The sequence below is a fragment of the Suricata suricatta genome, chromosome 8 (genome assembly GCF_006229205.1).
Source record: "Suricata suricatta isolate VVHF042 chromosome 8, meerkat_22Aug2017_6uvM2_HiC, whole genome shotgun sequence".
Lineage (NCBI taxonomy): Eukaryota > Metazoa > Chordata > Mammalia > Carnivora > Herpestidae > Suricata > Suricata suricatta.
Window position 1 is genome coordinate 62,134,108 of NC_043707.1, and position 144,179 is coordinate 62,278,286.

Sequence of the window (144,179 nt, forward strand, 5' to 3'; positions counted from 1 at the left end):
ATATTCTCTGCAGTCTGTGTTGCTACCTTGGAAGTTGTTATTAGGACAGAAGAAAGGTCCTGGGTTCTGAAATGCTTGCGTTTGAATTTTGGTGGTCACTGATTTCATTCTCCAGCAGGAAAATTTAGCGTTTCTATTAATTTAAAACAAAGAATGTTATAATTGTCAAAAATAGGCAGGATGCGGATTTTGTGTCTTTATTTATCATGTTTCTCTCTGGGTGTTATGCCGTGGACAGGTTTGGAGAAAACAAATCATATTTTTAAAAGCCAGCGTGGAACAACGAGGAGGCACAGCAGACTTCCTGCGATGCTGCGCGCGCATGCTGACAGCCCCGTCCTATCCCCGCGTATTAGCCGGTCCCGCTGAGTGAGTGATGCTGCATGAATATGAGCACGCGTGTTGTTAGGAATCACAGCTACCACAGTATAATTAGTAACCCATTCCGGGTCCCATTCCCAGGTGGGAAGAGAAACCAAAGGGACGGAAAAAGAAATAGATTTCAGATTCAGAAACAATGCTTGTCGTTGACAAGGTTTTGCTAGGAGGAAGCTCTCTCAACAATCTCATCCTCCTGACACTGGCACACAGCCAGCTGGCATTTCTGTGGGCTACACTGAGAACCAGCGAATACCATGTGGGCGGTTGTCAACATTAGAAACAAGAAAAATGGAGAGGAAAAATGCATTGAGAGTTACAGCATCAACTTCTGGGACTTTTTATTTCTACCCAGATGGTACAAATATTCCTAGGTATTGATACTCACACAATAGGCATCCCAGGACACTAATGGTAAGAGCTTTAAAATTTACAAAGTACTTTTACATATACAGGATTGACGTGAAATCAGGATTCTGCCACCCAGGAGTGACGTGGTTGTGGTCAGGTGTACTGACCTTTTCACACAGCTGCTGGGGTTTTTCTTGTTGTTGCTTTTGTTTGCACATGGATCTGAACTCGCAGAAAAATCAGGTAAAATGGGAATACTGTGGTCCTCTCTGGAGAGTGATGTAACATGTACTCATGTGATACAGCACACAATGTGTTTACCACGATCTCTTACATTAGAATGAAACACACTGGCTACACGCAAATGTCAGAAATGCCTTAAGGGGCTATTTTGGCTGCTGGACACCAGATGACGTATAGCCTTAAGCCAAACTGACCTTAAGTCCAGACTTTCTACCTATCATGGTGCAACTTAGGTTCCTTCTGCTTGATTTCTGTTTCTCACTTCTGGCAAGAAGACACATGTTATACTGGTATTTATAAAACTGATATTTATGGATCATTTAATAGGCGCCAAGCATTTTTCTAATTTCTTGATATGTTAAAATTAGTTTCTTTACATTATGAAATTTAGTCTGTGAATCCACACTATGCAGTAGGTACTCTTACTCTCATCATCATCATCATCATCATTATTATTATTATTACTATCATTATCTTCAGATGAAAAAAATCAAGGCAAAAGAGGTCCCGGATGACACCCAGTGATGAGAAATGCTGCCCAAATTCTAACCCAGACAGGTTGACCTCAGATCTTGGATCCTAACCACTATATCTGGCTTCCCAAATCCCAGTTCCCATGTGTCTGAGATAAGGCAGGCAAAGAAACTAACAGAGTGCCCCTGTACATCAGAAGTTATTGAATAAATGATAGCTATCGATATTAGCATATTTAATATCATCACTACTACTATTCTTATTAACCTTTCTCCCATACTTTGCTTGGGCTTCTCAGAAAAAGAGACTACGTTTGATCCCAGAACAAGACAGACTCTGCAGCATCAGCAACTAAAAACAAGTCAGGTATGATAATGGACCTGCTGACACCTCAGCAGAGTGGGAGTTTTATATTATGTCAGCGATGCAGAGAAGATCGCTTCACATGCATCTACTTGGGAAGACGGCATCCATCTCCAGTGTCATGAAATAGAGCATTTACTTCCACTGTCATGTCTGAACACACTCGGGGAAGATGGATGTGTGGAAGTGAGGCGAGTACAAATGGGAGGGCGGGAATATGAGTTACACACCTTGCATGTCTCCTCTTAATAAAGCATGAGTGTGACACAAGGAAATCCCAATAGACAGGTGGACATTGAGGCCCACTTCTCGCAGGTGTTGTTTTAAGAAGGGAAAGAGGTAGCAATGGTGGGAAGCAAGTGGATTTTGTTAATGATCAGAGATAGAGGACCTTCCATGTCTTCCCATCTCCCACCTTTGTATTAAACCAGAATGCTACAATAGGATAGGACTTGCCTTTTTAAAATATTGACCCAGAAGACATGCAAATAATACCTTCCTTTATTTGCATGTCGTGCATTAAGTTGTTTCTTCCATTAAGCTTACAGGGAAGATGGAAGGTTTGCCTTGCTCCATTCCTCATGGGCAACCAGGCTTCTGTCTAAGAATTTTGTGCTCTGCGAAGTACAGTACAGTCCTTCTAGCTCATCCAAGTCCATGCCCATTTTTCCATTTGCCTTAGGCTTATGATGAATAAAAGGGGGAATCAGTTAACATTCTATCCCCCTGCCCTTCCTGTACATGCAGTGGTTGCCAAAAGATAACTAGTGAAAAGTGTATATTCTTCAAACACTGAAGGTACCAAGGACCAGCCTTGTTCTGGCACAAAAATACCATCTATTTGCTGATAACACCTACATCTTTATCTCCAGGACAACCCTCTTTTCTGAAAATACCTAAACAACCTCATCCTTTCTGCTGAGATGTCTAACAAGCATCTCAAATTTAATGTCTTCAAAATGGAACTTTTGATCTTCTGCTCAAAAATGTACTCTTCCCCCAGTCTTGCCCCACTCCTCAAAAGGAAACTTCCATTCTTCTCAACACACACCAACATGTGCGTTCACACCAAGAGTTAATAGAGAAGAAAGCAAATGTGAATTCAATCTGGTGAATTTAGATCTAAAAGATTAATTATTCCCTTAAGCATATTCAGTTTCTTCTGGTCTAACAGTCCCTTTTCGTATCTCCAACTGTTTTATCCTCCACCTATGACTTGTAAAAACATTGTCAGGGTATATGGATGAATGTAGCTACTGTGACCTAGTGCTGGTCCCCATGACCCAGTGTCCTCTGTTATGAATGATGTATTCTGCTCCATGAACTCAAGCTATAAAGGTATAAGGCTTCTTTCTCACATCTTTTGAAAAATGACATTCTGCTATTCATTGCCAGAGTCCTTAGTCCAACCACTTAGATCTGTTTCTCTCCTGACCATCTTGGAGTTTCCTACCCTTCATCCCAACCTCAACAGTCCTCTGGTCTCAGTGCCTGTATGTCCCCACACAAGAAAATTCCTCTAAACCTTACAAAGGCCCAGGGGAGCTAGTGATGCTCCTCCAGCCTCATCCCAAAGAGTGACGGCACCATCACTTCTAAACCAACGTGGGTGGAGACTCATTGTAAAGGGTGGATTGTTATAAAAGCCTGCAGACCCCTCCCACATCACACCATTAGCACACATACTCTCGAGATCTCAGAATTATTTGAAGGATTCTTGAGCTCCCCTGTGCCAATGAGATGTGGACCCAACCAAAGGGCAGGAAGATCTCCTCACTGTGCCTCAAGCTACCCTTCCCCCAAATTCTCCTGGAGCAAAAGGGGTCAACTTCTGGCTTCTTTCCTTTTCCTCAGGCCCTCCTTCTATGCCAGGGCAGCAAGTCTCATGGCCTAGCCAGCAGAGGCAGAAGGACAATCCTCTTTAAGTAATAAAAGAAACACCATGCTTTAAATCTTCTAGATTTGGTTCTTGGAAAGTTAAATGAGAGATTAAAGAATGAGGGGAAATGTGTATCTTGCTTAAAAAGTCTGGATTTCAAAATGATCATTTTAAAACAAAGATCACATTTAACTAATTAAAAGCTAAAGTACCATTTCTTTTTTCATTCTTGCTATACTAGTCCTTATTTCTCAGCCCAACCCCCAGTCCCAAGAAGGTTGACATCTTGGACCTATTGTGACCCACATATTGAACACTTAGTCTGGAGTCAGTGCATAGAGGATATGTTGTAGTCCCAGTGTTATATATATTATCTTTTTTATTTCTCAAAATAATGCTGGAAGGAAAAGATTTTTCTTATCTCATTTTACAAACAAAGAAATGGAAACTCAAAGAGGTTAAATTGCCAAAAGTAAAGTATCTACAAAATGTAAGAGCCAAAATTCAGTCTGTCTTTTGACCACTGTACTAAGAATAGAATATTTTCAAATGACTAGTCTTCATTTTGAAAGTTCAAGGTAGTGCATTCTTCTATAACAAGAAAAATTAGACAGTTTGAACAAAATGATTGTATGGTACAAGGTAAATGTAAATATAGGAAAGTAAGATAAGAGAAAGGAAGGAAGGGAATGTGGGAGGTTCATCCATACTACAGCTTCCCTAAGACAATTACAAGTTTGGCAGAGTCACTATTGTGATTTCGCAATTCTCTGTATGTGTCAGGATTTTAAAAATTGACTTACGCTACACCCAAAGATTTAAAAACCAAAGAGCTTTACGAGGGACAGAAGTCAAGTATTAGTTAAGACAGAGCTCTGGAGTCGTGTTGCTGGTTCACACAATGATTGTACATAAGTGCTCAGGACGTGTTAGCTCTTGTTGTTATTATTACCATTGATAATTTTTAATACATCTAACCATCTTCATGAGCTTGCCACCTCATCATATAACAAGACGTAAGTAAATTTTATTCTAACTAATAAATGCAGACTGATCCACTGATTTAAAAAATTCCTTAGATAGATATACCTCTCACATAGGCTTTCAGATTCTATAACAAATACTTAACAGTGTGGAAAATGATAAGAGATTGTACTTTCACTATGATTATAAATACACAAAACCAAGCAAATGACAGAACCCTAAAATAAATATCAAAAGAGAGGCAGAGAGGGTAAGTTTATTGTGAATGATAGAATTGCTAATGATCAATTTTTAAATTTCTGTCTATATCATTAAAAGATATAATTATTTTGGCATTTGAAAAAGAAGTAGCCACAACAATTTCCCTCTCTACCTCTGCCAGAGACACGCAGGCAATACACATAAACACAGAAGATGCAGTCTTCTTATTTAAATGCTGTGTCTTTTACTAAATAGGCAAGCCCGTAAGGGCTTCTACACACCTTTTTACCCCTAGTACTTAGCACAGTGCCTGCACACTATTAGGTACTCAATAAACACTTGTTGAGCTTCTTTAAAATATTGACCTAGGGCTTTAACCTGACTTTTACCACCACTCAACACTGAAGAAAGCACACGTTTGTTTGGTTTGGGTAGTAAGACAGATGACCACTAAAAGCTAACATTTGCTGTATAACAATTTCAGGTAAGGCACTGTGGCAGCATTTACATGTGTTCTCTCATTGGATGCATCTGGTGAGCCTATGTGTTGTTTTTTTCTTCATTTTTTTTCATGGATGAAAGAAAAAAGGCCCAGGAAACCTGAGTTGTATGTCAAGGTCACACAGCTAATAATATGTTGCAGACTTGGAATTCTACTCTGTCCGACCCCTAAGCTGCTTCCTTTAACAGCAGGCTATTTGGCCCTTATGATCAGTGCTTCATGGACTCAAGCACTCTCCATGCAATTCACACACGAATAAGTCAATTGTTGAAGACAGATCTTTACTGGGTTGTTACTGTTCAACATGGTAGCCACCAGCCACATGGCAACTGAGTGCTTGAAAAGTGGCTGGTCCCAACTGAGATGTGCTGTAAGTTTAAATACAAATCAGATTTTGAAGGGTTAGTACAAAACAGAGAAGGTAGAATATCTTGTTAAAGAACTCCTATATTGATTATATGTCAAAACAATAATATTTTGGATATGTTGAGTTCATTAATTTCAACAATCTAAATAAAGTTACAATTTAGTTACTAGTATTGTACCAATGTTAATTTCTCAGTTTTGATAACGTTATCATGATTCATGCAGGAGGCTAACATTAAAAGAAGCTGGATGAAAGAGGTGAAAGAGGTATGAAATGCTGCAGTCTTTTTGTTACTTTTTTATGTATAAATTTGTTTCAAAATATAAAGTCCAAAAATTAGTGGCTACCTGTTTCTTTCTACTTTTTTCAATGTGACTTCTAGAAAATTCAAAAATGCTACCTATGCGACTCATGTTTCTGTTGCACGGCACTACCGTAGGGCATCGAGCTACGGGGAAAACCAAAGAGCCATCTCGACAGCTCTGCACCATCAACTGCAGTGTTTAGAGACAGTTCGGTTCGCTTAACCAGCAGTTTTACTGTTGGAGAGCTAATTGGGCCATCAGTTAACGCAGCCCCATAACACCCCTAAATTAAGGTGAGTAATGATTTGGATTCATAGGTCATCTAGTCAATCTATGATTCCAGGCAGAAATACACTAACACTCTTTCTGGAAGACAGCTCTATTCCTCAAAATCTCCTGTGGACATCTCCACCACCTCCCTTAGGAAACTGCTCTGGCTCTTTGCAGCATTAAAGGTGAGAAATGTTTCTTCTTTGCATTAATAAGTAAATATGATGAGTTTATGGCTTTTATTTATTTCTTTACATGTCCTAGACTTGTGAAGGAGACCAACTACCAAAAAAAATGTCTGAGGGCAGCGATTAGGTTATGCTTTACGTGCTTGCTTGAAAGTGCGGTGAGTTAATGCTCACACTTGAATAGTTACATTAAGCATGGTTACATTATAGAGAAATGAGAAAGAAAATGCTTTTAAAAAATCTCCCATTTGCACCTTTGTGGAGACGAGAATGTGAAAGTATAAACTAAGCAAAATTAAGAACTCACGTGAGGTCACTGCTATTCTGTGTCTGTAACAGCAGTATGGCGAGTGGCAGAAAATCATCAGCCTCGGAGTTAGGCAACCTGCGTTCTAGTTCTGCGTCTGCCGGGCATGTAGCCCAACCAGCAAGTCCTCGGCAAGATCATCTTTAAAATGAGTAGATAGGAATGGATGGCTATTTTCCAAATTACAATGCTAGGTTGACCATTGGTGGGACATGAAACCAATTTCATGGGTCAAGACCGACTTTCCTTAAAATGAAGCAAAATAAAAAAAAAAAATAGCACAGTTCAGTGCACATATTAAAGATCAACATTGTTTCATGAAACGGTTGTTATATATATGTTTGAGTACAGAGATATATAAATATATGTTTATATTTATAAATTTATATATGGTTTCATATATATATTTCTGTAACTTCAGTTTTGTATAATGGACCATGGTATATGATGTTTTCTACTATGGATAACTATAAAATTGTTTGAGAAAGACCATTTTAAATGATGTCTAAAAAACTAAAGATATCCAAGGTTCTTCATCTCTCTGAAATAATATGCTCTAAACCAGAAATAAACCATCTACAAGCAATGAACCCACATCCAATGCTCCTCAGTCCCCACCAGAGCAGTCAGGAGGCATTTCTAAGGCCCCTAAAGATGTCCACCATCAACCCTTTCCTCCTGAATACACATGGTTCTTCTTCATCTCCTAGGAGGTAAAACTACTTCCCTTGAGTCTGGGCAAGGGCCCTGTCATTGGCTGTAATCAGTACAATGCAGCAGAAGTGATGTTACGGGACACGTCTTAGTCTTCAGAAGCCTGAAAGCGTCTGCCTTTCTCTTGGTGGCCAGTTACCACGTAAGACATCAGACTTCTCTGAGACCATGACGTCACTAGGAGAGTCCAGCTTACCACGTGAAGAGGCCATGTGGAGAGAGATGCCAAACCAGCTCCCAGCCGGTCCAGATATCCAAGAGGTGGCCCAGGCATGTGAATAAAGAAGACATCTCCTACTCTCCAGCCTAAAACAGACACCAGGTGGAGCAGAAGAACCACATTACTGAGCCCAATCCAAATAGAAAAATGAAGAGATGACAAATGGTTTTTGACTAAATTTTGGAGTGTTTTATAACAAAGCAATAGATTCCCTAACAATATCCAAAGAGCTGTTACAACCTTGCGGAGGATCACGGGGCCTGCGTGCCTTTTAAACTGTAGCAAGACCTCAGTTTATTCCGTGGGCCTTATTTCACAGCACTCAATGTCATTATTTACCTAGCATTTCTTGGGAACACTGGAAAGTCATGAAAAATGCAAATTGCAGCAGTATGCTGGCAACATAGGGAATTTGCTGGATGCAGAACACGGCCGTAAGATGTGAGAAAGTATATTACATTCATGTAAATAAAGGATTTCAAACATCCCACGACTTGCCATGTTGTTAAATATTCTGATGATGAATCCCAGATGAATATTCTGGGAGGCAAAAGGAGAAGGAAAATCTATGCTTTTAGACTTTTCTTCTGACACACAACTGTATGGACAAAAGTGAAAACTGAAACATAGCAAATTATTCGCAAGTGACAGCCCTTTCATTTGTATCCCCAGCTGCTGTTAAGGACCACCACTGCCTCAGCTTGATCCAATTACTGCACTGTGTACCTTATCACACTGCTTCGTTTTGTTCCTCTCCTGTCCTAGGATCTGTGCCTCATTAAGATAAGATCTGACAGCCTCGGTCAATGCTGAGTTAGAGCTGGTAGCTTCTCTTTATTTGGGCACAACTGCAAGTTCCGTGGACTTATATTCAGTCACACAAAAGGGAGGGTATCCCTTGCTGGTGAGATTTTCATTGCCTCTGCTGTTATTTATCCTAACCTGGACATTTAAGCAAGTAAAATTTCCAGAATATTTTTTCTAATCTAAAGCTTCTCATCCCCTTCACATCCCTTTTCATGAGGCTAAAATGCTGCTTCTTGATTAGAAAAATATCTCTAATGAGGAGGTTATAAATTCATATGGAGTTTTGTGACATGGGTCAAAATGTCCTACTGTATTTTAGTTTTCTTGCTGTTCTCCCAAAGAGCCATAAATAACAATAAATGATAAAACAGGCTCTTGCTGGGAAAATTCAGCTCCTTCACATTTAGTGAGCTTGATTTGCTTTCCAACTGACAAGGACTCAGTTCCTGACTGTCTGCCTTCATTTATCCTTTACACTTTGGATCTGCCTTTTCACTGGCTCTCAGCATTGTCCATATGGATATAAAATATATCCACATGTGAAATGAAAGTGACTTCCTCACTGGTATTTGTTTCCAGTATGACATATTTATTTCAGTGACAAGGTCCAGTGGTTAAAGACATACTAAGGCCAGAGTTACATGATCAGGGAAAGAATTGAAGTGACTCCCCGGTTACTTGGGCAAAAGTAGCAGAAGGAGAGAGGGGTCCCAAGGACCTGGTAGGTTCTGTCTGAATTATCCAGATAATTGCTTCAACCCTTTACTTCAGTGAAGACTTGGACTAAAATTATGTAAGCCATCAGAAGTTTATTTCACTGTTGTTTTAAACATTCCATTAACAGTGACAGTAATTATGTGAATGGAGATATTGTCAGGATATAGGTAGAGGCCTAATTCCATCTCTGTGATGTTTGTGGGGAATCTGTGAAGTGTTAAAGGGATAAATTTTAAAATAAATGAAAATTTATGTTTGGTTTTTTTTTTTAATGTTTATAGCAGCAATGTCAACAATAGCCAAAACATGGAAAGAGCCTAAATGTCCATCACCTGAGTGGATCAAGAAGATGTGGTTTATCTATACAATGGAATACTACATGGCAATGAGAAAGAATGAAATCTGGTCATTTGTAGGAAAGTGGATGGACTTCGAGGGTGTCATGCTAAGTGAAATAAGTCAGGCAGAGAAGGACAGATACCATATGTTTGCACTCATAGGTCTAACAGGAGAACAGGAGAAACCTAATGGAGGACCAGGGGGAGGGGAAGAGGGAAAGAGAGTTGGGGAGAGAGAGGGATGCAAAACTTGAGAGACTATTGAATACTGAAAATTAACTGAGGGTTGAAGGAGGAGGGGGAGGGGGAAAAGAGGTGGTGGTGATGGAGGAGAGCACTTGTGGGGAAGAACACTGGGTGTTATATGGAAACCAATTTGACAATAAACTATTTTTAAAAAATAATAAATAAATAAATAAATAAATGAAAATTTTAAAAAAAGAAAGAAAGAAAACAATTCCAATCCTATTATCCCCTTCTCCACCCAATGTCTAAACTTTGGAGTGCTAGAAGACTCCAAGCTAGGCCTCTTTTCTATGATCTCGTCTTGGCTAATTGCACTCCACCTCCTTGATTTTACATACTATTCATACCCCCAAGTTTATAGCTCCAGCAAGGACCACCCTTGGAGAGCACATTTGACAAAAAGTTGCAGAAATAGCTGCTTTTTTCCAATCCTGCTACTACCCCTACCGTCTCTACTGCCAATACTTAACATCTATTGAATGTTTTCTACGCCATGTACCGTACTTAAACATTTATAGGCCCGATCCCCTTCATCCTAATGAGTCTAAGCAGTAGAATCTGCAATTATCTCCTTTCTTTATGGATAATGAAACTGAGACTTGCAAAGATTACATGTGCTGCCCAGTGTTTCACAATTGCCAAGGGAGTGAACTTGGACTGAAACGCACAAGTGTGTGTTTCTCAAGCCTCTATTTATAGTATGCTGCTTCTCTACTTGTGTTTACTCTTTCTTCTATACATTCACGATTTAGCATAAGCCACTTTGAATTGTCAGCAGCAGCAGCAGCAGCGCCATTATTTTATCGTTAAGTATCATTTCTTCTTACCCTAACGCCAGCCCATACCGCAGGGACCCTGTCTCCACATCTTTGCTGCAGCAGAGCCTTGCACAGTACATCATTACTGTGGTTGAAGTTTCACAGAAATACAACATTACAATTAATAGCCTGGCTAGAATTCTAAGTCAAGAGGTTTAAAAGAGCATCTTTACTAATCAGGGTTTTAACCCATTACTCAGGTCTTTAAAAAGCTATAGGAACATGTTGTCCATGCTATGCCTGATTTATCGGGGGATAACAAGATTTTGTGCCTTCCTCTCCAGAATTCACTTGACAGAGATAGATAGAGACAAAATATTAAATGCAGGTCAGATTCCTTCAACTCTGCAAATTGTACTTTGGAGGTCATCAGGCCAAAATCTAGGAGACCAGCCTAGAAAGCCTTTGGAGGGTAGGGATTTATTATTCGTGGGACAAAAGATGTAATCAAAAGACTTGTCCCAAACACTACTGGGGATCAGCCTCTTGTCTTAAAGACTGATTTTTTTTCTGTTTTTAGCTTTTGTCACATTGTTCTGTCAGTTAGTGTCAAATGGGGCAAGTTCTCTTTTCCTTTGTAACTAATCATTGCTGACATGTAGTTAAAAAATCTTTTACTCCAGAGAATCTGCCTGTGGTGTTTTAGGTCAACCTCACCCCAGGTGAAAATGCCATACATGGAGCCTCGGAACCTGGGATCTGAAAATACAACACGCTTGTTGTGTGCTGACACTTTGTAGTACATTGGGCTGGGTCAGTTTTCACCGAGGCGAATGTGCTGTCCAACAGACCACACCAAGCATGTCACTGGCTTTGTTGAAAGTGCTTCTGGATGCAGCAAATCAAAGGGGACCTCATCGACTCTCCACCTCCTGCCTAGCCCTTGGGAAAGGCTTCAGTACGGTAACTGGCTTTCTCTTCTGAGGTAGTTACCCAATAGTTCAGAACAAATGCCATGAAGCCATGTGGCTTTTTGTTTGTTCTGATTTTTTTTCTAGTTGTTGATTGTGAGTAAAAAGAAACACTATTTTTTAAAGTTTATTTATTTTACGAGAGAGAGGAAGAGAGGGAGAGGGAAAACATGAGTGGGGGAGGGGCAGAAAGAGAGGAAGAGAGAGGGAAAATCTCAAGCAGGCTCCATATTGTCAGCCAGGAGCCTGATGCAGGGTTCAGTCTCAAGAACCATGAGATCATGACCTGAGCCAAAACCAAGAGTCAGTCTCTTAACTGACTGAGCCAACTAAGCACCCCAAACACTATTGTTTTTTAAATAATCAGGGTAGGGGTGCCTGGGTGGCTCAGTTTGTTGAGTGTCTGACTTAGGCTCAGGTCATGATCTGACAGTTCGTGGATTTGAGCCCCGTGTTGGGCTCTGTGCTGACAGTTCACAGCTTGGAGTCTGTCTTCAAATTCTGTGTTTCCCTCTTTCTCTGACCTTCCCCTGGGCACATTGTCTTTCTCTCTGTCTCTCTCTCTCTCTCTCACTCAAAAATAAATAAAAAACAAAAAATTTTTAAAAAATAAATAATCAGGGTGATTGAAATATAATTTACATACAGTAAGATTCACCCTTTTTGGTGAACAGTTCAATGAGTTTTGGCAGATGTATACAATATTGTGACCTTCACCACAGCTGAGACATAGCTGTTCCCTCCCCTCAAAATATTCCTAGGTGCCCCTTTTCAGGGATCCCTCTCTACAACCCCAGTCCATCTCAACCACTGGGCCATTCTTTACCTTTTTAGATCCTCTGTATAGAATTAAACAATAAGTAATCTTTTGAATCTGGATTTAAACATTTTTTTTAATGTTTGTTTATTTTTGAGAGAGAGACAGACAGAGCACAAGTGGGGGAGGAGCAAAGAAAGGGAAACACAGAATCCAAAGCTGGCTCTGGGTTCCAAGCTGCTAGCACAGAGCCCAACTCAGGGCTTGAACTCAGAAACTGTGAGAGCATGACTTGAGCTGAAGTTGGACACCCAACCAACTGAGTCACCCAGGCGCCCCTGAATCTGGCTTCTTAAACTTACCATATTGTATTTGAGATTCAGCCATGCTGGTGTGTGTATCAGAATTTTGTTCCTTTTTATTGCAGAAGAGTATCCCATTATAAAGATGTGCCAAAGTTACCCATTCACCTGTTGAAGGACATTTGGGTCATTGCCAATTTTTGGCAACTATGAATAAAGCCACTATAAACATTCATGTACAGGTTTTTGTGTGACCATCGGTTTTTATTTTTTCTGGGTAAATATGGATTGTTGGGGATATGGTGAGTATGTGTTTAATTTTATAAGAAACTGTCTTCCAAAGTGGCTGCACCATTTTGCATTCCCAACCAGCAATGTATGAGTTCTAGTTGTTCTGTATCCTCCTTAGCACTTGATGCTATCAGTTTATTGTTTCTTTCTTTTTGTTTTTTAGCCATTTTAGTTGGTGATATCTCATTGTGATTGTTAACTTGCATTTCCATAAAGACTAATGATAATTTGCACCTTTTCATGTGGTTACTGCCATTTTTATATCTTCTTTGGTAAAGTTTTAGTTCAAATATTTTGCCCATAGTATTAATTGAAAGTTGGTTTTGTTATTATTGAATTTTGAACAATCTTTATATATTCCAGGTGCAAGTCCATTCTATCTCTCATATATCTTTCATATATATATATGTGTATATATGTTGCACACACACACACACACACACACACATATATATGTGTATATATATATATATATATATATATTCCATATGCTAATACCTTCAAAAAGATCAAATTTCACCTGGTGTTTACTATGCCTTTTCTTTGGCAGAAGCCTAGTAAAAGCAGGAGGACTTATACTTTTTGCAGTTATAAGTCATGAAAGTAATCAAATGTAAATATGAACTCTTTTGAATACTGCTGCCATTCCTTTAATTTGGGGGAAACATCATTTAGTGAAGCAAACCATCCATGACTCAGCCCTTGGTTCTCTCTATTATACTTATTTCCTTGGTGATTTCATTCAGTCTATGGCTTTAAACACCATTTCTAAGGAAATGATCTCCAAATTTATATCTCAAGTCTGATCCCCAGATTCATATTTCTAACTCTGGATTGATATGTCTCACTGCCTACCTGACATGTCTTCCTGGAATTAAATCAACCTGTTAACAGGCAGCATGTCCCAAGACAAATTCCTGACTGCCCAGCCCCCAGACTGCTCTGCTTCAGTTGTCCTCATTCCAGTTGATGGCAACTGTAGCCTTCCAGTTACACAGACCAAAAACTCTGAAGTGACTCTTAACTTCTCTCTTTCTCTTGCAGTCTACATCCAATCCATCTATAATGCTGTCATCTCTACCTGGAACATACATGAAGAATGTGATTACTTCTCAAAAGTTCCACTGTAACCATCCTAATTAGAGGCACCATTAACTCCTACTGGAGTTTTACTGCAATATCCACCCAGTGGGTCTTTCTGCTCTCTTCCTTACCTTTCCCCATGAGCTTCACCCCAGAGGCTACTGTCAACACAGCAACCACAGCAGTCAACTAAAAGCATAATTCAGGTAATTATATGCCTCTACTTAAAACCCTGAAGTAGTAAAAGTCGAAGACTAAGTCCTTATAATGGTCAAGACGGCTCTGTGTGATTGTTCCCTCCCCCATTATCTCTAATTCTTTTCTGAAAACTCTTCAGGGCTCTGTTATTATCATCAAATTCCAACATCATATTTTCCACGTAATTTAAAATTAAATGGCACAAATAAGTAGGTATATTACTAATGCCAAGTACACAATGAGTCAATAGTACAGCTAAAAAAAGAATTTAGCACCTTGCCCACTTCAAACACTATATTCTAAGTGCTAGATATTCTGCCTTCCTAGGGGCTATAATAACCTTGTTAAAATAAAAATAGCTGAAAATTATTAATTACTTACTGTTTTCTGAGTACTTTGCATACATCTTTTTTAATCTTCATGGCAACCCTACATGGTGTTTTTCATTGTGCTCATTCTTGTGGGGGGAAGCCTGAGATTCAGGACTGCAGGGGACTTCCTTCAGGCCACAAGGTAAAAGGTAGAGGAGAGCTCAGGAGGGCCAACCCTAAACCCCATCTCATCATGCCTCATCCTCCTTCTTTTCCAAAAGTAGGTTAAATTTTTGAAGAAAAAATGCAAAGATGATTTCTAGTTTTTTCTCAGTGTCTTGTAAAAACGATATCAAAGATAAACATTTTTATGCTTTATAATTCTATCTTCAAGATATTCTGTACATGTTTCTGCCTTCCTTTATTGTTTTTTTTTTCTTCTTTGCCCATGCCCAAGTATGTGGCAAAGAACTTATATAACCATGGGAGAAATACTGCCAGGGAAATCCTGAAAATGTAAAGAAAATAGTGAATTTACGAGAGAGATGAATCAAGTTCTCCTACCTTGGAAACCAGCCAGCCTGATCGATATATGGATTCACTTGGCTTTATGCGCTAAACGTTCCTGAAAAGTTGTCTATAAAATAAATATTTGTATATGAAAATCATATATTCACTCTGCCTTCCTTTGTGATTTTAAAAATGTGTTCCCACACACACAAAAGAAAAATATTTGCCCCAATATATTACAAAATAATGCTGAAGCCAAACATGCACTTGGATGAATAGTCTGACTGTCAACACCACTCATGCAAGAAGTTCATCAAACAGACAACCAATCCATATGATCATTGATACTCCTGCAAAAGCACAACTATGTCAAAATACACAATCAATTCCCGCTCAAATATTTAAACAGCCTTCCTAAGGGGTGGTGCTAGATGTATACTAAAACCCAATGGAAGTGCATGAAAATACTTGGAAGGGAGTTGCCAGGCATCCTTGACTTTGCAGTTCAGTTGCTACTACCCCTTTGACTAGCTGCTCACTCCTTTACCAATCAATAAAAGTTTGCTAACCTTAATGAGTATCTAATTGATAAAAAAGAGATTCTGTGTCTCTTACCTGATAAGAACAATTGCAGTGTCACCTAAGATAAGAGGAAGCTTCTTTCTACTTCTGTAAAACCCTGAAAACTTTAGAGTAAGATGTCAGGTATATAAATCAGGATGTGTCCTCATGAGAGAGCTCCATATATGCCATTCTGCAGAACTGAGGGAAATCATATTTGGAAGAATCCTGATTGCCTCTCCTCTACAAAAAATGTGCATAGTAATAACAACCTCATAGAGTCATCCATAGAATTAAATATTAATTTACTCACATGTCTTAACTAATTTAACCCTCATCAATCATGAGGTAAGTATTATTTATCACAACCTGACACATTTCAAAACTGAAATTTGGAGAGTTTAAGTCACTTGCTCAATGTTAGGTAGCTAGTAGGATTTGAATTAGGTCTTAAGACAAATTCTGTGTTCTTAGTTGGGCTGTTACAAACTTTAAATAAGTTTATACATATTATAAACTTCAAATAAGTTTATACACATCATGATAAATTTATTGATTAACAAATAACTATTTTCCCATGGATGAATGAATAGAGTAAGTGTGTAAATGCAAGTACATGTGTGCATAATGTATGTGCAGATTTATGTTACAGAATCTCTATTGTCACCTGTTACAACCAGTGGAACAGACTGAGTCCTGAGTAGAAAGTTACCACCCATACCCAATTATCAAAGAATTAAAAGAAACAAAAACACTTCAATATCACTAGTCTTATGCTAAATATAGCTTTCTTTTTCTTGTCAGGTTTCCTAGACAAATTTTCATCAAGCCAGGCGATTCAGTGCAGAAACAAATGCATCAGTGCTTAACAATCATACTATTTCTGAAAAATAAAGCTATCACAATTATAAATATGGGCAAACATTGTCAAATTTTCTAATATAATGTGAGAAAATGCTTGTATTGTTACTAAAGCATTTGAATTATTAATAGATCTGTTTTTAAGAGTGTTGACATTTTGGCTGATTTGAATGGCCCTTAATAGAGTGGGGTTTTTGCATCCCGGCTAGGTTGGCAGGCCAATTTACAGGTCCCCGTCTAGACACACAAAAGCCATTATCAGCCAGGGCAAAGAATTCCCAATGAGGGAACCCTTTCATTGCCACCATTGGTGGCAGCCACCATTTCCAGTCTTCTCAGCTCAGGGACGCCCTAATGAGTTAAAGATTGAACAAAATGAAAAGAACACAACTCTTAAGATCAGGTGTTCTTGATTCAAATCCCAATTTTTAAATGTTTATTCTTCTACTTAATAAATATTTACTTTCATTAAATAGATACTGGTCACTTTCTTAGGTGCTGCCAAAATAAAGACCAATGATTACCTGTAGATAGCTCAATGTCTGAGCCAGACTTCCCTCCTCCTTGCCAAACCCTTCTATGTGCAGTGGGGGCCAAGGAGTACTTTCATTTCAAAAACTATACTAGCAGACTTCATGGAGTAGTTTCTGACCAAGGAAGAGGTGGTGTCTCTACAATTCTGGGTCACAGACCAGTAAAGTTTAAAAGTGTTTCTACTCCTGTCATTGAACAGAGTGGTAGTGGATGGGTAAGTGAGTGGCTTGCTCATTCCCCTTGGCTCTGAATGTCCCATCACAATCTATTATTGGTTTCTAATTGCAAGCTCCTATGAATCTGTAGAGGGCTCTCTACTTTCTAACAGAGGGCAAGGCCCACCAGAAATGCGGGGGGAGTTAATTCCTCCTGTAATAGCATTCATTAATAATAGAGGAGAATAATGCCCATCTTTCCTATCCCTTGGGTGGGACACTGCTGAGGTCAATTTCTCACAGTCTTACAGAGGTTGGGAGGGAACTGATCTCCAGGAGTCCAGGCATACATATTAGCTTCCTTCATTCCCTTCCTTGTCTCTCCTCTTCACTCCACTGCTGGTGTTTCCTGAGATCATCTTCCAAATAAATTAATTACTATTTAAGTAAACTAATTAACTTAAATCTTTGTCTCAGAGTCTCTTTCTGGGGGACCCATCCTAAGACAAGGACTAAAGAACTTATATGAAAACTTGTGCATACATAAGGCATGCCCCACGCTGTGATCCAGTCTGTGCTGGTGTACAGTGAAGACTGACCTGTCAGCCCTCACTTCCCTACCTACACTCAAACATCTGTGAACGGGGAGAATTTGAGGATGAGAAAGAAGAGATTTTGATTTGGTGCCATTCAAGCCAATTAATACAAGGAATGTAAAGTAAGGGATTGGGTGTGTCTTTAACTTACGGGCCAGTATTATTCTCAAGAAACAAGCTCAAAAATATGTTAATAAAAATAAATACGAACCTGTGCCAAAGATTAGGCATCATGTCTTCCAGAGGAAAGCATCCTTGGAGGAGGGTAATGAGAGAGCCTGTTTTCCCCAGAGCTAGTAGGCTCCAAGTGAGAGCTCTCTGGTGGGCCAGCAAAAAACAAAAACAAAAACAAAAACAAAAAAACATTTAGAAGGAAAAAACCATGGCATGTAGAAGATACCTAAGGCACATTGTAGAATTTTCCTGACACAAGAGGAATATGGGGACTCCATTGTTCTGACTAGAGTGTTGAATTTCTGGCAGTGTTAGTGGGAATGGTAAGGGAAAAACAGATGAGAAAGGGCTTCAAAGGGACAAGAGGAAAGAATAAGGAAAATTAGTGAGCAAGAAAGCACTCACTTGGAACACTCTCAAGGCCAAGGTAGGGAGGCCTTGCTCCTATGTGTCATGCAACTCCCCATCCTTATCCCCTGACTCTGTAGCTTGAGGGCCAATCTATGAACTCTTCAGTAAAAGCTGCTGAAAACATTCATCAACATAATCTGTTCTTCTGGAAACCAGCTAAAACAGACATTACAGTCAACCACAGTGTGAGCTCCCTCATGGAGAGGAGGATCTGCCTCTGACAACCACCTTGCTGAAGGGACAATCTTGCTGGTTGGCCAAATGCGTCAGGACACCCTTACAATGCGAGAGGAAGGGCTTGCCACCCAAGTGTCTGCAGCATGCCCACACTGCTCAATTCAGAGGTTTCAGGATAAGAACTTTCCTATCTAACTGCCTCTCCTTCCTACCTACAACACACATGTCCATCCCTTTCCATGAGTTAATTTTCAAATAGGCTTGGGTTTTAACTGAAGGAGACATTTCGGGGGCTGGAAGTGTTGCTCTGGTTAGGTATAAGTGCTGAGGTGGAAGGAGAGAGTGGAGGGTGTGGCGTGCTGTCCTCAGTTTACCCAACCACTCTCCTCCCCACCTCCAGGCTGGTAGGCAGTAGTCTACAACACAAAGGAAGGGGTTAGGACATACGGGACTGAATTTATAGGTGATATAAAATTTGGGGCCCAACTTATTCTACTTGGAACTCAGGCAACAAAGTACAGCACAGAGCTGGGGAGAAGGCCTTTTCTATGCCTCTAGTGAGTCTTCATCCCACAACAGCCCCTATTAGAGTGTACCTTAATCCCCGAATGGCTCCTGAGGCTGCTACCAGACAACTGCTGTGCCAAGCAGAGTCTTCATTCTAAGGACTCTGCCAAGGTTGGTGAAATACCTTGCAAAGAGCATGGGAGATTTAATCCTAAGTCAATGTATCACAGGGTGGGCCTACATGCATAATTAGTGAGTCCAGTGGGAGAGGGACTAGAATTCCAAAGTGGGCAAGTAGGGGCTGTGAGCTGGTAAGGTTCAGGTAGTAATGTTTATGTGCCATCATTTATAAGACCTAGATCTTCAGACTACACAGTAGTTAGGCACCCAGATATGTGGTACCTAGGTAGATTCAACAGAGCTCTGTGCTGGCTCTACTTAGTGAAGGTGACCCCACAGAGCTCTTTTAGGGACAACTAATATGTATGGAACACATGCTGTAGCCTTTTAAATGTTTTCTAACTCTCAGAGACCTCTGAGAATAAAATAGTCTGAAAATGTAGAGATGAAATCAGAGATGGGAGTTAAATCCATCTCATGTTGCCGGGTGTTTTAAAACTCACTATTAGAGAGGAAGTTTCACCAACTCTTCGTTAAGCAAAATGTATAATTCTAAGAGCAAATAAGAAAACACTGAAATTGCCTTGTGTGGATTTCACCTGTCATCTGGTGCTTGCTCAAACATCCCCTTAATTCCCAGAGAAAGGCTTTTGAATGATTTAACTCTGCACTTGAGTTTGGTGGCCATCTTTTGTTAGGCCTTGTATAAAATAAATGCACCACTGAAGGAAAAATGGATAGAGAAAATAAATCAAAGTACACAGAAAACAAATGTGTGATGACTCACCTAGAACTAACTTCCTTTTGAATAAGATGAAATTGACAACTAGCTATAGTTATGCATCCTGTAAATCCCTGGGAATGGAAACCATCTTTTTCTATGCAGCTGAAAGTCCTATTGCTATGACCATTGCCTCGCATTCATTCAGCACAACAGTGAAAGGGACGTCTCTTTTTTTCCTGATCTGATTTTTATCTAGAAGCCTATTTGCTTCATTAGACCAAAATGAGGGCTATTTCATCAAACTATTAGCCAAACAGCCAATTTAGGAGTCCCTTCCCCATCAGCAACATGCCCTCCCTTCACCTGCCAAGGAATTGGTTGGCTATGTATACAGTAAGTTGGCCTACAGTTGCTTTGTCAGATCAGTTGTGGTTTTTTTTAATTTTTTTAATGTTTATTTTTGAGAGAGAGAGAGAGAAAGAGACAGAGTGTGAGCGGGGAGGGGCAGAGAGAGAGGGAGACACAGAATCTGAAGCAGGCTCCAGGCTCCGAGCTGTCTGCAGTCAGCACAGAGCCCCATGTGGAGCACAAACCCAGGAACTGCAAGATCATGACCTGAACTGAAGTCAGACGCTCAACAGAGCGAGCCACTCAGGCGTCCCCGAACAGTTCTTTTATGAACAGGTAGCTCATGGCCTTACAACTTGTATTCACAAATGTTTATTAAAGATTATGTTTTGTTCTATGAGATGTGAAAGGCACTATACTAGGAGTAAGGAGTCCTGGGTTCTTATGCTCCTTGGTAACTGAAGAGCTCTGTGACCATTTTATGCATTAATTTCCTCATCTGCAGATTGGGCCAACAGTGGGTATGGTGCTCTTCAGGGTGCTACTGGACCAAACAGTGTCTAATGCTTCCATTCTGGTAGCAAAGCACAGAAATGCAACTGGAAACTTCCTTCAGAGGGAAGTTTAGGAGATGGGACGACTCCTTATGACAAAATTCACTATTCACTAGCACTCAGGTTAATTTACGGATTCCTCAGTCATGTTTTGCTGTTGTTATTGTTGTTGTTTAATTTCCCAGGTTTTTTTGAGCTATAATTGACACAGGTTAATTTCAGGTATACAACATGATTTGATATATATGTATATTGCAAAATGATCCCCCACATTAATCTGTTTAACATCCATCACCACACATAGTTATAGGTTTGTTTCTTTGTGATGTTCCTCAGGCATCTTGATCTAATTCAACCCATACATTCTAGAAGGTAATCCGGCAGAACACTGCAGAAGCTATATAGACCAATCAAATTTTTTATTTTAAGCGTTTGTAATACATTTTTAATATAAACTACACTCAGGAAAGCTTTTGTGGAGTTCCCACATAAACATAACAGAGAAAGCTGGCTTTGCTTTTCTTTCGCCAAGAAAGAACAAGAAAATTCTGAGTCCAAGACTAAAACGCATCATGGAGATAGGAGTTGCCTGGTTCAGAATGGATTTGTAATGACAGCATGCTACTCATTATAGCGATGTTTGCTTGCATTGTCTCATTCATTCTTACCAATAAGTAAATAAATAATCCTATGCATTGGTTATCAATATTATCTTCATTTTACAGATGATAGTGAAGGGTCAGACTAAACGTCAGAGTGGGGCTTAAACCCAGGTACTTCTTGACACCAAAAACTATGATAGTTGCCTCTGTCCAATCCTTCAGAACACGTTAAGCCGCCAAGGAGGCTAGGGCTTGGTTTTGGAGATAGAGGTCCAGATGGAATAGTCGGATCACACATTTCCTCATAAAATCTCTTCTGGCCCCTGATGCCAGTCTGATGGCTCAGGGTTAGTAGGTCATGCTGAAGCTGTCAGCAGAAGTAGAGGTTAAGGGAAAAGAAGGATTAGAATCAAAAAGCACGTTTTTCCAATTGATTCAAAATCCTAGCACCTTCCTCCTCCCCCCAGGCCAGACTGGAAGCAGTGTGAAACTGGGCACTAAAAAATATCAAAAGGGAAACACACCAGAAGAAAATAAACTTAAAGGAGTTCAACAAGAAGCACCTAATCTTGTATCACCAGATGCTGCTCAACATATTCCCACATCCATCTCTCAGCTGCAGAGGAAGAAAGATCTGCCCAGTCTGCCTCACCTGAATGCTGTAAAAGTAAATGAAAATGTGTGGAAAATGCTTAAGTCTCATTGAAATGGGTTAAATGAATTCAGGGTTTTCTCTTTATGTATTATTACAAATTATCATTGGTATCCTAAGTAGCTGCTATTCAAGACAGTTCTACTCTCTCTCCATCCAAAGACTTATTTCAGCTACCCACTCGGTGGTTTTTGATAAAACTGCTCTTTCTTTTGTAAAGAAAACCAGCAACTGGCTATAAAACTATTTTCTTGAGCTTATAGTTGAAATGACACAATTCTAGCAAGTTCCCATTCCACAATATACTTTTGAGTTCTTCTTTGAACCTTCTGCATATTCTCCTCTCTCTCTCCTGTGTGTGTGTGTGTGTGTGTGTGTGTGTTTAAAAGCCACATTCCTAGGTCTGCGAACAAATGAATGTGTCCTCAGGGGAAGTGTTAAATCAGTGATGTGAAGGCGATTTAAAGGTCTTGCGGGGCATCCAGTATTATTAGGTTTAAAGCATAGCCCTGACTTCCAAGGAAATAGAGCCAGCTGAAACTAACATTCTCAAATTAAGAGAAAGAGAGGACAGAGACAGAGACAGGGACAGAGACAGAGACAGAGACAGGACAGAGAATGTTGCATTTACAACTCCCATGTTAAAATAACTCAAAAAGAGAAAAACATTTCCAGAGAGGAAATAAATTTTTTCCTAGATTCATCACATAAGTGAATTCAGTGCTTTTCTGAAAAGCTTTGTGCAGGATGCTTTTTAACTCAATTTAGTCTCCACTTTAAATTCTGTTTCTTGGGGCAAGAAAGCTTTTTTTAGAGCAGAGCTAGGTAATAGTCAGCCTCCTGGATAGTCTGAAGCTTATGAAAGTCTTACTCTTGCCTTTCATCTCTTCATAAAATCGTACTCTCTCCTGATTACCCCAAATTACAATGTTTGCCACTACTCCCTTTAATCAGATTTGAGCAATTCTGTTTAGTTAAAAAAAATCAAATGGCATTTCTCTTTCGTAAGGTCTTTTTACTTCATAAGAAGAGTGCATTCTGTTATCCTTCATTGCTCCCCATGAGAGATTTTTCTTTTAATGTTTTGAAGCCATGATTGTTGTGTATCAAGATACTCAGTCTTGGCCCCATGGTGGTGGATTGGATTACTTTGCTGATTTCTTACCTGCAGTGTAAGACTCCCATGTAGATTAGGACATGGTTTAAGAGGAATTATCTCCTGTTTTTAATAGATCACATACTGAGTCTCAAGCTCCAAATTCAACAGAAAATCAAGCTAATTGTTCACTTCTTCCAGGATATCCCTGAAGGATAATTGACCTCTGCAGAGCAACTTCTTTGTAGGAAACTAAATAATTAAGTTGAAGGAAATACACTTCTTGTTCACGATTCCAATAGTAAAGGGGATTTTTTTTGTACCTGTGATGAGATGATAAGCCTACATGCCTTTTACACAAAGGATAAATGCACGCTTTCTCGCAGACTGTTTTAAACTGGTTATTTTGTGCAGAACACACAAATGGCTGTTATAGATAAAAATCTTTCCCTTTTAGGTTATTAAAATGAAGTATTCTCAACCTCTCGTCATCCAATAAATCAAATTCTTCTATACCCATTGAGTTAATCTCTACACTAAAAGAATGACCTAGAAACATACAGTATAGACAGCTTTGTAAAATGATAGGTTTGGATGTTTTCCCCAACTGGAACATTTACTCTTTATTATTGTAATCTACTATGCCTATCTGCCTATTCTATAAATTTTCAGCAGTAACTATGATTCACACTCCCCAAACAATTAAAAAATTCTAACCCTAAACTCTTAATTCAGTTCAGAGCACAAATCAACAGCCCTGATGAGACAGTTGTATTTCCTACGATGTTTAAAAGAATGTCAACCCAAAACATTATAATAATATACAGTCTTTTCGAAATAAGAGCATACCAAAGGAGACCCTAATATAAGCTTCCAAATCACTACAGTTACTCTTAAATTACAGAGACCATGACATTTCCTAGAAAAGTCAATGCAATTTAAATCAATTCAGTCAATGTAATTTCTAACTTAACAATTATAACCTCTAAAAGGAACTTTACCATGAAATATTTCAAGATGCTTGAGGAATAATGGAACAATGTTCCTCAGCATGGCCTGAGGCCTGGGACATCTCCCCTAGAAGAAGATAACTTTGCTAGCTCACTGCACATCCCTAACCACCCCCAAAGTCTCTAATTTGTAAATTGCTGAATCAGTTTGTGCACATTTGGAAAATTACTGCTTTCCTGCAATTTTCTGTAAGCTATTGCTAAATTGTTCTGTTGAATGTTAGTGAAAAATTATATTTTTAAACCACCTCTCAATCCTAAAAGCCCATGGCACAGTATTCTGTTTATGTGAGCAATTTAGCTTTATTAAACAGCATGACATAGACTAAGCGAGCTAAGATAAGCTTGTGCCCCAGAATCATCAGGCAGAAAGGCCGATCATTTTCTATCCTGATTATGGAGAGCTGAATGGACACCTGAGAAGGGGGAGACTCTACTGCCTGCTCCTCAGATAGATTCCACTCCCTACGTCACCTTGAATATTATTAGAGGAATTTTTCCAGACAGTGTAAGTTTAAAGAACACTTTTCAGAAAGTGTTTATTTCTGAACTTCTCTGTTTTCAACCTTTTACTAAACCACCAATTACAGAGTTGTCTTCGCTCATCTTAAGCAATCAGGTAATATGACTCCCAAAGAGAATTTTAAGTGTCCCACTCTAAAGGCAAAATTTGTTCATTCATTAAACGAACAGAATGAGGTAACCCAGTTTTATCCCCGGAAGTGAGAAAGAATAGACGCATTTAAAATTATTTGGTAACATACAAAGTGACATTAGCTTTGCAGACAAAGAGAATAGAAATGGTTACCGAAATCTGGTAGTCTGTGTCCTCCTGACTCACTCTGCCTGGAAGTTTTAAAAAGGATGAATTAAAAGGAAACTTGCAGAAATTTAGCGAATTGTCACATAATGTATTCTCATGTTTCGCTACGGGAAGTAATATTCTTGCTAAGCAGTTGGTTCCACTTTAAATCTTTAGATACTCAGCCTTCTCTAAGGTCATTGTATGAATTTAGACACACCATTCTGGAAACTAAATTAGCCTGCATTTACTGGGAAGTTGAATGCAGCCACACTAATGGTAGCGCAAGTGTAATTGGTTCCCAACATGTGTCACTGTGTGTACTTCTCAAGCTCTAGAAAAGATGCATTATGGGACTAATTTTTAAATGTTAATGGATATTGGACATTTGCCAGACACCCAGCTGTGCACAAAACACTGAGATGGTAAATAGCTCTTGATCTGTTTAGAAACAAATGATGATGGTTTTTAGGATACCACAGGACTGACGGCATGGCAACCAGCTCAGACTCAGAGACTGACCCCATTAACAGCATTGAAGGGAAATGTTCTGATTTTTACCACCAAAATTAAGGAGCAAGGCCATCGTGTTAAGGCTCAAATTATTTTTGATTAATATTAAGGAAAGTCTAGTCCGTCACACCTATTAACCTTACCTGTGTTAGCACAGCTCTTTGACAAGTGTTTTAGGTTTGTTTGTCTGTTTTCTATGGGATCAGGTCAAAATGAAAATGTCTTCATCAATTAGCTTGGGTGTAAAAGCTGCACTCAGAGTGACCTGCTCACCTGTGCTTGCAAAGAGACCCTCGCTCTCCCACCGCGCTCCGGCCATAGGGCTGACGGGAAGGCAACAGGCTTCCTATCGCTTGAGCTGTTGCTCTTATCATTTTAATTGAAAGTCAACGAATGGAGCGTTTTCTATAAATTCTTCCTCCAAAAGGTCTTACTAATTGTGTGCACTTGGCCAGTCAAGCCTACTAGAAACGGCTTTTTTTTTAAATGCTGGTGATGAGCTGCTTTTGATTAAAAAGCATGAAGGGGAAGTGTCATTTTTAGCATAAACATGGGAGAGAAATGGATGCAGGGCACTGCAGCCCACTGTTCCTCTGGAAGGAGACCCACAGGGTGGTGTATTCAGCATCTAAAATGCCATCTGAGGCTATCAGCACAGTTTAAATATTTCATCAGCCAAGGAGAATATGAACATGAGCCGAGCTGGTCTGACATCGTTTCTGGAGATGTGTGAGAAGCACCAGGGGAGCTCTGGTTTGTTGGCAGCTCAACAGCTAGCAATTTGTGTGGGGTGAAAGTAAGAGAAAAAGACAAGGAAGAGAGGATGTGATCGTGCAAATCTAGTATTCGTGAAATAAGGAAATTTTGGTTTTGAGGACCTCGAGCACTTAAGAAATAGTGGGAGAACTCCCTTGTGGAGGTGGCCTCACCTATCATAACTGTGCCGAAGGACCCGGGTTTCCCTGTCACACCTGTGCCGTTTCGTACCCCCTTAGCAGTAAGGAGACTCCAGCTACAGTCTTGGGCCACTTTTTTCAAAGGCAACTTGTGCTAACAGCCTTTGATGTGAAAGACACAGATTCAAATTCTGCCTCTGCCACTAGCCAAAAAGAGTACGCTTTGAGGCAAGTTACAGTCTCTCTGAACGGTTTCTTATCTTTAAATAGGACTATCACTAAGGCATGTAAAAGCGTCTATGCACAATAGTTACTTCATATGTGGCCATAAGTACAATTTGCATCATGTCATATAACACGAGATACTAAAATTTTGAAATTTTTAAGTATTTTGTTCCTTATAATTTTAAGAATTTTTCAATGAGCAGAATATCCTTCTTTCATTATATATTCTTTTTTATAATTATTCTTTTTGGTAAACGTTCATTGGGAGATGGGGAGTGGCAGACGGTTGGAGGATTCCTCCCAGATCCTCAGGCTTCTGTACCTCATAGTTTTTTGCACCTCTAGGAGAGAGGACCCAGACAAAGGACACAGAAAGCCCTAAAAAAGGCAGGGATTAGCTTTCAAATCATCAAACACTGGATTTCTGATTTGCACACCTGCTAAAATAAAGAATTTAAAGGCTTAAATGGAGTCTGAAATAGACCCTCTCTCTTCATTTGGGTAGAAGCTATAATTTGAGGTGTCTCATAATCTGATTAGAAAAGCCAAGTGTTACATTTGAGACCATTTTCAAATCACAGACTTAAATATTACTTTTTTAACAGCTTTTTTGAGATATAATTCATATACTGTACAGTTTAATTCATTAAAGCATTTAATGTTAGTATAGTCTCAGATATGTGTACCTATCGTCTTTGTCAATTTCACAATATTTTTATCACCTTAAAAAGAAACTTAATCCCTTTCAGCTCTCATTTCTAATCCTTCTTACCCCAAGCCCTAAATAATCACTAATATAATTTTTGTCTCTATAGATATCCCCTATTCTCTACTTTAATATGAATGGAATCACACTACACTGTGGTCTTCTATGACTGACTTTTTTCACTTAGAATAATGGTTTTCAAGGTTCATCTTTGTTGTAGTATATATATCAGTGCTTCATTCGTTTTTACGGTCAATTAATATTGCATTATCCTCTATTGGACATTTGGATTGTCTCCCCCTTTTCTCTATTTTGAACAATAATGCTATAAACATTCATGTACAACTTTTTGTATTGACATGTTACATTTCTCTTTTAATTTCTTTTGTATGTATACCTAGTAATGGAATTGTTGGGTCATATGGTAAATGTATGTTTAGTCATCTGAAGAACTGCCACACTTTTTCCCAAAGCAGCCGCACCCTTTACATTTCAGTCAGCAGTGTACGGAGGTTGTATAGAGAGACAGATGTAGTAAAATTCCAATTACTACCAAGCTCTTTCTTATACTGAGCTAGACCCGTCCTGCCAATCCTCCCCATTGATCCTAGTCCTTTCTATGGAACAACACCCAACAGAAATGCAAGTTCCTCCCTTTTCTAAAATTCAGGTCTTCTATTATTTATAGTCATCAAATCGCTTCCCCTCCCTTCCCCATGGTTTCTCTGCTTCTGATGGATACACTCTTGAAGGTACTTAGAGATTCTTCATGCTTGCCTATATCCCTCTCTCTTACTTTACTTGCTACCACACAAGCTCCTTCAGGGAAGAGACTTCATCTACCCTATTTAACCCTTTACCATTTTGTCTTCTAGCACCTAAAAAGAGATAGAGACAGAGAGAGAGAGAGAGAAAGCTGGCATGTACAGTCCAAGAGATATTTGCTGAATAAATATATATTGAAAAATTGACTCCCAGGTGCCTTCTAAGAAATGTACTGTAATTTTGTGATATCTTCTATCCAGAGTTGCATAATATACTCCCAGGGAGCTATTGACTAATGTTGAGTACAATGAGATCATTTCTCCCCTCTGTAGAGGCTTAGAAAACTAATTTCATAACCTAATGCCTCTGTATATACAATGCTACAAACTAGGAGTGAGAGATTCTATGGTTTAAGGGCTATAATGAAGTCACTGCAAGGGAATTTTGTAAATATAACTGCAGACTGATAATAACCAGACTAATATGCAACACTTCATAGTTTATGTTACCAGCTCCACACATACTTTTCCAAATATCCTGTGTCACTAAAAAGAAAGTAAATACCTATCTGCTTTAAATAATTTTAGGTGATTCTAATGATGCTAAGATATCTAGCTGAACAACATGGGAACCCAGATAAGACACATCTTTTTTTGTTTTTTGTCTTTGAAAATGGACACTCTGAAGAAAGATTATATGGGAAAGAGAAAATCCTAATATTTTATAATTCCACTCAAATTTTACCTCTACCAACATAACATTGGGTGATAAGTATAGTATTTTTGAAATGCTTTCTGCATGTAATCTTTTATTGGTGAATTGGTTTCTCTCTTTAAACTTCAGTGATGAATGAGAATGAGTTAATAATGCTGGGATCTGCAAAGAGAATGTAGGGTGTAGAAATCCTGATTAGATAGGAAGAGGAAGTAAAACAAAATCTTGCCAACACTGAGGAATGGCAGGAAGAAAAGAAGCAGACATAAAGGGATGCATATGCATTTAGATATGTATATAATCCCCCTCCTCCCCCTCTCAACTCCGGCCCCTATCACGGAGTCCTATCCCGAGAGAAGGTGTTAATAAAATACATACAGTTATAGGGACACTCGGGAGAACTGGGAGCAGCATTCCAAGCCCCAGATCTCTAGGACATCCCCAGCATTTGGGACCAAGCCAAGTGCCCATGGTGCAGGAGCAATGGCACAAAGGCAGTCCTGGGAAGAGGCCAGATGAATGAACCAATGGCCAAAATAAGACCATTCAAAGCAGAGGAGACAGATACTTTGTTAGTTAGCAACTCAAAGTGTCCAGGGGAGAGGAGAGTCTTCATAAAGAACACTTTGATCAATCATAGAATATAAAGACACTACTTTTTCCTGTGTGTGGCTTGAATAAATCTGTGACCCCACTACTAATCTATGGGGGTATGCTGAATGGGGCAAACCATGTCAGGGGAGATGGAAGAAGCCAGCCTGTCACTTCAACTGTCAGCCTTTTCCAGGAGACTTGAGTCCTGGGAGTTCTGTTCTTAACTGCTCTGTGTGGCTTTCCCTACATGGTCACATTCTGTTCAGTATCTTCAGGATCTTGGAGCTTACATCTTTCTCCCCACGTCAGTATTAACACAAGATATTAGATCAATGCCCAGAACTATAGAGATCCTAAATGTCAACTGAGTGGGAGGGAAGGAAGCATCCTGGGATGGAGAGGGTGCACGTTTACACTGGGTGGCTGTATGCAAAGCAGATAGGGAAATGGAGGCAAGGGGGTTACTCCGGGAACCTCTATAGCTTGCTTCTTCAGGAGCCCGTCTGACTTCTTACCCGTCCCAGCTTCTGCAATGGCAACCCCAGGATGGCTCCTCCGTGCCAACTGAAGCCACACTTGTCGTTTGCTGTTGAGTTTGTACTTATAATTTTGGGTGAGGGAGTACTGATACTGAGATTTCTGGATACGTGGTGTTCATCATTTTCTCCAGTGTTTACAAGACTGTGCTTGCTGGTGCTGAATAAACAGACACGTGAGCAAGTGTCTGAGAGAAAAGTACATACTGTAACTGTTTGTTTTGGAAAAGTAATTTCCTCTATTGGTTCATTTCCATCAGTTTTATCAATTCACTTAAGCTGCTTAATCCAAACGATATGCCACATATTGAAGCAGAAATGGGAGTTATTTCAAGTGTCTCCTTGTCCTCCATCTCCCTGCCCTTCAAAACCCAAGCCAGGCCGGCTGTAGACTGAATTCCATTTCCATAGCTCTTGTTTGGGATTCATGAGTCTATTGTGCTACTAAGCTGTATGGAAAAAGAAAAAAAAACCCATGTTCATCCCTTCAAGCTGTCTGGAGTCATTATGTTATGTGATGTCTTACCCAGGTTGTATAACAATATGTTGCACAGAGGTTGCTAACAAGAAAACAAGTGAAGATTCTGTATGCTGCTAGATTTGGTGAATATTCCCCCCCCCCCCAAAAAAAGCATGGTAGAATCAGAAAAAATATATGATTCTGTTTCTTGACAGATTGATACCCAAAGCAGGTTTCACAGATCTACTAATTTTAACAAATCCATCTTTGGAAATTTTTTATTTACAGAACTCGCTGCTGCCTCCTTTTAATGTAATGAGATTTCATAATGAAGTCCAAATACAATCTGGTAGAGGAAGAGGGCATGTAACACTGATTCTAATGAGCTTGACTAAAATCAATAATGTTGTTAGTTTCCCTGAAACCAGCCTGCATTGGCTCACAGAGCCATGTTCTGCCTAGAGCATAGTATTAGTGGTTTATGTTACATCGGGCAGATTTCTTCCACAGTGGGGAAAGATAGACACTGAAAGAAATTAAGATATGTCATTGAATGTGTCTTTAGACTTCAAATGACCACAAATTTGTTCGCTTCTCTCTTTTAATCGGTTCTTGGTGTCTGTGGCAGTAACTTGGTGGCTTCCCATCACTGCTCATTTCGTCGTGCCTATTTCTTCACCACCATTTTGCCATCTCCTCTCCTGCTTTCAAGTTATCACGTGAGAAAGATGCTGCTTACAAGTGTGTTGTGAGGAGGGCACAGAGGGAGGCCTGTATCCAGAAATCACTGTCCCTGTCTGGGATCCCAGCACTAAAGACATTCATTCCCATTAAGGCATTGTCTGGTTAAATGCAAACGCCTGTGGCAGAGTTAGTGGGGCTTAAAATGAAACATTTAAGTTTTGACTGTGGAAAGTAGCAAGGTCTGGTGGTCCACATATCCCTCAAGAGAGATTTGGCAGAGGGTAACAAACACCTACGGAGGGTGTGCAGACCCTGGGGCAGCTTAGCCACAGCAGGAGAGATGTGTAGAGGGAGAAGAATGGAAAGGGTGGGGGCATCATCGGGTGACTAGCCTTGATAACAATACAGAACACTTCATCTATCAGGAAACTTTTCAGTGCTTTGCATCTGTTAACTCACTAAAACCTCACAACACCCTCTGGGGTAGACACTATTATGATCCTTTTGCTTTTCTTTTACAAAAGAGGCATCAAAACCCAGGGACAATTGGAGTTAAGATTAACTTTATGAGCAATCCTTGAGACCCTATCTCAGGCTTTCCTCTGTGCAATGTTTTACCTAAATATCTCATCCTCCCTCCCTTTCGGTGTCAAAAGTCTTCTCCTGTTGTTCACTTCCAAATCTGCACCTCTATTCTTGATCCAAGCCTCAGAGACTTGGTGGAGAGAATCAACCAATCAGAGAACTCTTGCTATCAAGTCCGCTGCACCCATACTCCTGATAAGGTTCCTGAAATTAGGTTTAAATGAAAACTATATTAAATAAGTCATCGAAGGGAAGGTGTGGATTGGTGGACTCTGTGTTGGGGGTGATGGGCATACATATTGGCTGATTCCTTGCTCGGATAGGTCCCTCAAACTCTGCATCTTGATTAAAGCTACCTAAACAGAACATCCTCCTTTGCCCGCCGAAGTCTGACTCTCCGAATCACTGTTTTCACTGCACAGAGTTCACAGCCCTAAGCAAGTGCCCCAGTTTTCCAGGTCCTGGTTATGCCTCTGAGACATAGTACGCTCTAACCTCGCCAAGTGGTACAACTGCAGATATCTGAGAAACCTCATGTTCATAAAATTCGAGTCGAGCTTCTCCATCAGGGTTATTACTCTGCTCCCTCCAGGCCAGTTCACCTGTTAAGGGCCAGATCACATCTTATTCTTACCTGTCTACCGGAAACACAGAGAGCTTATTTATTAGATGCATAGAAAACACCTTAAAATCATTAGCCAACCTTTTACATGGACTTGATGCATCCCTCCAAATATATTACAAACTTCTTGACAAAAAGCATTACGTCCTACGTATTTTGGAGCAGTTAGGATGGAGTACTAGTGGAGGTGTTCAAAAACTGCTGTTGATTAATTGGCTGATTAATGACAGAGAGTGGGGCTAGGATCCTAACGCAGCAGAATGAGCTCACCAATTCTGATGATCCCCAAATATCCTGATATTGGGTTCTGGACATTTCTCACAGTTGATGTGGTTCGAATTCAATTAAACTTAACACAGGGAAATGCCAGAAAGATAGCAAAGCCAAATAGCCCAAGGAAGCTTCATTTTCATTTTATTTTTAAACCTAAAATCAAATCAACTGATGCTGATTGAGTCCCCACTATGTTCAAAGTATGCAAAAATAAATCGATGTCTGTGATGGCTTTCTTCTCCAAACCCAAACACTACACTTAGAACAATGGGCTCCATCTTCTGTATGTGCCTCGAGATCGGGGAACAAATTACTTAAACACTCTGATCCTAAGGTTTTTGTTTTTGTTTTTGTTTTTGTGACATACTTGACTCTAAGAGGCAAGACCACCAAATAGAGCCATTTTGCTTCCCCGTGGAGCTTGAGAATTAAGCCATCATTGGCGCTCCAAAGTGAAATGCTACAATTTGATGCACCAGACTTGGCGCTCCTTAAGACCCTGTGTGTTTGACAATGCGGCTGTGACTCCTGGAGCTGTGGCAGCCACCTTCTGACCATGAAGACACAAGCCGATCAGAGAACAACAGAGCAGAAAGTGCGTGGCAAATATTCAGTCCTTGAGGCCACCATTCTGCCCTGGCGGCGCCTACGCTGAAGCTGAAGCGTCTCGTTGTGTGAGCTATTTCCTTTGCTGTTTCAGGCCCTTTGATTTGCCCAATCCCGGCCTTCACATTAGCTTAGAGAACAAAAAAGAAAATAAATTTTCCTATCTAGATTAGTAATCCCTTTTTCACTTAAAAATTATACATATATATAATTGTCTATATATGTATATATACAAATATGTATATAGAATTTTTAAAAATAAGGTGTAAGGATAATTATAGATTCCTCAGAAGGATGGTATGACAGTTGGTGAGACGCATATGCAAAAATCCACTACAGAAGTATTAATAATTTCCTTTATTATCTTCATTCTCGCCACCAGACTTCCTTCCTCTTCGCTCCTCCAACAACACTCTGCCTCGGATCCGCGTGCTGTCAGCACCGCGGTGTCAGGAGGGCCGCGTGCAGTGCTTCCCCGCAGAACGGAGCCAGCAGGACGGAGAGAGCTAAGCGCCGTCAGTGACACCGGCTAGTGGAGAATAAGCGAGTTAGCTGCTTCCTCCACAATTCTGGAACCCTGTCGCTACTCACCCTGTTTATGTAACAGATGCTAAAAAGAAAAGAGATGTCAGCTTTGAAAGCAGAAACCCATACTAACCAACTCTGAAGTGAGAACTCTAATGAAAGCCAAAAATAACAAAGTTCTCTACTCCGTGACAAGAAAGGGGTATTAAAAATTCAGGCAACCTGAAATAATCCATTCAAAATGGCATAAATCTTACCATATTCCAGAATATAACTCTTTCTACACTCATCTGGGCATGACTGTGATGGAAAGCAGGACACACACTAAGTATAAACCAATGATAAGAAAATATGAGGAGCAAGATTCAAAACTCTGATTGACCAATGTTATAGTCTCTATTTTCAGTGAAAGCCATAAAGAGTAAATGTGTCATTTCAACGATGCATAGTATTCATTCATATTTTTTATTACCACACATATTCGTATGGTCTAGGTCCCCAAATAAGACTCACAAAGATATTCATATGGTCTAGGTCCCATCCTCCCCAAATGAGACTCACAAAGATCTAGAGTTAAACACATGTATATAGAGAGACACATGGGGATTTAAAAATACATTAATTTAGTTTAAAATCTCCTAGGGGCACCTGGGTGGCTCAGTTGGTTAAGTGTCAGACTTTTGATTTCAGCTTAGATCATGATCTCACAGTCTGTGAGCTGCCTGCATGGAGCTTTGCACTGACAGTGCTAAATCTGCTTGGGATTCTCTCCCTACCCTCCACCCCCCACCCCCTGCTCTCTGCCCTCCCCCCACACACTTGCACATGCACACTCTCTCTTTCAAAATTAAAAAAAAATTATTTACAAAAGTTTCATAAAACTTCTTTTCACTAAGAACATACTTTGAATTTATATTTAGATAAACATCAGTCTCTAATAATGTTTCCAGATTGCTATCATATAGAAGAATTCCAAGGAACTCTTTGTTGTCAGCGACTTAGAGATGTTTGCTATTGGTTTTTATAGGTAAGTTTATTGAAGAACAGTTAAGATATAGAAAGCTCCATTGCTTCTCCCCTTGTACTTCTGGTCCAAGGTGATGGAAAGGGCCAAAGTTCCTTAGTTAAAGTCTGAGAATAACATGTTGGTAATATGTTTGAAATACTTGTCACTTGGTAAGGAATTAAACTTCAGTAACAGCAAGCTGCCAAATTAATGTTAATATTTAAATAGGTAATAGGATGGTTTCATAAATAACATCTAAATATGTAAGGAGATTGCTACTCAGAATTTTTGGAGGATATCTGTGCGATCAAGATTTGTGGACCTTTGTGTCTCCTAAGTAAAAAGCTCCTACAAGTGCCACGGAGCCACACTTCTTAAAAGCACCATTTTTATCCATTCAAAGATTTCAAGTGTTTGCGGTGGCTGCTGTCTTGTTTTGAAATCCTGCTTAAGTGAGCAGAAGTGTTAGTGTGAGAAAAGTCAGAAAAGTTCCTTTTATTCAGAAGTGTGAAAAACGTCTGTGTGGATTTGTTTTAATAAACCCATTCTGGACATAGGGCTTTGAACTCCATATTGATATGTCCATTGAAGCTATAGGGATTGGAAATGTCTGCTGGGATAAATAAAATATATTATGTCATGATAACAACAACAAAACTAACAACTGGTGCTTCTCGTTACTGTAGCCTGTGATGTATTGGAAATATGGTTATTTGTCTTACGGGAAATAACCATCATGTGCTCTTGGTGTGCACTGGTTACTAGCGCCCTCTGCTGGAAAGAATGAGCATTTCAAGTACCACCGGGCTATCTGAGCTACTATCTCCCTTGTTATTAAGTAATAAGGTGGTATCCATATCCATTTCAGATGCTGTTGATGTTTGGAACACATGATGCATAGCATCATCACAAGGAAGAAAAATATCTTTCCAAACTGTAGACAGGATACAGAGACTCATCCTTACTATGTGATTCCATTAGGAATAATGGCTTAACTTTTGATGGGTTTCTTCCCTACTGACCCTCCTGCCTTCTTTCTTCTTTTAAACAAACGATATCATTAAATTCCTTATTCTCAAATGTATCCCATGGTAACTTTCCCTCTTCCTTTTCTTTCTCTATCTTGGCATATTATCTAAAATATTTCTTTAAAAATTATATAGTTTATATATGTTTTGGTTATAAAATGCATCAAAATTGTGTCGTTCCAAATGTAGACAGCGCTAGGACATTGCTCACCTCAAAAGGCTCCAGTTTATCATAAATGATCAGTAACAGGGAGTGTGAAATCAAAGTTAGAGAAACATGAAAGACCTCCTCCCGGTGTCGAGTCCTTTAAAGCCAGTTCGGACCAGCAGTCCAGCCGTGGGAAACCCAGCGGTGGAGAGGCGCCGGGGCTCGTGTGAACAGTTGCCGTTATCCACATCCCCTGGGCTGGGTTGTTGAATGGAAGGTTCAAATGTATCTCCTCCCCTCAAAGCAAAACTAACCTGAAAACATAAATTGGCCCATTTGGGCTTCAAACTTGACCCAAATGTACAAAAAAGGGGTTCACAAACTTCAGGGAACCTGATTCAACCTTTTAGTTTGTTAAGAAACCCAGAAGAGATGGTCTTTATAGTTATCAAAGGTCTGCACGTTACCTCATCAATGGAAGTGTGCTGTTAATAAAAGCGGTTCCCCCACGTGTCAGGGGCACCATCCCACTGTGCCTCAGATGTCCCCGGATGTTCCCGTACGGTGCCAACCTTTTCGTTAGGCTACATTTTCACTCTCTCCAGTGAAAATGCGATGACCAGAGTGTCGGTTACTTCAGTTAAATAAATAGCTAATGCTGTAAATAAATCCTGACGACGCATAGGAATATGGAAACTGAACATCTCATGGTATCATGTCGTTGCCCACTTTTTAATAATAAGTTTAAAAACATAGAGCACAGACACTTAAATGTTTTATATATGCATTGCACTTTCCTTGGATACATTTCAAAATGTTTGAAAAATGGCCTACAGTCTTGCAATATCTGCTAAATGGTCTCCTAAGTGTCAGCACCTTCAATGCCATGTGGCTTCTATAAATAGCTAACATGCCTGAAGCTTCTCAAGCATCACTTACAGTTTTCCTGGGGGTTTGTTTTCCTCTGTGTAGGAACAGAATCTTTTAAATGTGTAATGTGTGGGCAATCCTAATACCATTGTTCTCATACTTGGCTCCTTTCTTGCTCTGTGTCATGTCCGATATTGCTTTAATATGCAGAAATCAGACAAAATGTCAAAATAAGAAAGCACCAGCAGAGACTTAGTATAAATTGAAATATTTCATGTCTATAGTAAAAAAAACAAAACTTTAATTTTAAAAATGCCGGAAATGGTTCAGTCAGTGTGAAAATGAAGATGTCATGACTAAATAGAAATTTTCAGTCTCTTAGCTGTCAATAATTAATAGATTATTTACACTGGCACACTCACATTTCCCAGCTTCAAGATTCCATTTACACTTTGATCCTTTGCTCAGCAGCAAATCTAACATCATTGTGACCTTCTTTTTGCCCAACACCATCCTCCCATCAGACAGGGAGAGAGCATCATCTGATATGTGCATTTATTACGGCAGCAAGCTCCAAATATTGGAAAAATGACACATGCCAGTGTTTTCTATAATAAACTGGAAAAGAAACAGATTGTTCTTAAGGAAAAATCAATTAGCAAACCCTCTCTCTACAATGCTTTTCTGAGGAGCTGAGATGTTTGCATCCTATGGTGAAGTATAGCCCTTAAAGGATTGTTTCTGATTTAAATCCTGCAGAATTGATAGCAAGTGTGCAATAGTTACATAATGGTTCTAGTCACACAGATGAAATTCAGTGCTAAAGATTCACAGTGTCTTGCTTAACTGCATTGCAAACAATAGTTTAAAATAGTTGAAGTATCGTTAACAACAAGGAACCTAGAAAACCTTGAGCTGTATTAAAAACTACACATTTAATGAAGAATATATTTTTAAAAAGGAAATGAGAAATAAAAAAAATCATACCCTATAAAGGATATAATGAAGGTCCACAAGTCATATGAGTGGGCAAAAAAAATTAGCATAAAACCATTGAATCTTAAAACTGTTTAGTAATCAAAGTGATAATATTTGGTAGAGCTCCACAAGAGTGTTAGTGTGGAAAATCATTTTGAAACTGATTTGTATTTTGATGTTGACTCAGGTTTGCATATGAAAACATTTGAACTAGGCCAAAATGATGTGGATCTCCAATATGCAGTAAAGATATAAAGAACAGTGAAAAATACACAGCGTAGCTGCTATGCAAACAAGATGTCAAGTATTATTTGTGGATTTCCTTACTAGAAAATGGTTGTGTAGGTAATGTGTCAACATTTGCATTAATGATAACACTATTAATGATGAAATGTGCAGGATAAAGCTCCTGGTGCCACATTTCAACTCAGAATGCGTATGTGTGGTGGGGGAGGGGTACGATACCCCTAAAAACAAAAGCATCCATGTTATAAATATATCGCAGTCACAGTATTCATCGGGAGTAAACAAGCACCATCCTTCCTTCCAGTGGCCTCTTTTTAGACCATATTCATTCTGACTCACAAAGGCAACAAAGTTTTTAGTTGTTGTTGTTTTAAGGTTCTATGAGATTGAAATGACACCTATACTGCTTTTTGGTCAATTTGGAAATTCTAAGCTCTTTTCAGCTGCTCCCCGTTAAGACCATTCAGCAGGCTAACACTGCCTTCGCATCCACTGAAAGGCTCTATAGAGACGCAGCCTGGATTTATTGTTACTGTTTCACTCCTCAGGATCTAACCAATAGTTAAGATAATAATAGTAGTGTGGAGGGCTTTTATTTCAATGCAAGTAGTTTCATATCTGTCTTTAAATCATGAAAACTTAGGTTTTGGAAGGAATTCAAGGAGTTGTTTGGCCTACTTCCCAACTCGAGGTTCACTCTCATTTGATATGACCCTAAACAGTTGAAAATATAGTTTACCTAGAAAATGAATAGTTAGTAATAGACCATCTCCAGGGTTCCCTTTATCACTCTGATTTTTTTTGAAATCTGTGATTCTTATGTAAACTGCCAAAAAAGATACCTCCCAGAAAGATCTTTGAGAATCCCATTTGGGTAGTGTAACAGATTGCACAAACCAAAAGTTCTTCCATTACTCTATCGTCTATGCCTAGCCTAGAATTACATCAATGTGTTCAGTCACTACATTAGTTACAAAGCCAAGTGTGGATGGTAGAACATTCCGGATCAACAAAGTATTGTCTTTCAACTGGACTGAAATGTGAGACTACCATCTGATCTCATTTACCTTTCTCTCTGGAGCTGTGTACTTACTGGGCCTCTTTGTGGTGTGACTATGACCCACAGAGTTCAAAAGACCAGAGTGGATTTTGTTTATTCTAGGCTTTTTTTTCTTCTGAGAGCACATATTTTTATTCATGTGGTAGGTACTCAGTGTCCCAGCAGATTACATCACGCATGCAATACCAAAGCACAGTGATTTCCTTTGCAAAATACCTTGGCAGGAAACACCACCAAATGCCAACCTAGTCCCAGAAATAACTGCATATTGGACTATATGAAAGATTCTACATGATATACCTTAACTGTGCTTAAAGAAATGGTGATGTCAAGGAAATCACAAAGTATGAATGAAATTCGAAGCTTAGGATAACTTTCTACCTCAAGTTTCCATCCATATGGCAATAATCTTGGTGGCAAAATTATCACTGTGTTTTTAAAAAGACATCAACTGCTATCTCCCTGGAAGATATTCTTTGCCTTGGAGGCAGAAAGATGAATGGCTAGTAATATTCTTTCTTATTAACCTGTTTCACAACACAAAATTATCTTTTTATCAGTGATCTATATATTACACAGAATTCTACCCTAATGCAAGAAACCCTTAGTATTTCAAGATGACTAGAGATAAAGAGTAGAAAAATATTGCATAAAGTTGATTTATTACCAGGCTACCCTACAATATTTAGACAACTAAAACAAACTTAAAAAGCATTACATTTGTGACATGGGCCAATAGAAAGGTAAGGAATTTCTACCAGAAGTGAATTTTCAGCTTGAGCTATGACCTCTGAAGAAATGAGATTTGTAAAGTAAATGCTAATAGAGCCTCCTCTGCGGCAGCTTGAACACACTGCTATGAAAACACAGAATAACAAGCATCTTCTGGCTTCTTCCGTTTGGTTTTAATTACTGCAGAACAGCCTTCTCCTGCTCCTCTAGTCTTGCCTCTGTCAACACTCCACCCTGAACCTGGACTCTTTGAAGCTCATGTGTTCACAGTTTAAGTTCATTCTTGAAAGCTTTTGTGATATTTTTTTAAATTTCTATTTTCAGCTGGATGAGTGCAATTCCCTTCTACCATTCCCATTCACTTCTTTAAATTCTACCCAGAGAAATACATATTACTGTGTTCAAGACACGAAGGTCAAAAATTGCAGTTGCAGGCCTAATAAGGTTCACCTTCTTATCTGGAATAATCCAATGTTAACATTGATATGTTGTATCCATCTAAGAAGTCTGCAGCCATTCTGCACTGTAAACACCCTTAGGCACATATTATTACTTTTATTAGTTAACTTCTCTTCCTGAAAATTTCTTTTCCCCAAACCTTCTGGCTTTCCACAAAACTCTTTTCAACCTTCCCTCATAGATTTTTTTTTTTCTTTGTGCCCTCCACACCAGTGGCTCTCAAAGTGTGGAATGCAGAACACTGGGAGTCCTTAAGAGTGTTTTGGGGCATCTGCAAGGTAAAGACTGCCTCCATAATCATACTTAAGCTATTTGCTTTTTTCGTTGTGTTGATGGGTTGCCATAATGGTGCAAAAGCAATGGTGGGTGAGACTTCTGGTGCCTTAGCAAAATCGAGGCACTAACATTCAACAGTAAAATATAGTCATGTTATTCAACTGTCACACTGTCAGGTTCATTAGTAATGCCTGTTATGAAACAGTAAAAATTAATTCTATTGGCACATGACTCGAATATAGCTTTTAATAATCTAGATAATAAAATGGGAGGTAGACACGAGGCACTTCGGCTGCATATAGAAGTACAAGTTTTGTCTCAAGAGGAAGAACTTTTGCAATCATTTGGGTTGTGAGCTAAACAAGACACTTTGTACAACACTGTTTTTACTTGAAAGAATGACTGACAGACTATGAATGCTCCCTCTTGTGTATTTGGAGGACATATTTTCAAAATCATATGAAGTAAACATTTCAGAAAAAACAACTGGTGGTGTTTGTAGCCATTAATAAAATTAATGATTGGGGTGCCTGTATGGCTCAGTAGTTAAGTGTCTGACTTCAGCTCAGGTCATGATCTCGCAGTTTGTGAGTTTGAGCCCTGCATCAGGCTCTGTGCTGACAGCTCAGAGCCTGGAGCCTGCTTCTGATTCTGTGTCTCTATGCCCTTCTCTGTGCCCCTCCCCTGCTCATGGTCTGTCTTTCTCTGTCTCTCAATAATAAATAAATGCTTAAAAATTTTCTTTTTAAAAATTAAAGATTTCACATGAAAATTGGCATTTGGGAAAAGTTGTATCCATAATGGTGAGCTTGACAGCTTCCTAACACTTAAAGATTTTGGATGAGAATGATGGTGATATTAATGAATGCAGTTATTTAATACCATGTCATGAAATGTGTCAACACATTTCATAAAATCTGCAGGACTCAGTGAACTTATATTTCCAAATGACCATTTTAATATTTTATAAAAATCATGCAAGGACAAAAGACCCACAAGGAAACAGACCTGAGAGCCCAGCTGTCTTCTATTGAGCCAGATGTTAAAAAAAATTTACAAAAGCAGATTGGGGGGCCTGGGTGGCTCAGTCGGTTGAGCATCTGGCTTCGGCTCAGGCCATGATCTCACGGTTCGTGGGTTCGGCTCAGGCCATGATCTCACGGTTCGTGGGTTCGAGCCCCGCGTCGGGCTCTGTGCTGACAGCTAGCTCAGAGCCTGGAGCCTGCTTCGGATTCTGTATCCCCCTCTCTCTCTGCCCCTCCCCTGCTTGCTCTGTCTCTCTCTGTCTCTCAAAAGTAAATAAAAAGCATTAAAAAAATTTTTTTTAATTTACAAAAGCATAAATAATACCATTCATAGTTTATTTTTTATTTTGCTTGAAAAATGTAGTTATCTTTTATAACAACTTTTATGTTAGCATGTCATGGGCTTTGTTGTTATAATTTTTAAATTAATAGACAATATTCTTTAATTTCTCAGTTTTAATTTCTAATACGATAAGTGAATATTGATATAATCCACATAAACAAAAATCTTGGGAGGGGAGGGTTCTTCAATAAGTTTTAAAAGTGTAAAGAGGTCCTGAGACCAGAAGGTTAGAGAACAGCTAATCAACACTTACTCACTGCCATTATATACTGGTAAGCTTATTGCTCACCCAGCTTGCCTTCCTTTAGATCGGGGGTCCTTATCCTGGGGTCCTGAGAGGGTTTTAGAATTCACCTTGACATTTCAGGAAACTTCACATAGGTGTATTGTTTCCCCTAGGACATGGTCATGGATTTGATAATATTTTCTATAAGTCACCAGGAACTGCTTTCAGTCAAACTCAGGGAACATGCCATCTCTAAACCTTGCCCAGACCCTGGCACCCAGAATCACTAGCATGAAAGTCACTGGGTCCCCGGTATTGAGAATGAGCAACCTATCTTAACCAGTTAAATCTTGAATTGATCTGTATATTCTTTCTGTGCAAAACCCCATGCCAGGAGCTAGAAGTAAGGAAAGGACAAAGTGAATAGGATACAGCTCCAGTCACAGATCCCCCTTCCCTTGCTTCTGTCACTTCCTACTCTTATTCCTCAGGATGCATTCACTGTCCTCCCCATTGCTTGTCTAATTCCTTCTCTGTGTGCCCATCTCAAAACCGCCTACAAAGCAGTGTGGTTTCATGTTTATCTCCCCTCCTGGACTGTGAGCCTCTGGAGAGCAGAGCCTATGCTTACTTATCTTTGCATCTACTGAGGCTGGCACACAGTCGGGGGTGTAACAAGTGCTCAATTATTATCATTTTCAATGCATTCAGTTTACTTCTAAAAGAAGGAAACAGAATGAGTAACTCTCATGGTAACATAACATGGCATAGTGCTTAAGAGCATGGACTCTGGATTCAGACTTCTTGTTTTCAAAGCCAAGGTTTTACCACTTAATACTGAGTGACCTTGGGCAAGCTACTCAACCTCTCTGAGGTTCAGTTTCCTCATCTGTAATATAGGAATAACAGTAGTGTCTACCTCTAGGCATTGTTGTGCAATAATGGTTAAAAGATTAAATTAGGTAAGTCTTGTCAAGTGCTTAGAACAATGCTTGCACATAGTGGGGGCTCTCTGGGTGAGAGGATGAAGTTATCCGTATTTGACCAGGTATGAAAAAGCCTTAAGGGGGGGCAGTAACTGAGTGAAGCGCATTTTATTCCAATATCATTTTAATTATCATTAACATGCTTACACTTGTTTGAGGATAAATTTATAAAACTCAATATCAAGGTAGCAATCAGGGGTTCATCAACTTTTCATTTTATACCCAGTTAATCTCTGATAACTTTTCTCTTCGAGTGACACACTGTAGCATCGTAAGGCATTGTGCAGTATTAAATGCTATGCACAAATAGGTACCTAATGGTGGGTTTAAGGATGTTGCACAGTCCAAGTTCTTTCATTTTCCTGATTATAACTGCATTTGCATAATGTATGAATTCAAACATTATTGCTGTTAAATAATGCATAAATATTCTCCCATGCCGAAATATGTCTATTTCCTCTTCATGAATTCTGTTGAGTGTGTCGTTCAGCTGTTGTTCTATTTAAAATGTGCTGAGAGATCTGCATACATCAGAACTATGACTGGGGGAAATGTCGGAGCCAGAAGAACGAACCTATTCAGAACTGTAAATGAAGTATACATTATTAAATGCACCAGGTTTCCCCTCTTTGGGGTGCATTCTCCTCAGAATCTAATGTTCAGTATTTTAGAAATGGCAAATATTCCTTGATCACCTGATAAGCAGGAGGGATTTGCATGTCTAATAAGATGTTCCTGGAAGGCCTCAGAAAGAAAAAAATTTTTTTTCTTTGTTTTGTTTTGTTTTCCCACACTTAAATATAAATATGAACATGATCATATACTTTAGAGATTGTCTTGCACACAAGGAAATACTATCCAAATTATTAGAAGCAATGATAATTGGTATGAATTCCCACCTCCACATTACAGCTTTCAATATTCCATTTAACGCGCTCTCAATGATTCTCTTATGGAAAGCACAGCTGCTGCTTTGTTTTATAAAATATATGTTTAAAACAAAATACGAGTGTTTATTTCTAACTATATTGTCTCCTTCTCTTTTCCAAATAGATGACTTGCCTTTTAAAATTCCTTTCACTTATAAAAGAGATATAACCTAGGACTTAATTTTGAGTCTAATGTAGTAGATTCTCTTGTCTTAGTCTATTTTCTATTTGCTGCAAGTATGAAATAATCAAGTGACCAAAACAGACCACACTTTAAAAATTGTATTTTATCTTCTGATTTGCCATTATGATGCCAAAAGACGTCTGTCCTCATATTACGATTGCCATAATGTCACTTGCACACATGCGATCACATTCCCATATGAAGAGAGCCTATTTTCTCTGTCAAATGGATTTTCTGTCACTTCCCAATTCTATTCTGTACTTACTACTGCTGATAAAACAGTGTGATGCATTCAGATGCCTAATAAAAAAGGGATATGCCTTTAAAAGTATGCATTTTTAATTCTATGTGTTCCATTATAAGCAAAAGATAGCTCTGAAATAAATCACATGGACTTCAATGGAAAGCACAAACATATTTTTAACCTAAAATTGAATGTACCTGTACAATAAACAAAATAAAATGAGGTGTGACACTGCATGTCAGTTTCACACACGGAGCTCCCAAACTAATATTTGCTAAAGAAATCAATTTCATATACCACAAGGCAATTCATTAAATCTTTTCCACTTTGCCATGGAACATGTCCAATGGAGCCATCAAAGAGGTAAGAGCTGCACAGCCCTAATGCTGGGCACTTCGGATACAGAAAGTGCAAGTTTTCAGTACAAAAACTTGAACCAAGTTTGTTTCTTTTTCAACCTCCTTAATGAGCAATTCTAAAGCCCCTCAGTGAAATTGATTTAAAAATAAATCAATAGGAAGCAGACCACTGGGTGTGGAGATTCAAGGATCATCCACTGGGGAACCACAGCCGCATTTGGGAGCCTTGGGGTCTTGCTCATTTCTCTTCAGAATTTATGCCTAGAGTATAAGTTACCTACCTCAATCCTCAAAAGCTAAAGGAGCTGCCCCAAAACAAAATGCCTAAACATTGTACTATCTTCAGTGGGAAGAAAGTTTATGAGAACTTCAATCCAACTCCCGGTTTTTAAAATCGGCTGTGACTCTTTCTTAGAACTAAAATGAGAAATAAAAGACAAAACCCAGGGTGAATCCTGCAAGAGAAGGAAATTGGAGAAGCCGCTCGGAGATAGGTAGCCTTTGAGCTAAATAGGGGAAGGGCAGAGGAGACTGCAGAAGCAAGCTCCCTCCAGGGGCACCCACCCCTGGCATTTCAAGGGTTGTAAACTCCACCCACTACCCACAGGGGAAGAGCAGACCCAAGATCCACCACCCCTCCACACCACCTGAAAACCTCAAGCATTACATGCAGAAAGAATTCTGAGTTGGAACTGCAGTTTTCACTTTTATCAACTAAGAACTTGCTTCAGTAATCCTTGCTTATGATTTTTGATAGCATGCTTGTTGTATTGAAGCATATTAAGTAGTATAAATAAAGATGAAACTCCAATTGCACTTATGAGAATTCTGTGGCAAGCCTGGGGAATATTGCAATTTTCGTAAATCTTACATGTTGTCTATTTCCAGAACTTTAGAGTGTTTTGTGGGTCTCCCCGCACCCATTCAACTTGATGTCTTTTTCTGTACCTTGTGCAGTCCCTCAGTCAGACAAACTTATTGGTGAAGAAAACCTTTTGAAAGACACTAAATTTTGTTGAGGTGCTAGAAAACCACACATTACGTAGGGGCTCTCGATTGCAAAATGATTCTATGAGGTCTTCATATTATGTCTGGCATTAATGTTGTCCCGATTGCTTGTGCTGACAAGTATTCCTGAATCAAGGTCTTGGAAAAATCAAAGCTCTGGTGACCCGTACCCTCACCGTGGCATCTCCCTTCTAGCCCCTATAGATCCCATCACTAGCTCCCACTCATTTAGGCAGTTTCTCTAAGGCTGAGACAAAAGAGTGTTTAATCAGAAATTGTATTAACTAATTGGTGAAGCCTATTATAAAAAATCCCCCTAATTACTCCACGGTGGCAAGAAAAAGGGCCTGTCAAGAGCGTCTCTGCCTTACAACTGTGACAGCAAAAAGCAACATTTGGAAGTCCTCCTCCCCTGGGCCTTTTCTTTGATTTCTGCCTTTAATACTGATAAGAAGTGACAGTAGTTGGATAAAACAATCAAAACTTGAGTTGAAGAGCTTATAAACCCTCTGACACTTCAATCAACCAAAAACCAATATGAAACTAGCGGAACGGTTTTACTTTAACTCTGGCCGGCCCCACACCGCCGACATGGCGTCCGTTCACAGAGCTCCGAGCTATCTCCTTGATATCATATTTTACTAACTCTCATTTCACATCTTTTAAATAAGAAATAAATGCTAAATTCTACCAAGAGAAATAAAATCTTTTATAATCTTTTAGACAGTTGTTGTCATCCCTCAGGAGAGCTTTATGCCTGCTGCTAAATGTCTACAAATCAATATTTAATATTTTGAAACATGAAGTCTTAATTATCCATCTCCCCTTTAAGCGTGAAACCCTCACTGAGTGAAAATAAAACCATTTGTTGGCTGATGGATTGATTGCCACTTATTAGCACTTTTTTGATCTTCAGGTCAGATTACAGGGCTCCATTCCAAACGCATACTATGCCTTATCATTTATGGCAGGATGTATGAATTGAGTAGAGCAGAGTATGTTAACTCGGGGCCGCGTGAAGTTCTTTTTCACTTTGGTTTGTTGGACTAACACTGACAAATTAAAAAAGAAGAAAGAAATGATCTTCAAGTCTTAACTATCATTTATATCGCAGACAGGCTTTTTACTCTTAGGTACAAAAACAATACACAGTCTAATGCCGTACGTACAAATTGGAACAGTTGTGTATCTTCCGACCAAAGAAGAAAGGGTAAATTGTATGATTTTGGTCAACTGTGCAATATCACAAAACCTCCAATTACAAAATGGAAAAAAATCCACGAGCTTCTGTGGACCTTTAATTTGTCCTTACTTGGTCAGAAGCCTTAATCACAGGAAGAGAACTGAACTCAGAGGAGGGAAGTCTGGTGCCTCTAGGAGCAAAGAGATCACAACTGGATTGGTAATAACAACAGGGTTGTTTTTTTTTTTCTGGATGTGTTCGTCCAGAACATAGGGGGAGCTTCTTGAAATGGAATACATGGTAAAGTGGGAAAAAGATAGTGTCCACATTCTGGAAGTGCTGAATATGAACTTACTTGGAAAAAGGAATTCGTAGATGTAATTAAATTGAAGGACTCAAGATGAGATCATCATAGATTATCTAGGTGGGCTAAATGCAATGACAAGTGTCCTACAGGAGACACACTGAGAAGCTACGCACAAGGGAAAGGAGGAGAAGGCCATATGAAGACAGAGCCAGAGATTGGAGCTATATAGCCACAAACCAAAGAATGCCTGGAACCACAATGGGAGAGGCAAGGAAGGAGTCCCCCCAGAACCTCCAGAGGGGACGTAGTCCAGCCCATATTTTGACTTCAGACTTGTGGCCTGAACTTAATAAATTTTTATGGTTGTAAGCCACTGAAGTTTTGGTTATTTGTTATGGAAACCCTAGGAAGCTAACACATCTGGCATGAACACCAGATGACTCCATGGGTTACTGGCGAATTAGGTACAGTGACAAACAACTTGCATGGCTAAAGTCAGCCAAAATGAGAGATTCAGGAGTTTTTAAAGGCCTTCCTCAACTTCATCCATGTTTATCTTGCTTTGTGTGCTGTTGACCCGTTTCAGTTGTTTCCTCCATTTACGTGCGCTGCATGCCTGGGACTGCAGAAGGGGCAGGCTGCAGGGCTTTGCGCTGACACAGCAGCTCTGACCACTTACCTTAGTCAAACCTTAATCACTCTGAGCATGCATTCTCTGCCGGCATTCTACTATTTAAATAAGGAGATAATAATCCCTCCTGACAAGTTTGTTGTGAGATTACAGACATATTTGTAAAGTGTTTGATATGGTGCCTGGAATATTGTCAGGGTTCAATAAAGAGTAGCAATTATTACCTCAGCAGGTATTGTGAAGATTAAATAGCAACCATATAAAGTCCCTCATGCCAAGGAAGCATTTAACAAATGCTACTACAGCTATTATCATTATATATTTTGTTCCCTAGAGTTTCCATCATTACAAATTGGCAATCACAGGCTAAATTCCTTTGGTAGCTACCCTTGCACTGGGGCTAAAATCCCAAACCTCTAATGTAATCCACCAGCTTTGAACAATATGGTCTGCCAAATAGACGAGTGCACTATTACATCCTGTTCCACATTCTTGTGTGTCTCCTGATCCAGCCCCACCACGCACCCACGTTTGCCTCCATTCAGCTCTTCAGGGGAAGGCCCTTCCTCCTTTGTGCCCTGGCATTCCTGAAGCCCTTTTGTCCTATTCCCAGCTAAATCTGACTCATTATTCAGGTCCCAGCTAAGATACCACTTTCTTAGAGAGGAATTCTCTGACCTCCATCCATCCGCATCTTACAGGTCCTAAATTTGCTATCCTCACACTCACTCCTACGCATAATTACTCACTCGTGTGATTACGTGTTAAAGCTTGTCTCACCCACTAGGCCATGTACCAGGGATAATAATATGAAGGTATTAAACTAATACATTTTCATCCTGGTTGCATTACTATTTACAAATTATTCCATCACTATCATAAGAACAATCATGTCTGACAGACTGGAATCATGGATTCTTTTTTTTTTTTTAATTAGTGTAGTGAGAGATCGTCTTTATTCTACCAACGGTAAATATGAGACTTAGTGCATAGAAAGAAAAGGAGGATTAAAATAGGGAAGTTCATGCACAGGAAATAGGGTAAAGAGATGAAAGAGCCAAGAAGTCATATGGCTAAGTCTTCAACTGTCTGTTTTGGGAGCTGTGTTAGTTGGCTAGTACTGCCATAACAAATACCACAGTCCGGGGAGCGATTTCTCACTATTCTGGGAGGGATGGTGAGCTTTCTCACCATACTGAAGGTCCAAGATCAAGGTGTTAGCAGCTTTCGTCTCTTCTGAGACCCCTCTCCTTGGCTTGCAGATAGCTGCCTTCTCTCTGTGTCATCACGTGGTCCTTCCATTTTGTCCGTACCCCTGGTGTCTTTCAACCTAACCAGGGTAGAATCTTCAGGATGTGGGGAATGATAGAAATATACAGGTTAAGTCTGAGAAAGCCCAATAAGGCCAGATGGGAAAGAAGGGAGCTGGTGGTATGTTTTCTCAGGCATCACTTGAGAAGATTGAGAACAACAGTGCAATGCTGGTCTGGGGAGGCAGCCTGAGAGATAGAGGCCATTCTGGCTCCACAGAGCCCCCATGGCATATGCAGAGGTCCTGTGTGCTTCTATGGGCTTGTGTGAATTTGTTGCTAGGAGCAGTGACCCATCAAGGCCAAATCAGAATCAGAAGCAAATAGTTGACTATGGACTCAAAGGCTAGGCTTCACCTGTCCGTTCAAAAATTCAAATAATCACCGGGTGTTATATGGAAACCAGTTTGACAATAAACTATTTTTAAAAAATTCAAATAGCACTGGTTGTGTCCCATTATCTAAGATCACCAGGATCTAAAAGACATCACGTGAATTCCCAGCCCCATTCATTCTCACAATCTTAAGGGGCACCTCTGCAGCCAGACACCACTGTGGAAAGGAGCAGGCAGGACAAAAAAAAATTTGAAAGACTAAAGAGTTGTTAAAGGATTGAGCCATGTAAAATAGACAATCTATGCTAGCCCTAATGAGGAACTGAAAATTCTGAATTTAGTGAAGGTTTAGCCCACAGGGACTGGTAAGTGATTGGAATTGAGAAGGATGGGATGGGCTATTAATTGACAGGCTTATATTTTCCTGCTATCCAGTGGGATGAGAATCACAAAGATTAGATGAGCTATAAAAAAAAAAAAAGCTATTTTTTCCTGTGCACCAGAATAGTAGCATAATAACAGTATTAAATGTGGACATCATTTCAGATATAAACTCCAGGAGGACAGGAAGTTTCTCTGTTGGGTGTACAGAGATTTGGTGCTAATAAATGTTTTTTTAATGAATGATATCACGAAGCTTGCAGCAACTTCTATGCTAAATTCCATCCTTCTCTACTTTAAAATTATACTTAAAGCTTGCCTCCACTATGGTGTTTTGCACAATTATTCATTCCAAATAATTCCATTAAGCAAGTCTCCAACCTTACAATTAGTGGTATCCAACCACTAAATCTTATGCCATCTCCAATTTAGGATCCTATAACGGGTACCACATTAATTCCAATTCTGTCTAGCTCTCTTTAGCCTATTTGCCTACCTTGTTTTATCTCCCATAATTCCAAATCAAGAAATAATTAGCCCCCATTAGGTGGCCTTTTTATTGCCTCTCTGACTCTAGCTTCTAACTTGGCTCAAACTATTTATCAAAACTGAACATCTTGCTTCTCCCATCTATGCACTTGAATGTCCAAATCAAGTCAACCCTGATGCCTCCATTCATATTAATCTCCTTCAACAATTCTCCTTTACAATATATGTATAGATATATGTATAGCATGTTGCATAATTTACAGTTCTTCTCAGCCAGTATCTAGCAATTTAACATTTAGTCTTATCTATATGTGATATGCATATTATACTAATTCAAGATTTGCTGCTAATATAATTTCACAGATGGATATAAATAGACATACACACACATACACACATACACGTATGTGAGCATCTTGTCCTAGTATTCACATGTACTCTCCTTAGAAGCAGTCCATATCTCTAAAAATCATTAATTTTATACTCTGCAGCTCATAACAAAGATAGATAGAATGCCTCCACAAACCCTTTTTGATTGATTCTAGATCAGACATGACTATATTGTCTAGGAAACAAACCAACAGAAACAAACAAACAAAAGAATTGTATTTGCTTAATTTTTAAATCATTTTTCCATCTTTAGTATTTTGTGAGTTATTTCCATTTAGCAAGTAAGAGAATTTTCCAGCGCCAGCCCATCTGCTCCTCCTCTTGATTTTGAAGTGGTCGGCAGGCTAAATTGGTAACATCTTTCATCCTGTGGCAACGCCCCATGTTGTCACAGGCATGCAATTCTGATTTCATTGCCCTATTGAGCCAAAGGCAAAGAGAGGCAACAAGAGATAAATCCCTTCAAAAACTCAATAAGTTTAATAATAGCTAACAGACACAGAATACTACCCGCCATAGAAATGCTTAATTGCTCTTTGTCATTAAGTTGGCTCTAATGATAAAGGCTCTTTGTGAAGATTCCTTCCCCTTTGGTATTAGACTCTGAAAGATTGGACTGGAAGGGGCTTTGAATACACCACTTACACACACGCACACACACGTGCACGCACACACACGCGCACACACACGCAATCAGCTACCACTGCACTGAAAATAATATAAACAGGGAGGAAACAAGTCTACTTAGCAAGTTCTCAAGGGAAGACATTTTCACAGTTGTTCTGGATAATATACCACAGTGTTTGAAAAATCATCTGAGCCAGTTCTTGCCTATGTCTTCCAAATCATTCCTGTTTTACTTTAAATGCAGTTTGTCTTAGACTGCCCTCTATGGAAAGCAAAAACAAATTAATTTTAGGTGTAGAACTAAAAGTAATAGAAGAGGAACCCATTGCTTCTCTCAGAGATGTTAACTATAGTCTTACATTTCATTTACAATATTCAAGGGAAAAATCCAAGTGAATTTATAGAAAGGATTCACTTGTTCTGTGGTCATTACAGTAGATTTTTTTAAAGCTCTTTTCCCCACAAATGAAATCCACTAACTGAACATAAGGATAGCAAATGATTTCCACCAAGATGAAATGTGGGAAAAACAAAATTAGAGGAATTTAAAGTAGAATACGCTGGTGTGAACACAAAATGCAAAAGCCACATTTATGTTTAGCTACTAATCCACTTTTTCACTAACTTTCTCTTGCTTCCTTATTGTTTTTCTGGAAATTCAAAAGTAATACCTACAATAACAGCATGCTTATGAATGATGAGAAAACTGAGGCACGTATGTGGAATGAAGGCCAGCCCCAGGCAAAGCTACAAAACTACAAAAATGTTGTTTCTGGGGTCCCTCTTTCCTCCCTGTCTGCCAACCAAGCCTTTCTACTCAATCCCCCTTTACTTCTTTTGAGAAATAAACAAGACTAAAAGGTTAAAGCTCACACAAAGTGTGATACCATCCAGTAAATACTGTTTGTCAAATTATTTCTCTGATTCAAAGAGAATCAAGGCTACCCTATGAGATAGATGCTACCCTTAGCCCAACTTTACCACTGAGGAAAATGTGGCCTGGAGTGATTGACTGATTTGCCTAACTCACGGAGCTGGGCAATGTTTTAATCACTACACTACATTGCCCCTATGGCAAAGAGGTGTCAGAGTATCCTACCCTGGTTTCCTTTTCTTTTTCCTTTACCTTTGGTAGATTCAGTCCTATGAGTAGCTATAGACTTGCTTCAGAAACTCCAAATTCATAATTCATATATGGAAACTAAGGCACAGATGGAGATCACCTCCATCCAGAAAGGAAGTAGAGAAAGTCTTCCCGCACACTGCTTCATCTGCAGTGCTGCTGAGCACCACAGCCCCAGCCATCCATCAAGAGTCTTGGTCAGTCCTGTCAATTCATTGAGTTAAAGAATGTTAGAACTAGGAAGCATCTCAAAGGGCATATAGTTGAATTTGCTCATTTTACAATTTTTTTTTAAAAAGGCGCTTATTGCTTAAATGAACTTCCTGCTGTCCCAGAGCCACTATGCAGCAGGACCAGGTCTTGAACTGAGGTCTTTGGATATGAATCAGAAGATGGACTTCTGTTTTAGCACATCAGCAGTAGCTCTGGCCTTGACTTGTCATTACTTCCACCAAGACCCCTTGACATCAAAATGATCATAGCTTTTAATTGCAAAATTCTTTTCACTTCTATCTGGTCTGAGTCTGATCAAGCCAAATATCATGACATCATGATATATTTCTAAAGTTATAATTCATTATGGACACATTTGTGTTTCTGCTGCACTAGATTATTATAATTTTTACATTTTAAAAGACTTATTAGTATATAAGACCTTAATGGTGGGCTCCATGTCTACTATTTTTTAGTATGTTTTATTACTTTTCCTCACCCCATAATATACCCCAATTCTCACATGAACCCAGCATATTATTCAAATATACCCTGAATGGCAAGATTCTCCTTTCATGAATATGGATTGTGAGACCCCTTCTATAAAACAGTACAATTCTTCATAATTAGAGAAGACATTTGTTTCCATGGGCGAAGACACAGCTAATTGTTCCATGTGTCATTTGCATTGCTGCATCACAATCATCGTCATCTCCATCAATATAGTAATGACTGATTATCAATTTAATCAGCAGGGAAAGTGTAGGTTCCACAATTAGTTTTAAGGACCTTTTCGAGTCAAATATGCATTCCAGGTTGTTCAAGTCCTGCTGCACAAATAGTGCACAAATGGACATGAACTCCCTTAAATGTCAAGAGTTTGGTTAAATTTCAGATATGGGCAGTGGACTAGGAAAATGGCAGCAATTCTATACTCGGAGACCAGTAAAGAAACACCATAGTTAACTATTTTGTTATAGGGCAAATAAATCACTAGCAATCATCAGTACATGATCATTAACAACAAAATACTTCTCTCCACTAGGGTTGAGTTTTTTATATAGATCTCTTCTGAACAATATTATTCAGTATTTACAGGCAGCATATTATTTTCCCTCCGAACTGGCCCTCACTGACTTCAAAGTGAACTTCCTACAAAAATACAAGCATGTCACTCATGTTTCAAAATCTTCAGACTTTCTCTCTAACCTTCAGAATATAATCTGATCCTTTTAGAAAATCACACCATCCTCTTCCCCGTCAGAGCCCACCTCTCTTTTTCACCTTCACTCTCTATCTCTCTTTCATACCCAATCTTTTTCCTCTCCCTCCTCTGTGTTTTGTATACTACTTTTTAGCCATCAAGACCTCGTTCAAAACTCACCTTTGCTAAGCCCCCCTGAGAAGTTAGTCACTCTTCCTTCTGTAAACATTCAATATTGTTGTTGATACATGACTTGACTATGTCCTCCCATCAGACAAACTTCTGCAGGGCAAGGATGAGCTATTCATCTTTATATTGCTTCTCCTGACCTAGTACCTGGCCAGGCACATGATAGAATGTCAGTAAATATTTCCTTCATAAATTAGAAGAAATAAGAAATAAATAAGAAAATAAATAAGAAAAAAACGCTTCACTTTAAAGTTGTTGGAATTACAATCTTTAGGCAAGAGAGAAACATCTTCAACTATTACAGGTTAGTTTATTTTGACTACATCATGAACTTCAGATTTTTTCCTAGGCACTTGCCTGGCATAACAGAGCAAGATTAAGCAGATTGCTGTCTGTGTGACCAGCCCTTCTTTATGAGTAAGGTAAAGGTCATGCTTGTATGGGGGTGTGCTGCTGTAATAAATAACCCCCAAACCTTAGCCTTCAAAAATAAATGAATCCAAATTGTATTACCCAGAGTCTCAAACTATGCATACACTTCTGATACACAAAATCAACTTAGCAGGAGGGATGTAACATTTAGCAACCAAGAAACATATTTCAAATATAGTCAAAACAAAGGGTAGACACTCATTGCAGTGAGAAGAGAAATGAATAATGATTGGTTAACACAGGCATGTTTAATGCCTGTTTTGTTTCAGTTCTCATTACAAAGGCTAGTATTGTCAGAGACATAATGCAATTCCTACCAGAGGACTTAAGAAAAAGGATTTAAAACAGGTCAGGGACTTAGTCATCCAGATCAGATTTGCCAAAGTGTCCAAAAAATTAATCAGTTCATCCTGCACTACATGAAGAACACAAGGACTAACTCATGAATTATGGAGCAGTTGGTCTGATTCTCAAACCTGAAAGTTTCTGGGGCAATTCATTAAGAAAAAGATCAATTTGTGAAATCCTGGAGGTTATTAAGTTGTTTAAAAGCAGCCCACAAAATTTGTCATGTCAAAGCAATTCCACTTTCTTCTTCAGCCAGGAGGAGGTGAGAGGTGGCAAGAAAGATATAAAGGCTTACTCTGTTCTTAAGAAGGCTTTTGATAAATCAACATATTGACCATCAACTAATATGTTGTTTGGTTAAATATAGGGACAACCAAACCACAGAAAGCGATGCAGTAACAAAATAAGAGAATCAATCCTTCACCCAAGATTCATTGAGTTCCTGGAATGTATAAGACACCTTGCTATGAAATTGTAGGGGAGCCAAAGAAAATCAAACAGCTGCTCTACACTCAAGGAGATTAGAATATAACACAAAGGGAAGTCTTCATTATCATCTTTAACATTAGACAAAAGCATTGATCATGTTTAGGCATTATAGAATAAGGGTTAAAAACATGGAATCTAGAATGAGCTGTCAAGATTTGATTCCTGAATCTGTTACCTACTGGAAGCATGAACTTAAGAAAGTCATGTGATTGCTATGCCTTAACTCCCTCATCTGTAAAATAGTGATTGTAGAATGATATACATTGTAAGGTAATGATGGTTATTATTGGGTAAGTTAACATATGTAAAGTACTTAGGATAGTGTAAGAAGTTCAAGGAGACAGTCATGTAACCCTGAGCAAGAGGTAACTCTCCATGGTGGGTAGGTTTAAAAGGAAGGAGGACAAGAAAGATGAAATGAATAAGGGGAATCAGAAAGATAAAGCATTTAAATAAACTCAGATAAGTAGGACTTGGCCATATAAAGATTGAGATAGAAAAGGCTATGGTTCACAGGAGGAACACTGTGTTATTTCAGAAATAAGTACTACACTAACCATGTGGGGAATAGATTTCTGTCATACAGTATAGAGTTCAATTTTATCATAGCATAATGTGTATAAAAGGTGGAAATTAGAGAAAAGATTGGGACTCATTTATACTGACATTATTATAAGGATCTGGAAATCAGATAAAATTGCAAAAAAAGAGTAGGGATAAGAGAAGGGGTACATTTTAAAGCTCAGAAAAAAAATAGTATCAAGAAAAACATACACCTACAAGGCAGAAAGATAGAAATTAGGATGGGAAGGGTTATTTCTACTTTAATATTTATTAATTTTCCTTTTTTATAAGTATGTCTGGACTCCCTCAAAAATAGCACATATTCAGTCAAATTATTATAAGCCAGGAAAGGAAATTGATTCTAAGAAAACCATTGTGTTCTAATGAACTCAAGGGCCAGAAGCCCCGGACAGGCTATGTGAAGGAGCAGAGCTCTCCCTTTCTCTCCCTCTTGCTCAGGGTTACATGACTTGTCTCCAGAGAAGGTGAATGTGGGTTTGGCAGATACCCCCAAGGATTCTATAATACCTTTCCCCCTGCTGTTTCCCACCCACATGGAAACAGCTGCTGGACAGGATTATGCAGCTCCTTAGTGTGCCTCCCGGTGAGAAGCGAGGATATGTGATCAAGGCCTCAGAAGGTCCTGCTTTCCTTCCCCGGAGATGCGTGGAGATCTTTGCCGTGGGATCAAAGCATCTGGAAGCTTGGGGTCCTTCATCCTGATGCCATCGCCAAATTTGAGCTGACCATGCCCTGCTCCTCCCTGGAAATCAATATTGAGCCCTTTCTGTGAAGATGGGCCTCTGCGGTGTGATTCTCTCCCTGTGTGTCCCTTCTCCTTCCCTGGTGTCCTTGAGTCGTCCCCCCAGGGACCATTCACTTGTGCTTTAATGTTTAATAAAGTAGAAAGTGGTATCCAAGAAAAAAAAACTGGACATCCAGTAGGATCAGTGAGCTGCCACTGGATGAGAGATTGTTAAGAGATTTGACCCTTGCTTGTTCAGACCTTCCTTTATACCTAGAAATGAAGTTGGCACAAATTGCCTATTCAATAAATGTTGAGAGACTTACAATTTATATGAGAACCTCAGTTTATCCTAATTCCTGGCATATTATTTTTAAATGGGATTCTTTTCTTTCTTCAGTTTAAGAAATGGATACATTTTAAGTGGTGGTTCACTTGATTTGGAGAGAAACCATAGTCTGTGTTATACATGAGAGACCATTTAGTTTTATTTGATACTTGTGTTCCTATGTCATATGTACACTTTAAAATACGTTTTTATTCCTCTCCTCCAACTTACAATATTTCAGCTCCTTATTCTTTTTACATATTAGCAGCTTTGAGAAATCTTTTCTCCACTCTTATCACAGATGCTGTGTTCAAAACTCAGAGAAAGCAACCTTTCCCCCACTAGCAGGTCACCTCTCCTACCACAGCAATACATCCTTCACCCCACCTTAGGAACACCCCGAGGAAATACCAAGCGGTAGCCACCACGACAGTCAGAAGTTAGCAGTCGCTGTCCCCACACTGAGCTCCTACCTAAGATCTGCATGAGCTGACCTCTTTCCCACAAGCCCACCTCTGCTGTGTAACCACATGCAGATAATACTTAAATACATCTGATTTCCCTGAAGATAGAGAATGAATCTGTATCATTGAACCGCTAAGGCAACATAAATGGCCAAGTATCACAGAATGCATAAGATTCCACCACGTCAGTTCTTTATGCAAATATATAAGGTGCATTATGTATCTGAGTGTCCATTCCTATACACTTCGCCCCTCCAAAGTATTCTACCTGAACTACCTCCAAATCCAAAATAAGTTGTATCCTTCATTGACTCCTTTCTCTCCAACTTCAAATCCCAGAGGAGAGGTGTATGCTGATGTGAGATATTACTTCAGTGAATTGAAAACAAATCTGGAATTTTTCTGAGCTTTGTCCTGCCCTTTGCAATAATCAGACTTTCTGTTGACAGTTCCTTCTTCAACAATACTCTGCAGCTAGTGAGACTCCTTATTCTATGTACTTTGCTGTCTAGAGCCCTATTAACCTCAGATTTATTAGCTTTTTTTGTCAACCACTTACACTGCCAGCCTCCCAAGAGGAGAACACATCACAAAGCAAAGAAACTCTAAGAGACACATACATAGAAAAATATCTCAAATAGCAAACATTTACTGAAAGCAGAAAGTCGGATGATAGCACTTGAATAACCCTTCTCCCCCACAAAACATTCTATAGATACACTCATGGAAGTTGTGCAAATAAATCTCATTATGCTGCCGAAGTGCAGAATTATTGTCTTTCTGAGAGTACTGAGATGAAGCCGAGAATCTTCACAAATTTACTGGGCTGGCTCCAGACACACACTAGATTATATTCATCAAAATGAATGGATTTTAAAGCGAGTCCAAAATAGATTCTTTCAAAAATCTAAGACTTTGCCTCAGAGGGGATTCTTATTTTTCTTCTGTCCTTTCTCTGGCTTCCAGGGAGAAGAATAGAAGAGAATAGTTATTAAAACAAAGAGAAAAAGGTAATTTGACTTAAGTTGCTGAGCCAGAGAGCTGCCAGGTGTCAACAGAACCAGCAGAGGTTACTGGCAGCTTGGGACCAGAAATAGAAATTAGAGCAAACATATCTATAGAAAATGTCTGAAAAATCCATTCAGCTCCAAATACAGAGTGATTTTGAGATCCCTCAATGGACTCTCTCTTGGCTGACCAGGCTAGACACCTGTCTCTTTGGTTAGACACTTTCCTCACGATTTTTCTTCATCAGTGTCATGCTTCCAAATTATTCAACTTTAATATATCAACCTGATATATGTGGCTTGGTTTTTACTGTAAGACCAACACAAATGAGCCCAACTTGCTACTGGGCCCATATTTACCTTGGTCATATTAAGCGTTTTTTAGACATACAACACACACACATACACAGAGTGAATACGGATAGCTAACATTTTCTGAGTGTGTACCATGTGCCTGGCACTGTTTGATCTCATTTAACCTATCCTTCTAAGTATTATCTTACATAACTTTCAACAATCCCGTGTGATAAGAAATATTATTGTCCTTATTTTACAGAAGAAGCAGCTAAGACAAACAATAAGGATGTTGTCCAAGGTAAGTGAAGGAGGGGCAGTCCAGCTTCTGAGCTTGGACTCCTAACCATTGTGCTTGCCTTCCTAAAATATTACTTCCAATGAAAAGTGTGCTAGATATTGCAGTATGTGCATTAGAAAGTAAATTTTCAAAGTGATATTTATTTCCGTGTGTTTGTAGGACAAAACATAAAGTTATTCAACTACAAGTTACTTATTTATACCCTTGTTTTTTATTTTCTAGATCTGCATTGCTCAATATGAAAGCTATCAGTCTCATGTGACTATTGAGCCCTTGAAATGTGGCTAATCCAAATTGAGATGTGCTATCAGTGCAAAATACACACTGGATTTTTCAAAGACTGAGTGCCAAATGTAAGACTATAAAATACCTCATAGTTTTTATTTTTTTAATGTTTATTTATTTATTTTAAGAGAGAGAGAAGGAGGGAGAGATTGTACACTAACGAGTGAGGGACAGAGAGAGAATCTCAAGCAGGCTCAGTGCCCTCAGCACAGACCCCAAAGTAGGGCTCAAACACACAAACCATGAGCAGAAACCAAGAGTCAGATGCTCAACCTACTGAGGCACCCAGTGTCCCCCCTTATAATTTGTATATGTTGAAATGATCATTTTTGGATATGTTAAATGATAATTTTGTGGATATGAGTTAAATAAAATTCAACATTAAAATTAATTATATGCATTTCTGTTTGCACTTTAAAAATGTGGCTACTAGAAAAAAAAATTTCACATTGTAGTTCAAATGGACAGTTCTGGTCTAAGCTAATATGGACACAAAAAATTCTCCCTCACACTCAACACATGACCTTGAAATATGAAGACCTGATAACTCATTTTTGTATTCACATTGTTAGTAATTTTGCACCTTAGTAGTATTTTGTTTCCTAATAAGAATTTGAAAGTCCAGTTACAAATTGTCTTTATTTGCAGACAAGATAATATTTATTTACATAGAAAATCATAAGAAATTTATAAAGAGGAAAGAGCATAAAGGAACTGAGTGATGTAAATATTCTATACTTTGACTGCAGTTGTGATTACACAGGTATAATTATCAAAATATGTTAAATTGTTCACTTCTTAACTGTACATCACATGGTATATAAATTTTACTTCAATAAAAAATCCAGTTATATTGTTGAATTTTATGCATAATTTTCATTAAATATTTAATTCATAATGTAATTAAAGTCATCATAGAATTAGTGCCCCCACAAAGGCAAGAATTTTTGTTTGTTTTGTTTACTGCTAAATCCCCAAAGCCTGACCTTTAAAAGGTATTCAATAAATATTTGCTAATGAAGAATGAGTCATGGAACTCATTGCTGGTACCAGCCCAGAATCTTAACCCCAGTTATATACATCATCATGTTTCTAGTTATGTATAGATATATTATTCACAATTCAGCTCAGCAGAGCCTCTTGTACTGTGTTGTGCCTAATAGACAGAAGATAGAAGCTGGTGAGTAAAGGATTCATTCACTGCTTACTTGGCTATAAATTAACTTTACCAGCCTAATACCTAGTGGCTAAGATTGTCATGCCAAATTTTCCAAGCACTTGGTCATTCATACGGACATTCAACAGGTACTTAGGAGATGTTAACATTAAACATGGTAAAAGCTATATGAAGCAAATCTACCCAGATAAAAATTTAACTTTTAAAGAGATTTGTGACCAATTTCTAAGAATTTAAGATATAGTTACATAAAACTTTCACATAAATTTTCCCCTGCAAAGCATTAGGGTAGAATTGTGTTTTTCTAGTGAGTAATCACTTCTTCCTCTGAAATGTGGTCAAAATTAGTCCAACATTATTAAGAATTATATAGGCATACTATGTAAAGAAGGTCAGGATTTTTTTTTTATTATTTTACCCTTCTAGCTTTAATGTGAAAGTTCATTTTATTTTTACATTTTAGCATGTATTCATAAAAACTGACCAGGATTTGCTTATAATAGGCTATTATAACAAGTTTTCAAAGATATGTGTCACTACCATCACCAAAAAATTTCTTCTTTAGTAAAAGTGTAATTAAAAAAGGTGAGATAAAAGTAGTAGAATCTAAAAGTAGATGCACAAAATGTATTGTCATTGAAAAGCATTGTTTCCCTATGAATTACTATGTAACTCCATGAAATGAACAAGTACACTTAGACTCACATCTCACAACAAAGGTCTCTAATGAGATTATTCACCCAAGGAGACACCAATTACATCTTACTTCACATCAAAGTTGGGATTCTTATTATCTTGATCGTACTTCTTTTAGGAAAATATTTCAGAAAAAAAATATTTAAAAAGAAATGCTACATGAGAATATGTTGTTTTGATTGGATAGTTCTGTATAAATACATCCTGAGATTGTATACATGGTTAGTCCTGAGAGAAAAGAAAGCAAGAGAGAAAATGAAAGAGAATGTAGAGAAGGACGGAAAAAGTCTATACCCTGAAGAAAAAAGAACTTACGCAAGTAATTCAGATGGTTTTTCTTGTTATTTCTTAAGTACCCTAAGAGGTCTTTTTATGCTCTATCTTATCATTTATAGAAGGAACTAGTTTGAACAGGTTTGAAAAGTAATAGCTATGAATATTCTATCTTATGCAGACCTATTTTTGCGTACCAAAAAAAAAAAAAAACCCAACAACACAAAACAGTAGATGTAATCTGACCTCCATCATTCCACGAAAGAGGCTATTTCTGATTGGGTGATTGTGCCTCAGGGGTTGTTAGGTAATGAGCTTTCAGAATAAAGGCACTTCCTACCTCCAAATCAATAATCGTACAATGTTAATTTAGAACATGATCTCCATGGTCACCAACAATTACCATGAGAATTTGCTTTTCATGAAACAACATTTGCACAAAACTTGTCCCTGCCAATGTAGTCTTGAGTACTTACTATATTTGACATTGGCAGCTGTACTACCATGCTTGCTCTTTGCTGTTGGATCTATTGATTGAAATGCCATTCATTTTGTGCAGATAAAAGAAATATGGCTTAGCTGGCTTCTGTTTATTAAGATGTGGCCAAGTAGAAATTTCTTTTAACTTTAAGAAGACCTGATATAATTTTTTTTCCATCTTTGCTTCTCACAAAAAGTATCTGAAATTCAGGAAGGAATTATCAACCATTCAGCTACAGTTTGGTATAAAAGCCTTCAACTTCTAATACTCTACTACTAGACTTTATTTATACCACAAAATACTTTCACTGTGAAAGCAAATTGTCTCTAAGAAGTATTTTAAAAAGAAAACATCAACCCTGAGTGAAGATAAAAGCACTTGAAAAGGGGGCGGGGGGAGGGGGAAGAATGGGTCTACATAGATCAACTGGTACCAGATCTCTCATTTGAAAGTTCTTTTTTTTTTTCATTTAAACATTATGATTTTACAAAACAAAAGAGAGAAGGAATTATTTGGGATTAGTGTAGATATATTAAAATGGGTAAGTACCTATATTAGTTTGCAAGGGCTGACAAATTACCACAAACCAGGTAGGTTAAAATAACAGAAATTTATTGTCCTAAAGTTTAGAAAACTAGAAGGCTGAAATCAAGGTGTGGGCAAGGCTGTGCTCTCTCTGAAAGCTTTAAGAGATTATCCTTCCTTACGTCTTCCTAGTTTCTGGTGGTTGTTAGTAATCCTTGGCATTCCTTGGTTTGGGGCACCATAAAAAATTTCAAGTGATGCCTCTGTCTTCACATGGCTGTCTTTCCTCTATGTGCATCTGTGTTCAAATACCTCTCTTCGTCTACCCCTCTTTTATAAGGACACTAGTCATCGGATTAGGTCCGCCCTAATGTAGTGTGCTCTTATCCTGACTTAATTACATTTACAAAACCTTATTTCCAAATAAAGTATAGTAGGCCACACTTGAAGATGGGACTCTATTCAACCCAATTATGTTGACTAGGCTACAGGAGGTCAAAGACCATCACTGACTAATTTCTGTATTGTCACCATCTAGCATGAAGTCAAGTGTCACTGTTGATCCTTAATAGATGTTTGCTTAATAGGGTAGGTAGATGAATAAACAACAAACTAGACAATGATTCTTAGTGATGAAAAACCAATAAATTGCAAATGAAAAGTAAAAGCAAATGGCACTCGGGTATTACATTCTATTTTCTGCTATTCATCTTTGTGTTTCTGTTTAGGGACAATCCAGTTTGAATTCAAAATTCTCTTTGTAACCTGGATCAGAAACATTATCGGGTACCTCAACCTTTCTTTGGACCTCTACTTCCACACCACGAGCTCTGAAATAAAACAACAATGTTAAACTACCAATGAAGATTTTTCTAGTTGAATCGAAGTAACCTGATCTTTGAAGTATGTGAAAATAAAATAGAGCTTCTTCTAAAACAGCATTTCCAATTAAGAAAAAAAGACAGAACAGTAAGCTGTCTTCATTTTATGTCAGGCTCTCTTGATTCTTTATATACTGCTTTTCCAGAAGTCTAGAAAAATGTGTCAGAAAAATTTTCACAGAATTTTCTTGCTTTATCAGATTTATGACAGATTATAAGGTTAGTTCTGCCACTTAAGAGAGAGAATGACACCTCCCTTGTCTTTATTAAATGGAAGGGGTTACTAGAGTTAGCATCTTGCATTATGAGGATATCACTATGCTCTCATTTTCCAAGTGTTTAAATTTAGCATCCTAAAAATGGGCCAAAGAACTACAAAAAGAAAATATTGGGAATCTTTGTGATGCTTACCATTTGCTGTGGTGAAAACACCTGGAAATGAATCACAGCTTTAAAAGACAATCACAGAACAGTAACCAAGAAGATTTACAACCCCTTAAACCTTTCCTTGTTCCCATTTTTCTCTTAATTCCAGAGCACTAAAGCAGCATGCTTACCCTGATGTTCATGAATAGCCTCTAGCCTCTGTCAGAAGTAAATATCTGAAATTACAACTGCTTATTGATAAAGGTCCAAATTCAAGCATCAGTTGATAACAACATGCAGCTATTGGTGAAATAGCAATTGGACCCACTCTCCAAAAGCATTTCCTCACCAGTGCTATTTACTAAAGTCTGCAACTTCCTATTAAAATCTCCAGAGTTTTTCCTACTGTTGAACATACATATGTCTCCAGGGGGTGGACAACATTAAAGGCTTCATTAATAATACTTTATTATGATCCAGAAAGAGACAATATTTTTACAAATTTTACAATATTACAGCTCTAATTATAATTGGCTTTCAATCTCCTATAGCTGGGGGAGCGAAAGAAAAACACAGAACCCTGCTGAAATTCACAACCAGCAGTCCTACCACATTTCCTGAGGGTACCCACTTTCTTACTTTCCTAGATAATATCTCCTTCTCTCTCCTCAAACTCTTCACATATCCTCCATTTTTTTCATTCTTACCTGAAGACCTTGCATTTCACTGAGAGAAATTCTCAGAAGCAATGAGAACATGCCTCAGTATCTACTATCTGTCTGTATCTAGGCCACATTCTCTGCCTTCCCTCTTGAAATTTCCATAGCTCTATACAAGGCCAATGTTTTCCTAAGTTGCATCCCCATGTCCTCTTACCTTCTCCAGCAACTGTCCTATCTCCTACATCATCAGTTTCTCCTTAATTCTTTTCTATTAACCTACAAATGTGCTGCAGTATATTTCACCTTAAAAAAATTCCTTGACTTATGATTCCCTCTACTACTACTCCTTTTTATTACTTCTCTTTATAGATATTATTCTTTCTTTTTTTATTGAAGGATAATTAACATACACTGTTATATTAGTTTCAGGTGTAATATATAATGATTCAACAATTCTATACATTTCTCAGCACTCATCAAGGTAAGTGCACTCTTAATCCCCCTCATCTATTTCACTCATTGCCCCACCCACCTTCCTTCTGGCAAACACCAGTTTGTTCTCTGTGTTTGAGCCTTTTTATGTTTCTTTTTAAACTCATTTGTTCATTTGTCTTGTTTCTTAAATTCCACATATGAGGGAAATCATATGGTATTTGTCTTTCTCTGACTTATTTTGCTTAGAATTATACCCTCTAGATCCATCCATGTTGTTGCAAATGTCAAGATGTCATTATTTTTATGGCTGAGTAATATTCCATTTCATATATATACACACAACCTTTTCTTTACCCATTCACCTATCAGTGAACACTTGGGCTGATTCTATAATTTGCAATTGTAAATAATGCTGTAATAAACAGAAGAGCACATATATATTTCAAATTAGTGTTTTGGTTTTCTTCGGGTAAATACATACTGGCAGAAATACTAAATCTTTGGCAATTTCGTTTTTAATTTTTTGAGGAACCTCCATTCTGGTTTCCACAGTGGCTGCACCAGTTTGCATACTTACAAATAGTACTTAAGGGTTCCAATTCTTCCACACCTTCACCAACACTTGTTGCTTTTTGTGTTTTTTATTATAGCCATTCTGACACATGTCAAGTGGTATCTAATTGTGGTTTTAATTTGGATTTCTCTGATCACTAGTGATGTACATTTTTCATGTGTCTATTGGCCATTGGTGTGTCTTCTTTGGGAAAATGTCTATTCAGTTCCTCTGCCCATTTTTAATTGGATTGTTTTTTTGCTGTTGAGCTATATAAGTTCTTTATGTATTTTGAATATTAACCCCTTATCATATATATAATGTCCAAATATATTCTCTCATTTTGCCTTTTGTTGTTGTTGTTGTTGATGATTTCTTTTGCTGTACAAAAGCTTTTTGTTTTGGTATAGTCCCAATAGTTTAATTTTGTTTTTGTTTCCCTTGTCTGAGGAGACATATCTAGACAATGGTTTCTATGGCCGATGTCAAAGAAATACGGCCTACGCTTTTATAAATACTATTTTAAATGGTATCTATACTTGCCGTTTCTACTTCTTGAGCCCTATCATTCTTGAGTTCATGCCAACCAGTTTTATCCTCACTATTTCACTGTACAAATTCTTGTCAAGGTCATCATAGAACTCTCTACATTACTAAATTAAATGATCAGTTTTCAGTCTCAAGTTTTCCCCTTAAGCTGCTGTTCCACTGTCTCCTTCTGGAAATACTTTCTTCACTTGAGACACAGCTCATCATTCTCTTTTGATTCTCTTCCTATCTTAACTGGCCTCTCCTCAGTCTCTTTTACTGATTTCTTTCCTCCTTTCTCCATCTTTTAAACTTAGACACACAACAGAAACCAGAATGATAATGTTTGCCAACTTGTATTTCCAGTTTTGGGGTCCATATTGGCATATCTAACTATTTAATATTGCCACTTGAGTATCCTGTAGATAATTCAATCTTATCATGTCCAAAACTACAATCGTTGTTTTCTTTTCCAAATCTACTCTGTCCCTGGATTTATTCATCTAGGTGAATATCAATTCCATTCTTTCAGTTGCTCACATTAAAATACTTGATATTATTTTTGACTCCTTTCTTTCTCTCACACTACATTCTCCCATCATCAGCAACCTTCACAGATTTATCCTCAAAACATTCAGAATCTGGCCCCTTCTCCACCTCTTCTGCTGTCATCTTCTCTCATTACAATGATTTTCATAGCCTCCTGACTGGTCTCTCTTCCTCCTCCCTTATTCCCTTTCCCATCCCCAGAAGCCATACTGATCCTTTCTAGACTAGACTTAGCCTGGTCCACACCATTTCTCTGAATGTATTTTCCTATTTATCTTCAGTTTCCTCCCTCTGTTCCATGTGGAATAATTCCTCCCAGCAATTCTACTTCTGGGTATATATCCAAAGGAAATAAAAACATAATATTGAAAAAATATATGCACTCCCACATTCATTGCATCATTACTCTAAATAGCCAAGACAAGGAAACAACCTAAGTATTTATCAATGAATGAATGGATAAAGATGTGCTTATATATATATATATATATATATATATATATATATATAATGAAATTATATATATTATATAATGAAATATTCTTTCATAAGAAAGAATGACATTTTGCCATTTGTGACAGCATGGATGGATCATAAGGGCATTATGCTAAGTGAAATAAGTCAGAGAAAGACAAATACTAAGAGAAAAAGAAATTTCAAACTCATAGACTAGAATGCTGATTACAAGGGGCCGAGAGGTGGGGGAAATGGGGAGATGTTGGTTAAAGGGTACAAAACCCCAGTTAGAAGATGAATAGGTTCTTGAGATCTAATATACAGCATGGTGGTTATAAATTAATAAATCTATATTATATACTTGAAAGCTATCTTAATATTCCCACAACAAAAAAGAAATAGTAATTACGTGACATGATACAGGCATTAGCTAACGCTATGGTGGTGATCCTTTTTCAATATATTAAGTATGTCAAATAAGCACACTATGTACCTTAAACACCTAACTTAAACTTATATAATGTTGGATGTCAATTATATCTCAATAAATCTGGAAAAATTAGAATAATTTCTTTCCTCTTCTTCCAACATGCCAAGAATATTTCCACTTCAGGGTCTTTGGACTTGCTGCTTCTTCTGTCTGAAACACTGTTGCCCATGTAGTCATATGGTTCCGTCTTTTACTTCCTTCAGGTTTCTTTCTGTTCACATGGCACTTTTTCAGAGAGCTCTTCCTTGGCCACCCCACAGAAGATAGCAACTGCTACCCTGTTCTTCCCAAACTTCCCAGCACTTATCTCTGCCAAATATTATATATGTACATGTTAATTCATCCATTATCTACATCTCTTTTTAGAAATTGATATCTGAGCTCCCTAGACAGGAATTCTTGACTGTTTCTTCATTGCTGTATGCCCAAAGCCTAGAACAGTGCCTGGCATATGATAAGCACTTAGTATGTATTTTCAATGAATAAATGCCTACTTTCTACCAACTTCACTCTCACTTCTCCTAACAATCTCTGTCTTCTGATCTCTTGTTGTTGAAATAAACCTCCTCAAGGCCTGCCATCTGCAAATGACGCTCAGAATCTTCCACAGAGTTCCTTGAAAACTAAACTGAAAAGTAATAGAAAGCTGTGGAAAATTTTAATGCACTTATTTTAGGTTAAAATTATAATTTTTAGTAGGCCTACACAGTATGATTTATTTTAGGAAAAACATTTGTGAAACAAGGGAAGATAAAAAAAAGAGAGAGAGAGAGCGCGTGCAAGAAAAGTAGGGCAGGAGGAGGGTTAATTAACTGCCAGGACTTACCTCCCAGGTGGTCTATGAGGACCAGATGTGTGTGGAAACACTTTGTAAAGAGCACAGCACTATTCAAATTCAGTTGTTTTATTAAAATCATATTTCCTGGCTTCTTCATGGTTAACCAAGTTATTTTTGTTTATACATTTATTTTTTGAAAGTCTTTCTAAAACATTCCAGTAACAGTTTCTACCTAAGTAAATGTAGGACAAAATTCTAACCCTCACTGAATCTTCCCTTCCAGAAACTGAGAAACAGTGGCAAGCAGATTAATGTCCTCCAAAGCTGTCCACGTCCTAATTCCTACAACCAGTGAATATGTTAAGTTACAGGGTAAAGAGAAACTAAGGTTGCAGACAGAGTTAATATTGTTAATCAATAGGCCTTTAAAACAAGGTGAGTCCTCTGCGTTATCCAGGTGTACTCAATGTAATTGCAAGCATCCTTAAAAGCGGAAGCTGGAGAAACGCAGTAGGGAGAGAGAAAGAGAGGAATGTGAGAATCAGTGAATGTTGCAGGCTTTGAAGATGGAAGGGAACCAGGGTCCAATAAGTGGGATAAGACTCTCAAAACTGAAAAAGGCAAAAGGGTAGACTCTCCCCTAGAGCCTGCAGAAGGAACGCAACTCTGCCAACACATTAATTTCAGCTCAGTGGTACTCACGTTGGACCTCTGACCTTTAGAATGGTAAGATAAAAATTTGTGTTGTTTTGGGGCACTTGGGGAGCTCAGTCTGTTAAGTGTCCAACTCCTGATATCAGCTCAGGTCATGAGCTGGATTTCGTCCTCCGGGTCAGCACTGAGAGTGGTGACTGCTTGGGATTGTCCCACTTGCAAGTACTCGTTCTCACGCTCGCTCTCTCACTCACTCTCTCTCTCTCTCTCTCTTTCTCTTTCTTTCTCTGTCTCTCTCTCTTTCTCTCTCTCTTTCTCTCACTCACTCTCAGTCTCTGCCCCTCCCCCACTCCTGCTTGCTCTCTTTCAAAAATAAATAAACTTTAAAAAATATTTGTGTTGTTTTAAGCCACTGAAATTGTAGTATTTATTATGGACACAATAGAAAATTAATACGAGTGGTTTTGTGGCCACAACTACAGTTCCAAAAACAAATAGACCCAAATTCCAATTCCACCAATTTCTCCAAACCTTTGGTTTCTCATCCTAAAATGAGCATCATAACCTAGTGTTTTCTCCATAGGAATACTGTGAGGATGGAATGAGACAGTTTGTGTGAAGAATTGAAACAAGGCCTGCAACACCATTCATTCTCAATAATCATCAGCTGTTAGACGTTAACTGATAATTTTTCTGTAAATTTTAAATATAAATTTATTTTTGGAAGTCAAAGAACTAGTAAAGTAAGCTGCTCATGTATTGGAATAAAGATAAAATTTGGAGTCAGAAAAACTAAGATATACTTCATGTTCTCCTAGCAGTGTGATCTTGGGCAAATCACTTAACTTCCTTTATCTGGAAACTAAGGTACTTACAGCTGCCCAAACTATCCCAAATTAGATTCTTAATCCATATGAAAACACTTTGGAAATCATATTCATGCTGCTGGAATTATTGTACATCTCATAAATCCTCCCCATCCACTTCTTCTGTTGATGTTTATTTTTCTCAGTGTGGAAGAGTGATGAAAACCTCTCTAGTTATAACCAGAGAAATCTCATTAGTTGAAGGTAGCTGAGAAAGAGAACGATATTATCCAAGCAGGAATTTAAAAAAATGAAATGTGGGTCATAACCATGTTCTAAACAATTTTTCTAAAGTTGTCATAAAGAACTTGACGTTTATTTCTCTGTACTAAATCTTCTTGAAAATTTCTTCTTTCAAGCTCAACTTACATTCATCGCAACTATTTTAAATATGCTATATCTAAAGACTAGATTGCAGCTGGTCATGTGCAGAATAGGGACCCTGAAAATCACAAACTTCCAGTGATCGGGCAGCCTATTCCTTCAGTATCTTTCATTCTCCCTAAATTACTCTGTCTTTTCATTTTTTGATGAAAGTATAACTAACATAGAATTTATATTAGTTTCAATCATACATATATTGATTTGATAATTCATTGTTAATCAATGCTTACCATAGTCGTGTAGTCTCCATCTGTCACCACATAACGTTATTACAATACTATTGACTATATTCTTTATGCTGTACTTTTCATTCCATGACGTATTTATTTTATAACTAGAAGTTCGTGCTTCTTAATCCCCTTTATCTATTCACCCATCTCCCCAACCACCTCCCCTTTGGCAATCACTAGTTTGTTCTCCATATTGAAGAATCTGTTTGGGCTTTTGTTTGTTCATTTGTGTTTTTTTTTTTTTTTTAAGTGAAATCGTATGGTATTTGTCTTGCTCTGACTAGTTTCACTTAGCATTACACCCTCTAGGTCTATCCATGTGGTCTCAAATGGCAAGGTCTTACTCCTTTTTGTGGCTAATATTCGTGTGTGTGTGTGTGTGTGTGTGTGTGTGTGTGTACCACATCTTCATTATCCATTCATATACTGATGGTCACTTAGGTGCTTCCACGTCTTAGCTGTTGTAGATAATGCTGCGATAAGCAGGGAGGTATATATCTTTTCAAACTGGTGTTTCTGTTTTCTTTGGGTAAATACTCAGTAGTGGAATTATTGGACCATACAGTATTTCCATTTTGAATTTTTTTGAGAAGCCTCTATAGTGTTTTCCACAGTGGCATCACCAGTTTACATTCCCACCAACTGTGGGTGAGGTGCCCCCTCCACCTCTGCCCCATCCCCACCTCTGTCCCCCAACACCCACATCCACCCCCACTTCTTCCTCCTATCTTGTCTTTTTAATAACTATCCATTCTAACTAGTGTGGAGTGATAGCTCTTTATGATTTAGATTTGCATTTTTCTGATGATGAGTGATGTTGAGCATCTTTTCATGTGGCCAATTGTGTGTCTTCTTTTGAAAAACTCTGTTCAGGACATCTGAACTGTTTTTAATTGAATTATTTGGAAATTTTTTGTTTTGAGTTGTACAAGTTCTTTATGTATTTTGGATATTAATCCCTTCTCAGATATATCATTTGAAAATATCTTAAGTTTAGTAGGTTGCCTTTTAATTTTGTTCTTTTCCTGTGCTGTACAAAAGCTATTTATTTTGGTATAGTCCTAATAGTTTAATTTTGCTTTATTTCCTTTACCTGAGGAGACATGTTTAGAAAAATATTGCTAAGATTGATGTCCAAGGGATTACTGTCTATGTTTGAGGAGTTTTATGGTTGCAGTTTTCCTACTTAGGTCTTTAATCCATTTTGTGTATGATATAAGAAAGCGGCCTGGTTTTATTTTTTCTATGTGGCTGTCCAGTTTTCTCAACAAAATTTATTGAAAATACTGTCTTTTCTTCATTGCATATTATTGCTTCCTTTGTCATGGATTAATTTACCATACAAGTGTAGGTTTATTTCTGGACTTTCTATTCTGTTCTATTAATGTGTGTGTGTGTGTGTGTGTGTGTGTGTGTGTGTGTGCGCGCGCGCGCGCCCACTAGTAGCATAGTGTTTTTTTAAATGTTTTATTTATTTTTGATACAGAGAGAGACAGAGGGGGGAGGGGCAGAGAGAGAGGGAGACACAGAACCAGAAGCAGGCTCCAGACTCTGAGCTAGCTGTCAGCACAGAGCCTGACGCGGGGCTCGAACCCACGAACATGAGATCTGACCTGAGCCAAAGTCGGAGGCCCAGCTGACTGAGCCCCCCAGGGGCCCCACATAGTGTTTTGATTACTATAACTTTGTAGTATATCATGAAATCTGGGATTATGATACTTTAAACTTTGTTCTTCCTTGTCAAGATTGCTTTGGCTATTTAGGATCTTTATGGATCCATGTAAATCTTAGGGTTCTTTATTCTAATTTTTTTTTTAATTCTGTTGGTATTTTAATAAGCATTGTACTAAATTTGAAGATTGCTTTGGGTAGTATGGACATTTTAACAATATGTTTTCAATCCATGAACAAGGTATATCCTTCCAATTTTTGTGTCATCATCAATTTCTTTCATCAGTGTCTCTCATACAGTTTTTAGAGTATAGCTCTTTCATCTCCTTGGTTAAATCTATTCGTAGGAATTTTATTCTCTTTAGTGAAATTGTAAATAGGATTGTTTCCTTATTTTTTTTTTATGCTACTTTGTTCGTGCATAGAAATGTGACAGTTTCCTGGATACTGGTTTTTTATCTTGCAACTTTACTGAATTTATAAATTCTAATAGTTTTTTGGTAGAGTTTTAATGTTTTCTATATGTGGTATCATATCATCTGTCCTTCTTCCTTACCAATTTGGATGCCTTTTTTTCTTGTGTGATGGGTGTGACTAGGACTTCCAGTATATTGACTAAAAGTGGTGAGCATGAACACTCTTCTCTTGTTTTTATTCTAATAGGAAGAGCTTTCATTTTACACCATTGAGTATGATGATACTTGTGAGGGCTTTTTTGTTTTTGCATATATGGCCTTTATTATGTTGGGATGTTTCCTCTAAACCCATGTTGTTAAGTTTTTATGATGAATGGATGTTGAACTTTTTCAAATGTTTCTTCTGCACCTATTGAGCTGATCATGTAGTTTTTATCCTTCCTTTTGTTAATGTAATGTATCACATTGATTTGCAAATATTGAACCACACTTGCATCCCTGGAATAAATCCCATTTGATTGTGGTGAATGATTGTTTAAAATGTATTATTGAATTCAGTTTGCCAAATTTTGTTGAGGACTTTTGCATCTATGTCATCAAAGATATAGTTTCCTTTTTTTGTAGTGTCTATCTGGTTTTGGTATCGGGGTAAGGTTGACTTCAGGGAATAAATTTGAAAGGTCTTCTACTTTTCAGAATTCGGTTCAGAAGTGTGGTTGAGAAGAATAGGTATTAACATTAAGAATTTGGTACAATTCACCTGTGAATCTCTCTAGTCCTGAAATTCTATTTGTTGGAAGTTTTTGATGAATGATCCCAATTTACTACTAGTAATCAGTCTATTTAGAAGATCTATTTGTCTTGATTCAGTTTTGGAAGAGTGTATGTTTCTAGGAATTATCCTTTTATTCTAGGTTAATTTGCTGGCATATAATATTTCATAACATTCTTTTATAATCCTTTGTATTTCTGGAGTTGGTTGTTATTCCTCCTCCATTTCTGATTTTGAGTTTAATAGTCTGCCTAAAGGTTTAATTTTGTTTCTCTTTTCAAAGAACCAGCTCTTTGTTTCATTGAGGTTTTTTTTCCTACTTCTTTCATCCCTATTTTATTTATTTGTTGTAATCCTTATTATTCCCTTCCTTCTAGATTTAAGGTTTGTTTGTTCTTTTTGTAGCTCCTTTAAGTATAAGGTTATGTTGTTTATTTGCCTTGTTTCTTGAGTAAGGCCTGTATTGCTATGAACTTCCCTCTTAAAACTACCTTTGCTGCGTCCCAAAAATTTTGGAGTGTTATGTTTTCATTCTCATTTGTGCCCATGTATTTTTTTATTTCCTCTTTCATTTCTTGGTTAACACGTTCATTATTTAATAACATGTTGTTTAGTTTCCATGTGTTTGTGTTATGGATAGATTTTTTTTACTGTAACTGATTTCTAGTTTCCTATTGTTGTAGGTGGAAAAGATGCTTGATATGATTTCAATCTTCTTAAATTTACTGAGATGTTTTGCTGCCTAACATGTGATCTGTCCTGAAGAATGTTCCATGTACGCTTAAAGAATTTGTATTCTGCTGATAGATCCCTTTGTCATTATGTAATGCCATTCTTTGTCTCCTATTACACTGTTCGTTTTAAAGTATCTATTATCTGATAGAAGTATTGCTACCCTGGCTTCCCCCACCTCCAGCCCCACCCCTCTTCCATTTATATGGTATCTTTTCCATCCCTTCACTTTCAGTTTCTATGTATCTTTAAATCTGTAGTGACTGTCTTGTAGGCAGCATAGAAATTGATCTTGCTTTTTTTTTTTTAAATATACACGCTGCTACTATGTGTTTTGATTGGAGCATTTAGTCCATATACATTGAAAGTAATTATTGACAGTTATGTATTTATTGCCATTTTGCTCACTGTTGTTTTTGTAGCTGTTCCCTATTTCTTACTTCTCTTGCTGTCTTCCCATCTGGTTTGATGGCTTTCTTTAGTACTATGCTTGGATTCTTTTTCATTTTTTGTATATTTATTATAATTTTGGGGTTTTTTGTTTTATATTTTTAGTGTGTGTATTATCACAATTGGGCTTTCTGTGTGCATGTGTGGTTGGCATTGGGCCCATATGTAACATCTTATGTGTATAGCGTTCTATATTAAATGGATGATCGCTAAGTTTGAACACATTCTAAAAGCATTCAATTTTTACTCCCTCCTCCCTATTTTATGTGTAGCATGTCAAATTTTACATCTTTTTATTTTGTGTATCCCTTGACTAATTTTTATAGATATAATGGATTTTTCTACTTTTGTGTGTTAGCCTCCATACTGACTTTAAAAGATATTAATCTACTACCTTTCATTATATTTGCTTTTACAAGTGAAATATTTTCCTTTCACACTTTTCTTCTACTTACGTTGTTTTCTTTCCACCTAAAGCATGCCCTTGAACATTTCTGTAAGCCTGACCTAGTAGGGATGAACTCTTTTAATCTTGTTTGTCTGAGAGAATCTTTATCTCCTCTTCTACTGTGAATGATAATCTTGCTGGGTAGAGTATTCTTTGTTTTAGGATTTTTTTTTTCTTCCTTTCTGCACTTTATATATGTCCTGCCACTCCCTTCTGGCCTGTGAAGTTTCTGCTGAAAAATCAGCTGACAGCCTTCTAGAGTTTCACTTGTATGTAGTTGTTTTCTTTTGCTGCTTTTTAAATTCTGTTATTACTTACTGCCATTATTATTATTATGTGTTGTGGTGTGGACCCCTTAGATTCATCTTGTTTGGAGCGTCCTGTACTGGGATGTCTGTTTCTTTTCCCAGATTAGGAAGTTTTCAACTATTATTTCTTCAAATAAGTTTTCTACCTCCTTCTCTCTTCTCCTTCTGGGATCCCTAAAATATAAATGTTATGCTTGATGATGTGGATGAGTTCTCTTAATCCACTCTTGTATTTTATTTTGATTCAGCTTGGTTGCTTTCCATTTATGTCTTCCAGATTGCTACTCTATTCTTCCGCATACTCTAATCTGCAGTTGATTCCCTCTAGTGTAGATTTCATTTTGGTTACTGAATTCTTCAGCTCTGACTGGTTCTTTATTTTCTATCTCTTTGTGAAGTTCTCTTGACTATAGTCATCCACTCTTTTCTCAAGTCCAGTGAGTATCTTTATGACCATTCCTTTAAAATCTTTATCAGGTATATTGTTTTTTCTTGTTACATCTAGGTCTTTTTCTGTGATTTTTGTCTTGTTCTTTCATTTGGGACATATTCCTCCATGTCCTCTTTCTTTTTTTCTTTGTCTCTATGTATTAGGTAGATCTGCTAGGTCTCCTTATCTTAAAAGTAGTGTCCTTGTATAAGAAAAGTCCTGGGGTGTCCTGTAGCACCATCTCCCCTAGACACCAGAAGCAGGCACTCTAGGGGTGTCCCTTGTGTGGGCTGCATGACTAAAGCATGATTGCCTTCAGCCCAGCTGCCTACAGTGACTCACTTTGCCGGCTGTGGGTACACTGTGCAGGATTTGGAGCCCTGTACTGTTAAGAGGTCTATCTGAGGCTGCGATGGGCTATTTCGTAGGCATGCAGGCAGTCAACCTAGCTGTTCACAAATAACCTGTCCCCCACAGTTGTGGGTTCACTAGAGGGCAGAGCTTGCTCCCTTGAGTAGCCAACTAAGCAGCCAGATTGCTGGAACTGCAGGCACTCTGGTGTGTGGGGTTAACTCCCCCTCCCTCCCCAGAGGAGGAGTCATTTTGGAGTGCCACAAGCCTATGTCAAGTTTTCTTGCAGGGCGTGGAGAGGCAGGAGCAAGTTTTTAGGATGCTTGGCAAAGTGAGTGAGTTGGATGGGGCTGGTCTGTAGGGGAATGCCACGGTGGGGCTTGCAGTAGATGGAGAGTATTAGTATTACCTTCCATAAGGGTCGAGATATGTTGGCTTGAGGAGGGGAAGAGAAATGCCTCCTGCCAACACTTTTGTTCCTGGAGAAGTTTTCTAAGGATCACTTCCCCTGAAACACATATTCTAAGATTAATCAATAAATTTTCACCTATACCCCAGCTACTTTCCCAACTTCTACCTGTAAACTCCTAGCCAAGTTATTTATTATATATATGCTGGCTCTTTAAGGCTTGGGGGGCGGGGGGGGACTCAGTTTCCTATCACTCTGGAGTTAAGCCCATTGGTTTTCAAAACCAGATGTTCTAGGGACTCATTTTCCCAGTGTGGATCCCCAGTGCCAGTAGCGCCTGGTGTGGAGTCTGATCCTTTCACTTCTCCTTGCTTGTGGTATCCCACCCCTGACCCCATGTGTGGTTAGTTTTGCCAGGGCATTGGTTCCTAACTGTATTTCTGCCCCTCCAACCCTTTTCAATGTGGCCTCCTCTCTACAATTCACTGTGGAAGGTCTCTTCTATTGGTGTTTGTGTCACTTTTAGAGTTGCATAGATATGGTTATCTTGTGCCTGTGGGATGAAGTGAGCTCAGGATCCTCCTACTCCACTATATTCCTCCTTCTCTCTGAATGAGATGATGTATGTGAAAAGTCCCCGACCAGCCAGAATGTACCTTAGTTACATTTCTGCTTTACCACCATCTTGGTTCCAGATCTCTCTCGACCCTTTATAAGCCTCACCTTCCTCTTTTTCCTACCTATTCACCTGAATTCACCTTCTTACCTCTCATAAATGAATAAAGGTCTATGGTAATTAAACTAGTATAACAGCATGGAAAATGCAATGCAGGTAAAGTAGGGTAATGCAGTATTGCCTAAAACATATAATAGTGATTTCTAGCTCAACAGGATGTTAGTAAGTTAGTGTAAAGCATTCCTTGCTTTCATAAATTTGGAGATTCTAAGTTTCAACAGATCTCTTTATTACAGGCTTATTAGGATATTTAATATGCTAACATGCATGAGGCTATAATACACAGCATTTTAGGTTTACCTGACCACAAGGACTTTTTTGAATGTGGAACATTCTGAGAACTATAATTCTTTGGATCGTCCTTAGGTAAATTTCTAGTTAAATGTCTGTCCTCCAAAGTGGAAAACAAACATACAAAAAAAAAAAAACAAAACATTGCTATTTATAGATCGGGGATTCTATAGGCTGCAGGGAGGGGAACTTCGAGAAGCACATTTACCAAAGGCACAAGATGTATGTCAAAGAAGATAGTAAGTTCCAAAATTATTGTTAAATGTCTTTTAAGCTAACACAATATCGTGCTTGTATATAAAGAAACAATCCCTATTCTAACTCTCCTTGTCTGGAGGGGAAAAGCTCACTCACTCAATTTCCTCCTGTCCTCCTACACTTACTTTTCTTTCTCCTCCTCACTCCTAAAGGCATGATCTTTCCTCAATTTTTCTACTTTATCTATTTTCCTCTCTATTATCCTCCCACCCAAGTCAAGAAATTGTGATAATTCACAGAGCATCTGGGTGTTTTTCTTCTCTCTCAGTAAGTAGATAGATGAATAGGCTATAGCAGAAAAGATTTTATTGATATCTCATAACTAAAATGTTTGAAAATCCAGGAATTAATTACCACTCAAATTTCTTTGGCTTTGAGTTTTCTTCCTTTTCTAAAGCCTAAAAGCTTACTATGATCACACCTTAATTATTCTCAACAGCAAATAATTATGTACTTGAATTTTACTATGATCCTATGTCCCTGGAGTTAGAATTGGAATTTCAGGAAAAAAACCCTTTCTTTACATGGAATAACTGCATGTTCTGCCCCTTTGAATCTCACATACTGCTCAATAATAGGTATTTGTCATTCATGCAATAAAGATTTATCAAGTGTTAGTACATGCCATGTTCTGTGCAAGGTACCAAGGATTCAAAAGTGTAGCTTATTGTCATTGGTGATGGTGGTGGTGGTGATAGTGATAACATGGTATACTCAGAAAGGTGTCCCTCCATTATATGAAGGGTCCAATGGAAGTCTCTACCATTTTAAAAAGATGAGCCTGGGGCCAAATTGCAGACAGAGTAATTCTTGTTGGTGATTGGCTTATTAGACTCATCATTTTTTATGGTCAGTGGCTCTAAATCCCAGCTGCAAATAGAGAATTTTAAGAATGTTGATCCCTGAGTCCTATCACAAATCAACTGAACTGGAATATCTGAAGATAGATTCTCAGACACCGTTTCTTTAGAAATGATCCATGGATGAGTATAATATGTAGCTAGTGCTGAAAGCCAATGTTGTAGATAAGAGCAAGAAGGGTTTTCTGGGGACTGTGAAAATATCTACATTAACAGTAAGTAAGTTGAGAGAAAGGCCAAAGGAAAAATCATTAACTATATAACTTAATTAAAGGAAGCTAAAATTTGGGTATGTCACTGAGTTATAACCAAAGGCCACAGCACCTACATAAATATATCAGCCAGATCCTTTGTCTCCCAAGCAATTTTATTCCCTTACAGCATGCAGAGAAAGATTGCTACAGGAGGGATCACGAATTTCAAGGAAACTGAACCCATAGGATACATTCATCACTGTTAAAGTTATATAATATTGCACATAGTCTCAATACCCAGAGATAAACATTTACACAAGAGGTCATATTAGCAGATAATTGTGAAACCAAATGATTTTTTTCTGCAGAGTTGCTCATGTACAAGCAAAACCAAATTAAAAATAAGAGGTTTAGTTCTCCATGTTGAAAATAAGAAATTTCTTTCCCCTCCCTTTGTTCTCAGGGTATTTACTTTAGAAAATTTATCCTTGTTAGTACTTTCTCATCTCTTTGAAATGTATATAATCCATTTGAGTACTTGACAGGCCTTTGGTCAGCTGATCTTTTGTCAACCTTCTGATTGAGGAATATCTTTCTAAAGATCCCGGGGGTCATCTCTTTGAAATATAAACACCAAGGGTTGTAACACCCCTATCTTCCTATCCGGTGTTAGAGTGGGGGTCTAACTTCAGTGGGCACACTTTCCAGGGGAAAACTAACTTGTCATAAAGAAATGAGTTTAGTCTCCAGGTAAAACAAATTAACAAACATATATAGTCACTCCAGTAACCGGGTAAAGTTAAGATGAACTGTGTATGATAAATGGTAGGGTCTTTTCCTTACGATAGTTATTGTTTGTCTTGAAACATATATATAATAGGTTATATCTGCTTGGCTATGCAAAGGAATTTCTTTATCTTTGCAATCCCTTAATTGGATTGTCTGTGAATGCATCATATTGTGGTGTAGTGCTTTTTAGTAATAAAATTATTTTCTTTAATTATTACCTTTTATGGGGAACTTTTCTGGCCTGGGAGAAGATTTTGTTTTAAATCTTTCAGTAACAAACAAGCTGTTAGCTTACTAGCATGTGGCAATTATTTTTAATTTTTTCTTCTTTTTCTCTTATTTCTTTTTTATGGGTTGTGGGGGGAGTCAAACCAATTCATGAGTGACTTTGGAGAAAGTTAGGGCAGGAGGACAATGAGATAGGATGTTCTCCACACTGCCAGGATCTCCTCAGTTTCACAGGTGCCAAGAGCTCTTTTTCTTCTGAACTCAAGCTGTCATCAGGTACAGATAATTGACAGATAATACTCTCAAATTCTCTTCAGTATTCACAGATCAGCATGAATACTTGAAAATGTCTTCAGTTACCATCTTGTCTGTTATCTAACCAAAGACCATAATAATTTCCAGGAATCCTCAAAATAATTTCAGTTAGAAAGAAAAAATTCATTTTGACAATTTAAAGAACTTACTGTGCTCTACGCACTGCCAACCAAATAGTCAAAGAATTTAGGAACATATAAGAAAATCTTAGATTTTTTTTCCTGCTTGATGTCCACTTTTACTTAAGGTAATCCGAGACAGATGTTCACTGGAAACACTGAGAAGAAAGTGGCTTCAAAGGAAGCACCGTCCTTCTGCTAATAAATGCAATGAAGTAAGCCTTCAGCTCTAGTCCATCTCATTTAGACAGTTTAATGACACTAGAAGTGCCATTCAACAAATATGGAGCACTTGTTTCAGAACAAAAAGTTTAGTTTGTTTAACATGTGTAGAGGTCCAGAGAGAATCTATTATTAGTTCATTATGATGATAGTTCCAGTGAATCATAGGTCCCATTTTTTTCTGTGGCAGCACAATAGTCACACCAGAAACGTATAATCGCTTCCCAAAGGGAACAGACACATGCATTATCAGCACCATTTATGCAGATAATATTCAGGTCCCATGAATAGTTAGCTTGAAAGAGAATAGGAAAGCTGAGGGCAAGTGCAAACAAAAATCTCATAATGGTCAAACAAGGAAATTTGAACTAGTCCAAGAGACATTTTTCAGACCTCAGAGCCTATAGAATGGCAGTGAAGAGAGAGGTTAGGATAACATTAGATGGTACTGGACAGTAAATAAAATGAGCTAGAACACATTCACCTATTACAGTGCCTGGGATGTAGAAAGTGCTTAATGTTAATTGGGGATTTAATAAAGGTGTCTTGTTTCTTTATACAAATTTTTATCATTTATAATGGCAGGTGGTAACCTTTTATGTTCATTTTGTCCTTATGAATTTAAACATCTGTCTTAACTCAGTCTGTAGGGTGATGTTTATCATAACATAGATTTGCAACTTTCACTGAGTGCTAAAACTCCCTTCCCTAAGTTTTTACCATAGTGAAATAATCACCCATGATAGGTAAGCTGTTCTCTGGATATCTAATCCAATGATTATTTAAAAGACCATGTATACCCTATCATTTACCTAACATTCACTGAAGTATTAAACTTTAGCTCTCAATATCCTGCCTCCTCCCAACAGCTTTCAAATTCAGTAAAAAAAATAAAAAATGTTATGTATTTTCTTCTATAAACTAATAGGTCATTCATTTCAAGCTTTGAATACAAAGCATAATTAAATACTTAATGAAAAATATTGTTAGAAGTGCTGTCTGATCTATACTTAAAGTGAAAGAATAAAACTACACCTTTGATGCAGATATTGATCATTAGAAACATGTTCTTAAATTAAGAATATAGATCATATCACCTTTTCCTACATCTTATTCTGAGTCACTTCTACCATCAAATTAAAAAGATAATAGAATAATACATGGGAAATATTGACAACAGCATCAATAGGATATCCAGCACAATCCTATCCTCCTTGATATGAAATATCCAATTGATAACAGCTGAAAAATAAGTGTATGGGAATCGTGATATTTCATGAGATTAACTCAGTAATATCCTCTCAGAGTAAGTCTCTGCTTCTTCTGATAGTTGCAGTTTTATATGGCAATAAATCTAAGCATAAGAATGAATTGAAAAAGAAAAGCAGCCAGTTCGGGGCAGCATCCTTGCCCTATTGTTTCTCAGAAGATCTCCAGGACCATGACAATGAGGAAGATGTTGCCTGATTTTTTTTTAATATAACACAATTTATTTTTTTGTAACATATGCAATTATTTTCCATCATTTACAATACAGTAGTTACAATGACACTCCAAACAGAAAAGCAAAGTAAAAAATCAAAACCCCAACTTCTATTTCATGTAATTAGACTCATACAGAAATTAGAAGGTTGAGTAACAACTAATCACCTAATTTCACAGCTATCTGAAGTGGCGATTGTTATATAGCAGCTTATCTATGATACGTTCAAGATAAATGATACAATTTATTACTTGCCCATAAGCTACAACACAGCCTGCTTAATACCTTTCCTTAAATTCCACCTCTATACTACAGTATACTTGAGGTCCATGCAAAAAAGTAGCTACCTTTTATATAGGAAATGGATGATTAAGTCTTTGGTGTTGTAATCTCAGTCCTTCACATTGAACCCAGGTAGCTGCCAGTGCTTCCAGGCTGGGTGGAGAGAGAGATGCAGAGCGAGATCTAAAGAGTTTGCTGTCCCCTCCAGAAGCCAGCATCCCCACGGTGCTTCACTGGAGGCTTTAAGGAAGCATGACTCAAAGGAAGCATTTGTGGATTGATTAAATTTACAAGGATAACTGAGCTCAGTGTGCGTTTCCTAAATTAACAAGTTCAGAAATTAGGAAATGAGGCATTTAACTTGTGCCAGGATGAAAAACCTATGCATTCGACAAGTGGAAGTGGATTTTAAAATATTCTGACTCACTAGTAATATGGATGTACAAGTAATCTTGCAATGTTTTACTATTCAAAATTCATTCAACACCTATACCTCAAAAGTACTATGTACAATATACCTGTCAAAAATAAGTTTTCCAAAAATCTAGTCTTCCCTCTAATGGATGAGAGAAGCCTGGAAGTGAGGGTGTATGGAACTGGTATCAATATTTCTGCTTAAGAGTTTTTGTGATAAACATGTCCTTACTGTTAAAATATTATTCAAAATCACATTAATAAAACCACTACCATCTATCAATTCACCCAACTAGGTAATTATGCTATTGCCATCTTTGAATTTTTAGTCATGAGCAATTGTAGTGTTATATTCTATACATAACTCTTCCAACACACAAAAAGCAGAATCAGACCTGCTTTTATTTTAACACCTTTTTACTGCCGCTGATGCAACACCAAGCCCCCCTACTCCTAATCCTTCAGTGTCCTATTACCTTAAGCAACCCAACAGAGGTGATATTATTTCAAGACAGATCTGAAAATAACTTTTTAAAAAAATTTTTATATATAACCAACCACCTGCATGGCAGGAAAATCACAGGAAGCAAATAACTATCCCTGCATGAGTCACCATCACCAGCAATCTCACAAGGTAATGAAACCAATTCCACACTTCGCTGGTAGCCTGCAACTGGAGGGCAAAAACCAAAGGGTTTTGATCATCCTGCAAGCAAAGCCTAGAAGAATTCCTGAATTGAAACAAAGAAGAAAGGCAGAGTTCCTCAACTTCGTTGTTCTCAGCTATTTAATTGTCCTCCTGATTCAATGCTCATCCAGGTGCATGAAGCACTACTGGACTTCTGGAGACCAAACTGAGCTCAACTGAAGATGATCACGACCAAAAAGAGAAAGGATATGATTAAAGCTGCAGGAAGCTGCAACCCAGAAATTTGAATTTTAAAGTCTGACAATTAAGTTATTCCAAAGCCACTAAAGAAGATTCCCAATGATTCTTTTTAAACATTTTTGAGTATAGTTGACATGCAAGGTTACATTAGTTGCAGGTGTACAACATAGTGATTCAACTTCTCTATACGTTATGCTGTGCTCACAAGTGTAGCTACTGTCTGTCACCGTGCAACACGATTACAGCATCAATCACTATATTCCCTGTGCTCTTTTATTCCCATGACTTGTTCATTCCGTAACTGGAAGTCTGTATCTCTCCCTCCCCTTTGCTCATTTTGCCCATCCTCTACCCCCTCCTTTTTGACAACCACCAGTTCCCTGTATTTATATGTCTGATTCTGCTTTTTGTTTGTTTGCTTTTTTTATTCATTTGGGGGTTTTTTTAGATTCTATATATGAGTGAAATCATATGGCATTTGTCTTTCTCAGTCTGACATTTCATTTAGCATAATATCCTCTAGGTCTACCCATGTTTCAAGTGGCAAGATCTCACCCTTTTTTATGACTACATTCCAGTGTGTGTGTGTCTGTTTTCTTCCTTATTAATTTGCTTTCAATGGATACAATTTGCATCCATTTCTTGGCTATTGTAAGAAATGCTGCAATTAACATAGAGGTGCATGTATCTTTTGGAATTAGTGTTTTTGTTTTCTTTGGGTAAATACTCAGTAGTGGAGTTATTAGGTCATATGGTATTTTTAACTTTAACGTTTTAAAGAAAATCCATCCTGTTTTCCACAGGGGCTATACCAATTTATACTTCTACCAACAGTGCACAAGAGTCCCTTTTTCTCCACATCTTCACCAACACTTGTTAGTTGTCTTTTTAATTTTAGCCATTCTGACAGGTGTAAGGTGATATCTCATTGTGGTTTGGATTTGTGATGTTGAGCATTTTTTCATGTGTCTGTTGACCATCTGTATGTCAAGATATGTTTCCAAAGAACTGTATGTCTTCTTTGGAAAAATGCCTATTGGGTCCTCTGCTCATTTTTAATTGGATTATTTGTGGAAGCTTTTGCTATTCAGCCAATAATTATTTTATTGATGGCTAAAACAGAAAGAGTTTGGCTTAACCCCTAAGATCCTGGAAATTTTAAACCCTTGTCTTCATTGATGTTAATCACTTGCAACATCTTAAAACACCAAGAAGAACACTCAGTTCTAGTGAGATTATGTATAGGATAAGAAATCTCTTCCCCTAATGGGCTGGGTAGATGGGTACATCCAGAGATAAACCAATGGCCCTGTCAATGCTTACATATTCTGTGTTGCTAACACCACATCCAACGAGAGAATTGGGAGAATGAATTCTCTCTGGAAATCTCCCTTCAAGTATAAACATTTCAGAGAAGATTCAATAAAAAATTTTAATCTAATTTTTGTGCCAGCAAAGCCCATATAAATCAGCACAAGTCCTGAAAAATTGAAGAGGCACTGTTTTTTATTGAATCCATAAATCTAAGAATTTAGCGCTTAAAGAACAATTTTAAGTGTTTGTGTTTTTTTAATAATTAGTGTGAGAAGAGACGGGGCAATTGAGCCCAAGGGTATAAGAGCCTTATTCAAATCCCAGAAGCAAGAAGTATTTGGGAAAAGAATATTGCCTAATAAAACTGACTAATATCTCTGAATCCAAACCCAACAAATGAATGCCTTATTTTCAGGGGGTTTTGTTTGGATTTTGCCCCTGTATATATGTTCTAAATCCCGATGATAGTCATGGCAAGAAGAATGTGCTTTGAAATCTATTATATTTTTTTCATTTGAAACACTTAGAGATAAATTTCCAAGTTTGGCGGGGAGGTTGGCAGAAAGGCACAAAGGGGGAACTTTGAGGTAGTATAATTCAGAATCACCTCCCCACTAATGAGTGTTTTGATCAATTTAATTTGGATTTATAGAAATAGAGTTGCCATCTGACCTCTAATAATAAACTAAGAATAGTATACCTCAATGTAAATTATATTCTTCCCTGCACCATAAACCACATCATTGCATGCCTTATTTTATTCGAGAAACAAACCTAATTTGTGGCATGGAAAGTATATTGCGTATCTAGTAGAAATTCAGGTTCTAGAGTTTGTTTTGCCATCAGCATTTATGTCCTTGGAATTCCCAGGGTGGTCCACAGAAAAGAAGCCTTGGTCTCACATGAAAGCTTGTAAGAGATGCAAAATTGCAAGTTCTACCCAGATCAACAGAATCAATTAGAATCTGCATTTTAACTAGATCCCACATATGCATGTATACATCAAAGTGTGAGAGGCATTGTTCTACATAGTTTCAGCACACTGATTGTTTCTGTGTTACATTTTCCTTAATAAAATGAAACTGTTAGACTGGGTAGTGACTAAGGTCTGTCCTCAGTTTATGATTTACAGCAAACGCAAGCTAGAAAACTTCCTTTCTTGGGTATCCTTTTGCATTTCCTGTAGAGCTTCCAAACCCAATACCATCTACATATGGAGACTGAGAGTAAATGAACATTTGCTTCATCTAAGTTTACTTTATAGAAATAAATCAAGCCAAATGTTTAGTTTAATCTTACCCCAAATTAGATCACATTAAAGAATAAAGGGAAAGGGAAAGAGAGACACTGACATATATTGAACCTTAATAAACCCTTTAAATTCATTATCTAATTTAATTCTACCCATAGCCCTATGAGGTATATTCTATAAACTGTGTTAGATATGAGAGACGTCTCAAAAGTCTTAGGTAACTTGTCCTGGGTACTAAGTCAAGTGTATACAACCAGGATATAAACTTAAGGATCCCTGATTCCAAATTCCCTGAAAATCAGAGTTGTAATGTGCTGACGAATTTAGTAGTATTAGCTGCTTTTATTATTCCTGGTTTGTAACTCATACTGAAGTTTTATAAATTCCAAATAACAAAAATGACACCAAAATTACCTATCTACATATCTACTTTGCTTTGTCTTCCTCCAAATCAGAATCTCAAATGATACATTGGTAATTCCTTTTTTTAAATTTTTTAATGTTTTTTGTTTAGTTTTGAGAGAGAGAGAGAGAGAGAGAGAGAGAGAGACAGTAACAGTGTGAGCAAGGGAGGATCAAAGACAGAGGAAGACACAGAATCTGAAGCAGGTTCCATGCTCTGAGCAAGCTGTCAGCACAGAGCCGGATGCGGGGCTGGATCCTAGGAACCGCGAGATCATGACCTGAGCTGAAGTTGGAGGCTTAACCAACTGAGCCACACAGGCACCCCTAATAATTCTAGATTTTGCATGTATATTTTTACTGAAGTATAGCTGACACACAATCTTACATTAGTTTCAAGTGTACAACATAGTGCTTCAACTTCTCTAAATGTTATCCTATGCTCACCACAAATGCAGCTCCCATTCATCACCATACAATGCTATTACAATATCATTGATTATATTCCCTATGCTGTACCTTTCATTCTTGTGACTTATTCATTCCATAAATGGAAGTCTGTATGTCCCACTCAGGTTGACTTATTTTGACCGTTCACCACAATTACCTTCCCTCTGGCAACCACCAGTTTGTAGTCTATTTTTAAGTCTGGTTTTTTTGTGTATTTTTTTTAGATTCCACATATAAGTGAAATTATATGGTTTTTGTCTTTATCCGTATGACTTGTGTCACTTAACAAAATACTCTCTAGGTCCATCAATGTTGTCCAGATGCCAAGATCTCATTCTTTAGTATGGCTGAGTAATATTCCATTGTGTATACACTATAAACCACCTTTCTTGCTCCGTTCATCTATTGAATGGACAACATTTAGATTGCTTCCACATCTTAGCTATTGTAAATAATGTGTATAGGGGTGCATATACCCTTTTGAATTAGTTTTTTCATGTTGATTACTGGATTATATGGTATTTCTATTTTTAATTTTTTGAGGAATCTTCATACTGTCTCCCAGAGGGGCCACACCAATTTACATTCCTACCAACAGTATATTAGGGTTACTTTTTCTCCATGTCTTTGTCAACCTTTGTTTTTTGTCTTTTGATATTAGCCATTCTGATAGGTGTAAAGTGACATCTCATTGTGGGTTTTATTTACATTTTCCTGATGATTAGTAATGTTGAGCACCTTTTCATGTGTCTGTTGGCCATCTGTATGTCTTCTTTGAGAAAATGTCTATTTAGGTTGTCTGCTCATTTAATTGGATTGTTTTGTTTTTTGTTTTTGGGTTTTTTGCTATTGTGTTGTATAAGATCTTTGTATATTTTGGATATTAACCCCTTGCCAAATGTATCATTTGCAAATATCTTTTCCTATTCAATAGGTTGTCTTTTTGTTGTTGTTGTTAATGGTTTCCTTGGCTATGCAAAAGCTTTGTATTTGGCCACAGTCCTAATAGTTTACTTTTGCTTTTGTTTCCCTTGTCTGAGGAGACCTATCCATAAATCTGTTTGCCAAGGCCAATTTCAAAGTAATTACTCCCTACCTTTTCTTCTTGGAGTTTGATGATTTTCTGTCTCACATTTAGGTGATTATTCCATTTTGAGGTTTTTTTGTGTATGGTCTAAGAAAGTGGTACAATTTCATTGCTTTGTATTTGAGGTTCTATATGAATTTTAGGATTGCTTGTTCTATATCTCTGAGAACTACTGTTGTTATTTTGATAGGGATTGCACTAGATCCGTAGATTGCTTCAAGTAGTATGGACATTTTAAACATTTGTAAGTAAGATGTCTGAACTATAATTTAAAACCATGATTATAAAAATATTGGCTGATGTTGGAAAAAAGCATAGTAGACACCAGAGAATCCCTTTCTTTCTTTTTTTTTCAATTTTTTTAATGCTTTATTTATTTTTGATACAGAAGAGACAGAGCATGAGAGGGGGAGGGTCAGAGAGAGAGGGAGACACAGAATCCGAAACAGGCTCCAGGCTCTGAGCTAGCTGTCAGCACAGAGCCTGACGCGGGGCTCGAACCCAGGAACGTGAGATCTGACCTGAGCCGAAGTCGGAGGCTTAACCGACTGAGCCACCCAGGCGCCCCGAGAATCCCTTTCTGTAGAGCTAAAAGAACTCAAATCTAGTCAGGCCAAAATTTAAAATGCTATAACCAAGATGCAATTTTGAATGGATGTGGTAAAGGCAAGGATGGACAAAGTAGAGCTACAAATCAATGGTATAGAAGATAAAATTATGGAAAATAGTGAAGCAGGGAAAATGAAGGAACAAAGGCAAAAGATCATGATATAAGACTTAGAGAAATCAACAACTTATTAAAGAGGAATAGCATGTTTAGCATAGGAGTTTCAGAAGGTGAAGAGAGAGAAAAAGGGGCAGAAAGTTTATGTGAGCAAATTATAGCTAAAATCTTTCCTAATCTGGGGAAGGACACAGACATCAAAATCCAAGAAGCACAGAGAACTCCCATTAGATTCACCATAAGCATGGAAAGCTTTTTATTTGTTTGTGTCATCTTCAATTTCTTTCATCAATGTTTTAGTTTTCAGAGTACAGGCCTTTTACTCCCTTGGGTATTTTATTTTGTGTGTGTGTGTAATTGTAAATCATACTATTTTTTAATTTCTCTTTCTTCTGCTTCATTATTAGTATACAGAAATGCAACAGATATATACAAAGTCAGTCTGTATACTGACTTCTGCTTCATTATTAGTATACAGAAATGCAACAGATATATGCAAAGTCAGTCTGTATACTGACTTTGTGTTCTGTGACCTTACTGAATTTGTTTTTCAGTTCAAGTAGTTTTTTTGGTAGCGTCTTTAGGGTTTTCTACATTGAGTACCATGTTATTTGAAAATAGTAAAAGTTTTACTTCTTGTTTACCACTTCGGATGCTTCCTAAAAATTTTTTAAATATTTTTTATTTTATTAATTGTTTTAATAAAACACATACAGTGTTATATTAGTTTCAGGTGTACAATATAGTAATTCAAAAATTTTATACATTGCTTGGTGTTCATCAGGATAAGTGAATCTTAATCTCCATCACTTAGTTCACCCTTCCTTCTATTTTTTCTTCTGATTATTGTATCTAAAACTTCCAGTACCAAGTTGTATAAAAGTGGTATGAGTGGACAGCCTTGTCTTGTTTCTGATATTTTAGTTTTTCCTCACTGAGTATGTTACCTGTGAGTTCATATATAGGCTTTATTACGTTGAGGTATGTTCCTTCTAAACCTACTTTGTTGAGGGTTTTTAAATCATGAACGGATGTTGTACTTTGTCAAATGCTTTTTCTCCATCTATTCAAATGATCATATGGTTTTCATCCTTTCTGTTGTTGATGTGATGTATCACACTGATTGATTTGTAAATATTGGACCACCCTTGCATCCTGGGAGTAAATCCCACTTGATCATGTTGAATGATTTTTTAAGTGTATTGTTGGATTCTGTTTGTCAGTATTGTGTTGAGGATTTTTATATCTTGCTTATCAGAGATATTAACCTATAGTTCTCTCACTTTCTCTCCCTCTCTCACTTCCTTTCTCTTTTGTCATGTCCTTATCGGGTTTTGGTATCAGGGTAATGCTGACCTCATAGAACAAATTTGGGTACTTTCCTTCCTCTTCTGTTTTTTGGAATAGTTTGAGAACAATAGGTATTATTTTTTCTTTAAATGTTTGGTAGACTCTATCCGTGAAGCTGACTGGTTCTGAACTTTTGCTTATTAGGAGTTTTTGATTGCAGATTCAATTTCATTGCTGGTTCTCAGTCTGTTAAAATTTTCTATTTCTTCCTGATTCAGTTTTAGGAGGTTATGTACTTCTAGAAACATCCATTTCCTCTTGGTAGTCCCAATTTGTTGGCATACGCTTTTTAATACTTTTTCTTTTAGATTATGTGAAGTGTACTCTTTAATCCCCATTACCATTTCACACACTCCTCCCACCCACCTTCCCTGAGGTAACCATCAGCTTAGTTGTTCTCTATAGTTGAGTCTGTTTCTTGATCTCTCTCTCTCTCTCTCTCTCCTTTTCTTAAATTCTATATATGAGCGAAATCATATGATATTTGTCTTTCTCTGACTGACTTATTTCACATAATACTCTCTAGCTCCATTCATGTCATTACAAATGGCAAGACTTCATCCTTCTTTATGGCTGAATAATATTCCATTGAATGTTTATACCACATCTTTATTTATTCATTCACTGATGGGCACTTGGGCTGCTTTTACAGTTTAGCTATTGTAAATAATGCTGCTATAAACACAGGGTGCAAGTATCCCTTTGAATTGGTGTTCTTGTATTCTTTGTGTAAATACCCAGTAGTGTAATTACTGGATCTGAAGATAGTACTATTTTTAACTTTTTGAGGAGCCTCCATACTTTTTTCCACAGTAGCTGCACCAGTTTGCATTCCCAATAACACTGCAGAAGTGTTTTTATTTCTCCACATCCTCACCAACACTTAAATTCTTCTTTAAATGTTAGGTAGGATTCACCTGTATCCTTATTAGAGTTTTTTATTACAAATTCAATTTTGTTGCTAAAGACCAGTCTATTCATATTTTCTATTTCTTACTGATTCAGATGTAGGAGTCTATTTCTTCTAAATTGTCCAATTAATTGGCACATAATTTCCTTCCCTTCCCTTCCCTTCCCTTTCCTTCCCTTCCCTTCCCTTCCCTTCCCTTCCCTTCCCTTCCCTTCCCTTCCCTTCCCTTCTTCCCTTCCCTTTCCTTCTTCCCTTCCCTTCCCTTCCCTTTAATCTCTACAACTAATTTGGGGTTTGCACTCATGACCCTGAGATCAGGAGTCAATCTTATCATCCTTCATATTTCTGTAGTGTTGGCTGTTGCTTCTCTTCTTTAATTTCTGATTTTATTTGAGTCCTCTTTTTTTATGAGTCTGACTAAAGATATATCAGTGTATTTTTTGAAAGAATTGCCTCTTGGTTTCATTGATCTTATCTATCATTTTTAAGCCTCCACTTATTTCTGCTCAAATTTTATTATTTCCTTCCTTCTACTAACTTTGAATTTTATTCTTCTTTTTCTAGTTCCTTTTAGGTATCCAGTTTGGTTGTTTATTTGAAATTATTCTTGCATTTTGAGGTAGACCTGTATTGCTATAAATTTCCTTCTTAGAACTGCTTTTGTTGCATCCCAAAGATTGTGGACCATTGTGTTTTCATTTTCATTTGTCTCCATGTGTTTTTTTTCTTCATTGATCCATTGGTTGTTTAGTAGTATGTTGTTTAGTTTCCATGTGTTTGTGATTCTCCAGGTTTTTTTCTTGAAATTTATTTCTAGTTTTAAACCCTTGTGCTCAGAAAAGATGCTTGATAAGATTTCAATCTTAATTTTCTGAGACTTGTTTTATGGACTAATGTGATATATACTGGAGAATGTTCTGTGTACATTTGAAAATAAGCTGTATTGTTTTGAGATGGAATGTCGTGTGTATATCTGTTAAGTCCATCTGGTATGATGTGTCATTACCAGATGCTGTTTCCTTATTGATTATCTGCTTAGATGATCTATCCATTGATTTAAGTGGGGTGTTAAGCTTCCCTACTTTTATTTATTACTGTCTATTTCTCCCTTTATGTCTTTAATATTTGCTTTATGTGTTTAGGTACTCCTATGTTGGGTGCATAGTTATTTGAAATTGTTTTTTTCTCTTATTGGATTGATCTCTTTATCACTATGCAATGACCTTCTTTGTCTTCTGTTACATTCTCTGTTTTAAATATGTTTTTTTCTGGTACAGTATTGCTTCCCTGTTTGTTTGGTTTTTTCACTACCATTTTATGGAATATCTTTTTCCATCAGTTTACTTTCAGTCTGTATGTGTCTTTCAATCTGAAGTGAGTCTCCTGTAGGCATTATATAGATGGGTCTTCTTTTTTTATTTTTTATTTTTTTGTCCATTCAGTCACTCTGTTTTTTGATTGGAGAATTTAGACCATTTACATTTAAAGTAATAGTAAATGTGGACTTCTTGCCATTTTGTTAATTGTTACATGATTGATTTTTTTATTTCAATATTTTATTGTCGAGTTGTTTTCCATACAACACCCAGTGCTCTTCCCCATTATAGTTCTTCTCTGTTCCTTTCTTCTTCTCTTGCTCTCTTCCTTTGTGATCGGTAACTTTCTTTAGTGTTATGCTTGGCTTTCTTTTTATTTTTTTGTTATAATAAATAGGTTTTTACTTTGTGGATACCATGAGGTTCATATATAACATCCTAAGTATAGAGCAGTTTACATTAAGTGAATGGTCACTTAAGTTTAAACACATTCTAAAAGAACTTCATTTTTACTGCCTCCATGTTTGTATATGTTGTCATATTTTAGATCATTTTATTTTGTGAGTCTTCTTAACTAATACTTTAGATATAATTGAATTCACTACTTTTGTCACTTAACATTCACACTAGCTTTATAGGTGATTTTTCTAATACTTTTACTGTATTTTTTTAACTCATGAATTTTTCCCCTTTACTATTCTAATTATGGCCTTTGTTTTTTCATGATGAGAAGTTTCTTCAACATTCCTTATAATGGCTGTTTAGTGCTGTTGAACTCTTTTTACTTTTTTCTTTTTTTTTTTTTTTTTGGTCTGGGAAACTATTATCTCTCCTTCAATTCTGAATAACTTTTCAGATAGAGAATTCTTGGTTGTAGGCTTTTCTCTTTTAGCACCTGAATATATGATGTCATTCCCTTATGGTCTGCAAAATTTCTGCTGAAAAATCACCTGGTAGCCTTATGAGGCTTCCCTTGTAACTAGTTACTTCTCTTTTGCTGCTTCAAAAATTCTGTTTGTACTTAGTCTTTGCCATTCTGACTATTATGTGTTGTGATATAGACCTCCTTGGGTTCATCTTGTTTGGATCTTTCAGTGCTTCCTGACACTGGATGTCTGTTTCCTTCCCCAGATTAGGAATATTTTCAGCTATTATTTCTTCAAAGAGTTTTTTGCAACTTTCTCTCTCTCTCCTTCTTATGGAACCTCGTAATGTAAATGTTTGTTAGCTTGATGTTGTTTGAAAGTTTCCCTCACCTGTTCTCTTTAAAAAATGGTTTTGTCTGTCTGGCTTAGGTTCTTTCCATTATTATCCATTATCTTCTGGGTTGCTGATCCATTTGTCTGCATCCTCTAATCTACTGTTCATTTCCTCTAGTGTATTTTTTATTTCAATTATTGTATTCTTTAACTCTGATTGGTTTTTTTTTTTTTCTACCTCTTGAAGTTTTCACTACCCTTCTCTCTACTCCAGTGAGCATTTTTATGACCATTGCTTTGAACTCTTTTCAGGCCGATTGCTTATATCCATTATTTAGTTCTCTTTTTTCCCTTAGGTTTTATCTTGTTCTTTTATTTGGAGACTATTCCTCTCTCATTTTGTTTGACTTTCTGTGTTCCTATAAATTAGATAAAACAACTACTTCTAAACTTAAAGAAACGGTTTTGTGCATGGTTGTTCCCTGTGTTGACTCTATGTGCATGGTGGCTTTGACTGGCTGGCTGAAGCTGTGACTTGCATGGCCTGGGGAATCCCCGATGGGATGGTGTAGCTGAAGCCATCATAAGTAGGAACAGTCCCGGGACTTTTCACACAGGGGGTACTTGCGGGGGACCAGCCCACGCACCACAGTCAAAAGGTCCCAAGTAGGGGGTTGGTGTCAGCAAAAATATCTCTAAGAAAGAAGACGGACAAGACAAACGAGACAGACAGCATGGATGGCGGTTGGTAGAAAAGGACACGTTTATTGAGATAGCCAGGGTCTTATATACCCTGGGTGATTACATCATTCTTATCAGTAAGTCAAGGTTTAAGTCATTGCAAAAAGAATCCCCTAATAATAGTCTGGTTTTAAACATATGATAAGTCTGAAGAATTCTATGAGGAGATATACATTCCTTAATGCCCTTCATTAATTATTCAAGGGTGGGATGCTTATCCTTAAGCAAATCTTTTGGGAGAGATTTATGTTCATTCCCTACAGCCTTAAGCAAATCTTTTGGGAGAGGATTATGTTCACTCCCTACAGTAGACAAAGAGCCAGAAAATAAAGTAAATCATAGGATGAGCAGAAGCCACATGTGCGGCCCAAGAGGCAAAATATTGTGTGAGGGTTATTATTGCCTACTGGGCCCCAACAGGTACTATGGCAGAACAGCTGAAGCTGAAGTGGGGAGAATCTAGGATGTGCCATGGTAATCCATGCAAGGGACTCCTGGGAGAGTTGCTGCAGTCAAAATGGCTGTGAACCAGGAAATTCCAGGGTCCTCTGTATCAGAGGTGACCTGGCAAGTCATCTGTAGCCAGAGTATTACAAATCTGGGGGATGCTTTGTGCCTGTGTCATCTTGGTGAGACATTCTGTACTGCAGACCAACTGAGTAGACAGCTTGAGCATGGACCAGGTGTGTTCCATTGTGTGTCTACATACATAGGCCAGCTGAGGCTGATGTGGGTAGGGTCCCAGCGTTCACTGGGGTGGGAGGTTGGCTAGGGCATCCAGTGCTTCTGGCTACTCTATGAAGGTGGAAGGGGAACATAAACCGTAGCATTCACCAGCCTTTCTGACCTGGAAAGAATTCTAATCAACAACCTGTCACTTGCCAAAGTTCCAGAGTTGGATTATTTATATTCTAGCTGTTCTTTTCAACCATGGCTTTTCACATATTTTAATTAGATTACCTATGTAATTGGTGTGCTTAGTCCACTTACATTTATTGTGATTACTGATTTTATTAATATTTATTTGTGTTACTTTCTTTTGTGCTTTATCTTTTCAATATTTGTCCCTTTGTCCTTTTTTTTTCTTTTGTAGCCTGTGGTTTCATTTATTACATTTATTTGCATTCTCTCTCTATTTCTCTCTTTCTTTCTCTCCTCCTGGCCCCCCTCACTCCTAGGTCAGATATTATACTTTGGATTTTTGTTCTTTAAGGGTAATTATTTAACAGTCTGACTTAATTTTATACTTTTCTAACAAAGCCTGAAATTATCACTATCTCTTTCTTACTCCTACAATATCAGCATGATTTATTCTCCAAACACTGTCCCTTTATTTGTTTAGGGTTGTGTTATTTCTATTTTTAAGATAATTAGTGATTATTCATATTAATTTTACAGCCAATAGTTAATTAGATTGCTTTTACATTTCATGTGTCTTTCCTGAGATTTGCAAGTTCACAAGTCCATTATGCTTCATTAAGCAATTATATACGGGATAAAGTTACTTAATCCTAGAACTTCAAAATGGTATTTTACCTTTAATATGAATGATAGTTTAGTAATAAAGTTCCATGTTAAAATTTATTTTCTCTTTCTGTCAACTTATGATATAATTGCTTCCAAGTCTGCTATCAACTTAATTTTCACCACTTTGTAGGTAATATGTCCTTTTTTCCTATGTTACTATTTGAAATTTCCAATGTCTTTATTTTTAGTTTTGTGCTGTGGATTTATTTTTATTCTTTTGTTTCAGTTTCTGGGCCTTTTATGGCGAATTTTTATCTTCAATTCAGAAAAAATACTAAGCCAGTATCCTCTTATAATATTACCTTTCTGCTCTTTTTCTTTTCACTTTTGGAATTCCTATAGTAGGTAGAAGATTGAGCTTCTCATGTTGCCCTGTGTCTCTGAACTTGTACATATTCCCTCTCTGTGTCTGTCCTGAATTCTGTGTCAAGCTTTCAGAGCTTTTCTCAAGTTCACTAATTCTTTCTTGGCTGAGCTCAAGCTGTTGACTTTATTTTAGTTACTACATGTTTTATTTCCTAAATCTCTAGATTTAAAAAAATCATCTCTTTCCTTGACTTATACTCATCTATTTTTGTTCATGTTCTTGTTCTTGCTTTATGAATATATTTTTTTCTTTATGCCTTTGAGAATTTTGACCATATACCTTTTAATGTCTCATTCAGATGTTTATACTCTTAGTAATAAATTTTATCATTTATTGAACTTGTTGCTTATTATGAGTTTAGTTTTCATTCATGAAATTTTAGTTGCAAAATCAAATGAAAATTTTTCTTGTATTTCTTTTGTCAGTTTCCTTTCTATTCTACTCACTTGCTCCATATCTAATTTTTTTTATGGTTTACCCAAGTCCCCAGTCAGAAACCTGTCTTGCTCTGGCAGTTCAGAATGACCATTCTGAGAATTACAATCAATCAAGTACTTTAGACAATATATGACTCAAGCTATATCCAGTTTTCTCTGCTTCTTCCTGCCATGCTACCCAGCAATACACTATAGGTTATGGCCACCAAGAATGATTTTGGCTTTTTTTTTTTTTTTTTACTTCAGCTCTTGATTTGAATATGGAAAGCTTAGATCCCACTTCACAAAGAGACTGAGCTCTTAGTTATCTCTTTGTGTGTTCATCCTATGGTATAGTCAATCTCTAGCTCACTGCTGTTTGTTTCTTACCAGTTCTTGGTTCATAGGAGATGTTTGTCGTTTTTTCCCCAGAGCAACAATGACTCTATAGATAACTTATGGCTATTATGCTATATTTTTATAGTTGGGAGAAGGCAGTTTTTAATTTTTAATTTTTTTAATGTTTATGTTTGAGGGAGAGAGAGACTGAGCATGAGCAGATGAGGGCAAAGAGAGAGGGAGACAGTCTGAAGCAGGCTCCAGACTCTGAATTGTCAGCACAGAACTGAGGTGGGGCTTGAACTCACAAACTCTGAGACCATGACCTGAGCCAAAATCAGACTCTTAACTGATTGAGCCACCCAGGAGAAGGTAGTTTTATGTAAAAGCTTACAACCCAATTTTGATCAGTATACTACCTCTCTAGTAATCTACACTTTTATTCCAAGAAATGGGAATGCACCACAATTAGAATCCTCTGAGAATTAGCTCCTTTTTGTGTGTGTGGTCAACCATGTTTATACAAAATATTTTTCAGAAATCTTGCAAATTATAGAGTTTAAGAGTCATTGCTCCCCAAAATATCTCCCACTGAATCACAATTTGTCAATGTGTAGCTTAAGACAAAGTAGGCCAACTTTAATTCTAATGATAAAGATAGAAAAATTCATTCTTTTCCTCCAATTAGTTTTTTTATGCCACTTTTCTTCACCTACCACTTTCATGTCTACTATTCCCTAATTCAGATATTCTAAGCTGTTATCTTCTCCTTGTCTCTTCCCCCTTGGGAAAACTGTAATAGGTTTAGTATCAGTAATTTTAACTTTTTGACCAATTGATAGGGCATATTTAACAAGTGAATTCAGATATTATGTTAACTTGAATAGTGAACAGTCTGTAGCTAACAGAAAAATCAAAGATCTTGTATTCTGTTAAGGAATTTTCATTAGTAAGCAAATAAAGGTGTCATTTGTTCATTCAGGGCAGAAAGCCCTTCATGTCATGTTAGACCAATTTATTGGATAAACCATGAAAACATGACAGAGTAGAGAGAGGACAAGAAGGCACAGACTATGAACTGTATTTCCTAGATCAAGAGTCAGAAATTACGCTTGCTAGCCAAAGGGAGCCCGATGTCTGATTTTGTATATAAAGTTTAAATGCACCATTTACGTATAGTCTATGGCTATTTTCACAGCATCAGAGTTGAGAATTTTCTACTGAGACTGTATGGCCTGCAAAGCTGAAAGTAATTACTATATAGTTCTTTATGGAAAAAATCTACTAACTCCACACTAGATGGTTTCATTCTTTGTTGAGAAGAAAAATTAGTGACTGACCTAGCCACCAAAGGGAGGTCTGAGGATCTTCCATAAAAGAACCTATGTTCATTTTATACCAGCTTCTGAAAGTTATGGGTCTCACCTGCCCTAATTCTGATTTCCCAGTCTTCCCTCTCTCTAACAGTCTTCCCTCTAAGTACATACCTAGTTCCCCACCAAACTCTTCTTCTTCCTCCAACCATCTCCTCTTTCCCTCCATACCAAAATCTCATGTCCAGTTGTATACATTATATCATGCTTTCCTTTTATTCAACGTTTAATTTCATCCAGCTCTAACATCTTTCATCTGCCACATACCTTTGCTTCATGTGCAGTTAGCCAGTCTCCCTCGGATATATCTTGTACTTACTGTATTTCTCTAGTTTCACAGCTTCTGAAATTCACTTGTTTATCAGTTCTTTCAAACAATACAACACATTTCTGCAGCCATGTATACTGGCAAGCACAGGGAGACAAAGAAGCACAGACAGAAAAAAGTTCAGAAAAAGAGGCAAACAGGTGATAAACTATAAACTATAAATAGAGGCACCTAGGTGGCTCAGTCGGTTAAGTGTCTGACTTAAACTCAGGTCATGATCTCATGGTTTACAAGGTGGAGGCCTACATCAAGCTCTGTGCTGACAACTCAGAGCCTAGGGTCTGCTTCATATTCTCTCTCTCTCTCTCTCTCTCTCTCTCTCTCTCCCTCCCTCCCTCCCTCTCCCCCCTCATCCCCTGCTCATGCTCTCAAAAATAAACATTTAAAAAATTAAGCTATAAACATAATTAAACTATAAACTATAGACTATTACAATTGGGTTTCATTTGGGAAGAAAAAAGAGTATGGGATCAATTCTACCTTAGAGGAAATGAGGAAATGTGTGAGGAACAAAATCTGTAAAGAGACTTCTTTTGCTAATAAAAATATTACTGTGGATGACCTAAAAGTCCTGAATAAACTAAGATTTTATGATTTGGTGTAGTAAAATCTACACAAAATTCTGAGATATGAATGTATCACAAATATGCTTTCAAGTAGTTATAAAAGACAAGTGAGGCAACATGAAATTAATTAAATATAAATAGAACATGATTGATCTCCTGCCCTTAGGAATTCATTAACTCTTACTGATTGGATTTGAATAAATCAGAATACATAGAGTTCTCTTTAGTGGAGGTGGTGCTGAAGTTTGGGCTGTAAGAGCAGCTGACAAAGGAATCGTCAGATAAAAAAAAAAAAAAATCCCTAAGGGGAACAGTAGATAAAGTAGAGAGGCAAATAGTTGGATAGGAAATTTATGTTGGTTTCTGATAATAACAAAAAGAAAAGGAGGGAAAAGGTAAGGAAAATAAAGAGGGAGGGAGGGAGAAATATCTTCCCAACTGATTTGGGAAATCTACTAGGAGATCAGAATTTTTAAATAACAGTCCTCAGTTTGAAATAGGAGGCACAAACTATCTGTATTGGGAAATTGATCAAGGCGACAAGAATTGACCTTTCCCAACCCATTCTATCCACTTGGGTAGGAGCCAAATCAACTCTTTAGAGAAAAGTTGTCTCCCCCCACCCCCCAGAAGCAATTCTAGCAGAGCAGGCCTAATAAAGTCTAGTTACAACAGACACTTTAAAAAAGGATTAAAGCTGAGATTTGAAGAATAGGTTGCTTTGAAAGAATGTAAATTCCTGTTCCCAGAAAGTTTTCAAGTAGGACTAAAACTATTGGAAATGTTACAGCTTTTCCCCCTCTTATATCTGGAGGAAAGCTGAACTACTTAGATAACTTTTAGTTTCATTGAAAGTCTGTGGTTTATCCAATGGCTTCCTTTTATGACCCTATGAAAGCCTGTAGCCAGAATCTAGTACATAAGAGGTATTCAATATGAGTCTTCACAAAGAATAAGTGAAATGATGATTTGGTAGACAGAAGGAAGGAAAAATAAGGAGAGGGAGAAAGTACCCACTTCATCATTTCAACCAAGTAAGATCAATATGGTCTAAGTCAAACAAGCCTTCAATGGGATATGCATTTAATAGTGTGTAACTTTGAGGAAAATTTCTTAACCTTTCTGAGTTTTAATTTTGCATTTACAAAATTGGAATAATAGCACATATCTCATTGGGTTAATTTGAGTAATAAGTGAATTACATATAAAATATATATTATACTTCAGAGTAGATAGAACACCTATTGAATGTTTACTATCACTTGTTGACATTTTTGCTGTCATTCTGTTCCTGTTATCCATTTCAAATGTGGCATTTGAAAGAATTCTAGAACTATAAGGATATTGTGAACTGACTTCTGTCACCCAGCATGAAAGCTATGAGGACACCTCTAAGCAGAAGTCAATGTAGAGGCATATACATCTAAGGAATTTTTTATGTAGTTAAGTTCTATAATAAAAACCCATGTGGTATCCCTACCATATTTTCTTATTTTAGCCACTCAAAGTTATGGGATTTTTAAGGTGACTTAGAGGCAGGGAAGCCTACATTTTGGTTTTTATTGGTAGCTTCTCAATCTGTTGGCAACTAAGGAAAACACTAGGTCTCTGCTAAGAGATGTCAGTGTGGGAAGATTTAAACCATATCAATTTCAGGGGTGTCTGGGTGGCTCAATGGTTAGGTGTCTGACTCTTGATTTTGGTTCAGGTCATGGTCTCACAGTTGGTGAGATCTGTCTCCCTCTTTCTTTGCCCCTCCTCCACACTCTCTCTCTTTCTTAAAATAAACATTTGAAAAATAAACCATATAAATTTCAAAGAGAGTTTATTGCAAGAAAATATTGCTTCTTTTCTAATGACTAATATAAGTCAGATTAAGTGGTTTAAATAGAAATAAATCTATAAAGGTTATGAAAGTGTTAATAAGCTTTTATAATAGTTAGACAAAGAGGGATATCTCTTATATCTAAAAGGAGACTTACAGAGCCAGAATTTATTAAAGAACACTAGCCTAATGAAAAACCAAATGTGACACTCCCTTGAAGATATGTGACCTTTCCAAAGCTCCAAAAGTTCTATGAAAACAAGTTTCTTAACGCATGATCCTGGAGGATATTTCCTTAGTTCTTGGAACACATTCAATATCGCTCTCCCTTTGCTAGCAACCAACAAGAAAAATTTGATTTTATCAAAGATTTTTTAAACATCTAAACAGAAATATAAGCATTTATTCACTAACTACCCTCCCTCACTGAGTTGAGGGTTGCCCCCAAAGGTGTAGTTACTCCCCCACTTCAAGACTGACAGGCTCTGCAGAGTGCCATTGAGATGGAAAGGAAGATGCCAGAGTAAGGAGGGTCTGAGGTCCCATGGAACCATTTATTGCTGACTGTGACTGAAATCAGAGGTGGTTGTGAGGATGTGGCACTGGGTACCAAAGCCATTTGCTATTATGCTTTCTGTGGTAGGGTGACAGGATTATTAGGAACAACCCTTTCTGCACTGAGGACATTCAGACAGAAAGGACTTTGAGCGCTTTACAGTTCACCCATGGAACATGACCTACCACATCTTATTTAGCTTAGGAGGTAGGGAGACAGAGGGAAGATGTGTTCATACAGCTACTGAAATGAAAAAACTAAAGTAGGCATTTGGAGACATTACCATTGTGTGTTTCCTTTTGCACGCTCTTCCTCTTTAAGGATTACCTAACAAAATGTCCTATGCCCCTCCACACATTGCTAAAACCCCTTTTGAGCTGCTTCGATTCAGTAGGATTTTCCTCTGGTCTTTAAGACCCTATGTGTGTTCCAGGCTAATTTCTGAAGACTCAGATCAAGCCTGTACCCTGTTTCTCTTCCACAGTTTGAGTTTGTCTGTCCCTCTTTCTGGAATCCTTTCTGCTTATATCTATGTCCAAAGTCTTCCTCGTTTTAATCTAGGTCTCTAGACACATCTGTCTTGCAAAACCCTTCTTTGATTATTCTGTCTTACAAAACCTTCCTAAATACAATCTCCTATTTTGTGGTACTTTGCATTTTCTATATTACAGCTAATTATGAGATTTTTATCTCCTCTCTTAAATAATAAAATCTTCAACATCAGGATCTGAATCTCATTGATCCCGTGTGCCTCACACCATTTAGCATATGGTGTGGTTTGCAGTAAATATGCAATAAGTATTTATTGGCCAAATACACAAAGATAGAATTGCAACCTCCTTGTACATAGGAGTTGTAAAAACTTGTGTGTGTGCTCTCAATATTTCTTTGTGCAGTCATAGATAAAAAGCAGAGATTTTTATGTGCCTATCAAACCTCATTTTTCCTCCCTCCTAGCACACATTTAAACTATGTTCTTGTTTTCATTACAGCTACATTGGGCATTGTGACTGAGTTTTGCTGGCAGAATGTGAATGCAAGTGGTGTGTACCACTTCTAGAACTACTTTCTAAGACTCAGGCAGGGTCCTCTGTGCTTTCACTCTTCCCTTCACTTAGAAAGTCAGCAAAGGATGCTACTAACCCAGTGGATATGGAAGCCATCAAATGAAACAAACATAGGCCCTTGAAAGACTAAACAACAGGCTTCTCTCATCCCTTCTCTGATGCACATTAGACTGGAACCTGAGTGATGACTGAGCTTTGATAAGCCACTGAGTTTTGTGGTTATCTATTATGGCCCTACCCTGAAAAAACACATACTTGGGTATTTTTAACTGATCTTTCTAACTCTAGCTAGAAGTACTAATGCTATATTTCTTTGAATGTAAGACATCATCAAATGTAAGATACCTCATTATTTTGCTCTATTAAGAAAGAGTGAAGACTGCCAATCAAACTATGATGAGCTAAATTGTGCAAGTGAATCTTAGAATTAATGAAATGCCATGACAATAATTCACATGTAAAATAATCTTATAATTCATGAGTGCTTTAGTGAAATATTCAACCTATTTTGCAATATGCATTCATTCATTAGTCATTTCATTTATGCTTAGTATTTTCTTGGTCCTGAGAATAAGATATAGTTGCTGTTCTCATAGAGTTATAGTTCAGTAAGACAGATTCCTAGTTAAAAATAATTAAAATTCAGTTTATTAAGTAATAATATAGCTGATATATACTGTACATACTATGTTCTAGATGCTGTGAGTTACATATATTTTCAGGCTAATGTCAATCCTATGAGATCAGTAGTATTTTGCCTATTTTATCATGTTGCCCAGTGAGTATACTAATAAAAATCAGTCTACACAGTTCATCAATAGCACTGGAAAGGGCATAACTAAGTGTATCATTGGAGGGGCTGGGCAAAAATACAACACGATAGTCAAGGGCTATGCTACAGAGATGATGGGGCGTTATCTATCCCGTGGAACTAAAAAGTATCCAGAGAGGCAAGGCAAATATTCTAGGGTGAGGCAAGAGTGTGTATGAAGCAAAGAAGTAATAAATATTTGCAAAATGCTGATGTATACTGTCTGAGGGGGTGGCAAGTAAAGGAAGAGGAGTCTGGAAGAGTGTAGCAGATAGCTCAGAGTTCCATATATGAAGCTAGTGTTTGGACCAGTTCGTAAGGTTGATAGGGATTTTAGGGAGGAGTTGTTATGAGTATGGATATTAACAAAATAAGGTCAAAATGGCAATTAAAAATTCTTTAAAATGTCTACTTTTCTAGACATTTAGTTCAAATTAACAAAGAATAGGATCCTGTATGTCTCCGTATCATTCAATCAACAAGAATAAAAGATAAATAGATCCATTAAGCTGGCAAAAACATCAAGAACATTTGTCACTGAAATTCATTTGAATTGATTTCATATTACACATGCACAAAAAGATACTTTTCTATTCTTTTTGCAGTTTTGTGAGTTATTACCTTAAAAAGAAGACTTTACAGCAATCACTCATAAATCCATTCAGTTCACTTATTACCTCTGGAATATTTTCTTTTAAAAATATTACTGGGAGCAATTTTAACCAGCCCAAGTTTCAAGCTTTAAAAGGCAGCTATTTTACATACATAGTAAGTACTTTTTCTGAAAATTTTGTGTTATAGATTCATAATTCACAGTGGGCTCCCTCTGTTAATATGCACTCACAGCTGCATACAGCCCTAGGAACCATTATTATATTAAGAATAATGTAAAGAGACTTAAACTTTTTCTGTATCATCATGCATATTACCAAGTGTGTGCCATTATGAATAGCAGTCACAGCATACCGCATAATGGTATGTTAAAGAAGACGTTGTGGTGTAAACTAAATGCATATTAAGAATACACAAAACTCTGCTGAATTTTCATCATCCTTATTCATTGGACACAGAGTTCTAATGATCCTCGAAAAGCATGTGATTTAAATAAGCCATTTTATTCCATTCCATTTAAACCCTTGGTGTGAGTTAATCAGCTTGGGTGGACTCCTTTCTAGTGATAAAAGTGAAGAAAGCTTTGCTCACACATAGAGAAATGTGTGGTACACCATGAACAAATAAACTGAATTACCTCTAATCTACCTCACTAAAGACACCCCACTTACTTTGGGGCCTAATCATAAAGTTGTACAAATTTAGAAGAAACCCACCAATTGATCTCCCCTTCTGAAGGCTAATCTCCAAAGAATTTACGTATAAGAAAATTAAAACTATAAGAATGTTGCCAAAGTCACTGTCAGAATGCAAAGGAGAGTTCTTTATTGTTATTCTGATAGTTAACTTATTAAATAATACTAGCAATAACCAAACAAAACTCATCATTAAACTCCTTTCAGTGATTGCAGTAGGTTTATTTCCTCTGATTTGATTAATGTAGCTCTGCAGAGGAAAATAACAGGCCTATTACCAGGAATTTCAAGATCCCTCCCAAATCTGATTCTTTGAAATCTGGTTACAAGAATATGAATTTCAATAATAGATTTGAGGTTTTATGTTCTGCTAAAGTGGAAATCATATGTGATCTTTCTCTTTTTCATTTTTAAAACATTTCTGCATGGCGATTTGCTTTTTGAGGGGTGACACAGTATATACACAATATTAATATGGGCACAATATTAAAATCCCTTAGAGACCACTAACTCGCCATAGTAGACTGCAATGTCTATGCTTTTGTCTGCTTTCCTTTGTGAATGATCACTTTCTGATCCCACTTGGGGTTATTAATCCCAGTGACCTGCCCTCACCTGGTCTAATTCCTCACCTTGTGCAAAGGTCTAATTACTAAAATAACACAAAATAGAAAGAGAATGCAAAAGAAAGAGTCATGCCAACATCATTTAGGCTCCTGGCCACTGGCTTGAACGACATCAGTTAACATCTCTGGACTTCCCTTGGATATGAGTGAAAGTTCTTTTATCCTTAAGGTATTTTGAGCTATGTTCCTATAAGTTGAAAAAGAGAAAGAATCCTAAATAAAGATAGCTTTTCCAACAGGTACTCACCCTTGTTTCAATAAAGCTAGCTCAAATTTTCCTGGGAAAACACACTCTTTCCATTTCTTAGTTATGGTATTTCAGGTAGGACTCCAAGTACAGCCACAGGCATCAGGTCCACCTAGAGCATCAAATTTCTTTAAACCACAGTGATTGGTTCAAGAATGAGAATGTGCCCTCAATCAGAGCCAATGAGTCTGAATGAGAATTTTGAAAACAAGACCGAACTTATTCTTTACTAGATATGAACATGGGAGAAAGGAAGCATTGAGTTTACAGGGACTACCATGGTAGGCCTAATTATGAAGACAGTAAGTCAGAAAGTAGGGTAGAAAAATGGTGAGAGAGAGAGAGTAAATACTTTGAGATCTAAGACTCTGGGGGCACCTGAGTAGCTCAGTCAGTTAAGCATCTGATTCAGCTCAGGTCATGATCTTGTGGTCCATGAGTTTGAGCCCCACAGCAGGCTCTGTACTGACAGCTCAGAGTCTGAACCCTGCCTCAGATTCTGTGTCTCCCTCTCTTTCTGCCCCTCTCCTTCTCATGCTCTGTTTCTCTCTCAAAATAATAAATAAACATTTAGATATTTTTAAAATGAGAGATCCTAAGACCCTAGATCAACATGTATCAGAAGCTGTATACTGGTTTTAGATTTTTAATCAACTGTTTATATTTATTTAAATTAGCTTGAAGTTTTGAGGTTTGGTTGTTCTTGTTGTTCACTTGTAATTCATCATTGGTCATTTGAATACACTAATAATTATTTTATAAGTAGGTTACATAGTTGGTATAGCAAGTACTTATAGATTTCCCTTGGCTTTTATCTCTTTTATTACTGGAGTGAAATGGTTCTGTGGCCTTTTGTCTAGTCTCAGAGACACTTTAGGACATGATTCTGCAAGTCCTCCTATAATACTAATGGAGAAATTTTAGGAGTATGCTTATATATACCAGATTCAGGACAAAGGAAAACCCAGTCCAGGACTATGTACTGAACCAAGAACTTACACATTATTGTCAAGATTGTTTATAAAATAATAACTTTTATTGGTGAGAATCACCTCAGTACTAGAGAATGGAAGTTAGAATTATAAATCTGAGAAGTCTAAGTAACTAGCTAGTCAGAAAAGCTAGAAAGACTCAGAACTGAAGGCGTCCCCAAGCTGAAATTGTCTACACCTACTTATTTTTACTGTATTCCAAATGCAGACTGAGGAGGACCTCAGAAGCTATTCCTGGGAATCATGGGACCTTTATTCTCCTGATCCATTCTCCTGTTATTATATCCTATAGCCTTTCTGAAACCTAAACAATGCTAGGTGAAGCCTATGGTGTCTTCTGAGTTTGTCATTCCAATCCCAAGATCAATACTGTTGTTAAGCAGAGAGGGTATGGTAATCACAGAACACAATTATCTCCTATGCTAGAAGGTTGATAAATATAATTATGAAAAGAAAGATTTTTCTCTGAAAATATGTCATAGATTTTAAGGAAAATTTTTCAAGTAAAACTTTGGTGTGTATTTATGTATATGTGTGTGTGTGCGTGTGTATTGCCACCAATTCCTAATACTGTTGATTATTCTAAGCATTCTCCTTTCCATAATGCTCTCCTTTACATATTCCTTATTATTAAATAGTGCTTTTGATATAATTTTATCTTATTCAAAAGTCTCAACTTCCATATATTTTCTTCTGCCTGATAAATTTATAATTCCAGCCCAAGATCCCTTTTGGACCCCAGATATGTGTTTCCACTATACCTCTCCACCTGGATGTCTTTGTCAGCATCCAAAATTCAACATTTCCTAACTCAGCCCCTAAAGCAGCATGATAAAAATTACCAAAAGATGCAGTATTTTAATTCAAGCAAACCTAGATTCAAATCTCACCCCTACCACTCAATAGCTGTGTGAATTTAGCAAGTTATTTAACTTCTCTGTGCCTCAGGTTTTTTATAAAATGGAGATACACATACCTATCTCAAAGTATTATTGGAAGTATTTAAATGAGTTCTATAAGTACTAGGGCAAATGTTTATTTTCTACTCTCATTTCCATAGGTATGTATAATTCCAGTGCTTCTTCCTAGAATGAAAAATAAAAATGAGATCCACTTCCTCTCTCTCTCTCCACCTTTCACTTATGCCTTCTCCAAAACAGGAGAAGAACACTCTGGTGAATTCAGAAGGACTTGAACCTACTCAGGTCAGTGACTTCTAGGTTGTCTTTTAGAACTGTCTGCCTTTAGAAAGAATTCTTCTTGATCTGTTCCCAGCCTGTGATAAATATCTACAATTGTCCAAATTTTGAAGAGAAATAAGAATGCTATTTCTTAGCTTACTAAATCCTAGCTGTATGGAAAGGGCCCAAAGCATTCTGGCACACATGAGGAGCTCAAAAAAGTATCAAGGTCCTTTGTAAGTATCTGCTGCTGCTACCCTTATTCCCTACTTCAGAACCTCAACCAGAGACTTGGTTGACTTTCAGATCTTCTTCTTCCTCATTTCTACATCTAACTGTTCACCTAGTGGTTTATTCTACTGTATGGATCTGTCTTGAATCTATCTTTTTTTTAAGTTTATTTATTTTTGATAGGGAGAGACAGTGTGAGTGGGGTTGGGGCAGAGAGAGAGACACACACACACACACACACACACACACACACACACACACACACACACAGAATCTGAAGCATGCTCCAGGCTCTGAGCTGTTAGCACAGAGCTTAACCTGAAGCTTGAATGCATGAGCCACAAGATCATGACCTGAACCAAAGTTGGACACTTAACCTTCTGAGATACCCAGGCATCCCTGTCTTGAATCTTTCTTGTTTACTCTACCCTCGCTTCCATTGTCTTGGTTCATAAGCTGATTATTTCACTCCTAGATTAATCCAATGAATGGGGAGACGACCTTGCTGCCTGCCTTCTGTGTTCCATCCTGTGACTACATTCTTCATACTGCAACTAGAATGATCTAATATGATACAAACTACATCCCATTAACAAAGTACTAAATGTATTCCAATTTTCCTTTACAGTATCATGTTTCATTACTTTCCACCATCCCAGTACACGCACGCACGCACACACACACACACACACACACACACACACACACACACACCTCTTTACATGTATACACCCTTGTCAGGATACTTGCCCCAGTTCATCACTGCCCATAACTATGGGGAAAACTCAGGGTCATTCTGGGGATTGTTCATGTAAACCTAATGAAAAAGATAAATGGAGGCAAGTTCAAATTACCAGAGTTTATTCAGGAATAGTAGAGGAATTGCAATTTGGGAAATCCATGATACAGTAAGCCATAGGTGAGTCCATTGAGGGCTTGGGGTGAGCTGTATTTATGGGCAGGGAGTACAAAGGGAAATATCTATCCAGAATCCAGGCAGTAAGATCATTGGCTTGAGGATCAGGAGGATCATGGCAGATGTCTATTGGTCAGGAGATAAGTCTTGGCCTTCTGTAAATCAAGCATTTATGAGAAATCAGTCTTTCAGTTAAGTTTTGTTTTTCTGACTGCATGTGTGAGATTTTTCCATTTCATATCCTCCAATTCCATTTTAGATTAAAATTCTTTCACACTCAGCAGGTATAAACTAAGCTATATTCTCCAACTTGGCATATACCAGTAGTAAAAATGATATTTGGTTCTCCATCTGCTACTCTGTTGTCTTATTTGAAAATTTGATCCAAATCCAAGGCAGAGAGCAGACATGCAATGATTGGCCACTTTTCCAAATGTTCCAACACTTCTGTGTCCAAAATGTGTACCTGTCTTCCACCCTTGACATTCCCTGCCTCACCTTGAACACCTAGTTCAAATATCTCCACCTCTGTAAATCCTGTCCTGTCAATTACAGGTATTAGAGTTTAGTAGTGGTAATTACTTTCCTTTCTGCCTTTGGATTAAAAACAAAAGATTTTAGAAAACTGAGTCAAAATAAGAACAAAAGTATCCATGTTGTTAGTGGTAAAACTCATTTGGAGAAGTCAGTGGTGCCACTCTTATAACTACCCTCTACACACACACACACACACACACACACACACACACACACACACACACGTATGCATACACACCAGTCACCAATAAATAGAGAAGTGTGAACTCCCTCATCCTTGCTCAGACCTCTGTCCACTGAGAGACTGATCTTATGAAAATTGAAAACAAAGTCTGTTGCTTCCAAAGACCACTGTCCTAGAAATCAAGTGGATCACACATCAACAAAAGCAGCAGTGCCTAATAAATGCCCAATCAATGCCTAATAAAAAGTGAGACCTATGAATGTCAGGGTCTTATCAAGCTTACCAAATGCTAACTCAGTTAAGGTGGAGAAGAAGGAAGAAGCTCCCTTCCCACAACTTCTTCAAGAGCCCTTAAGTGTTAGAGGACATTCCTTCCGCATAGGTAAAGATGGAAATTAGGGAAAGAAGAATGGTCTCCTCTTATATTCCTGAGATAGTATTATTTATAATTAGAAATATATCATTTGATCTTTGAATTCATTCCTGGTCAGAGCTCCTAAAACCCTTGGAATCTTCTGGATGAGAGCTGTAAAAGGATCTTTTGTTACATTGATAAAGTGACTTTTGGAAAGCCTCTAGGTAACCCAGGGATGTGGGCTGGTTGCCAGAGAAACCAAACATGTGATTAGAGGGTTGGAACTTTCAGTCTTACTCCTGACTTCCTGGGAGCAGAGCATGGCTGGAGACTTGGTTCAGTCACCAATGGCCAAAGATTTAATCAATCATGCCTATGGAATGAGCCTCCATTAAAAAAAAAAAAAAAAAAAAAAAACCCAAAGGACAGGGTTCCTTGAACTTCTATGTTGGTGAGCACGTGGTGATTTGGGGAGAGTAGTGCTCCCTTCCCACATACCTTGTCCTATGCATCTCTTTCATCTGGGTGTTGCTGAGTTACCTCCTCTTATAACAAGCTGGTAAACATAAGTGAATGCTTATGAGTCTTTGAGCTACTCTAGCAAATTAAACTTAAGGAGGGGGTCTGGTAACCTATCCATAGCCAGCTGGCCAATCAGAAGCACAGGTAACAAAGTGAGTTTGCAGCTAGCATCTGAAGGGGGAGTAGAACTGAGTCCCTAATCTGTGGCACTAACTCCAGTTAATATCAGAATTGAGATAATTGTAAGACATCAGCTGGTATAGGAGAATTATTTGATGGTATGGAAGAAACACATTAAAATTTCTCATCTTTATTTTCTTAATCTCAAATTCTTCTGAGGTTCCCTTGAAATTTAGTCATTCTTCTACTAATAGACTTATTTTGCTACATACATATCCATTTATGTATATTCCTAGAATATTGAATTATTTTTTAATACAAGCATTTTTCTATGTTCCAATGTCTGGCACATCGTAGGTTCTTAATATATATTTACTGGTCAGCTAGATGAAATGTAATCAGATAATCTGATAAATAAGGATCTTGGAAGTTATCTACCTCAATTTCACATTCAAAGCTAAGAAACCTACATTCAACATCCCTGAGCATTGGCTGTCTTTCCCAGTTTGAACACTTCTATAAATAAGAACTCAACTTTATAAGTTGTAGCTAGACATAGAGAAGATTACAAATCACCCTTATGCATTCAAAAGGACACAATATCACTTCTTTGTATTGTCAAAAAGGCATAAGTTTATTCCAGGGATGAGAAAACATCAGATGAACACATAGCGAGAGACATTCTACAAAATAATGGATCAGTACTCTTTAAAAGCGTCAAAGTCACGGAAGACATACCAAGGAACTGCCACAGACTGGTGGGGACTAAGGAGACAGTGTGACAAAATACAATGTGGGATCCCAGAACAGAATAATGGCATTTTTAGTAAAATTGGGTGACGTTAAAATACAGTTTGTAGCATAAAATATGGTATGGAGTTTAGTGACTAGTATTAAACCCTGACAGTTTCCTGGCTTTGATAATTGGACAATGGTTATCTGAAGGTATTAAAATTAAGAGCAGAAAGGTAAGGAATATACAGGTACTCTCTGTACTGTCTCTGTAAGTTTTCTGTAAGTCTAAAATGAATTTAATATGAAAAGTTTTTTAAATGATCACTTTTATAACACATATGTGAGTATGGGTTTACAACAGTGTAGAATCTAACCAATCCTTTGGTTTATTTCACACAATAGTGACAGCCATAAAATTATATCTTGGGCATATTGACACTTTGAAGTACCAGAGCCAATGAGAAACAGCTGAATGTTGATAGTTAAGCAGCAAACAGCATACCAATATATTTCAGTATTTCATTATCACTAACCTATCTGTCTCCTCACATATCTCTGAAAACCAGATGTAAAACAGCTCTCTTATCTTTGGGATTAATTTATTGTTGTGAAAAGACAGGCAGCGGGGTGGTATAAACATTTGAAGGGGGCCTCTCGGGATCTTCAGTCTTCTTCTCTTTCCCAAGAGCCCAGTGTCCTCACTTCCAGCCTGCCAGACGTTTGCCTAAGTTATATTTAAATGTCCTTGCATAGAATTTCTGGGTCATCTCTATTCATTTAATAGATTTCATGAAGACAAAATGTATTTCACACTGAAAATAAGATGGGGGCCTCTAGTCAGTTGTTGGAGAGGTGAGGTATGTGAGTTCACACCAGGGAAGTTAACAGATGTGGTGTTAATTCTCTAATTCTCACAATATCTGAAAACGAAAAATCTTAGAACATCAGTAAACTTCTGAGTAATGTTAGTTGTTTCAATTTTATTAGAATCTAGGGTAATGCTAAGTCTAATTGAAAACAATTATATTCTATCTAGATTATTACATTAAAGCTTCTTCATATCTTTACTAAGAGCCTGGTATGTCCCTGGTAGGACCTTCTTACCCACCACTCCAGAACCTCTGTCTTATTTGTACATGTCTCCATCCATGGCTCAGGAATTGGCTCTATGTGGATCCCAAGCCAGGTTTAAGGAGAAACATTTTAATAGCACCTGGCTTCAGGCCTGTGCTGTATGCCCTGGCCTCCTGCTCTGGGGTTCCTGGGTCAATGATAAGAAACTGTTTAGTACTGATACATGTACAATTTATGGGTCAATCCCCCCATGGGTGAAACCTTTGACTAAGGAGAGACAGGAACTAATGGATACTATCACTAACAATAGTTACTGAGACAAATGTCATGTTGTTTCTCAGATGTCTGATAAAGTTGATCAACCAGTTCCCCCAGTGGAGACTAACTCCATACCACATCATCAGAATGGAATTCTCTCCTTCCTCACTTCAGACTCTGCCCCCTGGAGTCACATTTCAAATAAATCATATGTCCCAGGATGTTCATTCCAGGGAACCCAGTTGAAAATGGCATTCTTGCAAACTGCAATTAAAATATCCCATGACAGGGATGCCTGGCTCAGTCAGTGAAGCATCCAACTTCAGCTCAGGTCATGATCTCCCAGCTCATGAGCTTAAGCCCCACATCAGGCTCCCTGCTGTCAGCACTGAGCATGTTTCATATCCTCTGTCCCCTTCTCTACATGCCCCTCACCCCCCATCTCAAAAATAAACATTTTAAAAATTAAAATAAAAATCCCAGGAGGGAGGGGGAGTCAAAAACTAGCAAAGACAAATTAAATAAAACTTCTAAGAGAACATATACTAAAGTCTGGCCATGGAGGGCGGGGATTCTACTAAATCTATCACAGAAATTTATGCATTAATAAAGACATTCTTCACTTAAATATATTCTCTGGGCCAACCAAGAATTAACACAGAAGGCCAAAAACACTATAAGAACACACCTTGCCCTTAGCTATGGGATACGTGATCTTCCCAAACACAACTGACCAAAATAATGCTTCTCTCCCTGCTTCCTTACACATGTCTCTGTCTCCATATTCTGAGACTGGAAAAAGCAATAAATATCACCAAAATAAGATGACTATACTGAATGATACACAGCATCTTAGGATGCATAGATGTCTGACAAAAAGCACTTATTTACTGTGAGGGGACATGTAGTGGGATGGGAGAAGTACATGCTGGTAGAAAGCAGTCTTCCCAATTCTAAACTTGTGCTAGGAATTACTGTGGATTCCTCCGCCTCACAGACACGGGCTGCAAGCCTAACTACAGAAAGACATCCATCTTGGCTAAGCAGGCTCATCCTGGATGACAAAGCTGCTGGAAACTGAATGTAGGGACTATATATATCACTTTGCCCTTTGGATCTAAATCCGAAAGGAGAAATTTCCCAACAACTGGTAGACAGGGAGGGTTGCAAGAAACGTATTTCCCATGTCGACAGACAAACATGAGACCTACAGAGTTTTCCTCCCATCCAAGAAAGAGCAGACAATAAAAAGCAATATCTGAGGAAAGGAATGTGTTGAAAACTCAGAAAAATGCATGCAGCAAACAGATCATTTTAGAAAAGCATCTATTTGGAACTCTCAGATGCAAGGCAACAAAACTCTCATGACACAGATGCTGAAAGCATAACATAAATACAGTGAAATGAAGAGAAAATGAGAGTGTATAAAATGAGAAAGGGTTTTAATGAATCCTAAAATGTAATTCAAAAAATTTTTTATTAGGCAATAAAAATCAAAGTTGACATTGCATAAAATTAAATATTTGATGACATGGTCTAACTTAAAATGGTCTTCTAGAATACAAAAATGGTGAATATAATAAAGATATAGGATAAAGCACTAAGATGCAAGCTAATTCATGTGGATGACCTAAAGACAAGAATTTGAAACTTAAAACCATTGAGGAGGGAGTGTGAATTAGTGGCTGAGGGTTTAGAATTTAGAATAAGGTAATTAGGGCTCAAATTTCCTTCAATATCCTAGTTGTGAGGGCTTGGGAAAGTTGATTAACATCCCTGAGCTTCAGTTTGCTTATCTTTAAAATGAGGATAACACTAACTATTGTTAGGATTAAATTAGATAATATATTTATTTAATGCCAGCATTTTTAAACATCCCAGTGGATAACTTATCAATACCATCACCATTATTAAACCCAATAGTCAAAGATATGTTTAAATAATTTCTTCCTAAAGTAAAAAAGGAAACCTGTGGTGTGTAAATTGAAAGAGCTCACTATATTCTACCTGTGTTTAATAAAAAGGTGCACACCCAGCTATATGCAGGCTATTACAACTAAGTATAAGATAAAATTTTTAAAAATCCTGCAAATAGCACAGCATCTGACTCAGAACAGTAATCATAGCTTCCAACTTTTCTTGACATTCAACACCTAAAGAGAATGAAGCAGAATGACATTCTCAAATTATGCCACTTACAAATTTCTCTAGAAAAAATTACTTAAAGATGTTCTTGCATGCTATGAGATACTCAAAATCAAGAGATCAACAATGGGAAAGTTGCATTAAAACTAATTAGTACAACTGCTGCAAATACATTTACAATATTTATATAGACACATGCAAATACTTCTATATCTTATGGCCTCCAAAGATCTCACTGGGGAGGAAAAATAGAATGATGATAAATTGCTCAGCACAAAAGAAGGCTCATCTCTGCTTAATTCTTGATTTTAATAGAAAAATAAGAATTATGTATTTGATAAGCTAAAATAACCAGTGGTAGAATTTAGAACAGAATATGTACTTGCCATGTTATTGAAGAAAAAATATATTTATCAAAAGACTGAAAAATAGAAAAGGAAAGGAGGAAAGGAACTAGGACAGTATAACTATGAAACAAAAGACAAAACAAAGTGAAAAAGCATCACTGAATAGATACATAAAATTTTTTTGGAAAATTTAAGGAGAAATTGACAGAAGTATAATTGTAGAACTTCACAAGTCATTGTCAATCTGTAGAAAATACAGTTGCCAGAATTACAACATACATGGTTCAAATAATATAAATAATAGGATTTATTAGGTAATAAGAGTTTTAAAAATAATAAATACAAATAAATTCAAACATCCCTATAGGGATATATATAATATGTATTATATATAGGGATATATAAAAAATATATATAGGGATATACATAATAGGATTTATTAGCTAATAAGAGTTTTAAAAATAATAAATACAAATAATAAATTCAAACATCAAACACAGCATACATATTAAAACTATGAAAAAACTCAACAAGATTCAAGTATAACAATATTTTTGGTGTTAAAAACATGACCTGAAATCTATCCTATTAGCACTTCTGTAAGTGTGTAGCATGGTATTCACTGCATTGTACATCTCTAGAACCTTCTCAGCCTGAGGAACTGAAACCTTATATCCATTGCATAGCAACTTCCCATTTCTCTATTCTGGTAGAATAGAAACCACCATACTACTCTGATTTATACGTTTGACTACTCTAGATATCTCATATAAATGGAATCATGCAGTATTTGTCTTTCTATAGCTGGCTTATTTTAATTAAAATAATATCTTCAAGATTTATCAATGTTGTAGCATATGAGGAAATGTCCTTTTTTAAGGCTGAATAATAATGAATGAAGTAATGAAAAAACAATTGCATATTTATATTACATTTTCTTTCTTCATGTATCAATGACCATTCATGTTGTTTCTACTTCTTGACTATTGTGAACAATGCTGCAATCAAAGTGGGAGTGCCTATTCTTTTTGAAGTCCTGTTTTTAATTATTTTGGATAAATATCCTGAAGTGAAATTGCTGAATCACATGGTAGTCCTATTTTTAATCTTTTGAAAAACCTCCATACTCCTTTCCATAGTGGCTGCACCAATTTACATTTCCACCAACAGTGCACAAAGGCTCCCTTTTTCCTACCCTCACTAATATGTATTGTGTCTTGTCTCTTTGATGGTAACTATTCTGACAAGTGTGAGAGAATATCTCACTGTGGTTTTGATTCGCATTTCCCTGATGATTAATAATGTTGAGTATCTTTTCATGTGCCTATTGGCTATTTTTGTGTCGGTGAGCAGAAGTCTATCCAAGGGCTTTGCCCATTTTTAAATTGCATTACTTTATTTTTTAAGCAATTGATTTGTGGGAGTTTCTTATATATTTTGGATATTAACCTCTCATATATTTCCCATTTCACGTACTGCTTTTCACTCGATTGTTTCTTTCCAGTTGAAGCTTTTTAGTTTGATACAGTCCCACTTATTTTTTTAATTGTTGCCTGTGCTTTTGTATCATATCTAAAACTCATGGTCAAGTCCCCTGTCACAAAGCTGTCCCATTATGTTTTCCTCAAGTTTTACAGTTTTAAGTCTTGTATTTAAGTATTTAATCCATTTAGAGTTGATTTTTGTATGTAGTGTGAGATGAGATAAGGGCCCAATTTCATTCCTTTGCTCACGGATATCAAGTTTTCCCACCACCATTTACTGAGAAGCCTATTGTTTCTGATTGCATTATCTTGGCAGCCTAGTCAAAGATCATGTAATTGTATATGCATGTTTTTATTTCAGGGATCCCTTTTCTGTTCCATTGGTCTATATATCTGTCTTTATGCCAGCATCATATTTTGATTATAATAGTTTTATACATATTTTGAAGTGAAGAAATGTGAGGCTCCCAACATTATTCTTTCTTAAGATTTATTTATTTATTCATTTTTTGGCTTTTCAGGTACTTTGTGATTCTATATGAATTTTAGGATTTATTTTTTATTTCTGCAAAAAAAAATGGCCATTAGGATTTTGTTAGAGAGTCCATTATATCTGTAGATTGCTTTGAATAGTAGGAACATTTTCACAATATTAAGTGTCCCACAATCCATGACACAGGATGCCTTTCCATTATATGTGTCTTTCACTGCTTTCACCAATATGTTATAGTTTTCAATGCACCTGTCTTTCAACTGTCTGTTAAGTTTACTACTCAGAATTTTATTCTTTTTGATGCTACTGTAAATTGGGATTGTTTTCTACATTTTCTCTTTGGATTATTTAATTTTTAGCATATAGAAATGCAACTGATACTATATTTTGGTTTTATATTATGCAACTTTACAGAAAACCTTTCTTTTTTTAACATGTTTCTTGGTGGGATCTTTGAGTTTTGTACATATAAATCATGTGATTCATGAACAAATATAATTTTACTTCTTAGTTTCTTATTTGAATGCCTTACATTTCTTTTTCTTGCCTAAATGCTCTATCTAGGACATCTAGAACAATGTTTAATAGAAGTGGTAAAAGTGAACATCCTTCTCTTGTTCTTTTTCTTATTTTTGATCTCTAAAATTAGTTTCAGGTGATTCTGTAATTATATATATATTACAAAATTCTCACCATGGTAAGTGTACTTATCCATCACCGTACGAAGTTGCTACCACATTGTTGTCTGACATTGTACTTCATATCCCATGACTTATTTATTTTATAACTGGACATTTGTACCTCTTAATCCATTTCAACTATTTCAGCTAACCTCCACCCATCCCCTCTGACAACCACCAGTTCTCTATATTTATGAGTTTTTAAATATTTTTTGTTGTTTATTTGTTTTTTAGATTCCACATATAAATCAAATCATATGGCATTTGTCCTTCTCTGTCTGTCCTACTTCACTGAACATAATACCCTCTAGGCCCATCCATGTCATTGCAAATGGCAAGATCACATTTCTCCTTATGGCTGAGTAATATTCCATCATATATATTTGTGTGTGTGTGTGGTCTAAGTGTCCAACTCCATTCCTTTGCATGTGGATATATATATAAACACACACCAGATCTTATTTATTCATTCACCTCTCAGTAGACACTTTGGGTTGGTTCCATATCTCAGCTATTGTAAATAATGCTGCAATTTGGGGTACATATCTTTTTTTGAATTAGTTTTTTTTTTGTTATGGGTAAATACCCAATAGTAGAATTACTGGAATACATGGCCTTTTTTTCTTAATTTTTTGAGAACCCTCCATACTATCTTCCAGTGTTTACACCAATTTACATTCTCAGCAAAAGAGCACAAATGTTCCTTTTTCTCCACATTCTCACCAATACTTGTTTCTTCTGGTCTTTTTTGATACTAGCCATTCTGACTGATATGAATGTTATTGCATTGTGGTTTTGATTTGCATTTCCCTGATAATTGATGATGTTGAGCATCTTTTCATGTATCTGTTGGCCATCTTTATGTCTTCTTTGGTAAAATGTCCATTCAAGTCTTCAACCCATTTTTTTTCTTTCTTCTTTTAAAATATAATTTATTGTCAAGTTAGCTAAGTGTATACAGTGCGCTCTTGGCTTCAGGAGTAGATTCCCATGATTTATCACTTACATACAACATCCAGTGCTTGTCCCAACCAGGGTCCTCATCAATGCCCATCACCAATTTTCTCCTTTCCCCTGCCCCCATCATCAATCCTTAGTTTGTTCTCTGTATTTGAGAGTTTCTTATGGTTTGCCTCCCTCTCTGCTTGACACTATTTTTCCCCTTCCTTCCTCCCATCATCTTCTGTTAAGTTTCTCAAATTACACATATGAATGAAAACTTGTGATATCTGTCTTTCTCTGACTGACTTATTTCACTTAGCATAATACCCTTCAGTTCCATCCATTTGTTTATCTTTTCAAAGAGACAGCTCTTAGTTTCACTGATCTTTTCAACCTTGTTTTTTTAAGTCTTTCCTTCATTAATTTCCCTTTCTATCTTTGTTATTTTGGGACTTCTAACTTTGGGATTTTTTAGTTCATTTAGGTTTTTCTTATTTTTATAAGAATGTTTCTTGTTTGTTGTTTGTTGAGACAGGTCTGTATTGCTATAATCTTTCTTCTTGGGATTACTTTTGTTGCACCCCAAAGATTTTGAACTTTAGTGCTTCCACTTTTATTTTGCTACAGATATTATTTGATTTCATTTTTTGTTATTTGTTTGTCCATTGGCTGTTTAGTACCATATTGTTTAGCTTCCATGTGTTCTTGTTTCTGTCAATTTTGGGGGATGGGAGGTAGGGGTTGATTTGTAATTTTATACCACTGTGGTCAGAAAAGATGCTAGAGTGGCACCTGGGTGGCTCAGTTGATTAAGTGTCTAACACTTGATTTCAGCTCAAGTCATGATGTCACAGTTGTGAGACCAAGCCCCACATTGGGCTATATGCTGAGCATGAATCCTGCTTCGGATTCTCTGTCTCTCTCTCTCTCTCTCTCTCTCTCTCTTTGCCTCTCCCTTTCTCTTTTCCACTCCATCTCCTACTCTATCTCTCTCTCTCTCCCTCTTCCTCCCTCTCTCTCTTTCCCCCCTCCTTCACTCACCCTTTTTCTTTCTATCTCAGAAAAAATATTAAAAAAGAAAAATTTGCAAATGACATTTGATAAAGGGCTAGTATCCAAAATGTATAAAGAACTTATCAAACTGAACACCCAAAAAACAGATAACTCTGTAAGGAAATTGGTAGAATATACAAATAGATGCTTTTTAAAGAAGACATCCAGATGGCTAACAGACACATGAAAAGATGCTCAGCATCACTCATAATTAGGGAACTACAAATCAAAACCATTATTAGATACCACCTCACACCTGTCAGAATGACTAAAATTAACAACACACACACACACACACACAAAACAGGTATTAGTAGATGTAGAGAAAGGGTGACACTCTTCCACTGCTGGTGGGTATGTGAACTGGTACAGCCACTCTAGAGAACAGTACAAAGGTTCCTCAAAAAAAAAACTAAACTAAAAATAGAACTATCCCATGATCCAGCAATTGCACTATTAGGTCTTTACCCAAAGGATACAAAAATACAGATTTGAAGAGATACATTCACCCCCAATGTTTCTAATAGAATTATCAACAATAGCCAAACTGTAGAGAGAGCCCAAATGTTCATCAACAGATGAATGGATAAAGAAGATGTGGTATATGTACACAATGAATATTATCCACCTATTAAAACAATGAAATCTTGCCATTTGCAATGACATGGATGGAGCTAGAATGTATTATGCTAAGCAAAATAAGTCAATCAGAGAAAGAAAATATCATATGATTTCACTCATATGTGTACTTTAAGAAACAAAATACATAAACATATGGGAAGGAGGGGGGAGAACAGAAAAGTAAACAAACCACAAGAGACTCTTAATGATAGCAAACAAATGGAAGATTGATGGAGGAAGGTGGGTGGGAGATGGGCTGGCTACATGGGTAATGGGCATTAAGGAAGGTGCTAGTGATGAGCAGAGTGTTGTATGCAAGTGATGAATCACTGAATTCTGCTTCTGAAAACAACATTGCACTGTATGTTAACTCACTATTTTAAAAAAGAGAAAATATGTGAGAGAGGCTTTCAATCTTACATTTTTGAGACTTGTTTTGTGGTTCTAATATGCAATCTGTCCTGAAGGTAGTTCCATTTAGACTTAAAAGAATGTTATTCTGCTGTTTTGGACTGGAATATACTGTTATATTTGTGAAATCCATCTTGTCTACTTTGTCATTCAAAGACACCTTTCCTTACTGATTTTCTGTCTGGATAAATAAATACTGTCCCCTAATATCATTGTATTACTGTCAATTTTTCCCTTTATGTCTGATAATATTTGCTTTATATATTTAGGTGCTTCTTTGTTGAGTGCATATATATTTACAATTATTATATACTCCTGTTGGATTGATCTCATTATCATTATGCAATGCCCTCCTTGCCTATTGCTTACAGTCTTTGTTTTAAAATCTATTTTATCAATACACCCCAGCTTTTTGTGGCTTTTAATTGCATGGAATATCTTTATCTATCCCTTCAATCTCTGTCTGTATATCTTTAAGTCTGAAGTGAGTCCATTGTAGGAAGCCTATAGATGGGTCTTGATTTTTTATCCATTAGTTAACTTTGTCTTTTAATTGGAGCATCAGTCTATTTATATTTAAAGTAATTATTGATCAGTATGTACTTATTTTATTTTTTTTCATAATGATAAGTGTACTCTTTAATCCTCATCCCCTGTTTCCCCCATTTCCAACCCGACCTCCCCTCTGGTAACCAACAGTTTGTTCTCTGTAGGTGAGAGTCTGCTTCTTGGTTTGTCTCCCCTTTTTGTCCTTTGCTCGTTTGTTTTGTTTCTTAAATTCTACATGTAAATGAAATCATATGATATTTGTCTTTCTGACTGACTTATTTCACTTAGCATTATACTCTCTAGCTCTATTCATGTTGTTGCAAATGGGAAGATTTTGTTCTCCTAAATTGCTGAATAATAATCCATTGTGTATATATACCACATCTTTTTTTATCCACTCACCTATCAATGGACACAGGTTATTTCCTTATTTGGATAATAAACATTGAGATGCATGCATCCCTTTAAATTAATGTTTTGTGTTTTTTGGGTAAATTCCCAGTTGCGCGATTACTGGATTATGGGGTAGTTCTAATTTAATTTTTTAAGAAACCTCCATATCCTTTCCCCAATAGCTGCACCAATTTACGTTCCCACTAACCATGCAGGAGTGTTCCTTTCTCTCCACACCCTTCTTAACACCTGTTGTTTCCTGTGTTATTGATTTTAGTCATCCTGACAGGTATGAGTTGATATCTCACTTTCGATTTACATTTCCCTGATCATGAGTGATGTTGAACATTTTTTCATGTGTCTGTTGGCCATCTGTATGTCTTCTTTGGAGAAATGTCTGTTCATGTAGTCTGCCCATTTTATTAATGTTTATTTTATTTTTAAGAAAGAGTGTGAACGCGGGTGGGCAGACAGAGAAGGAAACATAGAATCAGAATCAGGCTCCAGGCTCTGAGCTTCCAGCACAGAGCACGATGTGGTACTCAAACTCACAAACCGTGAGATCATGACCTGAGCTGAATTTGGATGCTTAACCGTCTAAGCCACCCAGGCACCCCTTCTGCCCATGTTTTAATTGGATTGTTTGCGGTTTTGGTTACTGAGTTGTATCAGTTATATTTGGATAGTTATATTTGTCATTTTTTAATTGGATTGTTTGCGTTTTGGTTATTGAGTTGTATCAGTTATATTTGGATAGTTACATTTGTCTTTTGCAAATATCTTCTTCCATTCAGTATGTTGTCTTTTAGGTTTTTTTTTTTTTGACTGATACCTTTGCTGTGCAGAAACTTTTTATTTTGATGTAGTCCCAGTGGTTTATTTTTGCTTTTATTTCCCTTGCCTCGGGAGACAAGTCTAGAAAAGTGTTTGTATGGCCAATGTCATACACATTACTGCCTGTGTTATCTTTGAAGATTTTCATAGTTTCAGGTCTCACATCTAGGTCTTTAATCCATTTTAAGTTTAATTTTGGGTCTGGTGTGAGAAAATGGTCCAATTTTATTTTTCTGCATGTAGCTGTCCAAATTTCCCAACCCCATTTGTTAGAGACTATCTTTTTCCAATTATATATTCATTCCTCCTTTGTCAGTGATTAATTTGCCATATAATTGTGAGTTTATTTCTGGGCTTTCTTCTCTGTTCCATTGATCTATGTGTCTATTTTTATGCCAGTACCATATTCTTTTAATCACTACAGCTTTATAACAGAACCTGAACTATGGAATGGTCATACCTCCAGTTTTGTTTTTCTATTTCAAGATTGCTTTGGCTATTCAAGTTCTTTTGTGGTTCCACAGAAAATTAAGGATTGTTCTAATTCTATAAAAATGTTTGGTATTTTGATAGGGATTGAATTAAATCTGTAGATTGCTTTGGGTATTATAGATATTTTAATAATATTGTTCTTCTGATCCATGAGCATGGAATGTCTTTCCATTTCTTTGTCATCTTCAATTTCACTTATCTGTATTTTATAGTTCTCAGGATTTTCACCTCTTTGGTTCTGTTTATTCCAAGATATTTTATTGGTTTGGTGCAGTTGAAAATGGGATTATATTTCTTAATTTATCTTTCTGCTGCTTCATTGATGATGTGTAAAAATACAACAGATCTCTGTATTTTGGTTTTGTATCCTACAATTTACTGAATTTGTTTATCACATCTAGCAGGTTTTGGGGTGTTTTTGTGATGTTTTTAGGGTTTTCTATATATAGTTTCATGTCATCTGAAAATAGAATTTTACTTCTTTCTTATATTTTATTTCTTTATGTTGTCTAATTGCTGTGGTTAGGACTTCCAGTACTAAGTTAAATAAAAATGGTGAGTGAGGACAGCCCTTTTTCCTGATTTTAGGGGAAATACTCTCCATTTCTCACCATTGAGTATGATGTTTGCAGTGGGTTTTTCATGTAAGGTCGTTGTTATATTGAGATATGTTCCCTCTAGATACACTTTCCAGAGGATTTTCATCATGAATGAATGCCATACTTTGTCAAATGCTTTTTCTACATCTATTGAAATGATCATATGATTTTTATACTTTCTCTTATTGATGTGACATATCAAGCTGATTTATTTGCATATGTTTAACTGCCTTGCATCTAGGAATAAATCTGACTTTATTGTTGTATATGATTTTTAAAAATATGTTGGATTCAGTTTGCTAGTATTGTTTTAATGATTTTTGCATCTATATTCATCAAAGATTGGCCTGTAGTTCTTTATTGTGATGTCTTTATTTGGTTTTGGTATCAGGGTGATACTGGCATCAAAGAAAGAATTTGGGTGTTTTCTTTCCTCTTTATTTTTGGGAATAGTTTAAGAAAATGAGTATTATCTCTTCTTTAACTTTTGGTAGAATTAGCCTGTGAAGCCATCTGACCCTGGACTTTTAATTTTGGGAAGTTTTTTTTTTACTGATTCAATTTTCATTGATAGTGATTGGTCTGTTCAAATTTTCTATTTCTTCCTGCTTTACTTTTGCTAAGTTATATGATCTAGGAATTTATCTATTTTTTTAAGTTGTCCAATTTGTTGGCAAATAGGTTTTCATAATATTGCATAACAATTGTTTGTATTTCTGTGGAGTTGGTTGTTATTTCTCCTCTTTAATCAGTAATTTTGTTTATTTGGGTTCTCTCTCTCTCATTTGAGTCTTGCTAAAGGTTTATCAATTTTGTTGATGTTTTCAAACAACTAACTCTTGGTTTCATTGATCTGTTCTATGTGGGGTTGTGGGGGGGTTTGTTTCTATATTTATTTCTGCTCTAATCTTTATTATTTCCTTCATTTTTCTGGGTTTGGATTTTTTGTTGTTCTTTCTCTAGTTCCTTTAGATGTAAGGTTAGGTTGCTTATTTGAGATTTTTCTTGCTTTTGAGTTAGGCTTATATTGCTATAAACTTGCCTTAGATCTACTTTAGCTGCACCTCAAAGATTTTGGACCATTGTGTTTTTATTTTCATTTGTTTTCATGTAATTTTTTATTTCTTCTTTAATTTCTAGGCTGACCCAATCATTGTGTAATAACATGTTATTTAACCTCCATGTGTATGTGCTCTGTCCAGATTTTTTCTTGTGGTTAATTTCTAGTTTCATAGCATTGTAGTCAGAAAATGTATGATATGACTTCAGCTTTTTAAAATTTGTTGAGACTTGGTTTGTGGCATAATATGTAATCTGTTCTGGAAAATGTTCCACATGCACTTGAAAAAAATGTATATTCTGCATTTTAATTTTTTATATTTATTTATTTTTGAGAGAGAGAGAGAGAGAGACACAGAGTGTGAACAAAGGAGGGTCAGAGAGAGAGGGAAACACAGAATCAGAAGCAGGCTCCAGGCTCTGAGCTGTCAGCACAGAGCCTGAAGTGGAGCTCGAACCCATGAACTGTGAGATCATGACCTGAGCTGAAGTCAGATGCTTAACTGACTGTGCCACCCAGGTGCCCCTGTTCTGCATTTTAGAATGAAATGTTATGAGTATGTCTGGTAAATCCATCTGGTTCAATATGTCATTTAAGCCATTGTTTCTTTTTGGTTTTCTATTTGAATGATTTGTCCACTGATGTAAGTGGGGTCTTAAAGTCCTCTACTATTATTGTATTACTATTTTTTAATGTTTGTTATTAACTGTTTTACGTATTTCAGTGCTTTCAAGTTGGGTTCATAAATATTTACAATTTTTTTATCCTTTTGTTGGTTTGTCCCCTTTATAGTGTCCTTCTTTGTCTTTTTTTTCAGTCTTTGTTTTATTTTATTTTTTAATGTTTGTTTATTTTTGAGAGAGAGAGTGAGAGAGACAGACAGACAGAGCATGAGTATGGGAGGGGCAGAGAGAGAGGGAGACAAAGAATTTAAGGCAGGCTCCAGGCTCTGTGCTGACAACACAGAGCCTTACATGGGGCTCAAACCTATGAACTATGAGTCATGACCTGAGCCAAAGTCAGACACGTAGCCAAGTGAGCCAGGTCCCCCCAGGTCCCCTCAGTCTTTATTTTAAAGACTACTTCATCTGATAGAAGTATTTCTATACCAGCTTTCTTTTGACATCCATTTGCATAATAAATATCTATCTCCTCACTTTTAATCTGCAGGTGTTTTAGGTTTGAAATTGAGTCTGTTGTAGGCAGCATCTAGGCAAGTCTTTCTTTTTTATGCATTCCATCACTTTGTCTTTTGATTAGAGCATTTAGTCCATTTACATTCAAAGTAATTATTGATAGAAATATATCTATTGCCATTTTGTTAACTTGTTTTGTGATTGTTTCTATAAATTTTCTTGATCCTTTCTCCTCTTTCACTCTTTCATAGTTTGTTGGCTTTTTTTTTAGTGATATACTTGGATTCTTTTCTCTGTATTCTTGAGCAGGAACTAATGTGAGCAGACTAGTGGGGGGAGAAGTAATGGCCCTCAGCCCAGATGGTTTCAGTGACCTGCCTCACCTTCTGTGGTGGCACTTGTGGGAAGAGCATGTCCCTTGCATAGCTGGCTGAGCCCTGCTGTAGCAACTGTGGTTTTGCTGGTGGGTATACCCAGCCTTCAGCCCAGCTATCTACAATGACCTTCTGTGACTGCTAATGTGTAAGGTTAGCTCCACCCCCCCCTCCACAGGAATCACTTTAGAAAGACACCTGTCACAGCTGGGACTGTCATGGGATGGTAGATGCCTTATGAGGATGCTGGTCCTGATGGAAGCTGCTCCCATGTGTGGAAGTGTAGAAGCCACTTTGAAGGAACACTTGCTGCATGGGTGGGTTGAGTGGGCTGGGTCTTCAGGGAAATACTAAAGGAGGGCAAGTGGTGCTCACAAGGTAAATGGACAGTTTCAAACCTGGCTCCTGCAAGCATCTGGCTAGCTAGACTGAAAAACAATGCAAGAAAAATGGTGCCTATTAACACAACCATTTCCACGAAGTCCCCGCAGGTACTTGTCCCTCCAGCACATGCCCTAAATCAACAAATCATCATGTATTATCTAGCTTTTTAAAAATTCCTAGTTCTGTGCAGGGCCTCAGGCCTAGTCAAAAAGTGTGCTGGCTCTTTAAGGGCAGATCCTCATTTCTTATGGCCCTCTATCTCTTCTAGAATTAAGCCCCACTGCTTTTTAAATCTTCCAGCATTAAGCACCCTTTATTTCAAAGGCACCCTTTATTTCAAAGGCAGACATTATGAGGACTTGTCTTCCCAGTTTGGGACTCCAGGACCAGAGGTGCCCAGTGTGGGGCTTGATCCTCTCACTCCTCCATGCTTGTGATCTCCTGCTTGCTTGTAGATGGTAGTAACAGGGGTTTGGTCCCCAACTGTGTCTCTTCCCCTCCTATCCTTTTTGATGCAGACCTCTTTATGACTTTAGCCGTGGAAAATCTGTTGTGCCAATCTCAGATCATTTTCGGAGTGAGATACAATAATATATAGTTGTTTCCTTGGTGTGTCCATGGGAGGTCAGCTCAATATCCTCCTACTCTGTCATCTTCTCTTCCCTCCTCTATGGTACCTTGGTTATCTTCCTTCTGTTGCTCTTGATCTCAGAAGAAAACCTTTTAGTTTACCATTGAGTATGATGTTAGTTGTGGGCTTTTCTTATATAGACTTTATTATTTTTAGATAATTTCCTTCTACTCCTGTTTGTTGAGTGCTTTTATCATGAAAGGGTGTTAAATTTTGTCAAATGCTTCTTCTGAATCTATTGAGATCATCATGTGATTTTTATCCTTCATTCTGTTAATTTGGGTATCACATTGACTTTCATATGTGGAATCATACTTGCATTCCAGGGATAAATCCCACTTACTCATGATATCTGATCTTTCTAATGTGCTGTTGAATTCAGTTCACTATTGTTTTATTGAGGATTTTTATATTTCTATTTATAAGAGATACTGATGTATAGCTTTCTTCTTGTGTCTTTGTCATTTGTCTCAGCACACTGTTGGTCTGATAAAATGAATTACAAGTGTTCTTTCCTCACTTTTGGGAGAGTTTGAAAAACACTCGTATTCATTTTTTAAATCTTGATAGAATACTTCAGTGAAGGCTGATCCTTATCCCTGAGAAATGACTCAATCTACCTATCAATTACAGATCTATTCAGATGTTTTAGTTCTTCTCTGTTCAGTCTAGGTAGGTAGTATGGTTCTAGGAATTTATTCATTTTTTAGTAGGCTATACAATTTATTGGCATATAATTATTCATAGTAGTCTCAAAACATTTTTTTAAATTTCTGTGGCACCAGTTGACGTTTCTCCTCTTTCATTTCTGGTTTTATTTGAGTCCTTTTTCATTTTCTTTTAGCCAAGAATTTGTCAATTCTTTGTCAGTTTGTCAATTTGATTACCTATCATGTGATCCATCCTGGAGAATGTCCCATGTGTACTTGAGAAGAATGTATATTCTGCCTCTGTTAGGTGGAATGTTCTGAATATATCTTTTAGGTTCATTTGATCTAAATGTGGTACAAGTCAGCTTTTTATTTTCTGTGTGTTATATCCATTATTGATGGATCAATACCTATTATCCATAAAAACCTATTATTATCGTATTGCTATTTCTTTTTTTTCACTTTTTTTATTTCAATATTTTATTGTCAAGTTGTTTTCCATACAACACCCAGTGCTCTTCCCCATAAGTGCTATTTCTAACCTTCAGATCTCTCAGCGTTTCCTTCATATACTTGGGTGCTCTGATGTTGGTTAGATATATATTTATAATTGTTGTATCTTTATGTTGAATTGACCCTTTCTAATTACATGATGTACTTCTTTGTCTCTTGTGAAACTTTGTGAAACTTTTTGATTTAAAGGCTATTTTGTCTGTTATAGATTCGACTGCTGCTGTTCACTTTTGGTTAGTATTTGCATGGAATGTCTTTTTCTATGCTTTCACTTTCAGCCTATGTATGTCCTGAAATCTTAAACAAATCTATTATAGACAGTTATAGCTTAATCATGCATTTTTGCTCATTTAGCATCTCTATATCTTTTGGTTAATGAGTTCAATTCATTTACATTTAAAGTAATTACTAATAGGGAAAGATTTATAATTACCATCTTATTATTATTTTTTCTTTCTGTCCTATTGTTTTTTGGTCCCTCTTTCCCTCTTTCTATCTCCCTTTGTTTTTCATTGACTATTTAATAGTGACATACTTTGATTCTTTTCTCATTGTCCTTTGTTTATCTTATTTTTTAAAGTTTATTTTTGAGAGAGAGGTGGGAGAGTCAGTGAGAAATGGAGACAGAGGATCCAAAGAGGGCTCTGTGCTGACAGCAGAGAGACCAGTAGAGAGATCAATGTGGGACTTGAGCTCATGAACCATGAGATCATGACCTGAGCCAAAGTCAGTCACTCAACTGATTGAGCCAACCCGGTGCCCCACAAAAGTATTTTCTTTGTGTTTACAATGAGCTTTTTGTAAAATATATTTATAGCATTCTATTTTATTTTTTTAAATAGTTTATTGTCAAATTAGTTTCCATACAACACCCAGTGCTCTTCCCCACAAGTGCTCTCCTCCATCACCACCACCTCTTCCCCCCCTTCCCCTTCAACCCTCAGTTCATTTTCAGTATTCAATAGTCTCTCAAGTTTTGCTTCCCTCTCTCTCCCCAACTCTTTCCCTCTTCCCCTCCTCCTTGTCCTCCATTAGGTTTCTCCTGTTCTCCTGTTAGACCTATGAGTGCAAACATATGGTATCTGTCCTTCTCCGCCTGACATAATTCACTTAGCATGACACCCTCGAGGTCCATCCACTTCCCTAAGAAGCCAGCCGCCAAAGACAGCATTCTATTTTAAAGTGATAATACTTTGACTTCAATTACAAATTTGTATTATTTTACAAATTTAATTTTTAAGATTTGTGTGTTCTTTTGTTTGCCACGAGCATGTATTATTTTTGTAATTAAAATAGTCAACAAGGTTCTTTGCATGTTTAGAAGTAAACTAGTAAAATGCTATACAGCCATATGAGCAATTGCTGAGAAGGCAGATAGCGTAAGTAGGAAAAATGTCACTTTTGTGGCTCCCTTTCCCCTATAGAAATTCTAGGAGTGATTACAGGTCTAAAGTAGAAGTTAAAGGGAAGTGAAAAACCTGAAATGTTTCCACTAGTTCTAACAAAAAATAAAAGAGAAGAGATCCAGAGAAAAGGAGGCAGATGAGGGGGAAAAAAAACAAAGAAAGGAGACTTCTCTGTCTACTTGGATTGACAGAGAAGATGATAGAAGAACATTGTTTCTGGAAGTCCACTGATCTGTATGAGAAGAATAATTCTTCAGAATCATAGGATCTTATCAGGCTTCTAAGTGCTAGTCATTTCTCTTTGGCTGAAATGGCTGAAGTTCCAGAAGCTAGAATGCAATTAAAAGATATTTCAAGAGTCCCAGATTCCAAGTTCTCTAGGATTTCATTCAAACCAGTTTATACATGTAGCAGTTTCAATTCTTTACTTTCAGAAGATGAAAATTGAGCAAACTTAATGGTTCCTATACTTCACACAGTTTAATCACAAAGTTTACCAAAATTTCTATTTTCTGTGATACATATGCCCACAGAGAAGCCTCCAGAGGCAAATAAATAAAATAAAATGATCTTCCCCACTTCTCCTCCCCATGGCCATCTATCAAGTTTCTCCTGTTAGACCTATAAGTGAAACATATGGTATCTGTCCTTATCTGCCTGACCTATTTCACTTAGCATGACACCCTCAAGGTCCATCCACATTGCTATGAATGGCCAGATTTCATTTTTTCTCATTGCCATGTAGTATTCCATTGTATATATAAACCACATCTTCATTATCCATTCATCAGTTGATGGACATTTAGGCTATTTCCAAAGATTTGGCTATTGTTGAAAGTGCTGCTATGAACATTAGGGTACATGTGCCCCTATGCCTCAGCACTCTGTATCCCTTGGGTAGATCCCCAGCAGTGCTATTGCTGGGTCATAGGGGAGTTCTACTGATAGTGTTTTGAGGAACCTCCACACTGTTTTCCGGAGCAGCTGCACCAGTTTACATTCCCACCAACAGTGTAGGAGGGTGCCTGTTTCTCCACATCCTCGCCAATATTTCTAGTCTCTTAATTTGTTCATTTTAGCCACTCTAACCAGCATGAGGTGGTATCTCATTGTGGTTTTGATTTGTATTTCCCTGATGATGACTGATGGTGAGCATTGTTTCATGCGCTTGTTGGCCGTCTGGATGTCTTCTTTGGAGAAGAGTCTATTCATGTCTTCTGCCCATTTCTTCAGTAAATTATTCATTTTCCGGGTGTGGAGTTTGGTGAGTTCCTTGTAGACTTTGGATACTAGCCCTTTATCCGATGTGTCATTTGCAACTATCTTTTCCCATTCCATCAGTTGCCTATTCGTTTTCTTGATTTTTTTCTTTGCAGTGCAGAAGCTTTTTACCTTGATGAGGTCCTAAGAGTTCATTTTTGCTCTTGATTCCCTTGCCTTTGGGGATGTGTAGAATAGGAAATTGCTGCGGTTGAGGTCAAGGAGGTTGTTTTCTGCTTTCTCCTTGAGGGTTTTGATGGTTTCCTGTCTCATATTCAGGTCCTTCAGCCATTTTGAGTTTATTTTTGTGTTTGGTATAAGAAAGTGGTCTAGTTTCATTCTTCTGCATGTTGCTGTCCAGCTCTCCCAGCACCACCTGCTAAAGAGGCAGTCTTTTTTCCATTGGATATTCTTTCCTGCTTTGTCAAAGATTAATTGGTCATATACTTGTGGGCCCAGTTCTGGGTTATCTATTCTATTCCATTGGTCTATGTGTCTGTTTTTGTGACAATATCATACTGTCTTAATGATGACAGCTTTGTAGTAGAGGCTAAAGTCTTGAATTGTGATGCTTCCATTTTTGGCTTTCTTCTTCAATATTATTTTGGCTATTTGGGGGTTTTTGTAGTTCCATACAAGTTTTAGGGTAGTTTATTCTGGCTTTGAGAAGAATGCTGGTGTAATTTTGATTGGGATTGCATTAAATGTGTAGAATGCTTTAGGTAACAATGACATTTTAACAATGTTTATTTTTCTGATCCATGAGCATGGAATGTTTTTCCATTTCTTTGTGTCTTCTTCAATTTCTTTTATCAGTTTTCTATAGTTTTCAGCATCCAGATCATTTACATTTTTGGTTAGGTTTATTCCTAGGTATTTTATGGTTTTTCATGAAATTGTGAATAGGATCAGTTTCTTGATTTCTCTTTCTGTTGCTTCATTATTGGTGTATAAAAATGAAACCAATTTCTGTACGTTGATTTTTGTACCCTACGACTTTGCTGAATTCATGGATCATTTCTAGTAGGCTTCTGGTGGAATCGGTGGGGTTTTCCATGTAGAGTATCATGTAATCTGCAAAAAGTGAAAGTGTGACTTCATCTTTGCCAGTTCTGATGCCTTTTATTTCCTTTTGTTGTCTGATTGCTGATGCTAGGACTTCCACCACTATGATAAACAACAGTGATGACAGTGGACAGCATTTTCATGTTCCTGATCTCAAGGGGAAAGCTCCCAGTTTTTCCCCATTGAGGATATTAGCTGTGGGCTTTTCATAAATGGCTATTATGATGTTTAAGTAAATTCCTTCCATCACAGTCTTCTAGAGGGTTTTTATTAAGAAAGGATGCTGTATTTTATCAAATGGTTTTTTTCTGCTTTTATCAACAGGATCATATGGTTTTTATCCTTTTGTTAATGTGATGTATCACACTGATGGATTTGCAAATATTGAACCAGCCCTGTAACCCAGGAATGAATCCTACTTCATCATGATGGATAATTCTTTTTATATGCTGTTGAATTTGATTTGCTAGTATCTTGTTGAGTATTTTTGCATCTGTATTCATTAAGAATATTGGCCTGTAGTTGTCTTTTTTTTGCTGGGTCTCTGTCCGGTTTGGGAAACAAAGTGATGCTGGCTTTGTAGAATAAGTTCAGAAGTTTTCCTTCTATTTCTATTAGTTGGAATAGCTTGAGAAGAATGGGTATTAACTCTGCTTTAAATGCCTGGAAGAATTCCCCAGGGAAGCCATGTGGCTCTTATTCATTGGGATATTTTTGATAACAGGTTTGCTTTATTCATTGGTTATGGGTCTGTTCAGATTTTCTCTTTCCATTTGACTTTTGGTAGTGCATGTGTGTTTAGGAATTTGTCCATTTCTTCTAGACTGTCCAGTTTGTTGGCATATGATTTTTCATAGTATTCCCTGATGATTCCTTGTATTTCTGAGGGATCAGTTGTAATAGATCCATTTTCATTCATGTCTATTTTGGTGTTCTATTTGGGTGTTCCCTCTTTTCTTTCCAAGGAGCCTGGTTAGAGATTTATCAATTTTGCTCATTTTTTCAAAAAACCAACTCTTGGTTTCATTGATCTGTACAATTGTTTTTGGGTTTTGTTTGGGTTTGTTTGTTTGTTTGTTTTTTGGATTCTATATTGTTTATTTCTTCCCTGGTCTTTATTATTTCTCTTCTTCTGCTGGATTTGGGGTGAGCTTGCTGTTCCCTGTCTAGTTCCTTTAGGTGCTCTGTTAGATTTTGAATATGTGTTTTTTTTAGTATCTTGAAATAGGCCTGGATTGCAATACACTTTCCTCTTAGAACTGTCTTTGCTGTGTCCCAGAGAGTGCATTGTTGTATTTTCATTTTTATTTGTTTCCATATTTTTAAAAAATTTCTTCTCTAATTGCCTAATTGGCCCAATCATTCTTTAGTAGGGTGGTTTTTAACCTCCATGTTTTAAGACGTTTTCCAGACTTTCTCCTGTAATTGATTTCAAGTTTCATAGCATTGTGATCTGAAAGTGTGCATGGTATGATCTCAATTCGTTTATATGTATTGAGGGCTGCTTTATGACCCAGTATGTTGTTGATCTTAGAGAATGTGTCATGTGCACTTGAGAAGAAAGTGAATTCTCTAGCCTCAGGATGTAGACTTCTAAATACATCGGTCAAATACATCTGTTCCAATGTGTCATTGGGGTCCATTGTTTCTTTAGTGAATTTCTGTCTAGTTGAGCTACTCATTGCTGTAAGTGGAGTACTAAATTCTGCTGCAATTAGTGTATTCTTATCAATGAGATTGTTTCTGTTTGTGATTCTTTTATGTATTTGAGTGCTTCCAAATTTGGAGCTTAGATGTTTATAATTGTTAGTGATTCCTGATAGAGAGACCCTGTAATTATTATATAATGTCCTTCTTCATCTTTTGTTACTGCCTTTACTTTAAAGTCTGCTTTTTCCAATATAAGCGTGGCTACTCCGGCTTTCTTTTGATTCGCTGTTGCATGATAGATATTTCTCCATCCCCTTATTTTTAATCTTAAGGTGTCTTCAGGTCTAAAAGGAGTCTCTTGTAGATGGCAAATAGATGGATTTTTTTTTATCCATTCTGCTACCCTATGTCGTTTGATCGGAGCACTTAGTCCATTTACATTCAGTGTTATTATTGAAAAATGTGGGTTATGATTCATTGTGTTCTCTGTAGGGTATGCTTTTAGTGGTGTCTCTGGTACCTTGTATTCCTTGCAACATTTCCCTCATAGAGATCCTCTTAGGATTTCTTGTAGGGCTGGTTTGGTCGTGATAAATTCTGTCAATTTTTGTTTACTTAGGAAAACCTTTATCTCTCCTATTTTGAATGACATGTTTTCTGGATAAAGGATTCTTAGCTGCATATTTTTTTTCCATTCATCACATTGAAAATTTCCTGCCATTCCTTTCTGGCCTGCCAAGTTTCAGTAGATAGGTTCGTAACCACTCTGATAGGTCTCCCTTTGTATATTAGGGCCCTTTTTTCCCTACTTGCTTTTAAAACTCTCTTTATGTTTTGCCAGTTTCACTGTGATATGTCATGCCAATGTTAAAGTCAAGTTATGATGAGGGGAGTTTTCTGTGCTTCTTGGATTTCAATGTCTATTTCCTTCCCCAAATTGTGGAAGTTCTCAGCTATAATTTGATCAAGCACCCCTTCAGGACATTTTTCTCTTTCTTCTTCTTCAGAAATTCCTGTTATATGGATATTGTTCCATTTGATTGTATCACTCAGGTCTCAAATTCTTTTTTCATGCTCTTGGATCTATTTCTCTCTCTTTTTCTCAGCTTCCTCTTTTGCTATAACTGTGTCTTCTAATTCACCAATTCTCTTCTCTGCTTTTTCATTCCATGCAGTGGCTGCCTCCATTTTATCATGCACCTCATTTATAGCCTTTTTAAACTTGTCACAGCTATTTTGAAAGTCCCTAGTCTTGGTATCAATAGCTTCTTTGATGACTTCCATGCTTTTTTCAAGCCCAGTGATTAATTTCATGACAATTGTTCTAAATTCTTGTTCACTTATTGCTTATATCTGTTTTTAGCAGTTCTGTGGCTGTGATGTCTTCCTGGAATTTCGTTGGAGGAGATTTCTTTCATTTCATCATTTTGGCTAACTTTCTGTCTCTTGTTGGTTTTAAAAGCTCATAATGCACTCTGCCTCTGTTAGTATTGCTATATTCTTTAAATAAATTTTTATGGTTTTTTAAATTTATTTTTTGAGAGACAGAGAGAGACAGTGCAAGCAGGGGAATGTCAGAGAGAGAGGAATGTATGGAATCTGAAGCAGGCTCCAGGATCTGAGCTAGCTGTCAGTACAGAGCCTGATGCAGGGCTCAGATCCACAAACCATGAGATCATGATCTGAGCTGAAGTCAGACACTCAACCAACTGAGCCACCCAGGCACCCCTACTATTGCTATATGAATGGAGGTTCATTGACTGTCCAGGGTCTGTCCATTCAGGAAGTGCTTTTTTAATGGTGTCTCTCAGTTTCTTTTGTTGTGCTTCTGGTTATTTTATTTCCCTACTCTGTGATATTTGGGAGTCTCCACCATGTGTACTTTGGCTTGTTTCTTGAGGTATCCCTGAAAAGGAAAACAGACAAACACACAGGAAACAAAAGCACACAAATGCATGGATAAATCAAACATGCAAGCAAACCAAAAGGGGTAAGAAAAAAAAAAAAAGAAAAGAAAAGAAAGGGGGAGACAGAAACAAAAAAAGACAAAGGACAGTCTAAAAGTGTAAAACCAGCAGAGCGGAGAGATAAGAATTAGATAAGGGAAAATATATCTGAATGGCAAGAATTGATCTAATCAGAGCAATGCATCATTGTTGGTCTTTCTCAGGCTCCAGGGGGTAAAAGAGAAAAAGGGGGAAAAAAGGCAGCTCTCCAGCACAGATGGGCATGGTTTGGTGTAGCTAGGTCTAGAAGGCTGCTCTCTGTGGTTGTGGGGAGAAGAATGGGGGCACCCCAAGCCCTTCTCGAACCAAGTATTGCCTCTTTTGGGTCTGATCTTTCTGTGCTGCGGGTGGGCCAAGTTGTGTTTTCCAAGCCCCACCTCGTTTCCAAATCCTAGTCTACGTATTTTAATGCTACCACCAGAGATGAGATGTACTCCTGCAGGTGGGCGGCTTCCTAGCCAGGATAGAGTATGGGGACTGGGGAGAGGCTTTCTCCTGGCCTGGAGTCAGTGGATGGAGCCCTAGGAAAATGCACCAGCTAAAGGGATGAGTTTCTCTCCCCATGCCCAGTGGTTATATATAGGATGATCGTATCCCTCTCCACCTGGGCCAAGGTTTTTCTCTTCTCTAGAGACAGATCTATGAGTGTTTTCAGTCTCTTTTTCTCTTCCCCTAGTCTCTCTGTGGCTCTGCGCTGGGGGGTTGGGGAGACTCCCTCCCCTTTGTGCCTCTGGGCCCAGCCGTTTTTATTTCGGCAGTTTGCAATCACTCAGGCACCTATGAGGCTATTTCTTTTTGGACTCTGTGTGTTTTCCTCCCACTCTTGCAGATCAGAGTATTGTGGCTGCAGTCCTTCTCAGTTTGATGGATGCAGGCGGGTGAAAGTTACAGACTCCCTACTTCTCCGCCATCTTGCCCCTTTCCCTAAAATGATCTTTTTAAAGACCCACATTCATAGCCCTCTGTATGGGTATCTTGAAAGCTGCCCTGTGCATTCTCATCTTTGCAGAATGATTTATCAAGTCTGAGCTCCTTGCATATGACAGCCCATCACTAAGTCAAGTAGTGTTATTTTTCCTAACCTTATAGTTGAAGAATATATGACATAGTTCTTAAAATGGAGAATTACATATCTTTCCTAATAAAATTACCCAAGAAGAAATTTGTGGAACAGACTACGACATTCTATTAGCTATTTTACACAGAATATCTAAAATCCAGACGAACTTGAATTAATCTTTTCAACCTAACTAATATAGATAAAAGATGTGGCAGAGAAATGAAACATTCACACAATCAAATGCTTTATAATAATTTAGTTTAAGACAAGTTTCAGTATGATGTTTCAACCCCTCAGCAACCCAAAGCTAATTTTTAAAAACATGAGATATGCACTATGTGACAAAAGAGAAAAACCCAGCAAGGCTTTAGCCTGGGAAATTAAGAAAGAGAAAGCACACAACCTGATATTTTCAATTAACACCCTATATATTTCTTCAATCCCATGACCTGTCTGGAATTAATGAAACCTTTTCTGCATCCTGCGTCAATTTGTATGAATCATTCCGTAGTGTGAGAAAGAACAGAGTGAACAAATTCTTCTCTCTGGTCACTGGCACTGATGTAAATATCACAAAGTTATGAAATAACAAACAAAAGAAAAATAACGTAAGCCAACATGAAAACATTGCTGTGGGGATTACACAAAAGAAAGCTGAATTCAGGTGGATTAAGTAAAAAGTTTATTTAAAAGTCTATTTCACCCAGATCAAATTATAATGGCTATGATTAACTCTTTTTTTTCTAAATAACTTCCTTGCACCTCATCCCAAAATATAATTCCTGTTGCAGACTTCTTATAACCCAAAGGAGAGAAAAATCTATTGATCACTGTTTTTGCTCAATTCTAATTATAACTGGGAAAGTACTTGTACCAAGTTAAAATCCCCTGTGTCTACATTGTATGCACAAAAATCAGAGAGGGTTATTAAAATAGACTCTCCTCTAATAATTGTAGATGCTTTAATCACACATGCTTTGTTTTAAAAACAAAATCTCAGTCCTAGTCACATCTTTAACACTTGCAGAGGGGGGGGTGGGAAATGGGGAGAGATGACAGTAATTGAATTTGAAGTTGATTTTATAAAGTCTGTTGAATCTAAGCCAAAAACAAAACCCAAGAACACTTTACATGATAATACAGTTCAGAAAAAAAATCTTGTTTTTAAAATCCTTACCTTAAAAAGAATAAAATAGGGTGCCTGGGTGGCTCAGTTAGTTAAGTGGCCAACTCATGGTTTCAGCTCAGGTCATGATCTCACGGCTTGTGAGTTCAAGCCCTGTATCAGGCTCTGTGCTAACAGGGAGAGCCCACTTGGGATTCTCTTTGTCCCTCCCCCATTCATGCTCCATCTCTCTCTCTCTCAAAATAAATGAACATTAAGACATTTTTTAAAAAGGATAAAGTATTACTCTCCTTTTTATTCTATCTATTATTGTATTTCTGGTGTAATTCATCATAAAGATTTTATGGACAGCTTTAAAAAGAATTGTTCTTATGGATACTTACGCATTGAATAAGAATGATCACTTTATTCCTGCAGCACTTGCATTACTAATCATGAGGCACACAGTGCTTTACCCTATTCTTGTGCATGTGACACTATTCTATGTGGTAATAAGCCATATTATGGGATGTGTAGGAAAATAGAATGTAAATAGAGTGCCAAAGCAAGGTAGAAAGTTTCAACTGATGTTTGAAAGAAGATAGAATCTGTGAAATGGAGACATGGACAATGTCTATTATTAAAAGCTGCAGGAGGCAAGTTCTTGCATGATGTGGAAGGCCCCATGCCATCTCAGGTTCAGTTCACACAAAGGAAAATTCTTGAGAAAACTCTTACACTCCTTCCACTTTTTTTATGTTTACCTCCCACCCTTACCACCCTCCATCAGTTCAGTTGTTTTCTCAATACAAGCTCTATTCCATCCTTTCCCTTCCCTTCCAACATTGAAATACTTTGGGGTGCCGGGTGACTTCGGCTCAGGTCATGATTTCACAGTTTGTGGGGTCTGAGCCCTGTGCTGGGCTGTACGCTGACAGCCTGGAGCCTGGGGCCTGCTTCAGATTCTGTGTCTCCCTTTCTCTCTCTGTCCCTCTCCTGCCTGTGGTCTCTCTCTCTCTCCCTCCCTCTCCCTCCCCCCCTCCCTCCCTCTCTCTCACTCTCAAAAATAAATAAATAAATAAACATTTTTATAAAAGAAACATTTCATTTACTCTGATTAATACTTCTCTGCTTAATTTTATCACTATTTCTACTTACCAATCAATAGCACCTTTCTCTTTTATTCCAAGAATCTAAACAAATGCCTCCAATTCCTGACTTCTTTTCATTTTAATTTCTCATATTCTGACTCTTGCCCCTACTACCAATCTACTAACATCACTGTCAATGACCTCTTCAACTTGCCAAACCCCACGACTTGTCAGTCAGTAACATTGCTCTTTCTGGAGTGTATTTGATCCTCTATTTGATACATATTTGACACCTCTATTTGCTATACATTTGAGACTCTACTGGAAGCATTCTTCTCCCTTGGTGTTTTAATTTCATTATTCCCCCCATTCCTATAATTAATCTATCTCTTTATGTTCCTCCTCTCTTTAACAGAAGTATTTGTTATGATTATAAAAATTGAAACCACTATTTTGTGACTTTTATTTTTCTAAGTTTATTTTTGAGAGAGAGAAGCAGTGTGTATGTGAATGGAGGAGGGGCAGAGAGAGAGGAAGAGAGAAACCCAAGAAGGCTCAGTGCTGTCAGTGCACAGCCCAACATACAAACTGTGACATCATGACCTGAGCCAAAATCAAGAGTCAGTTGCTTAACCGACTGAGCCACCCAGGCATTTTAGTAATATATACAATACATGGCTATGTATTTGCCTTATTTGAATCTTAAATGTTCTTTCCATTGATTTACTTCCTCATTAGCTTAAATGTACTTAAGATTTCAACCATAAAACTGTTGATATTAGAATGTAAAACTACCTCTCTAGACCAAATCCCCTATGTCTATTCTATTTCTTATTTCAACTATTTTCAAAACCCTTCTGCCTGGAAATTTGCTTACAAGCTTAAATTCAAAGCATCCAAATTAAACATATGTTACTCTTTTACCCAACATGCTCCACCTTCAGGAAGGAGAGAATGGAGGATAGGCAATAATCTTCTGTTACCTTATTCTATCTCGAGATTTGGAATTCCTAGTACAGTAATGGGTGATATGACAAAGGCAAATTAGGCAAGCAAAAGCCCCATCTGCTTCTTGCCAATCCATTTTTCTTCATCCCTGTCCCGAGACAAGGGCCATTAAGCACAGAACAACATACCATGTGGACAAGTGTCTCAAATAACTGTTATTAATCCAATGCAAGTGGGCTTGATTCCCAAAATAAACAAACAAATTAGCTTGGTACACAGAGTTTGGGAAGGATGGCTTAAGAGGCAGATATTGCTAGAATTGGCTTTTAACAAATTAAAAGGAGTTTTTAAAGTGAATGGAGAGGTTCGAAGCGGGTTAAATCAACAGGAAAAAACCCCTGAAGCTTAGAGAATACTGGCTTATGTTTGATTCAAAACCACTAGGAGCATCACCCAAGAATAAAACAGGACAAAATGTAATGAAAATCTGCCACCAAAACTGAACTGCTATGAGAATGCAGACACATATATGCACTTAAAAAGAAGTGCATCTAGTACTTTATCAAGAAGGGACTGATCAGGAATACTGAACTAGAAAATACACCTAGCTGGTCTGGGGCAGGGAGTCAGATTTCCTGCCAAGAAACATGCTCTAATGCCAAGATAAGGATCTGACACGTTACTTTTCATAGGTATCTCTGCTTTCATGATATATTTTAATATTATATTCAGAAATGCAGAATATGATCAATGTGTGTGGTATAGACCTGCAGTTTCCTGTTTTTCCTCCCTAAGTGGAGTTTTCAACTGAAATCCTTCCTTCTTCCCTTCCTCCCTTCTTCCATCCCTTCCTTCCTTCCTTCCTTCCTTCCTTCCTTCCTTCCTTCCTTCCTCATTTCATTTTAGTTTAGTTGATTCAGAATATTGTGTGTTAGTTTCAGGTATACAACAATGATTCAACAATTGTATACCTTGTGCTATGCTTACCACAATCTGTCACCATTCAATGCTACAAAAATACCATTGACTATATTCTCTACACTCTACTTTTTTCCCATTACTTTTTTTAAGTATTTATTTATTTTGAAAGACAGAGGATGAACATGAGTGGGGTGGGCGGAGGCAGAGAGAGAGGGAGAGAGATAATCCTATAGTCTATTTATCTCACAAACTATGAGATCATGATCTGAGATGAAATCAAGAGACCAACACTTAACTGACTGAGCCACCCGGGGGCCCCTCCCCATGACTTATTCATTCCATAAGTATAAGCCTATACCTTGCATTCCTTTTCATCCATTTTGCCAGTCTCCCAGCCACCTCCCTTCTGGTAACCGTCAGTTTGTTCTCTGTTATAGGTCTCTATATTTCTAGGTTTTGTTCTGCTTTTTTGTTAGTTTATTCATTTTTTTTTAATTTTAAGTTTATTTCAAGAGAAAGACACTGTAAGTGGAGGAGGGGTATATAGAGAGGGAGAGAGAGAATCCCAAGCAGGCTCCATGCTGCCAGTGCAGAGCCCGAGAAGGGCTCAAACTTATGAAACAAAAAGAGCATGACCTGAGTTGAAACCAAGAGTGATACTTAACCAACTGAGCCACCCAGGCACCACAGTCATTGGTTTTTAGATTTCCTATTTAAGTGAAATCATATGGTCTATGTCTTTCTGACATATTTCACTTAGTATAATACCCTCTTAGTATAATATCCACATTGTCAAAAAAAGGCCCCATTATTTTTAATGGCTTAGTGATATTCCATTGTGTGTGTATGTGTGTGTATGTATGTACGTACATCCTCTTGTTTATTGAAAAATGGACATTTGAATTGCTTCCATATCTTGGTTTTTTAAATAATGCTGCAATAAACAGAGGTGCATGTATGTTTTTGAATTAGTGTTTCCATTTCTTTGGGTAAATGTCTAGTAGTAGAATTACTAGATCATATGGTAGTTCTATTTTTAATTTTTTGAGAAAACTCCATACTGTTTTCCACAATGATTGTTCCAACTTACATTCCCACCAAAAGTGTACAAGAGTTCCTTTTTCTCTACTTCCCTGTCAACACTTGCTATTTCCTGTCATTTTGATTCCAGCCATTCTGATGGGTGTGAGGTGATAAATCATTGTGCTCTTGATTTGCACTTTCCTAATTATTAGTGGTGTTGAGCATCTTGTCATATGTCTATTTGCCATCTGTTTGTCTTCTTTGGGAAAATGTCTTGATGTCTGCTGCCCATTTTCTTAATCAGAATTTTAGATTTTGGGGGTTGTTATAGAAGCTCTCTATATATTTTAGATATCAATGTTTTATTGGATATGTCATTTGAAATTATTTTCTCCCATTCAAAAAGATTGGCTTTTTGTTTTATTGATTGTTTCCTTCACCGTACAGAGCTTTTTATTTTATAGTAGTCCTAATAGATTATTTTTCCTTTTGTTTCCCTTATGAAGGAGAAATATCTAGGAAAATGTTGCTATGGCTGATATCAAAGAATTATTCCCTATGTCTTCTAAGAGTTTTATGATTTCAAGTCTCACATTTCGGTCTTTAATCCATTTTGGATTTATTTTTGTGTATGGTGTAAGAAAATAGTCCAATTTCATTCTTTCACATGTAAGCTGTCCAGTGCTATTAAAGATTCTCTTCTCCCCCATTGTATATTCTTGTATCCTTTGTTAAAGATTAGTTGATCATATAATTGTGGGTTTATTTCAGGGGTATCTATCTGTTCAATTCATCTATGTTTATTCTTATACCAGTACAATATTGTTTTAATTTTACAGTTTTGTAATATATCTTGAAATCTGGGATTCAGTTTTGTTCTTCTTAAGATTTGGCTATCATTGTATTTTATAGTTCCATACAAACTTTAGGATTATTTGTTTTAGTTCTGTGAAAAAATGCTGTTGATATTTTGATAGGAATTGCATCAAATATGTAGTTTGCTTTGGGTATCATATACATGTTAACAATGTTGGTTCTTCCAATCTGCGAACATTGAAATATCTTTCTATTTGTTTGCATCATCTTCAATTTCTTTGATCAGTGTTTTATAGTTTATGGAGTGCAGATCTTTCACCTCTGGTTAAGTTTCTAACTAGGTATTTTATTCTTTGGGGTAAATGATATTGCTTTCTTAATCTTTCCACTACGTTTTTAGTGGATAGAAATACAACAGATTTCTGTATGTTAATTTTGTATCCTGCAACTTTACTAAATTAATTTATCAGTTCTAGTCGTTTTTTCATGAAGTCTTTAAGGTTTTCTATCTATAGTATGATGTCATCTACAAGTAGTAAAAATTTTACCTCTTCCTTAACAATTTGGATACCTTTTATTTCTTGTCTGATTGCTGTGGCTAGGACAAAAGTATATTTCTAACTTACAGAGGAAGACTCTGGGAAAGCATGTGGTTCTTATATGACCCACCTTATTCATCACAGTTGAAAACTGCAGTAGACAAATCATTATACACATAGTTGTCACACACACACACAATATTTACAAATGGCATATAGGTTCCATGAGGAAGTAGAGATAATGTATCTGTAATCTGCATCTAACAGTGTTCCATATATATTAGGCATTGAATGAACAGTGTTTTGGCTATCTAGGCATTTTAGAAGGCAATAGAAGCACAAGTAGTGCGGTATATAAAGGCAGTGAAGTAGGAATGTGGGGGCTCTGTGTTGGAACATTGAGTAGTATCTCCATGATGGATGGGTAGTGGGATTGGTGAAGGGATGTAATAAAAGAAGAGGCTCCAGTTTCTAGAAGCTACCACCCTAGTAAATGAATTAAGAATTATAAACCGTGGACTACAACATTTTGAATTGTGAAAGATTTCTTAACCTCAGTTATTTCAAGCTCATTATCTGAAGGTGTGCCTGTACTATAAACGCCTTAAAATGCAAAAAGCCTGTGTTCTTGTGTTCAGAAACGTTGACAAAGGGAAGAACTTAGACCATAACCTATCTGCAAAAACTCTTTGAAAGAAAAGGAGAAAAAGCCATATGGAAAGAGAGGGAAGGAACAGATAAAGAGGAAAATTAAGTAATCTAAACCCCTGTGGCCAGTGGAAGTAAAAAAGGCTAAACACAAAGACTTCTGGGCCTAAAAATTCATCCTGGGGCTTAACACATACAGGGTGTTTTTCTCCTGCACAAGTGTCA